Raw genomic sequence first — 142146 nt, 5'->3', positions numbered from 1 at the left:
CTGTAACTACTGAAGCCCACGTGCCTAGAGCCTGTGCTCTGCATCAAGAGAAGCCACAGAAGTGAGAAGCCCTCCCACTGCAACAAAGAGTAGCCCCTGCCTGCCAAAATTAGAGAAAGGCCACACAGAAAGCAACAAAGACACGGCACACCCAACAGTAAATAAATAAAACAATCAATTAATCAAAAAAAAAAAAAATTCCCCAACAGTATTGTCTCATTTATCACAGCCCAGTGGATCATCTGATGAGTCATTGCCATCAGGAGTCTTTACATGGACTCTGGCAAGGCAGGTCTTCTTTGAGGGCTATACCATAGATTAGTTAATGGGCTAAAAATACAGCTATTATCAGCCCAATAAAACCTTTATGCACTGCCTTCAATTGGGCTTCTTTGATCACTTCCATTAGATCCTCTTTGAGAATGTAGACAAAATTTAATAAAACCTTTCAGGTTGGGTGGCTCATAAGGTGGCTGTTCTCGCAGCCTGATCAACCAGATTATTTCCTTTGGTTTCATTTGAATTTAATTTGAATGTCCAAGCACCTTCATGATGACCAGGACAGATAGAAGTTGGATTGATTCCAACAAATCATTCACCCAATTTCCATTCTTAATCTGGTTTCCTGGAATCTTTGTTTCCAAACTGCCAAAGTTAGAAACTACCACAGAGTGACTGTATAGATATTCACAGTTTTACCTTCTTTTTGGGTGTGCAAACTCAGTTAAAGCACGGAGCCCTGCCTGCCAGGCTGAAGTAGCAGTGGTCACTGGAGCTTCTTCAATTACTTCAAAGGAGGAAGTGATTGCAAACAATGTTTTCCTTTGTCATTGTTCATATAAGAAACATCAGTAAACTTAGGTAAACTTAAATTTCAGTGTTAGCTAGGTATTTCTTGTAAGTCAGCTCCAAAGATTAATAACTAATCAGTCAGGGTTAGACAGTCATGAGGAGTTTGGTCGGTAGGTCAAAGGAGGAGGTTTGTAGGGTTAAGGTTGTTGCTCTGGGAAAGGGTTTTGTGAGATGTTAGTAACAGCATTTCATGTGAGGTAATATGGCTTACAGAAAGGCATTGGGTGTGATAAGAACTGAGCAAAGTTTCTTCTGCTGGGGGAACATAGATGATGAGTGGACAGCCCATAACCATTTCCTGAGCTGATTTTGCAGAGCTGCTTTTGAAATAGCTCTCAGGCACAGGGGAAGACCTCTGGCTACAGTGTCTAATTATTGACTGCAATGACCAAGGACTCAGTGCTGACCTTCGTGCCTTTTTGTAAACACTCCTAAGGCATTCTCCTCCCTTTCCTACACAAAGAAGGGGAAAAGGAAGCTGGTAACTGCTGCTGCTGCTGCTAAGTCGCTTCAGTCGCATCCAGCGCTGTGCGACCCCAGAGACAGGCTCCCCCGTCCCTGGGATTCTCCAGGCAAGAACACTGGAGTGGGTTGCCATTTCCTTCTCCAATGCATGGAAGTGAAAAGTGAAAGTGAAGTCGCTCAGTTGTGTCCGACTCCTAGCAACCCCATGGACTGAAGCCCACCAGGCTCCTCTGTCCATGGGATTTGCCAGGCAAGAGTACTGGAGTGGGTTGCCATTGCTTTCTCCGAAGCTGGTAACTAGGAAGACCTAAAGCAGATGCTCTGAGGACTTCCCTGGTGGTACAGCGGATAAGAATCTGCCTGCCAATTCAGGGAACATGGGTTCGATCCCTGGTACGGGAAGATTCCACATGCGTCAGAGCAATTAAGCCCATGCACTACAACTACTGAATCTGCTCTCTAGAGCCCAAGAACCACAACTACTAGAGCCCGCATGCTCTAGGGCCCTTGAGCCACAGCTAATGAGCCCCTGTAACCTAACTACTGAGCCCAAGGGCTACAACCACTGAAGCCTTTGAGCCTAGAGCCTGTGCCTCAAAACAAGAAAAGCCACCGAAATGAGAAGCCCGTGCACCGCAAAGAAGAGTAGCCCCTGCTTACTGCAACTGGAGAAAGTCCAGAACAACCAAAAGTAAAGTAAATAAATAAATAATTTTTAAAAATAAAGCAGGTGGTTTGAGAAGTTTGATTTTCAGGATCTGGAGAGTCATAAAGGTGTTTTCTTCCCAATTTAAAGGATCTAGTCTTTCAGCTTTGAGCAATGTATAAAGAGAGTAGGCTATTAAGGAAAAATAAGGTATCCAGTTCCCATTAGTATCCAGTCAGACTCCAAAATCCCTGGTGTTGTCTTTTGGTCTGTGGCTACTGGAAATTTAAGACACTGAATCCTATTAGGGTCTAAAAGGAGTCCTTATCTGAGATCAGGTATCCTAGGTATTTGGAGAAGGCAATGGCACCCCACTCCAGTACTCTTGCCTGGAAAATCCCATGGACAGAGGAGCCTGGTAGGCTGCAGTCCATGGGGTTGCTAGGAGTTGGACACGACTGAGCGACTTCACTTTCACTTTTCACTTTCATGCATTGGAGAAGGAAATGGCAACCCACTCCAGTGTTCTTGCCTGGAGGATCCCAGGGACGGGGGAGTCTGGTGGGCTGCCGTCTATGGGGTCGCACAGAGTCGGACATGACTGAAGCGACTTAGCAGCAGCAGCAGCAGCAGCATCCTAGGTATTTGACCAGCATTTGAACAACTTGTAATTTCTCTTTAGAAACCTAATGAACCATAATTGCTAATGGCTTGAGGAGACTGATGGCATTTTGCTTACTTGTTTCCCTAGAAAAGGAAGAGAAGAAGCTTATCAACATGTTGTAAGAGGGTAGATAGATAGACCCTTGTGGAAAAAATGACATCTACTAAATCACTGTTTAGGATCTGTGAAAAGTAGGAAGGGCTTTCAGTCTAGCTAGGTGTATTGTTGTTCTTCCCACATGAAAGCAAATAAAAATTGACTTTCAGAATCCACAGGGATGCTGCAAAAGGCACCACAGAGGTCTTCTATGGTGAAAAATTTACCCTCTCTAGGTATTGTCATTAAAAGGGTATGAGAGTTAGGGGCAGTCAAATGATGAGGGATAACGATGTTCTAAATAGCCCTCGAATCTTGCATGAATCTATCCTCTTCCTTGGATTTCTTCATAGGGAAAATGGATGTAAAACAAGGGCTGGTGCAGGGACTGTGGGGTCTTGTGTCTTATATTCCCTTGTGATTGAAGTGAAGCGAAGAGAAAGTTGCTCAGTCGTGTCCAACTCTTTGCAACCCCATGGACTATACAGTCCATGGAATTCTCCAGGCCAGAATACTGGAGTGGGTAGCCATTCCCTTCTCCAGGGGATCTTCCCAACCCAGGGATCTAACCCCGGTCTCCTGCATTGCAGGCGGGTTCTTTACCAGCTGAGCCTCGAGGGAAATTCCTGCCCAGGCCTCAGGAGTTAAAGGATATTGATTAATGTTTGGAAGAAGTTTACCAGGATCAATTTGAATTTGAATTGGGGGAGCTGGATGAATCCACGCAATGTCAGTTATAGACTTTGCCCAGCATTTCTCAGGGACTTCTTTGAGGAGTTTTAACTTTCTGTTCTTTCAAGCTTGTCCTAAAGGGCAAAAACTGCTAATAATAGAACTGAGGAGCTGGAATGCCATGAGTTGTCCAGGGAGCTGAATCAATCTCGAGAATAATCTCCCATTTTGAGAAAAAGAGATGACAATGTGATATTGTTGCAGTAAAAAGGAAGAAAAGAGGAATGAGGCTTTTTTCTTTCCCTTTCCTGAGAACAAAGAAGATAAAGGGAATAGTGAGCAGGCCTGAACACTCCTAGTTTTTTTTTAACTGCTCCTAACTGCATATCTGTAACTAAGTTTGCTTTTCTGCCCTCTAACTGCAGGATCTACACTTTGCACCTATTTCCCTTTGACTCTAGGCTAAATACATCTTGTATCTGGTGTTTACCCTTACAACACCCTTCGCCTTGTAGTTACATATCAAAAAGAAGGCCGCAGAACTACTGAACTGCCAGACTCACAGGATTACCGATGCCAGTCTATGACTGTCTTTGTAAAGGGCAGGAGGAAGAACTCAAGATCCAAACACTTTTTTTCCTCATCACCAACTCCTGACTGCGAGCCCTCGTTTTATATAAGCCCCCAGACTCCTTGTGGAGGCAGGAGAGGGGGAGGAACAGTTCCTGCCGCATGAGCCTACTGTGTTTCCCCTCTCCACCAGCTGAGAAATAAAGCCACCTTTCTATTCCCTCCAAACTCTGCTTCTGCACTTTTTATTCGGCTTCAGTTAGCAGAAAAAGCCAAGATTTTGCCCAGCAACAATATTTCTCTAAAAAGGTCTCTTTCTGGGAAGTTGACAGGAGCAGAACTGACCAGACGTAAGGAATGATTGTCCTGGAGGGAGCCCAATTGGAAAGGGAAGGGAGTGGACTTGTAAACTATGGAGGGTTTTCAGGATATTCTCATTATTTGAATTATCTCAGTGCTCGGAGGAAAGGGTTGTTTGAGATTGGTGGGGTTGAGCACAGAAAGTGTGACTCCAGGGTCAGTGAAGACAAGAAGGAGCTCACTTCCAATCATAAGTGAATTGTCGCCCAGTTTGTTCTTGGAGCAAGCACAGTCCATAAGAAGAACTAAAGGCTTAACTTGGGATGATTGTTTAAAGTGTTTTAGTTTAAGGCAATCCTTTTTCCAATGGTCAGGCTTCTTATTCAAATGGCAGACATTTTTAGAGTTTGAAGGCTTTTGATTTAGTTTGTTGAAGCCTCTGGGAGGAGTCTGATAGCTGTTGAACCAGTAAATTTATGATTTTAGTGGTCTTTAGTTTATTTGAATTGTGAATGAAAAAAGTGAAAATGTTAGTTGCTTAGTCTTGTCCAACTCTTTGCGACCCCATGGAGCCCGCCAGGTTCCTCTATGGAATGCTCCAGGCAAGAATCCTGGAGTGTGTAGCCATTTCCTTCTCCAGGGGATCTTCCTGACCCAAGAATAGAATATTAGTCTCCCGCATTGCAGGTAGAGTCCAATAGGTTTGCCAAATTAACTAAATCAGGAGTTGCCATGATTTCTCAATTAAGTCAGGCTCACTTTGCCCGAATTGAGATCGTCACCTGGGCCATATATGAACATGGAGTTAAAGACTCTATTATCTAAAGAGTCTAACAATTTCAAGTCTGTTGTAATATCATGCACAGGTTTGTTAGTCCTTGAGTGCATGCTTTGATTTTATTCCAATCAACAGGTTTTAGGTTGGCCTGAGAAATGGTTTTATATAAAATTTTTCTATTTCTTGGGCTTTAGGGCTATCAGCTGGCAGGATACATTGCAGATCCTTTAAAGGAGGATTCCAGCCAGCTTTAGCCATCCAGTGTTGGGCCTGACCCCCCAACAAAACTAATAAAAAGATCAGGAAACAAAGGCTCATAGGTTTGAATGACAATGTTAAATTCCTTTGTAAAATGGTGAGGGTCTGCAGTTACATCGGAAAGTTCTTTGACTATAGCTAGCAACTCTTAGTCCAAAGTATATAATGTACATTTTAAAAGGTGCCCTCATCACTAGGCTTCGATTTAAATGTACGGATTTTCTATTTATTTTTCAGCTGCGCTACACAGCTTGCGGGATCTTAGTTCTCTGCCCAGGGATGCAACCTGTGCCCCCTGCAATGGAAGCGGGGAGTCCTAACCACTGGACTGCCAGGGAATTCCCTAAACGTTGAGTTTGAATTGGTTCAATGAAAGAGATTGGGGGTGGAGGCTGAAGAAGGGGGCCTCGAGGTTTGAGGGGTTAGGTGGGAGTTCAGCAAGGGAAGGAGAGAGATGGGGGTAGATGCAGAGGACAGATCTGAGCAGGAACGGGTGACAGAATTATAAGTCTTTTGTAATTGTGAAATCTTTTCAGAAAGTTTAGAATTTGTATCTTGGAAGGAAGTTGTTTTGCTGTATCTCACTGTTCGTTGAACCCAGGGTAGGCAAGGCACGAGCAGGGAAGCAGGTAAAAACCTCAAGGAGCTGTAGATATTTATTCTCTTCTGACTGCTAGAGCAGCCATTGCACCAGAACGTTGTGTTCTCTCCTCTCGAGGTTGACCCAGCAGACGCAGCCATAATGTACCCTCAAGGGCTTGTAAGGTGGAGCTTATACACACAGAACAAAACCGGCCCGTGGCCAAGCGGGTTCATTGTGATACGCATGCGCGGTGCTACAATGAGCTCAGCCATTACATAATCATTTACCAAACATGGGGCGAGATCGAGAGGCTGTGGGGTGAGAGCCTGACCACCGCCATCTTGGCTAGCTTGGTCTTTCCCTACGGATTGGGTTTCCCTGATAGCTCAGTTGGTAGAGAATCTGCCTGCAACGCAGGAGACCCCCATTCTATTCCTGGGTCGGGAAGACCCCCTGGAGAAGAGAGAGGCTACCCACTCCAGTATTCTGGCCTGGAGAACTCAAACAGACCTCAAAGAGTCAGATACCGAGGGACTCTCACTTAACAGATTGGGGATCAAAGAATTGCAGTTAATGTCACATAGATTCTGGTAGCAACCCAAACAGTGTCCTGCTGGGAAGTAAAAGTCAGGAGCTTTTAAAGGCAAAGAAAGGAGGTTCGTATTACAAAGAATTTTAAGTGGAATTGGAGGCAGAATTTAGGCTAAACAGGTTTGGGTGCAAAGGCTAGCCCTAGAGGGAGGGGAAAGCTCAACTCAGGATTGTGACAGGTTTCAGGTGTTCTTGCAGAGTCCTGTGAATATTTGTGGTTTGGCCCAGTTCAAAAAGTCATAGTTCCATCTATGTGTAAGGTTCACCTTGTTAATGGCCTCCAGGCTCCATTTTAAAGCACCTTGCTATCAGTGAATTCATTTTCTTTCACATGAGAAATGGAATATTTCCTGCCGTATCAGTAAACAAGGATGTCACAGTCATCGGCAATTGCAGTCCTCCACGGTGAGCTAGTCATCCTGGAAGGAACTCAGGAAGGAGAGTAATACCTGCCATCTAGCACCCATTAGACTGCAGCCATTCCCTACAGTGAGCCCTGAGGAACTCAGGATGTGAAAAACACTAGGTACTGGCCCCAGATAGCTGAGGTGCATGTCAAAGGAATGGCTTCAATGAGCCCAGACTCTTGCATTCCCATACGCAGAAATGAGCTAAATTCCTTAACCTGGGTTATCTGGTTTTCTTTAATTTACAAAAAATATGCCCTTTGTTGCAAAACATCTATATAACCTGGCTCTCCCACAACACACACACACACCTCCCTACCCCCTCTCCCCGCCTTACCGCCCCCCCACCCCCCCACCTCACTGCCTTCTCAGAGTCACTCTCTCAGGATCACTTAAGATGCTACCTCTAAAAATTTCCACCAAATAAAACGTAACTTTCAGGTTGCGGTATTTTTTCAGTTGATACACATTTCACAAAACCTTACCAAGGTCATTCCCACCCTAAGGTTATAGGATACAGTACTAGGCATGTGGCCAACTATGTAAAATTAAACTGTTTTAGTTACATTTCAGAAGGGGGAGAGGACATGATTTATCATGTAATACAGGTTAAATTTTAAAATCGAGGTTCACATGACCCCCTCCTTGGTTTTGATTAACTTGCTGGAGCAGCTCGCAGAACTCAGGCACACAGTCTACTTACTATTTACTGGTTTACTACAAAAGAATAAGATAAAGGATACAGATGAACATCAAGATGGAGTAGATGCACAGGGCAGGGTATGTGGGGAAGGATATGGATTTTCCATGCTTTCTCAGGAGCACCACTCTTCACACCTTCAGGTGTTTGCCTGGTGTTAAAGAAACTCTCCTAATCCAGTACTTTGGGATTTTGTATGGAGGCTCCAAAATCACTGCAGATGGTGATTGCAGCCATGAAATTAAAAGACGCTTACTCCTCGGAAGGAAAGTTATGATCAACCTAAATAGCATATTAAAAAGCAGAGACATTACTTTGTCAACAAAGCTCCGTCTAGTCAAGGCTATGGTTTATCTAGTAGTCATGTATAGATGTGAGAGTTGGTCTATAAAGAATTGATGCTTTTGAACTGTGGTGTTGGAGAAGATTCTTGAGAGTCCCTTGGACTGCAAGGAGATCCAATCACCCCATCCTAAAGGAGATCAGTCCTGGGTGTTCATTGGAGGGACTGATGTTGAAGCTGAAACTCCAATACTTTGGCCACCTCATGCGAAGAACTGACTCATTAGAAAAGACCCTGATGCTGGGAAAGATTGAGGGCAGGAGGAGAAGGGGACAACAGAGGATAAGATGCTTGGATGGCATCACTGACTCAATGGACATGGGTTTGGGTGGACTACAGGAGTTGGTGATGGATGGGGAGGCTTGGCGTGCTGCGGTTCATGGGGTCACAAAGAGTCGGACAGGACTGAATGACTGAACTGAACTGAACTGATGGAGGCTTTCTCATATAGGCATGGTTGATCATTCATTTCATTTCTAGCCCCTCTCTCCTGTCTGGAGAATAGATGAGGCTGAAAAGTCCAAGCTTCTAATCATGGCTTGGTCTTTCTGGTGACCAGCCCTGCGAGGGGCCCACCAAGAGTTGCCTCATTAAAAGCGACTGGTTACACTGTTGTTACCAGGAAATTCCAAGGGATTTATCAACTCTGTGTTAGGAACCAGGGTCAAGGACCAAATATTAAAACAAAGATGCTCCTAGTGCTCTTACCACTTAGGAAATTATAAGAATTTTAGGAGATCTGTGTCAAGAACAGTGTGTGTGGGGCAGGGTGGTGACAGAGACTGGGTGACAGATATGTATTTTATGATCCCACAGCTATAAAACAGTTTCTTTGCAAGCAGTATTTTACTGCTTAAGGAAACTTGTTTTAACCAAAAGTTTCGGACTTACTAAGTTTGTAAGTAGTGTTTAAAATGCTTTGAATGATCTGTCTTGTTAGACTTTTAGCATTGGTACATGGGTAGATGTAGTATTTGCCACTTTCATTGTGTGAATACTCCCATTATGGTCAATTTCAAGCTACTTACATGATGTCACTGAAGCTGAAGTAGAAATCTGATATTAGCAACTTTAACAAATTATGTATTGATTTAAACCCAAGTAACCACATTTTGTTTTCCTGAGCACAAAATCCTCCCTTACCAGTAAAAAACAAAGAAATTCAAATGAATGCAGCTGGAGTAGGCGAGCAGTCAGTCAGAGATAAATGTGTGAATGGAAAACTTTAAATTTGTTTTTCTGAATCTCACCATCTTTAAAACCAACATGCCAACTAGAAATCTGATAAATCCATTCAGGTAAAGGAAATAGGAACAAGATGTAACATGGACAATTTACTGTGATTTGACATTGATTATATTTAAATCACTCAGGCAAATTTTAAGCAAGATAGGAAAGGCAGGAGCAAATTTAGCAAATCTGTGGGAGGTTTTAGGGCAGGATGTTCTTCCCACGGCAGCACTGAATTCCTAGCACACCTACGCAAAAAAAGGTACATGTAGTTTCCACCATCCTTCCATGGCACTACAATGGTATGCATGAATTACTTGGCTGATGCTCTCAAGAGCATCAACAATGTCAAAAAGAGACCCAAATGCCAAATTCTTATCAGGCATTGCTTCAAAGTCATTGCTCGGTTTCTAACTGATGCTGAAGTATGGTTACATTGGTCAATTTGAAATCACTGATGATCACAGAGCTGGGAAAATTGTGAACCTTATGGGTGGTTAAACAAATGTGGAGTGATCAGTCCTAGATTTGGCGTGCAACTCAAAGATCTAGAAATATGGCAGAATAATCTGCTCTAACCTGTGTTTGGTTTCATTGTACACGAAGTCCCTTACATACAAACAAGTTCCATTTCGAGAGCACGTTCATAAGTCTAAATTGTTTATAAGTCAAACAAATCAGCCTAAGTACCCAGTTAACACAGTCAGCTATATAGTACTGTACTGTAACAGATATATAATACTTTTCATACCAATAATGCATAAAAACAAACACAAAAAATGAATCAAACATTTTTAATCTTATGGTACAGTACCTTGAAAAATACAGTAGTACAGTTAGCATTCAGGGGCTGGCACTGAGCAAGAAGAGTTACTGACTGGAGGAGGGAGTAGAGATGGGAGATGGTAAAATTGAAGGATTATCAGCAATAGGAGGTGGAGGGCAAGCTGCAATTTCATGCATGCCTGATGCTGCTGGAACACCCGCTTGCCTCTTCGAAAGTTCACAGCTTGATGTTTCATATGTAGGGGACCTACAGTGCTGATGGACTCAACTGGTATCATGGATGAAGAAGAAGAAAGATGAAAACACACAGAAGGGAAAATCCTAGGGTTCTTTTTCTAGGAATGTAGCGTATACATACAGATAAATCACTTCAATGGCAGCGGTGGGGGTTGTGGGGGGGGACTGGATACATTTCAATGGGGGAAAGTACATCTGGGAGGATTCTAATTTCCAGCTTTCTCCACCTCTCTATTCCCAACCTAACCTTTCCACAGAGTAGAACAGCATTGCCTTGGCTGCTCAGGGAAACAGACATGGTAATAGTGGTGCCAACTGAAAACAATGCTGCTAAAATCTACCCCCACTCCATGACACGTGGATTTGACATCTAGTGACTTTGTTCTGGCTTGTAACATACCCTCTTAGTCTTCAGGAAACCTTTGCTCAGGAACAGCCACATCAGTCTTAATAGTATCTTGGGCCTTGGATCCTGGGTATCATTCAGATCTCACATGGCTGAACTATTACGTATTCAGATCTGTCTCAGACTTGCCATTCCACATCCATAAAGTGGCTCAATCTCCTCTTGACTCCCAACCAAGTGATGGTCTCAGTACTGTCCTCTCTGTACTCTGAACCTCATCTTCAGAGATGAAGGTTCGTGTTATGTTATATATCCAAACATGTGATATTGTATAAAGTATGAGTCACACCTAAACTGGTTAATAAGTACCTACCAATGAAACCTCAAGAGAGAGGAGGCAAGGGTTAAGACATTAGAATGATAATACAGAGAGACACTACTGAGTTTTCTCCTTTCTGTACTTCATTTGTTACTTTCTGGAACTTTGTTGAAAGAGAATATGAATTTTGTCAAATCCTTTCATAGGAAATATCTTACTTTTCATTAAATCAAAGAAATTTCAAGTCAGAAGAAATCTTAAATCTCACATAGCTCACGTTTCCTTGGAGTTTGGGCATTCTATCCATGACATACCTAGTCCAACACAGATTGCCTCTAACTCTTGTCTAGATACGTCACATGTTGTCTAGATATATCAACTCTTGTCTAGATATGTCAACGGTTGGCTCCCTCCTATGAGGTAAGTGTAATTAGTATATGCCACTGCATGCTACCCTTTGGGGACATCCTCAGATCATCTTCCAGGGAGGAGGTCTACCACCATAAATTCAGTCTAAAGATCCTGTTATAGAGAGTGAAGTCAGTCAGAAAGAGAAAACAAATATTGTACATTAACCCATATATACAGAATCTAGAAAAATGGTACTGACGAACCAGTACCAATGATACTGATGAATATCTGCAGGGCAGACACAGAGAACAGACTTGTAGACACAGCAGGGGAAGGAGAGGGTGGGATGAATTGCAAGCGCAGCACTGAAACAGATGTATTACCTTAGGTAAAGCAGCTAGCTAGTGGGATGCTGCTGTATAACACAAGGAGCTCAAAACATGCTCTGTAACAACCTAGAGGGGTGAGATGGCATGGGGCGGGTGGGAGGTTCAAGAGGGAGGGCACGTATGTATACTTACGGCTGATTCACGTTATTGTATGGCAGAAACCAATACAACATTGTAAAGCAATTATCCTCCAAGTATAAAAACAATAATAATTAAAAAAAAGACTTCACCTTCTAATACAAGGGGTATGGGTTTGACCCCTGATTGGGGTGCTAAGATCCCACATGCCTCACCACCAAAAAACAAAACATAAAACACAAGTAATATTGTAACTAATTCAATAAAGACTTTAAAAATGGTCCATGTTAAAAAAAAAAAAAAAACAAGATGGGATGAAATCTAAGAATACATGAAAATGAGATATGACTTTGAGGAGATATGAGTTGATAATAATGGCTGTGGACAACATTTTACTGAGTATTACTATATATATCAGGGGTCAAGACACATTGAAGTTCTTTATATTTATTACCCATTTATTTCTCACAACAATCTTATGAAGAATATTGTCCCCCCCCCCCTTCCCCTGTGGAAACTGAGGCACAGAGTAACTAATCCAGTCATGCAATTAGTAAGTCAAATAGCTAGGGTTTGAGTCCAGTTCATTTGGCTCTGGAGCCTGGGCCCTTAAGTGTGTGCCCATGTTAAGTTGCTTCAGTCACGTCCGATTCTTTGCAACCCTATGGACTGTAGCCTGCCAGGCTCCTCTGTCCATGGGGTTCTCCGGGCAAGAATATCAGTCAGTTGCCATGCCCTCCTCCAGGGGATCCTCCCGACCCAGGGATCGAACCCACGTCTCTCACGTCTCCTGCATTGACAGGCAGGTTCTTTACCCCTAGCACCACCTGGGAAACCTATAGTAGACTACCTCAATACTAAGAATACCTAAATCATGTGCCAGGTGTTCTTTACTCACTTAATCCTCCTGTTAATGGTCTTATAAGGCATGTGCTATTACAGATCAGCTCAGTAATTTGCCCAAGTTCACACAGTTAAGCGAGTACTAAAGTTGGAATTCAACTCCAGGTAGCCAGGCTCGAGGTCAGATACTCTTCTCTACTATTCTAAATCCTCTTGCTGCTATGCTCCATGATGATGACAGGGTCAGATACAGAACTTCGTTAAGTGCAGGGAAGGCCAAAGATAAGGTGGGCAAGAATAAGACAGGCTCAAGTTGGTGATAGTGTGGAGGGCAATTTTTTATTTTGTTGGCCAGGATGCATGGCATGTAGAATCTTAGTTCCCCAGCCAGGGATCAAACCTGTGCTCCCTGCAGTGGAACCATGGTGTCTTAACCAATGGATTGCCAGGGAATTCCACCATGGAGGGAAATTAGATACCATGCTAACTGGTGTCCAGGACACTCAGAGGACTCCCAATCCCATTCCTTCTTGCTAAGGACCATAGGAAAGACAAGTTATTTTTAAACAGATAGAGCCTCAACAATCAGAGAGAGGGGCCTCCCTGCAGGGCATTCAGGAAGCTCTTCTGTGCTGAAAGGAGAGTTATCTTTCCAATCTGGCAGAAGACAATCTCCAACCTTCACTGAATAATGGGGAAATGGGGCCCTAATGTACTTTGCTACTTTTTGATTTCAGGAAGGGGGTGCCTAAATGTTTACTGTGAACATGTGGATTGGAGGTACTACTGGGGCAAGTAAAGAAAGGTCCATTTAAAATTCTACCCATTGCTGGTAATCATTTTGAAATGTATAGAAATATGGAAACACTATATTGTGCACCTGGAATTAACATGTTGTAGGTCATTATACTTTAAAAAAAAAAAAGGATCTAAAATTAAATTCTATACACAGATTCACTTCCTGAACAGTTGGTTTTTTGTTTTTTTGGTGAACTATGTAGGTTTCCTAGTACATAAAGGTATTTTAAAAGCCTCAGAATAATGAACAGTAAGTTGTCCTGAATATCATGCAATGCAATTAGTTCATTTCTCAGAAATCCATATAGACTTCTTAACAGAATGAAGTCCTTTGGATTTAGTTATTTGTTTGTTCACTCAGGGACATCACTAAGTTATCTAAAATAATATCTAAATCAATGTGTAGAAAATCATGTTTGTAGAAGAAATTTGCAAGTTTTTTTAAAAAAAGAGATTCACTTACAAAGTAAGCAATTATTTAAAATATACAAAGCTTGTTAGTTGCAATCATTCAGTAAATATTTATTGAAAACCTATCGCTAGGTACTGTTTCAAGTTCTCAGTATACAGCAACAGCAGCAATGCAACAAAACTTTCAGCCCTGCCTTCAAGGAACTTACATTTTAGTGGGGAAGGAGGAAATAACCAAAAAAAGAAAAGAAAAGTAAAATATAGGACATTTTAGAGTGTGCTAAGCATTAAGGAGAAAAATAAAGCAGGGGAAGCAGTTAGGGTGATATGTGCAATTTACATAGGATGACTAAGGAAGACATTAAAATTTCTTAAGGTTTAGGATTATGTAGTTTTCATCTTCACTGATAAGTATCTGATAATAAGTTTATATGCTACCAATATAATGATGTTCAGTTCAGTTCAGTCCCTCAGTCATGTCCGACTCTTTGCGACCCCATGAATCGCAGCACGCCAGGCCTCCCTATCCATCACCAACTCCCGGAGTTTACCCAAACTCATGTCTATTGAGTCGGTGATGCCATCCACCCATCTCATCCTCTGTCGTCCCCTTTTCCTCCTGCCCCCAATCCCTCCCAGCATCAGGGTCTTTTCCAGTGAGTCAACTCTTCGCACGAGGTGGCCAAAGTATTGGAGTTTCAGCATCAGCATCAGTCCTTCCAATGAACACCCAGGACTGATCTCCTTTAGGTTAAGTAGCAATAAAGTGTATCAGGTTTTAGCATTCTAGGTAGCAACACTTTTTAATATTAAGTCCATTGTGAAATACCCCTAGTTTCAATTTCACTTTAATAATGAATATGTGTCTAGAAAAATGGTCCATAGCTAGCTAGTGGGAAGCTGCTGTATAGCAGAGGGAGCTCAGCTTGGTGCTCTGTGATGACCTAGAGGGGTGAGATGGGGAGCTGCCGGGGAGGCTCAAAACAGAGGGGATATATACATATATATTGCTGCAATCCATGGGGTCGAAAAGGGTCAGACACAACTGAGTGACTGAACAACAACAAACAGGTGATTCACATTGTTGTATAGCAGAAAGAAACACAACATTGTAAAGCAATCCTACTCCAATTAAAATACATAAATAAAAAATGTTAAAGTCGTTTGGACCACTTCAACTCTTTCTGATCCCATGGATTGTAGCCCGCCAAGCTCTCTGTCCATGGAATTCTCCAGGCAAGAATACTGGAGTTGATAGCCATTCCCTTCTTCAGGGGCTCTTCCTGACCCAAGGATCAACCCCAGGTCTCCCTCATCCCAGGCAGATTCTTTACCAGGGAAGCCACTTGGAGTCTTTTCTTTTTTTCTTCAAATTTAGTTTCCCAAGTAGCAGGGCTGAGATTTTCTGTTGTCCAAAAAGACTTACAAGGCCACGTGCGCTCTTGAGAGCAGGGAATATGTCTGCTTTTTATTTTTTTATTCCCCAGAGTCCATGACGGTATGAGGCACATTCCTTTCAAAGCAAGTTTGGTGCCTGGAAGCCAAAGAGTGAGTTCAGTTAACCACTAACTGAAAGTGTGGGTGCACGGGAGACCGTTAAGCAACTGGGCCTGCTCAGACACAACACATCCCCAGGAAATTCCAATTTCACAAGGGCAGATTTCTTAAGAAATCTATTTACTTGGAACAGAATGCTTTCTTGCGTTTTTCCAATGTCGAGATAGCACCAATTCATGAAACCTGGTCCAGTCTGCTCTACAGGCAGGGTCTGATATCGACAGACAGCTGCACTGGGCCAAGGAGGCCAAGTTCGTCCTCCGGCACTATCAAACTTGGCTCTAGGGGAGCCCCTGTAAGCGGAAAGACTGATGACCGCCTGTCTCTGCTCTGTTTCTCCTACCCCCTCGCTTCCCTCCCTAGTTACTCGATCCAAGCGTCGCCTCTCGCCCGCCCGTTCGCCCATCCCCGAGTCTGAGGACTTCTGCCTACCGCATCCTTCCAAGTGGCGATCACCCAGCTGCGCGACCGCCAGCGTGGCCTTCCTCCTCCGCCACCTGGCAAGACGTGCCTCGCCCCGCCCCTCCGGACGCGCCCTGATTGGCTCCCGCGGGCGAGGGCGCCCGCTGATTGGCCCGAGGGCGCGATGACGCTACGCTCACCTACCCGGCCTGGTACCCGTGGGGACGCCCGCCGGGGCCGCGCGTGGGGTCCAGGACCTCGCTTGCGGACTCAGGCGGCACGGCTTTGCCGCTCTCGGTTCACACCCAGGCTCCCCCAGCTGGGGAGACCGTCGCAGGAGCGCCGACCGAGGGGTAGGGGTTTTGGGGGTGGTTGCCGGGAGGGCCTTGGGGCGCAAGCTGGGGTAGGGGTATAGGGCGGGGAGGAGAGCGGGGGCGCCCGGCGGCTCCGGGGCGCCCGGGGACATGGCGCGGCCGGACGATGAGGAGGGGACCGCGAAGGCGAGCGGACACCCGCCGGCAAACGGATACCTCCCAGTCCCGGGGGACGCGCCGGCCGGAAAGGTGAGCGCGGAGACGCAGAACGGGCCCACGGCCGGCTGTCTGGCCTTGAACGGGGTTTCTCGGGACAGCACCAAGGCCACCGCCTCGGGAACCCCGGACGGGCCGAAGACTCCGCTGGCCCCGGAGGAGGAGACCCAGGCCCGGCTGCTGCCCAAGGACCCGGGCGAGGAGACCCCGGGGGGCGAGGGCACGCTGGTGCCCCGGATCGCGCTCTCCCCGAGGCGCTTTGTGGTGTTGCTTATTTTCAGCGCCTACTCCCTGGTGAACGCCTTCCAGTGGATCCAGTACAGCATCATCAGCAATGTCTTCGAGGGCTTCTACAACGTCTCCTCGCTGCACATAGACTGGCTGTCCATGGTGTACATGCTGGCCTACGTGCCCCTCATCTTCCCAGCCACCTGGCTGCTGGATACCAGAGGCCTGCGGCTCACCGCCCTGCTGGGCTCCGGCCTCAACTGCCTGGGCGCCTGGATCAAGTGCGGCAGCGTGAAGCAGCATCTCTTCTGGGTCACCATGCTGGGCCAGTGCCTGTGCTCCGTGGCCCAGGTGTTCATCCTCGGCTTGCCCTCCCACATCGCTTCAGTGTGGTTTGGGCCCAAGGAGGTGTCCACAGCTTGCGCCACCGCTGTGCTAGGGAATCAGGTAAGGCTGGGTGATAGGTGAAAATCGAATCCTGAAGGACCAGATAAAACGGTTTAGGCCGCAGGGTCTAGGAATATGGATGAACCCTTAGGAGGCATTCTATAAAGGAAGGAGAGGAGATGAGTAGTCACAAAATAAGAAGCAGTCTTGGATGAAAGAGAGGTTTTGGTTTATTTGTGGAAACAGAACTTTCAAAACCAGTTTTAAATGACTACCTTGTCATCTCTGAGAATTATCTGTAATTAATGGTATATGCCCATAAACGCATAACACTTGTGAGTGCTGCAGTGAATGAGACTGAGGTAGGTATTATTTTTGTAGGAAGGTGTTGGATTCAAAGAAGTTTGTTCTTAGTTTGAGTGGTCAATGTGAACAACTTCTGTTTAATTTTATGTATTAGCAGTCAGTGGAGTGCCTGGTACATAGCAGACGTTTATAAACGATTGCCAAATGTTCTAGTGATAAGGACCTCACAGCATTACTGTGTCCAGTTACCAACTTTTAATGGTGAGAAAATGCAAGACAAATCACAGATCATGGAATCCATTGTAAAAAGGTGGCTTATTTTGCCCAGTCTCCATTAAGGTGTTTCCTAGACTTTACCAACACCATAGGTTCAAATTCCATTAGCATTCCAGTAGCATTATTAGGTAAAATATGTGTGTGTGTGTGTGTGTGTGTTATTTGCAAAATGGTTCTTTTAATATTTTAAATTTTGCATATGGAGTCCTATGATAGTTGATGTAAATTATATTGAGTGTTCAGCTTGAGAAGAATCAAGTTAAAAAACTATAACAAAAACGTCACCTCTCTCTATTCATATATCACTACATGTAGCTATGTAACCCACTCCAGTACTCTTGCCGGAGAATCCCATGGACAGAGTGGCCTGGCAGGCTACAGTCCGTAGGGTTGCACAGAGTCGGGCACGACTGAAGTGGCTAAGCAGCAGTAGCAGCTATGCAACAAAAGATTGTTACTCTCTTCTGATCTGACACTTGTTTCAAGATCAGAGTAAAATCTATTTAAAATCCATGTAAAGAGAAACTCTAAATGTAGGCCTACTGCTTTTATTTATTTCCTTTAAAAGTACAGAAGAAGGGATAGTTTGAAATTTAGTTGTATATTCAAAATAATTTGTGACATATTTTAGTTGGTTGCTTCTGCATGTTTGGATAGGAACTGTTTCTTTAAAATATTTTTCATTTACAAAATCATGTTCAAGATTAATACTTCATTGAGCATGATAGAAATACCAACTCCTTACCTACGAATTATCTATTTCATGAATAGTAAATAGAAATGTTTTCTCATAGGTAGATTTCCCTCTGACAATTAGCCTTGCTCTGGGACTTCCTCCTACATTCTCCCTAAGTGTTCTCATCCTTTATTGTCTCTAGTAGCTGTGCACTTGCTCATGACTCCCAGCTGTGCATCTTTAGCCTGTTTATAGAGTGATCATTCATAATAATAATCAACATTATTGAACGTTCACGAAGCCTGGTACCATACTAAGTACATTACACACACTGTATCATTTAATTTAATGTAATAAGATAGGAACTATTAGTCTTCTCCTTCTATGTATACAGAAGCTGAGACTTGGAGGGCTAAAATTATTTTCCAAAAGCCACACACCTCATTAGTGGTAGCATTCACACTTAGGTCTGTCTGATTCCTGAATCCTGTTTTTTTCTATCCATCTACAGTACCAAGTCTCTAACCTGAGAGAAACCTGTTTTAAGAAAACATTTTTAAAAATTTTTAGTGCTTCAGCCAAATTGCACAGCTCATGGGATCTTAGTTCCCCAACCAGAGATTGCCCCAGCAGTGAAAGCATGGAGCCATAACACTGGGCCATCAGGGAATTCCCAAGAGAACCTTTTTTATGTATTTATTTGGCTAGTCTTAGCTCTGACATGTGGGATCTAGTTTCCTGACCAGGGATGGAACCTGCACCCTCTGTGTTGGAAGCTTGGAATCAACTACTGAACCACCAGGGACTTTGTAAAACATAGATCAGATCATGTCATAACTGCTTTGAACTCTCCAGTGATTTTCCATAGTAATTAAAATCTAAATTCTTTACTCTGACAAAACTTTACTAATGTTTTTGGTTGCTTAAACGCTAAGCTTGCATTTTGCATAAGGGCCTTTGCAAAAGCATTCTTTCTGCCTGGAAGGTTCTTCCTCATAGGATCACATTGTTACAACCTTAATATCACTCTGCTCTCAGTTTAAATTCATTTTAAATATCATTCAGTGGCGTTTCTTGAGGATCTCATTTAAAGTTGCCCAGTCAATCTATTATTACACCGTGTTCTTTAATCCTGTGTAGTGCTTATCAGTGTCTAATATGTTTATGAAAGTGTTAGTCGCTCTGTCATGTCCAACTCTTTGTGACTCTATGGACTGTAGCCCGCCAGGCTCTTCTGTCCATGGAATTCTCCAGGCGAGAATACTCAAGTGGGTTGCCATTTCCTTCTCCATGGTATCTTCCTGACCCAGGGATCAAACCCAGATCTCCCGCATTGCAGGCAGATTATTTACCATCTGGGCCATAGAAATTGTTAATTATTGCTCATCTCCCATCCCCACCATTAGATGCTCGATTTCATTAAGTAGGCACATAGTCTGAATGTACAACATTTACTATAGTGCCTGGCACATTATAATTTCTCCATAAGAATTTATTCAATAAATTAATGAGCTTCAGACTCATATAGATACTGGTCAGCCAGATATTTCCACTTGACTCTCCCACATGACCCCACCAATCAAAATTTGCCTTGTCTTCTAGCTCATTGCTTTCCATTTCTGTGGTCGCAGCTTAGCCTTGGCCACCTGCAGCCTCGCCTAGAGCTTTGCTAACTGATTTTCCTATCTGCTTTCCTCTCTCTAATTATCCATTTGCATCCAGTGTGGTCTTTTAACGTGCAAATCTGTCCTGGGCACTCGCTTGCCCTGCCCGCATTGTCTTCCATTGCCCTTAGGGGAAGAAAGTCAAACTCTATTAAGGACAAAGTGAGACTTCCGGTTCCGCCTTCTGCCAGTTGCTCAGCGTCACCTGTCTGCAGCTCCCATTTCTCACATACCGCCCCCGCCCCGCTTCCTCTGCTCTGAGGGCAATTGTGCACTGCTTACAGTATGTCAGGGCTTCCCTGGTGGCTGAGACAGTAAAGAATTTGCCTGCAGTGCAGGAGACCTGGGTTAGATCAGATTCTCACAAGGTCATGCTGTCTGTTTCCTGTGTACGTGATGTCCTTGACTGGGAACATTTCTTGTTCGATTGGCAAGCTCTAACTTCTTATCCGGATCTTTGCCCCTTCAGAAATTTTTCCGGAACCCCAAGTCTATATAAGATGCTCCTCCAAAGTACTGTCTTAACTAAGGTGACCGTATGTTCCAACTGGCCTAGAATAGTTAAGATATACACCTGTTGTCCAGCACAACTGCTCGTGGAGTCCCATTCACTCCAACTAGTATTCTTGCTTGGATAATCAATTACACGATCCTCACAGTCTTGACAGCCTCTCCTCATCACAGTACTGCACTTACGACACTTGTAATTACCCGTTAAATTGTCTCTATCCAGCTTTTTATAGGGAGAAAGTGAAATATTTGGTAAATGTTACTATCTCTGCCTCAGGCTCCTTTTTGAAACCTATCTTGGACCCTTCTTCTCATGTCCAAAGAATCGGATCTCTCGCTCTGTTGAATCTCCTTTAATATCTTGGTTTTATTTCTCTTGTGGTTATCATAGCCCAATTTTATTTTACTGAGGTGAAATTCACATAAAATTAATCACTTTAAAGTGTACATCTCTGTGGCATTTAGTGCATTCACAATGTTGTTACAACCATCGCCTCTAGTTCCGAAACATTTTCATCTGCCCTCAAAGAAGACCCAGTTCCACTAAGCAGTCACTCCTCATTTCCCCCTCTCTCTAGCCCCTGGCAACCACTAATCTGCTTTTTCCCTATGGATTTCCCCAGCCTAATGAAAATCATACAATATGTGACCTTTTGTGTCTGGCTTCTTTTAGCATGTTTTCAAAGTTCACCCATGCTACAGCAACTGTTGGTATTTCATTCTCTAAATAATATTTCATTGAATGATATACCACATTTGGTTTCTTCATTCATTGATGGACAGTTTGCTTGTTTCCACCTTTTGGCTATTGCAAATAGGACTGCTTTGGATATTCATGTGCCATATTCAATACCTGTTATCAGTTTGGGGGGTATATACCTAAGAGAGGAATTAGGTTATATTCTATATACTATACCTATATAGTCTAATTACTATATAGGTTATATAGTAATTCTGTGTTTAACTTTTTAAGGAACTGCCAAATTGTTTTCCTTGGTAACTGCGCTGTTTACAATCTTCCTAACATTGTACAAGAGTTCCAGTTTCTTCACATCATAACATTTCTTATTTTCTGTTTTTTTTTTTTTTAAATTATAGCCATTCTAGTGGGTATAGTTTTGATTTGCGTTTCCCCAATAACTAATAATATTGAGCATTTTTTCATGTGCTTGTTGGGCACTTGTATATCTTCTTTGGAGAAAAGTCTGTTCAGGTCCTTTGCCCATTTTTGAATTGGGATGTTTGTCTTTTTTGTTATTGGGTTGTAAGAGTTCTCTATATGTTCTGCATAGTAGAGCCTTATCAAATATATGCTTTACAAATATTTTTTCCCATTCTGCAGGTTGTCTTTTCTCAGCATTTTGTGTGTGCGTGCATGTGTATTTTTATTATCTTTTCTGATTTAAGTAGCCAAAGGGTAAGGAGTGTAGCTTACACAACTTTATAGCAGCATCATTTGAGTGATTGGAGCTTAGTAAATGTTTATTGAATAGGGAAGACGTTTGTCAGCGATTTTCCTTCAATAGTAGAATGGTAAAAACACATTAGAACGTGGTTCTTTAGAGCTTACGAAAGCACCTTACACATACCGGTGTTTTTTTTTAATGTTGTATTCATTACTTTTTTCCCTTATAATAAGAAGAATTAACAGAACTGTTTATTTTACAGCTTGGAACTGCAGTTGGCTTTTTGCTGCCACCAGTTTTAGTGCCCAACACACAGAATAACACACAACTGCTGGCTCGTAATATCAGCACCATGTTTTATGGAACATCAGCTGTCGCCACACTTTTATTTATTTTAACAGTAATTGGTAAGTGAGTTACTTTCCCTAAAGCTTAACTAGATAAGTGCATGACAAACATAGGAAAATAAAAATAAACGACCCTGAAAACTTGTACTGATGATATCTCAAGTGCTATTTGCATATTTCATTCTCGCTGTTCACTTTCTTGATTAGATTATGAATGCTGCAACCCTAGGGGTATGCTGTGGTTCATTACATCTGTCTTAATATTGTACAGGGTTGGAAGACTAATTTCATCTCATTTATCTCCCTACTAATTTTTCTTTCCTGATAACTTGGTTTCAAGCATATTACCTGTCTTCTCTTTGCATATCCATCTATACGGTCTGCATCTTAGACACTAACCTCTCCAGGAACAAGTTCTTGTCATGCTTTGCAATGATGCAAATAGGCCATCACCTTCCTTTGAATGATAAATCCTTCCAGGGATCCCCAATTTAACAACTGGATCTGACATGTTGGCCAGAGAATGACCCTGGGCAGCAGCCAGCCGTTGAGCAGAATTTCAGACTGCGGCAACTGTCTGCTTGCCAGGCCACTCCAGCAGAGCTCTCTTGCCACCACTCGTCCCCGAGTCCTCCCGTCCGGGCCTGTCTCTTGAAGCAGTCAGTCAGGATCAGCTGCAAGCAGCCATCATCAGTTTGGAAGACGGTTTGGGAAGGTCTGCTTTTTAAAGTTTGTTTTTCATGGGAAACAGTTTTGATTTCAGGGAAAAGAGTAGGTGAGGCTTACTTAAAGTAATACAGCTGCTAGCATGGCTTTTGGGCACTCAGTATATCGTAAATGGATTTGAAGAAGAAAGGAACTGTAAAGTTGAAAGGCTGTCTTTTAATCATTACAATTTATAGTTAAATTTCATTACAGCTGGAGTTTTAAATTTTATATATTAATTTTTACCATGGTTATAATAGTAATGAAAACCATAAGTTTTATGATCACCAGATTAAAAAATCCTCAGTTTTCAGAGAAAATTTATGTTTTAATAGAGATCGCCTTTAAAGGTGAACTGCTGGACCCAGGGAGAGGAAACTCAGCCCACGTACTTAATTTGCCTTAAAATAATGAACAAAATATTCTCTTGGTAGCATTTAAAGTATTCTGACATGTCCAGGCTACCTATGGTTGGTTTTTATGTTCCAGTTAGAAAGTGGCATGTTTGCTGTGTGCTGACTACTGAAAAAGGACAAATTATGCCTTGTAGTCTTTTGGCAGTCTAACAAAATTTTAAAAGACATCTATATTTTTTAAAAAACAAATACCTCTATCTACTTTTCTGGTATCCATATTTGATTTGCTAGATGAAATATGAAATATAGTTTATATATATTTTGCATAAATGGATCTTCCATTAGCAATAGGAACTATTAAAATATAAAATCCTCTTTCCTTTGATTGCTATGTATCTTTGCATAAATTCTGATTTTCCTTTTTTATTGTCCTCAGTTGCTTATTTCTTTGGAAGAAGTGAGAGTAATAGATTGTATATAAGATATCTCTAGATATAAAATCATATATATGACACATATGTATTTAAACATATATATATGAGATGCTACAAACACAAGATTTTTATTTGTCAAAGGAGTGGGACAAAAAATAATAATAGGTGTGACCATTGGCATATCACCCTGTGTTATTTAAGAAATTAAAAGAGAGCTATTCATGTATATAATTACTTATTTATATACTTATGGCTTATGAATAGACAGTGGAAGTGGGAGGGGAGAATGGGAAAAATTGGAATGGAAATGTAATAGGGAAAAAAAGCTCATTGTCAAGTTTTGTTTGGTGACCTTTAATCTTACGATACTAAACATAGTATATAAAAGCAAGATAATATTGAGTTGTATTATGCAAGTGTAGTTTAAAATTGTGACATTTAAATTTAAAAAATGTACCTGTTTTCCTTATTACTAAATAATTTCTGTTGAGGAAAATCTGGATTACTTTAAAAACCTCAATTCAGTCGCCCAGTCGCATCCGATTCTTTGCAACCCCATGAATTGCCTCACATCAGGCCTCCCTGTCCATCACCATCTCCTGGAGTTCACTCAGACTCATATCCATCGAGTCAGTGATGCCATCCAGCCATCTCATCCTCTGTCGTCCCCTTCTCCTCCTGCCCCCAATCCCTCCCATCATCAGAATCTTTTCCAATGAGTCAGCTCTTCACATGAGGTGGCCAAAGTACTGGAGTTTCAGCTTTAGCATCATTCCTCCCAAAGAACACCCAGGGTTGATCTCCTTTAGAATGGACTGGTTGGATCTCCTTGCAGTCCAAGGGACTCTCAAGAGTCTTCTCTAACACCACAGTTTAAAAACCTACTTTCTTAAAATTCCTCAATTATTGAGGCAATCCTACTTCCTTCTAAATTCTACCCATAAATACTTTGGAAACCAACCAAATCTTCTAAAATAATTTAGTTTTGCTGATGCTTTTCAGTAATGTGACATATACCAAATTGGTATTGAGCATTCTTCCTAAAATACTAACTTGAGGATTCATGCCATGTAATCCTATTACCCTTTGTAAGTGTAATCCATCTAGCATTTCTAAGAATTAATCCCAACTTCCACTGAATTTCATACTAATACCCCATTTTTATTGGGAGAACACTATTATAGTCTCTAACATTTGATTTATATGCCTTAAATATGTTTAAAAGCATACTAAATGGTATATTTCATTTAATGTTCGCAGCCCTAGAGGGGCAGTACTATATTATCATTTCTATTTTATAGATGAGGAAACTGGGTCACAGAATTTAAGTAAATTTAACTAACCCATGGTCACAGTAAGTAAATACTAAGGACAAAAATTTGAGCTTAGGCAGTCTAATTCCATTAATAAAATGTTACTTATGCAAACATATTTTAATTTTTACTTAGTCCAATTTTTTGTTTCAATTCAGATTCCTGTTGTGTAAGTGATAATGCCATTCTATTTGAAAGTTGTTCTTATGCAGATCGGTAAACTCTATCACTTAAGTATGTCAGTTAAAATCCTTATCATCCTGATTCACTGAAATGAATAGATGACAGAAATCAAAAGTTAACGGCAGTCAAAATATTTACTGTTAAAGTTTTAAAAAATATATAACATATATGCCTAATTTTACTTTTATTCTTATATTCAAGATATTTATATATTGGTTGCTATTATAAACTTCTAATAGAAATATATTTTATGTAGTCTATCAGAATTTCAAGTCCTGAGAAAAGTCTCTGGTTTTATTTTATTTTTAAAAATTATTTATTTATGGCCACGCTGCGCAGCATGCAGTATCTTAGTTCCCTAACCAGGGATCGAACCATTGCCCTCTGCAGTGGACGTGCCAAGTCCTAACCACTGGACTGCCAGGGAGTTCCCTGAAAATTCTGATTTTTAAAAATAAATATTCCTCAAAAGGACAGTGCTCAATAATTACAAAATTATTTTACATATTTTATATCATGTAATCCTCATACCAGCTTGTTGTTATTATCTCCATTTTATGGATGAGAAATCTATCTTAGCTGAGAAGCAGGAATTGATTTCTTCAGAGTCATATTATAAGTTGAGGCAGAGCCAGGATTAAAACCTGTGTTTGTCTTATAATAAGTTAATATGTGTGATGTCTGCTTGAATCACACAGGTACAAATAATGAAATCAAAAGATAATATAATCTTATTTCAAAAAATAGAAGCGGTCCTAAATACAGTAGATTTGTTACTTATTCATCAGGAGAAAAAGTTTGAATGTGTTGCCCGAAAACCCTTTGGCTACTTTCCATGCCTATTGCCAAGGGTGGAGAATAACTGTTTTATTAGTTAATTATTTTATTTGCACAACTTTTTGGTGGGGAGAAAGTAGAAGTCTATTTTTCAAAGGAGAAAGAAAAAGGCATATTTTATCTTTTGAAAGGAGCAGTGCAGCGTACAAAGGGTGACAGATCAATAGTTTTTTGATTCTTCTTTTTCTTCATAGACTGAAGCCTGACTTTACTTTCATGCACTGGAGAAGGCAGTGGCAACCCACTCCAGTGTTCTTGCTGGAGAATCCCAGGGACAGGGGAGCCTGGTGGGCTGCTGTCTTTGGGGTCGCACAGAGTTGGACACGACTGAAGCAACTTAGCAGCAGCAGCAGTAGATAAAGGCTTGATTTTGTCCAGGAGAGCAGGCAACTTCCTGAAACTAAGAGATAACCCTTGTGTTGAGAAAACAAGTCTAATGGAATTATAGACTACCAGAACTTGTTTTCATTTTGCATTTGAGTTCAAATCTGAGCCACTTAGACTTATTCTACCACAGTAAATAAAAAATCTTAGAGACTTAAGACTCACTGAACACCCATGACTACATCATAGGCATAATTTTTACATTCTGAAATGTTATTTTAAACCGTGTGAGTTCTGTTTTACCAATATTAATAAAAAGAGATATCTCCTGTCTTAACTAGGATGCAGTCTTTCAGGAAAGGACAGCAGACGTCTTCAGCAGTGCAGGGAGCAGATGGGGTGAAAAGAGGAGGAGGGATTGCAGCTACTTAAACGCTTTATGTCTACCAGTCCTCCAATGTAAGGGGTACTAAAAAGTAAATATTTATGAGTTATGTCGACTCTTGAATTAGTTGTAAGACCTATAATAATAGAAGTCTTTTAGCTTGATGTTTTCTTTGTATCATAATTAATCCATGGTTTGATGAGCAAAGAACTGTAATGTTTAAATTTTTTAGCAGCGGATAGAATTAGAGAATTAAAATATTGTATACAAATTTAAGAACAGTTTCTTTCTCTTGCAGTAATTTTCAAACTTGGCTGGGTGTTGAGTTTTGTGATACAGAGTCTAAGGTTCTGTTCTAGACATCCTGATTCATTGAGCCTTAGGTAGACTCTCAAAATCTGTATTTTTAAAAAATTTCTACATGATTACAATTGACAGCCAAGTCCATCAGATCTAACCCACTGTCAAACTGCACAGCAGGCCTTCTTTGTTGGAAGAAAGGAATAGTCACTATTTAAAGAGAAAGAGGAAGTTCTAATATTTTGGAAAGTATTACTTCATTCTCAATCCATCAGTGGCATCTAAGATGAAAAAGTTCTAGAGATCTTCTGTATAACAGTATGCCTGTAGTTAACAGTACTTATTATACACTTAAAAGTTTGCTAAGAGGGCAGATTTCAAGTTAAATATTCTTGTATCAGTAAAAAAATACCAGTGGCAAGTAACGTTGGTGGAAATTGAGACATGATTATGTGAAAACTATATAACCATGTTGATGCCTGCCAACATCATTGAGTGCCAACATCAGACCATTTTAGATTCAGTGAAATACAGCATTTCCCTTCTATTTTAATTTAAAATTTTGAGTCAATACCAAAACTAGATTTTAATTTCTGCTGTACCAGTCTTAGCAGATCAGCTCTTCTAGCAAAAAGTCTTGATTCCCAGCTAGCGAAACCCTACAGAAATCTCTCCTTTGCCATCTGTTGCAGGAAGTTGGTAGATCCTCCGTTGCTCAGCAAAAGGGCAGTCTCTAAATGTCTGGCTGAGCAGGTTGTGTGATCTAACTCCATAGAAATGAGCAGTACTAGAACTTAAGATCTCAGAAACCATGTGTCATACTTTTATGTCTCTCAGCTCTACCCCTGGATTTTCCATATGCAGCCAAGGTGGGTCAGCAAGCAGGGCCTAGCTCTGCTCCAATGAATCCTCTTTGACCCTTTCAGTTCTAGAAATGATAAACTTCTTATCAGGTTTCAGGAGAAAAGAGGTACTAACTCAAGCCAGTCCTCTAAAAGTTCAATAAGATATTGGCTTACTCATATCTAACCTTATCTCTCATTACAAATTGAACCAAATTTAGAAATAGAATACTTAACATAATAAAAATTAATCTTTCTTAACTAAAACTGGAATAATCCCTGGGCAAAGTTTAACATAGTATTATTGATGATTTTGTAGTTCACTTATGTGAATTGGCCAAATCTCTGAGTTTTAGTCAGTCTCAGAGGGTTGAGACGGAGAAGGCAATGGCACCCCACTCCAGTACTCTTGCCTGGAAAGTCTCATGGACCAAGGAGCCTGGTGGGCTGCAGTCCATGGGGTCGCTGAGAGTCAGACACGACTGAGCGACTTCACTTTCACTTTTCACTTTCATGCATTGGAGAAGGAAATGGCAACCTACTCCAGTGTTCTTGCCTGGAGAATCCCAGGGACGGGGGAGCCTGGTGGGCTGCCGTCTATGGGGTCGCACAGAGTCGGAAACGACTGAAGTGACTTAGCAGCAGTAGCAGAGGGTTGAAATGATAATACCAAACTATTCTTCACTTAGAAATTAGTGAAAATGAAAAGCCTTACCACAAAAGACTTTTACTACCTCTTTAAACTTAAACTAAATTTAGTCTGCTCACTAAGGAAGACGCATATATTGAATTTCCTTTTCATGTATATTTCCAGCATTCAAAGAAAAACCTCAATATCCACCAAGCCAGGCTCAAGCAGTTCTCCAAGACAGTCCACCCGGAGAGTACTCCTATGTGAAATCAATAAGGAACCTATTTAAAAACATTCCTTTTGTCCTTTTATTGATCAGTTATGGTAAGTGGTTTTCTTTTATTTTTGTTGATGTCTGTGTAAACCTTTGAGCATTGCAGATTCTTTTCCTTTAGTGGTTTGAGTTTTAATTAATGAGATAATGAAATAGGTTTATTGACTCTATAATAATAGCATAGTCATAAACTTAAATTTTGAACTGAAAGCAAAAACTTCAGAATGAGCTTTTTAACATGTTTTTAAAACAACAAAAACAAGTTATAGCTATTAAAGACAGAAGCACTTTCTTGTTTCATGAGTTCTCCCAGGGTATTTTTAGGTCCTTAATGAATTACAGTTCTGACTGCCATAAGGAAAATGTCATCAATAATTCCTGTCTTTGACCTTATGCAAGCTGTCATCTAACTGGAGTATTCTGTCAAAATCTCATCCTTCTAGATCTTTCAGCATAGCAGACAGATACTCCTCCTAACAGTGTAGCTTTGACTGTAGGCACCAACACATTTGTTCTGACTGTTTATTCCTTATTTCTTATATTAACACTGTTTGTTAGCCAGTACCCCCTATTTCCGTCTTACTTGCCTTCGGATGTTACTGTGATTGTCTTTATATTTTCAGGCATGTGGGGGGTGCACTAGAGGACAATTCACACAGTAGCTGAGGAGGAAGCATTGACAAAATATGGTGCCCATTGGTTAAAGACTCTTAGCCATCTGTGAGAAAAATAAACTTTCTGAACCTGACGAAGTTTGTCTACAAAAACCCTGTAGCAAACATCTTTCCAAAGACAGAAGCTCAGAAGCATTATTACCCTTGAGAATCAATAAGAAGTATCCCTTAGAACAAGGGTGCTTATTGTCACCACTTCTGCTCAGCATCCAACTGAAAGTCCTGGCTGGTCCAGTTACACAGGACCAATTAAAAGCACGTGAATTGGAAAGCAAAAAGGTGCTTTATTCACAGATACATGGCTGTGTACATCAGAGGTCAGCAAACTGTCTTACGAGCCAAATCTGGCCATTGCCTATTTTTATAAATAACATTTTATTTACTTACGTTTTTTCTACTATGGCTGCTTTTGAACTACGAGAGCAGCACCAAGTAGCCGCATCAGAGACTATACAGCCTGCAAAGCTAAAAGTATTTACTGTCTGTCCTGTTACAGAAAGTGTTTGCTAATCCCATGGTCTACAAACGAATGCAAGAGAACCTACATTCTCTGTTAGAATTAACGATATTAAATACCTAACAATGTGAAAGTATCAACTGCATTCCTATAAAAAGATAACTTTTTATAATAGCGGCCAGAGGTATAAGATGCCCGGGAATAAATCTACTAAAAAGAACTGTATGGAAATCAACTATGCTAGTGCTTGTGCTCTGGAGAAGGCGATGGCACCCCACTCCAGTACTCTTGCCTGGAAAATCCCATGGACGGAGGGGCCTGGTGGGCTGCAGTCCATGGGGTCACTAGGAGTTGGACATGACTGAGCGACTTCACTTTCACTTTTCACTTTCATGCATTGGAGAAGGAAATGGCAACCCACTCCAGTGTTCTTGCCTGGAGAATCCCAGGGAGGGGGAGCCTGGTGGGCTGCCGTCTCTGGGGTCACACAGAGTCGGACACGACTGAAGCGACTTAGCAGCAGCAGCAGCAGTGCTCGTGCTCAGTCGCTCGGTCGTGTCCAACTCTTTTCGACCCCATGGACTGTAGTCCGCCAGACTCCTCCGTCCATAGGATTCTCCAGGCAAGAATACTGGAGTGGGTTGCCATGCCCTCCTCCAGAGGATCTTCCCAACCCAGGGATCGAACCTGAGTTTCCTGTGTCTACTGAATTGGCAGGTGGGTTCTTTACCAGTGAGCCACCTGGGAAGCCCCCAAATCAGCTATACTTAAAAGACGAACTTTATAAATTGTAAAACACTGAAAGATGTAAGAGAAGGACTAAATTAAGTGGAGGGATAGACCATGTTTATGGAGGACTCAACATTGTAATAATGCCAGTTAACCTTACAGGACCACTGTGTTAACAAATGCCAGTTGTAGATTTGGGTTGATGGAAAGGTCAGACACATACAGAGGCTCTGGAAACTGAACAGAGTTTACTTGTTGAAGGAGTTAGCAAGAATGAGTTGGGAAACACTGTAGAGAGTTCAGATATTCCCTAGAACGGTTGGAGAAGCTTGTTGACTTGATGTTCATTGCCAAAGGGGTCATAATGTCTAAATGAGTAAGGGTCATATCCCACGTTTTAGAAGTGTACTTGTCTGCTCCATCCATGCCTAGTATTATGTAGAAAAGATTGGGGCAGACTTGCACATAGGATAGTCTGGCTAGGTACCACACTCCTAGGACAGGTTTTCAGTGGCCAAAACTCAAGAAACCAAGAAGACTGAGAAACTTTTTTTTTTTTGGCGTTGGGCTCTTTGGAGAAACTTAGCATCACTTATATCCCAACTGTAGCCACTTGCTATCTGAAACTCAGACAAGTGTCTCACTCCAGATTCAGGTAGCAATACTTGTTGCTATTGTAGTTCTTTATCCAGACTCTGGCTGTCCTCACTGAGTCTGGAGGAGTGAGGCCACCATAGGGTACTGTGCAGCAGAGTTCACTCAAGCCTCCGCACAGGCTCTTGTTTTCCTTGGCCTCCTCAGCCTAACCTGACTCTGTGCATTCCTGAACTCAATGGGAAGTGCGTAACAAAGGCTCGCCACCCAGGGGTTTTTGATAAGATCTCTGGACAAAGGCCTCATCTAGCAATCTCCAACTTAAAACTGGGTTTGAAATGGAACTTGGCTAATTGTAAGATTCCGGTGAAAGAAGTAAGGGCCAAGAGCAACAAAGATAGTTTTGATAAAGAATAAGGTGAGGAACTAATTCTCAGATATCAAGGTTTCTAGAGCTGTGGTAATGAGATGCCATGTATTAGTAAGGGATAGACGGTTAGTTAGACAGTCTCAAAGAGCTGGACACGACTGAGCGACTGAACTGAACTGAGACAGATCACTGGAACACAATAGAACCCAGGGGCCTACCCCTGTGTATCAGTTGGCATAGGCTAGGTTAGCAATGAAACCCCACCCAAAACAAAAAATCTTAATGGCCTACCACATCACATGGCACAGCCTGCCGATGCCGCATGTCCACTGTGAACAGACAGCGAATTACTCGGAGATCCAGGCTGATCTCAAAACGTGCTCCCACGATTACTAAGAAAAGGAGAACTAGTACTTTTGTTCACTTTTACAGTCATATGGCCGTGCCACTAAGAGCCTGCAAGAGGAAAAGCTAGAATATTTGCAAACAACAGAAGATCCCCTGGAGAAGGAAACTCAGTCCACTCCAGTATTCTTGCCTGGGAAATCCCACGGACAGAGGAGCCTGGCAGGCTATAGTCTATGGGCTATAGGCTATAGTCGTGGGGTCACAAAAGAGTCAGACACAACTTAGCGGCTGAACAACAGCAACGTGATGACTAGAGCATTATGCATATATGAAAACTTGACATTTGTAGACGAGAAACTACGTAGTAAATTGTCTTGGGACAATCGATTATCCATAGAGGAGAAATAATGTGAAGTTAGAACATGAATTGTGGATTAAAGACCAAAGGGTAAAAACCAGAACTTTAATGTTTTTTTTGTTTTTATTTTTTGGCTGTGAGGGCTGGCAGGTGGGATCTAAGTTTCCTAAACCAGTTTCCAAACCCACTCCTGCAGTCAAAATGTAGAGTCTTAAACACAGGGAAGTCGCCAGAACTTTAATGTTTTAGAAGCAAATATAGGAAACCATCTTTAGTATTCTTAAAAGAATTTTCTGATGCAAAAAAAAAAAAGCCCTAAATTTAAAAATTGATAAATATGATTAAATTATTTTGTAGAAAGACATGACATAAACCATGAGAAAATGTCTGCAATGCAATGCATATAACCAACAAAGGCTTTGCACCTACAATATAAGATTGACTCCTGCTAATCACTAAGAAAAGAGCAAACCATCCAGGAAAATCAGAGACATTTATATGTTTGTGTGTATATGTTGCTCATATATGATGCTCTGCCTTATTAGGAATCGAGGAAATGCAGATCAAAACCAGAGTGAGATACAATATCACACACATTTAAATTGGCAAAAAAAAAATTTTTTTTTAAAAATCTGACGAAGACAAATTTATCAAGAACTTAGAGTAAAGGAACTCTGTTGGTAGTATAAACTGGTACAACCATTTTGAAGAGCAGTTGGGCTATATCCAGAAAGTAGAAGTTTTACTTCTAGATTTTTGCTTAGAGAAACCCTTATATACATAAGAACAAAAGCAATATTTATTGCAATATTGTTTTAAATAGTGAAAAACTGGAAAAAGCCTTAAAGTATCTATTGACTTAGGACAAGAGATAGTTAAATTGAAGTTTATTTGCATAGTGGAGTATTATACACCAGAGAAAACTGATGAGGTAGAACTAAAAGTATCAACATGGATAAACCTCAAAACCATGATACTGAGTGATATGAGCAAATTGCAGATGGATACAATGCCATATTATTCATATAAAATTTAAATACAGGCAGAATAATTCTGTTGTTTATTGATATACATATGTTGTAATATCTGCAGTGATAAATATGATGGTCAGGGTAGGGATTACCTCTGAGGAAGAATAGGATTAAGGAAGATCTGCAAAAATGAATCTGAAGCAAAGATAGCAAAATGTTAACGTTTGTAAGACTGATGAGTAAGGGTATTTGTTATAGTCTCTGTACTATTTTGTATGCTTGAACTATTTAATAATAGAAAAATAATAAGCTTAAATTTCAGCTAGGTTAAGAGACTTAGACTTAACGTGATACAACACATATGAAGAAACTCCGTTATCCAAACCTATATATGCTTCCTGATAACCATCTGTTTTTAACTTTCCCTTCTAAAGTAGTCTTTAGTTGATGTTGTCTTCCTCATTTCCTCGTACGTCTTTGACGCAGGGGCGAGATGGCTGCAACAGGGGTTCTGGCCTAACGCTTTAGCATTCGTTAACTTGCCCAGGTGCTCAGGAAACAATCAGTTGCTTGATTGCTGTTACACAGTGTTATGCATGGGATTTCTGGCCCGTATGTCTGAATCTAAATAATAGTAAATGATGTAATGACAGAATTCTGCAATCGTACTCTCTCCTAAGCTTAGGTGTTAACGCTGCTCAGTCTGCATCTTGAAAGGGAATAGCGAGAGGTCTCAATTTTTTCTGTCAACTGTCTAAGAAGACATTGTATTTTCACAGTCATCCCAGAGTGCTCCATATCACTTTATAAACTAGTACATGGCACATTGATAGTTTTCTCTTTATTATTGTAGGTATCATGACTGGAGCATTTTATTCAGTCTCAACATTATTAAATCAAATGATACTGACACATTATGAGGTAAGCTTCTGTCAATATTGTGTTGCATGCCTGGCCAAGAACTTTTCTTCAGCAACATAATTCCTGTGAGCATGATCATGAGACCTAAAGATGTATGACCTTGTTGCTATAAAAGATTTATACTTGTTTCAGTTGAGATTACGTTTAATTCAATTTATAAAACAACACAGAAACCAGAAGTCATTACTGTTTTGACAATACCTCTGTCTTTTTCTTTATTCTTTTTTAAAGGGATAGTGTGACTGGTTATATGAGACAAGACCAAAAAAATGTAAAAGAAACCAACACAAATATAAAGAAGTAAATATCAAGCCCTGATCTCTCTTTCCTTTTGAAAAGAGAAAGCACTTCTATGTAAAAGCTATCAGATTAACTTTCTTTTCAGACACCTATGAATTACTTAAGAATTCTAACAAAAATCATTGTCCTTCTAACCATGGAGGATCAAGAAAAATTTCCTTTTTGATTTCTCCCATATGTCAGGTTTTGCTTTGTTTTTTTGCTTTAATATAGAATGTCCATTCACCCTAATACATGTACTGAATTCTTCATGTTATATTGTATGCTTAATTGTATCTGCTTATTTCCCTTGACATGAGAAGGCATGGGAATGTGAAGGATCTTTTTGAATTTGAGGTGTCTGATGAACTTCTTTTGAAAAAATTTTAAGGGAGAAGAAGTGAATGCTGGAAGGATTGGGCTAACACTAGTAGTAGCTGGAATGGTGGGATCTATTCTTTGTGGCTTATGGCTGGATTATACCAAAACATACAAGTAAGTGAAGCAGGCAGATGTGTGGTGTACAACCCAAGGTATTTTGGTTTTAAAGGAACCTTTACTTTTCATTCTAAGAAACTTAAAAAGTGTTATTATTACTAAAAGACTTACATTCTAGACACTCTTAGGTTCCCTTCACTTCTGAATGTTTCAGTGGTCTCTGTATTATCTTATTGGTCATATTTATTTCAACTTTGAGAACTTGGATACCTTATGAACTCTCCTCTCCTCTAATAATACTCAATGTATACCACTCCAGAAGAGATCAGTTCTATTTTAAAAGGAGCCCTTTCTGAGAAACATTTGACTTTTGATAGAGACTTTTATATTGCTGTTTTTTCATGTTTCAGTGGTCTCTGTATTATCTTATTGGTCATATTTATTTCAACTTTGAGAACTTGGATACCTTATGAACTCGCCTCTCCTCTAATAATACTCAATGTATACCACTCCAGAAGAGATCAGTTCTATTTTAAAAGGAGCCCTTTCTGAGAAACATTTGACTTTTGATAGAGACTTTTATATTGCTGTTTTTTCATGTTGTGAACTTAAAAACAAATAAAAAGTTTTTTCCTATCAAAAAATTATTGGTGAGCATAAGGCATTTTAATAAAAAGTTTTTGGCTAAAATGCCCTAAAAGTGTAATAACGCTTGACTGTAATACTGTAATAGATAATATGAAGATTTTATATTAATTGTGTATCTATATGGAACCAGAAAAATGCTAATACAAAAGAAAAAGTGAGTAATACCAACTGGGAGACTGAGAAAGGGGCTTTCCAAGGCAGCATCTTTTGCACTGGGCCTTAAAAGAACAGCTACATCTAAAAAAAAAAGTAGAAGAATAGCTGCATTTCTTAACAGACAGAAATTTCTCATGTGTTTGGGAGAAATGAATGAATGGAACTGTGAATGAATGAAGTAATGGAACTGTGTCCTCTACACCTCTCAAGGCCTAAGATACATTTGATAGATCTAATCTGTTTGATATTTGGTATCATTATCTAAGCTCTTTCAAAATACCTCTGATCTTAAAATGCTCCAAATAATTCTCACATGATTTAAAATAGCACTTACTGGGGCTTCATTGTAATGTAATGGTAGCTTAGCATGAAACCCATTAAATTTGTAGATGAAGAGAGTATGTATAAAGGATTTATATTTATCAATAGTCTTTGGTCCGTTTTATAATTAGGAAACGGCTTGGCGTACAGATGTTCTTTGTTGCCCTGGCTTTCTTCTCAGGGTAACTGCCGTTCACGCACCAAGCTCTGGTCATGTGCATCACTCTTAGCTAAGAATCGTGGGAAGCAATATTTGATCCCTATCCTTAGAACCTTTGTAGTCTAATTGGGAAAAATTAAGGTGTTCATGCATGTAAAGTTAAATAATCATATAACAGACTAAAACAGATGTCAAGTGTCAATCATGTACATAGAAAATGATTAGGGAGTTTGAAGAAAAGGAGAATCTCGTCAGCTGCAGTGGTTAGGAAAAGTATTACGGAAGAGGCAGACTTTGATCTGAATCTTGAAATACAGATAGGGCAGCATCCATATCCCGTTTGGTGCCATAAAAATGGTTTTTACCCTTATGGGTATTCCTTTGTCTGAGCATTGGATATAAGGTGACTTCTGTTGTTGGCTGCAAACTGAAACTTTTGAAACTTCAGTTTAGTCTTTCAAGTCCATGCCTGGTGGAACCATTTTCCATAGATAAGAAAGGGTAAGTCTTGAAATCTGAAGAATTTATTACCATATGGACAGAGCAGAATTAGCCACATGATTTTTATGTGCCTAAGAAAATCAGACAGAACACTAACAATTCTGTTGTTTTTGTTTTAGACACACTACTCTGACTGTTTACATTCTGTCTTTTGTTGGAATGGTTATCTTTACTTTCACACTGAACCTTGGACACATTATCATCGTCTTTGTCACTGGAGGGTTGCTTGGGTAAGCATCGCACGTGTTAAAGGGAATGAGAGTGTGCTGTTAGAATTCTGAAGCATTACTGCTGTGGCTTTTCATTTTTTACAGTTCATCCAAAAGTCCTTTAATATTTTAAACTTTAAAAAAGATCCCTCTTGTGCACATAAATGTATAATTCTTTAGAACTATAAAAAATAATTCAAAATTTTTTGCTATGCTGTAGGTGAAAAACGGATGAGCCTTACTTAACCTGAAGTCTCTTTACTTGGCTAGAAAGACAACTGACTTAGAAAACTAGGAGTATATTTTTCTCTGGAAGAAAATTAGAAATTGTTTTGCTTCCTAGTTCACGGTTTTGCTTCGCAGTTCTCCTGTCCTTGGATTAATTGGTGAATCATAATAGTGCCTTCCTTGCACACACCAACGTCAAAACTTTCACTTATCTGATAATTATAACAAGTCTGAGAAGTAAAGCAGTTGGATCAACAGGTGATATTGTCCTTCCAATGATTTCTTCTGTGATTTTGAATTTATTTTCTGTAGTTTCTTCATGACTGGTTACCTCCCCTTGGGTTTCGAATTTGCTGTTGAAATCACTTACCCTGAGTCTGAAGGGACTTCGTCCGGTCTTCTTAATGCTGCCGCACAGGTGAACCTCTGATTTCTCTTAAATCTGAGACTGTTAGTTTATCAAATATTCTAATGAATAATGAATTTGACTGTAGCTTTTGTTTTTAAAAATTCCACCTTTCAATGCATGTTTCTAGAAGCCAAATCATATGAATAAAATAGTTAAGAAAAGTTCTGGGGGAAATACTGTATTTGTTTTTAAAAGCAATCTTAATAATAAAATATTTCTCTTACTTGATTTTAGATATTTGGAATCTTATTCACACTGGCCCAAGGAAAGCTTACATCAGCGTATGGTCCTAGAACGGGGAACGTTTTCCTCTGTGTCTGGATATTTGGCGGCATCATTTTAACAGGTAGGTTCGGCGCACGCCTGCCGGAAGTACTTGTGTCACATCGTCTTCGTATGTTTAATTTCATTTCTGTTGCTTCTCAAGGCTTGGCAGAACTCAAGAAAAAAAAAAAGAAATAAGAGGCAGGATATTGTTTGCCTTCAGGAATATGAATCTGTGGATTCATTTTTGAGGTTTCAAATTCAGTACAGTTACCACGCCTGGAAAACAAACCATTGTAGCAGGTGTTAGCAAAGACTTGGAATGGACAGAACTGGCCTCAGGTTCAGCTTCTGCTGCTCGTTAGCTGTGTGATTGTAGACAAGCTACTCCACCTCTCTCATTCTCCTTTTCTTAATTATATTAACAGGATATTAAAAGCTTGCTTTTAGGGCTTGCTATGAGGACTAACTGAGATGGTTGATGAGAAGCTGCTGGCAGGGTCTGGCACCTAGGGCCTGTCTGATCATGCAGGCTGCCGTTGCAGCCCAGGCTCCCCGGGCTCAGCCCCACCTCCCCACATGTGCTCCCCCTGGGTTCCACGCCTGGTTGGGGAACTAAGATTTGACAAGCCAAGGGGCATGGCCCAAAGAAACAGAAGTGAGATGTGTATCAGTGCTTCCAGGCCCATGTTGGCCTCTAATGTTATTTGACTTTGTTAGTTTCTTTCTGCATTCCTTGTCTACATGAGAGACAGAGGCGATGGAGACGCAGAGAGGGATTGTTTTTTTTTTTTTTTGATCTCCTATAACTTAATTCAAGGATAGAATCTAACAGAAAGATGTGAATCAAGGCTTCTTTTTATATTTGTTGAACACCTGGTCATCCTTTTTGAAACCCCCAGTATGAGCTCTTAGCAGTGATAAGCACATACTTTGGAAATATGCAGCCACTTAAGGTCACTGACATTTATTCATTACACTCTAGGGACTGCGTGCACTGTTTCCTCAAAGGAGAAATCCTACCAAGGAAGCGTTTTCCCCTATTCTCTTCAGTTAGTAAAACGAAACACATAAAACTGAATGTTTTGTGACTGAACGTATGTAATGTGGTAGATAAACTGCCTTAACTACTGAGATGTCATAAGTAATTCCATATTGATTCTCAATTTCCAGGAGAGGAACACATAGGTATCAAATAGAGTGTTACTGTTGCACCAAAAAAGGCAACAGTTTTGTGTTCTCTATTCACTTTATCTTATAGTAAGATTCATAAATGTTAATTCAAACAGGTCAGGTACAGAAAATTAAGAAGTATAAAAAAAGATCTTTAAAATCAGTTTTACATTGACAGTTTTGTCATTTAAAAATGCTAATTAATGTCTCTCATGTGTTGAGTGTTTTACTAGAGAGTGTATGATGGATTTGTATCCAGTAGTCATTTGTACAGACAGAGGAAAGAGGGCTGAGAGATTGCTGAGGTGTGCTGAAGGTGATACCTTTTCTTTTTTATATTTTTTTCTGAGACTTGTTGGCAGGTCTTATTTTGACAGAGGAATTACCATTTAAATGCAGTGCATTCTGCTTTTCTAGTGTTAATTTTTCTCTGTGAAGCAGTATGCTTCACATATATATCCGCTCCTTAGCGGAGAAATGGTGATACAGGGACAGAATTCAGAGATATTTTAGAATCAAACCAGTAAGCCTCAACGGTTTGAAAGGATATGAAAAATGGGGGTTGGGAAGGGGGAAGCGGGCGACTTGCTTGGGCAATTGAATGGATGGTGGCTTTCCTGGTAGCTCAGACTGTTAAGAATCTGTCTGCCAAGGCTGGAGACCTAGGTTCGATTCTTGGGTGGGAAAGATCCCCTGGAGAAGGGAATGGCAACCTGCTCCAGTATTCTTGCCTGGAGAATCCCATGAACAGAGAAGCCTGGTATAGGCTATAGTCCATGGGGTCACAAAGAATCAGACATGACAGAGTGACTAACACTTTCACTTTCTCTGGTCCTACTTATTGAAACTGAAAATACAAAAAGGACAGGTATGGTGGGAAGATGGCAAGTTCTGTTCTGGACAGGTCGAGTATAAAATCCCGTGGGACATTCAGGTCCAAGGATAAATATATGATTAGACATATTGGTCTGAAATGTAAAAAAGATCAGGTCTGGAGGTACAGCACCCCACTCCAGTACTCTTGCCTGGAAAATCCCATGGGCAGAGGAGCCTGGTGGGCTGCCGTCTGTGAGGTCGCACAGAGTCGGACACGACTGAAGCGACTTAGCAGAAGCAGCAGCAGCACTGTTAATGTGGTAGTTAAAGCCACAGACTACACAAAGAGTGTAAAATAAGAAAAGGGGCAAATTGGTGGGTAGTTAAATAATCTAATTGGTCATAAAGCAAAGTCAAAATGAAAGGTAAAAGTAAAATCAGTCTTAAAAGTTAGACTACTTCTTCTTTAGAACTTTTTCTGTTACGGATAGCAACATTTTAGAAATTCAGACATTTACACAAAGATACTTGGATATATGTAATATGGCCTTTCTGACTGCATTTAAATGATTTTAAAGAAACTGCTGATGTAACAAGCTCCCAATTACAAGCAGCTTGATATTAGAACATCCTCTTGGGCTTCCCTGGTGGTCCAGTGGGTAAGAATCCGCCTGTCAATGCAGGAGACATGGATTCCACCCCTGATTTGGAAACACCTTACATGCCGCAGAGCAACTAAGCCCACGGACAACTACTGAGCCTGTGCTCTAGAGCCCATGAGGTGCGACTACGGAGCTGCGCGCCGCAACTACCGAAGCCCGCGTGCCCCAGAGCCCATGCTCTGCATCAAGAGAAGCCAGCTCAACGAGAAGCTCGCACGCCACAACAGAGACTTGCCCCCGCTTGGCTACAACTAGAGAAAGCCTGTGCACAGCAATGAAGATTTGGAGCAGCCAAAACTAAATAAATAAATCATTGTCTAAACTGCACCATTTCTCACATATTCAGGCCTTACCATCTCCAGCAGGATGAAAGCCTCTTGACCGGCTTTGCTGCCTCTAGCCTTGTTGCCGATCACACCCCCCCACACAGCTGCCAAACGGAGCTCCTCCCCAGTCACTCACGGCGTCGTCCTGCCACTGCCAACCCAGCCTCCTCTCTTGCTGTCTCCCGTCTCCCTCTTGTGCTTGATGCTCCGCTGATCAGACGACCACGGGTGCTGAGAATAGACCCCACTCTTCCTGTCCTGACCTCTTGGCGGGTACCGGCCTCCGCCTGCCTGAATGCCTTCTGCTCGGCGTGTACCGGCTTCCGCCTGCCTGGAGTGCCTTCTGCTCGGCGTGTACCGGCTTCCGCCTGCCTGGATGCCTTCTGCTCGGCGTGTACCGGCTTCCGCCTGCCTGGATGCCTTCTGCTCGGCGGGTACCGGCTTCCGCCTGCCTGGATGCCTTCTGCTCGGCGGGTACCGGCTTCCGCCTGCCTGGATGCCTTCTGCTCGGCGGGTACCGGCTTCCGCCTGCCTGGATGCCTTCTGCTCGGCGTGTACCGGCTTCCGCCTGCCTGGATGCCTTCTGCTCGGCGTGTACCGGCTTCCGCCTGCCTGGATGCCTTCTGCTCGGCGTGTACCGGCTTCCGCCTGCCTGATGCCTTCTGCTCGGCGTGTACCGGCTTCCGCCTGCCTGAATGCCTTCTGCTCGGCGTGTACCGGCTTCCGCCTGCCTGGAGTGCCTTCTGCTCTCCTCTTGTCTGCTTGACAAGTTCCCACTCATTTTTTCAAGTTTCAGTTCAAACGTGTCTCCTCTGATAAGCCTTTCCTTATTTCCTTCGGCTGACACAGACATTTTCCCCGCATGCTTCCACCGTATCCTGTCCATGCCTGCATTACTGGAGTTGTTGCACAACGTTAAAATTGTTTGCATGTCAGTGTTTCCCATAGATTGTTGTTGTTTAGTCACTCAGTTGTGTCTGACTCGTTTGCAACCCCGTGGACTGTAGCCCACCAGGCTCTGCTGTCATGGGATTTCCCAGGCAAGAATACTGGAACGGGTGCCATTCCTTTCTCCAGGGGATCTTCCCGACCCAGGGATCAAACCCACGTCTCCTGATTGCAGGCAGATTCTTTACCATCTGAGCCACCATAGAAGCCCTTCCCTAGATTAGAGGGTCCTTTAGGGGAAGAATTGCACTTTTCATCTTTGTGTCTTGGTTCTTAGCATCCTGTATTTGTTCACCAATGAATGACTTGCTAATTAAGTTAATGACTTAGGTAGTGTTCTTTTTTCAGGCTACAAGAATGTTATGGAATATTATGGTACTATAGTGTGCTACATTTGACAATATCAAAAAAGATTTTGCACTGCTTAGAAAAAAGTATATTTATACATACTCTGTGGTAACTTCATTGATCCTTCTCTATTTGCAGCATTAATCAAGTCAGATCTGAAAAGACACAATATAAATAAAGGAATTACAAATGGCGATATTAAAGCTGTAAGTAGTGAATGTTTTTATGATTATACTATTGAGAAATGTGTACATAGAGTAAGTGTAAACCCATCTATGTAATCAGCTTATTTTTTAATTCCTGAGTCAACTGTGGATCTGTCATAATGACATATGCCAGATACGTAATGTAAATTTTTTATCTTCTTTTTCTTTCTACAGGTACCAGTTGATAGCCCCACAGATCAAGAGTCAAAAACTGTCCTGATGTCCAAACAGTCAGAGTCAGCAATTTGACGTGAAAGGAAAAGTAACATCATGTGATAATTGAATAGTAAAGCCTGGTTTATAGGTTATGGAGAATGGACACTTACTTGAAAATTATTATGTGACTCCTAAATGCAGTTACTGTTTTTTTATTTAATTGTTAATTTAAAGTACTTTTGCTGACATTTTAACATAGAAAGTAGAAGCTTAGGAGGCTTTCTAAAATGATAATATGGAGGTCCATGCCCTTCAAATTGCATAAGAGTACATGCAACTTGTTTATTTAAATATGCTATCCAGTGGAACCAAGTGAACAATATATTACTAATTATCTCCCTTTCCATCCCTGATAGCTCAGTTGGTAAAGAATCCACCTGCAACGCAGGAGACCCTGGTTTGATTCCTGATCAGGAAGATCTGCTGGAGAAGGGATAGGCTACCCACTCCAATATCCTTGGGCTTCCCTTGTGGCTCTGGTAAAGAATCTGGTAAAGAATCTGCCTGCCCTGCAGGAGACCTGGGTTTGATCCCTGGGTTGGAATATCCCCTGGAGAAGGGAAAGCCTACCCACTCCAGTACTCTGACCTGGAGAATTCCATGGACTGTCCATGGAGTCGCAAAGAGTCAGACACGACTGAGCGACTTTCACTTCACTTCACTTGGCGTTGTTCATACCAGCTGTCTAAGCCCCTCAGTGTGAAACAGTATACCAATACGATACTTTTAACCCACCAACGGACACTATTGGGATGAGACTTTCAGATGACCTCTATGATTTTTCCCATTTCTTACCATTCTCATTAGAAACTGCTTTGTTACAGGTACTGTCCGTGGCCATAAAAACTCTTCAGTGCGTAGATGGAACTCATACCTTTGGTCTTAGGCTTGTGTTCTCGTTAAGCGAAGAAGCCCAGACACAGACTCGTTGTCCTGAGTTGGTCTCTGTGCTGCCTTCCCGGTCATTGTAAGAAAGTTAACACTATATTTACTATATTTTTTCACTCCAACTTGAAATTGAGTAGTTTTGTATCCATTGCCTTTTTTACTTTTTTTTTTCACCCTTCAGTATATAGCTTTCTGCTCAGAACATTTCACCTTGTGTTTCCTGGGCTTTTTCACGGTGTCTTGTATCACACCTTATACTTTGGCCTTGACGATTCCTGAGATAAGGAAATCTCTAATAACTTCAGGGAGACCGGGTGTTCCCAATTAGGGGGGACCCCTTGAAATGCTGTCTGTTCTGATTCTGCAACATGGTTTCTTCAGACCATTCTCCTCCGAGGAGTCCTGTGCCCATGTCTGTGCTCCCTCAGTGCGCTGGGCACGTGGACTCCTTTCTTCACCACGAATGTGCACAGGCTCCGACCTCCTGGAACAGCGTGCTGTTTTCTGTGCTCAGGGTAAGGAAAACAGGACCAAATGCGTTTCCACAGTGCCTACCACTGCGTTTTGTTTACAGTGAGAATCTCAATGTTGTTCACGTCCTGGCTCTCCAAGCTGATAGGGAACATCTTTAGAGTAATGACATTGAAACAGCCGTGATATTTGTATTATGTCCACATAAACACAAAAAGCCAATCAGGTATTCCCTTGAATACCCTTGAAGTGAATTAGCAATTAGCTATGTGCATTGCTTAATATTAAAATTATAGCAATCTCCATAACCAAACGACAGGAAATTATGTGGAATCTTACCCTGGAGAGCGTGTTACCAGAAGAACTTAGCTGGGAATCAGGAACTTCAGGTCTGTGTCCTGGTGGATCTGTTTCTAGCTTCCCTGTAAATCTCCAGGCAGCATTTTCCTCATCTGTATGTAATGAATGTAAAATCTGATCTCAAAGATCATTTTTTGAATCTTAAATGCACTCATCAGGGGACAGACCAAATCACTGTAGCACAGGAACTTAAATCTAGCTGGAGGAAAATTCCCTGGACAATTGAATAAACAACTGTGGTTGTTACCTTGTAGATACAGGGAATTTAATGTCTGTTTTCAGCCTTTTTGTTCAGTTGGTGATAGCTCAGGCAGATGATGCTGTATCATTAACTTCCCTAGATAATCACATCACAGATTTTATGGCCAAAAATATATTTTAAGGTCCCTCCTTTAAATGATTGTTTTTATTTTTAAACTGTCAATGTTGTTTCAAATAATCATGTCCTTGTCAAGTTCCTGAGGTTTTGAACAAATTACAGATAAAAGTTGGAATATTTTATTCCTGAAAAGTGTATATACATATATGTCATGTGTATTTGTCCTAGTTGATTAGAAAAAGAATGAAATATTACATGGCAGAACACAAAATGAATTGATAAGTTTTTTGTATTTTTAGTTAAATTTGTAATATGTCAGACAAGAATATCATACAATTCTATGTTGTATCTTTGAAAAATGGAGTTGGGTAACTCACTTGTGTACATTTTAATTGAGTGATTTGAGAAAGAAACTGGATGCTTTCAAACGTATTTTGAAATGTTCCAAATATAGCTTTTGCCTTTTGTGAATGTTGGAGAAATATCTTTAAAAATGTGTTTTAAAAATATGTGTAAACTAATAGAGTATTGCCAGAGAATGCCTGTCTGTCTTAAGTCATTTTTTATTTTCTAATTTCTGCTCTTTGTACTATTTAGCTATATGCTTGTTCTTCAGTATTTCAGACTTCAGATAAATTTATTTTTTTAATGTTAATTTTGTATGGCTTTTTTTTTTAATTCGATACTTCAGTACACTTGGGGAATAGAAAAAAGGTTATAAGATTTCAGAATGGCCCAAGAGAGAAGTGGTTTGTGGATTACCAGGTAATAAATCTCACCAGGGGCAGGGGCAGGGTCAGGGTCAGAGCTGAGCCACAGAGGAGCCAGGGCTCAGTCTCCCCACAACTTGCTTTGGTGTCTGCCCCTCACTGGCCAGTCTGGCGGCCCTGCTGTGAGCCATCATGGACACTCCACCTAAGCTCCAGACTGTTCTCTGCCTTTTTTATCCTGCTAGGATGTGCTTGTGTGAGACCTTATAGCCTAGAAATAAAAACAATTTACAAGTTTCTTCACTGAAAATACATGTTCATGCTTCATAACATTAAATGAGATAATACATGAAAAGCATTTAGAATTAAGGTTGATACAGTCAACACTCAAAAAGTTGGGTATTATTTTAATGCATTAATGACTGCTAACTAGCAGCAGTTGCTGCTTACATGTATTTAGATTTGAAGAGAGGCATTCAGGTGACTTACATCAAAAGAATACCAGTGAGGGAAATCTGAGGTCCTGTGGAGGGTCAACAGAGAAGATAATTGGGGAGCAGGGCAGCAGAGCCTGTTCTATTGAAATCAGACCAGGCACAGGGCTGCCCACTCCAAATCCTCCCCAAACTAGTCTTACGTTCTAATAAATAGGTTGCTATCTGTTAAAGAAATTGTAATGAAGACTAGAAGCCAGATAAAAGATTAGTCTACAGCAGAGACTCCCAAAGTTTTTTCTTTATTGTTTGGCTGTGATGGGTCTTAGATGCGGCATGTGGGATCTAGTTCCCAGACCAGGGCTCGAACCTGAGTCCCCTGCGTTGGGAGTGCAGCAGCTTAGCCACTGGACCACCAGGGAAGTCCCTCCCTAAGGTTTTGATCTCAGAATTCTTACGTAAAAATCCTTGAGGATCCCAAAGAACTTCTGTTTTATGAGTTATATGTCAATATGAATCATATTAGAAACAAAACCAAAGCTATTCATTTAAAAATAACTATATCTTGACATAAATTTCATTATTATGAAAATAACCTTTCTAAAACAAAACAAAGGTAGTGAGACAAGTGACTCGTTAATGTTTAAAGAGTACAAAACTCTCTAGTGTTACAGAAGATAGCTGGATTCTTAGATTCTTCATTCAAACTGTAAAGATTCCCTATTTTGACATGTTTGAAGAAAAGCCTCGCACGTATATGGACTTGGAAAGGGAAAAGTATTTCACTAGTCTTTTCAGATGATTGTGGCTATTCCTAGCATTTTACTAGCCTTTTCAGCTAATTGTGGCTATTCCTAGCATTTTACTAGTCTTTTCAGATAATTGTGGATACTCCTTAATACTTTGCCAAAATCTGAATTGGTAGTGTCTTAAAGGTTGCTGCTGCTGCTGCTGCTGCTAAGTCGCTTTAGTCGTGTCCGACTCTGTGCGACCCCATAGATGGCAGCCCACCAGGCTCCCCCGTCCCTGGGATTCTCCAGGCAAGAACACTGGAGTGGGTTGCCATTTCCTTCTCCAATGCAGGAAAGTGAAAAGTGAAGTCGCTTAGTCATGTCCAACTCTTCGTGACCCCATGACTGTAGCCTACCAGGCTCCTCCGTCCATGGGATTTCCCAGGCAAGAGTACTAGAGTGGGGTGCCATTGCCTTCTCTGGTCTTAAAGGTTCAGTTCAGTTCAGTTCAGTCACTCAGTTGTGTCTGACTCTTTGCGACCCCATGAATCGCAGCACGCCAGGCCTCCCTGTCCATCACCAACTCCCGGAGTTCACTCAGACTCACATCCATCGAGTCAGTGATGCCATCCAGCCATCTCGTCCTCTGTCGTCCCCTTCTCCTGCCCCCAATCCCTCCCACCATCAGAGTCTTTTCCAATGAGTCAACTCTTCGCATGAGGTAGCCAAAGTACTGGAGTTTCAGGTTAGTTGCTGTGAAATCTGAAACCAGAGTTCCTACTTTGTTACATTAAAATCTAATGCTCTCTCTTGTTCTATAAAAATATTTCATAATATTATGCATTTGGAAAATAGGATTTCACTGAAGTATGCAGCTTTTCCAAATATTAATATATTTCATCATATGATGCCAGACAAGTCACCTCTGATCTCATTAGAAAGCCTTTCAAGTATTGGGAAGCAGTCAAGCCCATATATGTATTCTAAATCTTGTTTTGGCAGATGCAGGATTTCCAAAATGCTAATTTTATTTTGAAAGCTTGGTTCTCATCACTGGGTAAAAAATTCTGCCAGTTGTTTCTTGAAGTGACTCACTTCGTGGTTTCTTGCGAAAATTCGTGCCAAATGCCCAAGTCTGGGTAACCGTAATTTATGTCAGTCATTATTTCAAGTGAAAATGATGGTCTATGAAAATCAGGCTGTAGTTCAGCTTGTGACTCAAATAATTGTACGTAGGCTTTTCCTCTAAACAGCCCTCATACTTTGGTGTGTGGCAGTGTGTTATGCATACTTCCTGTGTCATCACAAAATATTAAAAAGTCACATACCCGAGGACTGGGATACAATAGCTGTTATTCCTTCACCGAGGACATTCTTAGGTAAAACTGACTTTTTTAAAAACTGCAAATGCGTGGTAGTGAAAAATCCAGTGGCCACCAGTAGTATGGGTTGATGTCACAGCCCTTTTGGGACTAAGATACCAGCAGTTATATATATTTCACCACATTTGCAAATGTCACCCAGTAAAAAAATGTAAATAACTTCTTTGTATTATTTATTATAAGAGTTTTGACATGGATTCCCTGTAAAGGTCTTAGGGACTCCCGAGTTTCTTTCCATCAATCACACTGTGAGAATCACTGTTCTAGAGAAGAGTGTCTTTCAATCAACGATTGACAATGTGAGAAGAAAGAGTGGATATAGGGGGAGGGTGGGATGAGCTGGGAGGTTGGAATTGACATATATACCCTACTGTGTGTATAACAGATAGTGGGAGGCTGCTGTGTAACACCGGGAGCTCATTTTGGCGCTCTATGATGACCTGGAAGGGTGGGATGGGGGGAAGGGGAGGAGGTCCCAGCGGGAGGGGATATATGTATACATATTGCTGATTCACTTTGTTTTACAGCAGAAACTAAGGCAACATTGTAAAGCAGTTATTATTTGTTTAATTGCTAAGTCGTATCCAACTCGTTTGCGACCCCACGGACTGTAGCCCACCAGCCTCCTCTGTCCATAGGATTCTCCAGGCAAGAATACTGGAGTGGGTTGCCATTTCCTTCTGCAGGGGATCTTCCTGACCCAGGGATCGAACCCACATCTCCTGCATTGGCAGCTGGATTCTTTACCACTGAATGACCAGGGAAGCCCAAACCGATTATACTTCCCAATTTTTTTTTAAAAAAAAAAGAAGAGCAGAAAGTAAGAGGGGGTCAAGGATCAGAGGTCTCTGATGAGCAGGCAGAAGAAAGGAGACTCCTTGGAAACAGAAAAACCCGTGAGAAAGAAAGGCAGAACTGGGTATTTTTATCAGTTGACCTGTAGTAAGTGGGGCCCTTTTCTTGGTGATGTATTTGGCTTCATCGAGCCTTAGTTTGGCATGCTGGGTCTCTCGCTGCAAACCCGGCCTCTCTAGTTGTGACACACAGGCTTACTTTCCCCACAGCACATGGGATCCTAGTTCCCCGACCAGGGATCAAACCCGTGTCTCCTGCGTTGCCCAGCAGGTTCTTAATCACCGGGGAAATTGTTAAGCCCTTTCTTAGACCCTATTGAGAAACACCAAAATTACATTTAGATTTTCAGTAAAACGAAAGACTTCCATTCAGAAAAAAGTACCATTCTCATATTCCACTGCAGGCAAAGGTACACAGGTAAGGGGCACATTTCTGAAATCAGCTCTTCTATAACCTGCCTGCCTAACCTCAGCTTCTGGGACCAAGATGCCTGTCCCCACCCACTCTTTACAGGTGGAACCAGTCATTCATTCTTGTAGGTGAGCATTGCCCTGAAGTAACTCGGAGTGGCCTTGACACCGTCCTGAGCATGGATATAGTCTCATGAATTCTCACAGGAGATGAAATACCTTTGGGTCCCTAAAGAGAGAGAAGGTTCAAGGTGCATTGACCTCGTCTTACATCTGTACTGAGATCCATGGATGTCCTGTGAGCAGGTTTGAATCAGAAGGAGGAGGACATGGGCCTGGAGGCCCTAAAGCCTTGAGAAATTAAGGGAATGGGTTCAGTAGAGAGGGGGAAATGACTCCTAAGGTAAAGTCTATGAACTTCACGCCCCATTGAGACAAATGACAGGTCGGGCTTATGTCTAGTCCTGTCCCATGTATTCATTTGCACTTTTCCCTTCATTGATATTGTTTTAAAAGCCCATGATGAAATGGTCACTGGAAAGAGAACTGTCCAAAGCCGGGAGACACTTGATTTCCGGTTGCAGCCTCTAGGTTTTGTTTGACACATGCTGCTTAAGCAAACATCTCTTCCTCGGGAAAACATCTGCTTCCTCCAGGGACTGAAAGGGCCCCAATCCCCTGAGATTAATGGACAGAGTGCATTTTCATAGAGCTTCATAAGAGTAAAACTGACATGAGTGACAATGATCTCTTTTTCAGTCAAAAGCCCACTCCTCAAAACATTAGTTCAGTCGCTCAGTTGTGTCTGACTCTTTGCGACCCCATGGGCTGCAGCATGCCAGGCTTCCCTGTCCATCACCAAACATATCTGACCCTTCAGACATATTTTGACCCAAAACCAAGAGAGGTGAATTGCAGATCATCAGCTGGGGTGGGATTTTGGATGGACAAAGCTTCCCCATTACACAGTCAGCAGCTCAGTATTAGAGGAGTCCCTGAGCACACTACGCCTGGGCATAGTCAGCACCTCCAAACCTATGCAGTGCTTGCTACTATTAATGCATGACACTTTTTTTGTATAGTTAGACCATATTTTAAAATTTTTTATTTATTTTTGGCTGTGATGGGTCTTTGTTGCTGCACTAGCTTTTTCTGGTTGCGTAGAGGAGGGGCTGCTCTTCGTTGCAGTGCGCAGGCTTCTCATTGAAGTGACTTCTCTTGTTCCAGAACACAGGCTCCAGGTTCCTGGGCTTGAGTAGTTGTAGCACACAGACTTAGTTGCTCCGAGGCCTGTGGGATCTCCCCAGACAGGGATCAAACCTGTGTTCCCTGCATTGGCAGGTAGATTCTTAACCACTGGACTACCAGGGATGTCTAGACTATATTACTGCTGTGCATTATTTTATTGTCTCTGCAGTACTGTGAGCCCTTTGAAAGCACCCGTCGTGGTATGTTGGATTAAAACACGAGCAGCCTTTGGGAGCCTAAAGTCTTAGGCATGATGAAACCCAACCGCCCATAGTCTTGCGGCAGTAATAGAAACCCTCTGAATTTCTGTTTCTTCCTTTACAAGATGGGACAATAGTTCCTTGCTTGGAGGCTTGTGGTGAGGATTAAATTTATGTAGAAGGTCGCTTCTGAGCGAATGAGACCCATTATTATTCTCATTGACAGTATAAATAGGGTCAAATAAGGACAGTATAAATAGAGATGACCCTTGAGAAGCAGTTGAGGGGGAGCTGAGGTCTAAGTGTTTGGATTTCATGTTATTCATAGCAGCTGCCAGTAAAATTATTGATGTCCAAAGGATTTAGATATTAATACTTCTGTGTGCAAGTGGGTGCCGTCCTGGACATTGTGACCAGCACGTGAAACTCGAGAATTCCGGAGAGATACAGATCTGAGCAAACGCGATAGGGGTCAACGCACTTTGGCACTAAAGAACGAAACTGAGATGTTCTTGTGGGCAGGAAAAAAAAACGATTTTTATGTGTATTGCACAACCCACAACAAAGGAGATTAAATCACAAACGAGGAAGGAAGCTGCTGACAAGTCCACTGCCCGTCCACAGCTCTTCATTTCTCCTTGTTCCCTTTCCAGTCACATGCACGAGTAATTGCCCACAGACGTAAAGCAGTTTGCATACTCAATATCATAAGCACTTCCCATATCACTACATGGCCTTTGTAACCATTTTATTTTTTTTCCAGTTTTATTGACATATAATTGACATATAACATTGTATTTAAGGTGAACAACATAACGATTTGATTTCTATATTGTTAAATGATTACCACAGTAAGTTTAGTTAACATATATCACCTCACATAGTTACATGTTTTTTTCCTTGTGATGAGACCTTGTAAGATCTACTCTCTTAGCAACTTTCAAATAACCATTATTTTAAATCATTGTGTAATATTCCAATAAGGCTGATACACTATAATTTACCTAATGGGTCCTTACTCGTGGCCATTCATTTGTTCACTTAGCATATACAGAGCATTTACAATTGTGTCAGAGTTCACACCAGCAACTGGAAATATAAAGCAGTGTCCTGCCCTCAAAATGCTCACAGACAGGAAAATCACCAGGTCCACAGCACTTGATCTAGACCGTCCATGCGCAATTGGCAACAGACCCCCGAGGAGGCGGCACCCCGCCCCGCGTGGTACTCTCAGCTCTTACCGCGGGGAGCACACAGGGCTTTCCCTTCTTTGGAAGGGAGGAGGATTGTGATACTTGCCTTTGAGGCCCCGGTTTCATCGTTTTATGCCCCAGTGCCTCTGCGCCCAGCCCAGCACTCCCTCACCCTCACCTTCTGGTTTGTCAAAACCCTCTCAACTCCCTCCACCTCAATGAGACTTGAAGCCCTGAAGTGTAATCCTGGGTTATATTTGCATTTTAAATGGATAAGCCTCAAACAGTCTCCGTTGTCTGAGAAGACAGACTGGGCGAGGCTTTGCTCCTTGTGTCTCTTAAGTCACTTTGCTTTAGGCTCGTGTCTCTTTTACCTCCGAGTAAGTCGATCTTTTCCTTGACCCTGAGAGCCTGGCTGCCAGACCCGCACCGGGCACAGGGCAGCCAGGGCCGGCTCTGCCCCAAACTGGGGAGAGCACGCCCTCTGCTGGTCATCTCATAAACTGCTTAAATTCAGTTCCGCTCAGTCGCTCAGTATCCGACTCTCTGCGACCCCATGAACTGTAGCGCGCGAGGCCTCCCTGTCCATCACCAACTCCCAGAGTTTACTCAAACTCATGTCCATTGAGTCGGTGATGCCATTCAACCATCTCATCCTCTGTCGTCCCCTTCTCCTCCTGCCCTCAATCTTTCCCAGCATCAGGGTCTTTTCAAATGAGTCAGTTTTTTGCATCAGATGGCAAAAGTATTGGAGTTTCAGTTTCAGCATCCTTCTAATGAATTTTCAGGACTGATTTCCTTTAAGATGGACTGGTTGGATCTCTTTGCAGTCCAAGGGACTCTCAGGAGTCTCCTCCAACAGCACAGTTCAAAAGCATCAATTCTTTGGTGCTCAGCTTTCTTTATAGTTCAACTCTCACATCCATACATGCATGACTACTGGAAAAACCATAGCTTTGACTAGATGGACCTCTGTTGGCAAAGTAATCTCTTTGCTTTTTAATATGCTGTCTAGGCTGTACTGTTTCAGACTCACTGCCAAAATTTCACTGGGGATGGCGGTGTGTGTTTGTGGGGTGGGGCATAGGGTGTGTTGGTTTTTTTCAGCCATATCCAAGCCAGCAAGCGCTACTTAACCCAAACACACACACACACGCACACACATGAGTGTGTGTCCCGCCACTCCCAGCTCTGGGCAGCACCTAACAGGGCAACAGCAATCTCTCATCTGTCTAGTGATGCTTACAAACCAAATAATGGGATGGGTGGTGAATGTCCTGATTCCTCTTAACTGCCCTGGATGATTTCTGTAAAATGGAGCCCAGCTCAGTGATTCTTCCTGGAGGCCGCTCCTGTGGCCCTCGGGGTCCCTCGGGCCACGTTGTTCCAGACTCAGCCCGGTGTCCCAACAGCAGGCTTCCTTCCACTGACCCCTCACAGCTCGGCAGTGGACTCTCACCCTTCTCCACTCCTGCCGACCAAATATCAAGAAATAGTGGCCTGTGCAGCACAAAACTATTTTTTTTATGTTGGGCAAAAGGATTTGCACGCAGTGTTAGTCTCTGAAACAGGTTACCAGAGGACTCGTGGAAACATACTCTCCAAGTTGGGATAAACGCTTGTCTGCACCTGGAAGATGAGCCTCCTTCAACAGGGGACTTTCCTCAGTGTTTCTCCCGGTCACATGTTTCGCAGGTAGGTTCCCAAACCCTTTTCACCTGCCGGCACACCTAGAAAAGGATCCTCTTTGTACAACACCCTGGGGCAGATGACCTTTTAGAACTAACACCCCAAAAAAGATGTCCTTTTCATTATAGGGGACTGGAATGCAAAAGTAGGAAGTCAAGAAACACCTGGAGTAACAGGCAAATTTGGCTTTGGAATATGGAATGAAGCAGGGCAAAGGCTAATACAGTTTTGCTAAAAGAACGCACTGGTCATAGCAAACACCCTCTTCCAACAACACAAGAGAAGACTCTACACATGGACATCACCAGATGGTCAACACCGAAATCAGATTGATTATATTCTTTGCAGCCAAAGATGGAGAAGCTCTATACAGTTAGTGAAAACAAAACCGGGAGCTGACTGTGGCTCAGATCATGAACTCCTTATTGCAAAATTCAGACTGAAATTGAAGAAAGTAGGGAAAACCACTAGACCATTCAGGTATGACCTAAATCAAATCCCTTATGATTATGCAGTGGAAGTGAGAAATAGATTTAAGGGCCTAGATCTGATAGATAGAGTACCTGATGAACTACGGACGGAGGTTCATGACATTGTACAGGAGACAGGGATCAAGACCATCCCCGTGGAAAAGAAATGCAAAAAAGCAAAATGGCTGTCTGAGGAGGCCTTACAAATAGCTGTGAAAAGAAGAGAAGCAAAAAGCAAAGGAGAAAAGGAAAGATATAAGCATCTGAATGCAGAATTCCAAATGGCAAGGAGAGATAAGAAAGCCTTTCTCAGTGATCAGTGCAAGGAAATAGAGGAAAACAACAGAATGGGAAAGACTAGAGATCTCTTCAAGAAACTTAGAGATACCAAGGGAACATTTCATGCAAAGATGGGCTTGATAAAGGACAGAAATGGTGTGGAACTAACAGAAGCAGAAGATATTAAGAAGAGGTGGCAGGAATACACAGAAGAACTGTACAAAAAAGATCTTCACGACCCAGATAATCACAATAGTGTGATCACTGACCTAGAGCCAGACATCCTGGAATGGGAAATCAAGTGGGCCTTAGAAAGCATCACTACGAACAAAGCTAGTGGAGGTGATGGAATTCCAGTTGAGCTATTTCAAATCCTGAAAGATGATGCTGTGAAAGTGCTGCACTCAATATGCCAGCAAAGTTGGAAAACTCAGCAGTGGCCACAGGACTGGAAAAGGTCAGTTTTCATTCCAATCCCAAAGAAAGGCAATGCCAAAGAATGCTCAAACTACCGCACAATTGCACTCATCTCACACGCTAGTAAAGTAATGCTCAAAATTCTCCAAGCCAGGCTTCGGCAATACGTGAATAATGAACTTCCAGATGTTCAAGCTGGTTTTAGAAAAGGCAGAGGAACCAGAGATCAAATTGCCAACATCCGCTGGATCATCGAAAAAGCAAGAGAGTTCCAGAAAAACATCTATTTCTGCTTTATTGACTATGCCAAAGCCATTGACTGTGTGGATCACAATAAACTGTGGAAAATTCTGAAAGAAATGGGAATACCAGAGCACCTGACCTGCCTCTTGAGAAACCTATATGCAGGTCAGGAAACAACAGTTAGAACTGGACGTGAAACAACAAACTGGTTCCAAATAGGAAAAGGAGTACGTCAAGGCTGTATATTGTCACCCTGCTTATTTAAATTATATGCAGAATACATCATGAGAAACGCTGGGCTGGAAGAAGCAAAAGCTGGAATCAAGAGTACTGGGAGAAATATCAATAAGCTCAGATGACACCACCCTTATGGCAGAAAGTGAAGAGGAACTCAAAAGCCTCTTGATGAAAGTGAAAGAGAAGAGTAAAAAAGTTGGCTTAAAGCTCAACATTCAGAAAATGAAGATCATGGCATCTGGTCCCATCACTTCATGGGAAATAGATGGGGAAACAGTGGAAACAGTGTCAGACTTTATTTTTGGGGGCTCCAAAATCACTGCAGATGGTGATTAAAGCCATGAAATGAAAAGACGCTTACTCCTTGGAAGGAAAGTTATGACCAACCTATACAGCATATTCAAAATCAGAGACATTATTTTGCCAACAAAGGTCCGTCTAGTCAAGGCTATGGTTTTTCCTGTGGTCATGTATGGATGTGAGAGTTGGACTGTGAATAAAGCTGAGCGCAGAAGAACTGATGCTTTTGAACTGTGGTGTTGGAGAAGACTCTTGAGAGTCCCTTGGACTGCAAGGAGATCCAACCAGTCCATCCTAAAGGAGACCAGTCCTGGGTGTTCGTTGGGAGGACTGATGCTGAAGCCCAAACTCCAATACTTTGGCTACTTCATGCAAAGAGTTGACTCATTGGAAAAGACCCTGATGCTGGGAGGGATTGGGGGCAGGAGGAGAAGGGGACGACAGAGGATGAGATGGCTGGATGGCATCAACAACTCAATGGACATGAGTTTGGGTAAACTTCGGGAGCTGATGATGGACAGGGAGGCCTGGCGTGCTGCGATTCATGGGGTCGCAAAGAGTTGGACACGACTGAGCGACTGAACTGAACTGAACTGGGGCAGATGGGTGGAGCTGCTCTGAAGTCCCCAGGCCCCAGGCCCCGCCTCCCACAACAGGGCTCACTCTCCCGGCAGGCCTGATCCAGACACTCAGCATCTCGGGCTTGCCTCCAAATCCCCTGGGGAGGGTCCTTGGTAAACCCCAGCATGCTGTGCCCCACCCCAGAGGTTCTGATTCTGCAGGTGTGAGGTGGGGCCCGAGGACTGGTGTCCCTCACAAGCTCCCAGATGATGCACCGCAGCAGGTCTGGGGCCCATACTTTGAGAGCTCCCACCCTATAGAAGCTGCCTCTGATCTCCCTTCCCTGGGTGGGCTGAGCACACAGTAACTTTTTAGGGGGGTCTCCCCAGGCTCAGCTCCCCACCAACCCCGTACCTGCTCTCTAGGTTGCCCCAGAAACCCTTCCTCCAGCCTGGCTGGAAACAGGACCTGGCTGTTTCTTTCATGATCCAGAGGGGAGGCTTCTGTCTTTTCCCTGTGAAGAGGAACAGGGTAGAGATTGGGTTTCTTAACCGTCTGGATGGCTCTGAGCCCAGCAGGTGCATTTGTGGCCATGGAGGGGAGGCACGCAGATGGCACCGCTGGCCCATCTCCAGCCTGCGCAGGACACACGGCATCGGGCACCTGTGCAGAAACAACCTGAGCACCCATGGGAGACATGGGGCGGGCCAGGCGGTCCCTGGAGAGAGTCAGCTGTTGCTCTTCCCTATCAGATGTTTATCTTCCTCCCTCCTCCTTGCTTTTGGCCCGCTTCAGAGAACAGGGTGGATCTGAGACGGAGGCAGCGGACTTTGCTCCTAGGAAAGGAGGGTTGGGAAAACCAGCCTCTAGGAAAGCAGCGTTCTCCCTGGTGAAGACGGCATCGATGTGTATCTGGTTCCAGCAGCATCCTGATCACCATGAATCGAGGATGGCAAGCAACACGCCTACCTGTTTTGGAGAAAAGGTAGCAAAGGAGAGAAGAGACTCTGTCCCAGAGTCTGGGCACAAAATCCAGCACTTTCAACAGGCCAAACTCCTGGGCTTGATGCTAAGGCCTCCTGAGCAAGTAAAGGAGGGAAAAAGGGACTTTCCTGGCGGTCCAGGGGTTAAGACTCCACACTTGCACTGCAGGCAAGCACGACGTGACTAGGAAATTAAAAAAAAAAATGAAAGGAGGGAAAGAGATGTTTGTGGGCTTACTTTTTACGTTCTAGGAGTTACCTGGTGATCCCGGCATGGCCACGTGGGTCAGACTCACATAAGACAACCACTTCCCGGAATCACGTATTCACTTCTAGAACTATCAAGTATGGGTTCACCCAACCCTTCCTCTTCCTGTTTATGTTTTGTCTGTAATACTCATAAAGAAAATGAATTGTATGATTAGGACTTCCATTTTTTTCTTCTTCTTTAAATTACCTTTTAAAATTCAAGATCTTCTCTGGGTTTCTGTCTCACAGGTTAATTATAGGGTTGATTCGTTTATTCATTCAACAAACATTAAACAGTAATTTCGGGCCAGGGTTGCAGAGCCAAGCGAGACCTGCTGCCGGGTCTGGTAGTCTGGTGAGGACAGACGTATGGAGAATTTAAACGGTGAGAAAGTGCTGAGGAGGGGACCTGGGCCGAGTGCTGAGGGACATTAGCGAGTATGAACTCTGTGGGTGGGGCTGGGGAAGGCTCTGAGCCGAGCTGCTGTTGGAGCTGCGTCTGGCAGGAGCATCTCCAGGCCCCTGTGGGACCTCCCCCGAGTTTTCTGTCTTCTCCAAACAAGAGCTTAGCAAAAGCTGCCCTGGGCAAAAGCTCTGCCCTTAGCAAATGCATTTGAAACCCTACTTCCCCAGCGCTGTTTTTATTCTTGAGTTTCCTTCCGCACTAGCTCAGCTGACTTTCCCAAAAGGAATATGTGGCTGGTATATTTGGTGTGTTCCTGTCACTTCATCGCCTCCTAGGAACAAGTGAGCACTTTAAAATTGGGAAAGATTGTCCTGAATTTGAAGGGTTTACAGGAACTCTAGCTGGGCAGGGGACCAGATCCCATGAAACACCCTTTCCAAAACTCAAATTCAGTTTGTACAACAATAAGCAGGGATGCTTGCAATGAAAAAAACAAAACCAAATGAAAAGAAACCTCACAGGTTGTTCCAGTTCACTCCCAGAAATTGATTCTTTAGACCCAGGATGCTGTCATGAAATTTTTCAGAAGCGACCCACCTGTTTGTGCTGGTGGGTTGCTTGTGAAAGCAACTGGCCATCTTTGCCTCTGCAGGTTCTTACCGCTTATTTGGAGGCCTACTTGGGCTGCTGCTAAGTGAAGAGATTCCTCCAATAAACAAGGTTCGGGGGGTGGGGAAGGGGGCTTGGAGGATCCAACCAAGCCTCTGGCTTAAGAAGGAGCCAGAGAACCACTTGGGGCATCGTCCACAGCTGGGAAAAAGCTCACTGAAGGCCTCACTGCAGAAGGGTCCACAGGAACATCACTGATCCATTAGCAAGCAATGCTGGTCAGGCTCCTGACTGAAAGGCTAAGGTCCTTCTAGAGGAGGAGACAATAACATACCCCATCTGCTGAGAGCATTACAGTTCCCAAAGGGCTTCACTGCATGATCTCATCTGATCATCACGGTCAGCACATGTGAGAAGCAGGTTTTGATTCCTGTAACCCTGGCAGCACCAAGAGATGCTGGGTGAGACTTCAGCATCACCCTGGCCGGCTCCCCGTTCCCCAACCCACCCCCAACAAGCCTATCATCTAAGCAAAACGGTGTACACGTGCTTGCTGACAATATCTCAGCATCTCCTTTCTTAGGGCCCCAAGAGCCTCCTATAATAAACTCTGAAGCCTCACTGATCACAGACATTTTGCAGAGGGGTAAACTCAGGCTCAGCCTTGCCAAAAGTTGTGTAGCTAGAAAAAAATGGAGCTGCAACTAGGACAGATTCGCAAGGCAGGCCTCTCCCTTGACTCATATGAGCTGCCTCCTTGGCGAAAAGTGAAGTCGTTCAGTCGTGTCCGACTGTTTGCGACCCCATGGACTGTAGCCTACCAGGCTTCTCAGTCCATAGGATTTTCCAGGCAAGAGTACTGGAGTGGGGTGCCATTGCCTTCTCCAGGGGATCTTCCCATCCCAGGGATCAAACCCGGGTCTCCCGCATTGTAGGCAGATGCTTTACCCTCTGAGCCACCAGGGAAGAGGGTCAGAAAACCCAAGCAGGGAGAGGCAGGCACAACCTCAGCCTCAGACTCTGACCTGAGGGATGACCCAGAGGGAGGCACATCCCTAAGGCATTGGCACAGATGGTCAGCCTGGTGGGCATCATGGGCTGGCTTTCTTAGCCCTGGCACCAATCTGCTGCTGGCACTCCTGCCTTCAGCACCCACGAGACAGTTGCCTGGACTGCTCTTGGGCATCGGGCCCCCTGTAAACTCTCATTAGTGTGCTCAAGGCAGCCCCCTTGCTATGTACGCTCCATCCTCTGAGACTTGCAGTGAGGATCTGGGTCAGTGACGGAAGTTAGGCATAGAGAGGTGGACACTCTGGGCTGCTAATTATGACAATGATCATAAGCCACACTTCTTGTTCTCTTCAGTCGCTCAACCGTGTCTGACTCTGCAACCCCATGGACTGTGGCACATCAAGTTCCTCTGTCCTTCACCATCTCCCAGAGCTTGCTCAAACTCATGTCCATTGAGTCGGTGATGCTGTCTAACCATCTCATCCTCTGCTGCCCTCTTCTCCTTTTGCCTTCGATCTTTCCCAGCATCAGGATCTTTTCCATTAGGTCAAGTCTGCATCAGGTGGCCAAAGTATTGGAGCTTCAGCTTCAGCAACAGTCCTTTCAATGATTAGTCAGGGCTGACTTCCTCAAGGAGAAAATCAGTCACATTGTTGATTCCCAAACCTGGAGATCTGGGGATCTTTTGCCGTAAAGTTGAACAAGCCACGCCTACTTGCTCCTGAGTCAGATACCCGGAGGGAGCTGGAGGTTCATATATGTTAGGCTGTTTGATAACACTTGTATGTTGAATAAAGTTTGAAGTTTAAACCCACACATGCATCTCCTGTGTTTATCTTAGTGATGGTTATGTAGTTGAGAGTCTGCAGCAGAAAATGTAGCTCAAAAAGCTACCTTGGTTCTTTCTCATCTGGTACCAGGCGCTTCAGGATCTGCTGTCCCCAATGCAAACATGGCCAAGTCCAAGAACCACACCATGCACAACCAGTACTGAAAATGGCCCAGAAACAGCATCAAGAAATCCCAATCACAAGAATATGAGTCTCTTAAGGCGGTGGACCCCAAGTTCCTGAGGATCATGCACTTTGCCAAGAAACACAACAAGAAGGGCCTGAAGAAGATGCCGACAACGCCAAGGCTGAGGCTGTCAAGGCCCTCGTGAAGCCCAAGGAAATCAAGCCCCAGATCCCAATGGGCGGCAGCCGCAAGCTCAGCCAACTTGCCTACACCGCTCAGCCCAAGCTCAGGAAACATGCCCGTGCCCGCATCATCAAGGGTCTCAGGCTCTGCCGGCCAAAGTCCCAGGCCAAGGCTTCAACCAAGGCCTGGGCACCTACAGCTGCAGCTCTGGCTCCCAAGGGTGCCCAGGCACCAAAGCTCTGGAGTAGAGACCTTCATCTGCCAGTATGAGGACAGAAGGGCCGATGTGACCCCTGGGCTGCTGTCTGCATAGTGCCGGTGCCCTCATTTGGGATCTGAACAAATAAATCTGAGACAGGATCTGTCAAAAACAAAACAAAAAGCTACCTTGGTTTCCAGTGACCGGTAGCGTGAGGTGTCTGTGGCCTACCCGATGGACCCAGGAGACAGCGGGGCATCTGGGCACGACATCAACCATCCCAGGCTCGGCTCAGGTCCACTTGGCTGGCCACCTGCGTGTGGGGCTCGAGGTGGCTGGGTTGCTCCATGTGGCACAAGGGGCCCCGTCTGGCCCTCCCCTGGCAGAGCTGAGCTAGTGCTCTTCCTTCTGTTCCACTCCCCCATCTCGGACTCTGCTCTGCACCCATTGCTGGGGTTTGGAGGGGGGGCGTCGCTGGGAGCCCTGCGAGGGTGGAGACAGGCACCTTCTGGATGTTGCTTTGCCCTGGGATGGAGAGGCTCTCCCTCTGAGCTGGGAACACAGGCCCGCGTCCCTGGTTTCTGAGTTGGCTGGAGCATCCTCCGTTGAGCCATCAAAGAGGACCCTGAGAGCTGAGGGCAGGGCAGCTAGGCAAGGATGCTCTCTCGCTGTGGGATCCCATGGGTTTCTGGATTTGAGACTGCCTGGCATGATAACCAGCCCAGAAGTGTTCTGCAGTGGGGAAGCGGCTGCTGGGAGAGATGGACAGAGCACACAGAGGCTTTGGTTTTAGATCTCACTAGCTGACTACCTGGAGGCAGGTTACTCACCTCTCTGAGCCGAGTCATGCTGGGAATTCGGAGTCAGTGGGTTAAATGAGGCGGAGATGGCGGGTTCCCCACACAGCACAGGACACCCTACCGATGCGGCTCCCGCGCCCTTCCCCTTCTGTTAGAGTCTGTGTCTCCAGCGCACAGTCGGGCAAGCCAGATGTCAGGACCAAAGGCACAGCCTTCCCAGCAAGCTGGCCACCTCCCCGGGGCCCCCACAGCTGCCAGCTCCTTCCTTAAAAAACACTGAGTCAGAGCTAGTGCCCTGGAGCACTGTCAGGGGCAAGGCAAACAGCAAGAGGTCTTTCTCTGGACATTCGCTCCTGGGTAAGCTCAGGCGGCAGCCCTATCCCTGCAGTGCTGGTCACACAGGCTGCAGGGGGCTGAGCCCTGAGGGGTCATCTCTTGTCCTCTCTCCCGGCTCCCCAAGCTCCTGGCAGAGACCCAGGGAGGGCCAAACCAGGTGAGCAGCCTTGCTCAGAGGGTCTGGACAGAGCTGTGTGCTCGCCCAGGGACGAGGCAGCTCTGCTTCTCCTGGAACCCCCTGAACATGACAGCAGCTTTTGGCCCCTGGCCCCTGATGGGGTCACCGTCTGAACACTGAGGCCTCTTCCAGCCCACTCTGCCAGGTCCCCATGAAATGTAAACACAGGTGGGCTTGCTCTTCTGGAAACAGACTTTGGGGTTGGCTCTGAGCTGGACTCTAAATCTTTAAAACTGTCCATGAGGCAGCCTTGGGTGAACAGCCTGTGCGGCCTGTGGATTCCCCAGTGTTTTGCATTCTTGTTTCCTCACTGATGGATCATATGAGAGGTACTGCCTCCTCGGTCCCGAGGCTGTCCCCCTTGTTCACTCTGCGGTCACTGGGTGGCAGAGTGAGGCACCGTCCTGTTGGTGCCCTCCAGCTGGAGCTCCATCCCTTCATGGCAAATAGATGGGGAAACAATGGAAACAGTGAGAGACTTTATTTCCTTGGGCTCCGAAATCACTGCAGATGGTGACTGCAGCCAGGAAATTAAAAGACACTTGCTCCTTGGAAGAAAAGCTATGACCAACCCAGACAGTATAATAAAAAGCAGAGACGGTACTTTACCAACAAAGGTCTGTATAGTCAAAGCTATCATTTTTCCAGCAGTCATATATGGATGTGAGAGTTGGACCATAAAGAAAGCTGAGTGCTTAAGAATTGATAACTTTTGAACTGTGGTGCTGGAGAAGACTGTTGAGTATCCCTTGGAATGCAAGGAGATCAAACCAGTCAATCCTAAAGGAAATCAGTCCTGAATACTCATTGGAAGGACTGATGCTGAAGCTCAAGCTCCAATACTTTGGCCACCTGATGTGAAGAACGGACTCATTGGAAAAGACCCTGATGCTGGGAAAGACTGAAGGCAGGAGGAGAAGGGGACAACAGAGGATGAGATGGTTGGATGGCATCGCCTACTCAATGGACATGCATTTGAGTAAACTCCTGGAGTTGGTGATGGACAGGGAGGCCTGGCATGCTGCAGTCCATGGGGTCGCAAAGAGTCAGACATGACTGGGAGACTAAACTGAACTGAACTCATCAGGGGCTCCACAGATACAGCCCAGATTCTCAGACTTGAAGAATCACCCAAGGACTTGTTCAACTGCTTTTGTCCTGCCTCTTACTAGCTGTGTGCATCTGGCAGGTTACTAACCTCTCTGAACCGATTTTCTGATTCAGCAGTCCAAGGTGGGGGTAAGAATTTGTATTTCTATCAAGTTTCCAGGTGATATGACAGCTACTGTTCAGGGGAAAGTGTCAGGGGCTAAAAGTCCCTCCCTGGCTCCTGGGAGTCCAGTGGCCTGGGATCAAACACTCTCATCTCGTAAAAAGTAGGTAGAGGTGACCATGCACAGAATTCCTTCAGGAAGGCTCCGGTGCTGGCATTTCCCACCCCATCCCCCTCCCAACATCCTTTGTCACCGTCCCTAGAGTGTATCTCCACTGAAGCACTCAGTGGCCAAACAGTCAACCTGTTTGCAACCACAGAAGCCCAACACTGAGTAGACGCCATTGAAGAGAGAACAGAGATTGGAGGAAAGTAACAGGAGAAGGTGACAGAGAACAGAAACAGAGCCGTGCACACACGCACTGGTCCCAGTGAGACCCCAGATGGGATAACGCCCCCCTGTACTGGGGTTTGAGATGGGAGACAATCCAAGAGGCCCCTCCTGCCCTTCTTCACTGCACCTTTCCCAGGCTCCTTGTGGCATGTGACTGGATTCTGGCTCAAGGCACCCCAGGGCTTTGACAACCCCATGGCACACAAGCTGAGAGAGACAGAGAGAAATGTACAGAGAAACTCAGAACAAGGGAAAGAGAATATAACTTGGGAGCTTTTTGTATCAGGGTGGGAATGGCATCACTTCCACCGACATTCCCCCGGTAAGAACCCTGTCGCATGCCACAGGGAGCCTGAGAAAGGTGCTGTGAACAAGTGCAGAAAGCGGCTCGAGGATTTTCTCCCATCTCAAAAGTGCAAGTGTTAGTCGCTCAGTCATGTCCCATGGACTCTTTGAGACCCCGCCATGGACTGTAGCCCACCAGGCTCCCCTGTCCATGGAATTCTCGAGGCAAGAATATTGGAGTGAGTTGCCATTTCCTTCTCCAGGGGAACTTCCTGATCCAGGGATTTAACCCAGGTCTCCTGCATTGCAGGCAGATTCTTTACTGTCTGAGCCACCAAGGAAGCCCCAGTCCTTCATGGCTGCATGGAGCAGAGCACCTCCTTCCCCACACCCATTAAGACTTTATGAGAGAACAATGAACTCCCACTGAATTAATCTGCTGAAATCTCGGACTCGATCTATCTACCTGCAAGAGAATGTAGCATTCCCCAACCAATGTATCAGACACAAATGGAAAGAGAGAAAGACAGTAGATGCTCCCACAACGTACAACCTTGCAGGTCACTCCATTAGTTTGATCAGAACGAGCTCATTTAACATCTTGGGCTCTAGGACGGTAACAATTACCACCTGTGGAGTGTGCTCAGGGGCCACACTGCTTTCCCTTCAGGAATTCATTTTATTCCTTGTAAGAATGTGAGAAGTGGTACGACTGTAATCCCTGTTTTGAAGATGCAGATCTGAGGTGAGCGGCCGGCGCGCCGTTAAGTACTCTACCCAAGGTCATGCAGTGATCACCTCTGGGAAGAGGCAGTGGCAAGATCTGACTCCAGGCTGCCTGTCTGTAGCCCACATGCTCTAAATTACACCAAACCCTCCCTGAAGACTCAAGGCCCAGTCCTTGGCTGTAGGGAGCTTAAACTGAGTTGGGAAGACATCATGGTGTATACTTGAGAGTATGGATTTTGGGTGGAGGAAAAGAATTTGTCTAATCCTAAGATGGCTTGCTAAATGCAAATGTAATGACCCCACAGTTGAAGGAGGAGGTTGGGAGTAAAGGGAGATGGGATTAATGCAACAGGAACAGATCCCGGTAACCTTAGGAGTTTGATGAAACTGTGACAGTCTGGAGAACTCTGTGTGAATGTCAGATTCCCCAACTTCCCTTCCCCTCCTGCTCTCCACGCCATCCTGCATCCTCCTCTTCAGCTTCGTGATTTCAGGTCTTTTCCAAGAGCTGAACTGTTGTATCCTTCACTGTTGTATCCCCAGCCCCAGAAACAGGGCTAGGCCTAGAGTACATGCTCAGTATTTGTGGGATGACTTGATAGGGAGAAATATAGCTGGTGGGGGCTTGGCAGCAAGAGTTTGTTCACTTGGAGCCTCAAATCTGTGAACGTTATGGGCTGTGGAATCTCAAGAGGCCATCTGGTCCATGCCTTGCTTCCGCTGGTGACTGCCTGCCAATCATCCAGTCTCTTCTCTCCTTAAAGACCTAATATATGACAGCAGGGCTGACAGAGGCTTTTAGAGACCACATAGTCCAGGTGATCTCCATCTTGGATCTGTACAGTCCTCCAGTTTATGGGATACCAACGCCTGGACCCGCTCTTGGAAAGATTCTGATTTGATTGGTCTGGGCTGTTGCCCAGATATCAGAATTTTTAGTGGCTCCCTAGGCGCTCTTCATGTGCTGCTAAGGCTTAGAACTAGAGGTCTAATCCAATCCCTTTGTTTTATAGACCAAGCCTCAGAGAAGGGAAGGGGGATGCCCAGGATTATTCAGCCAGCTCTTGAAGGGATGAGCCCCAAGTCCAGTGAGCACGCTTCTCTACTCCAAAGGCCTCCCCATCATCTCTTCTGAAAATGTAGTTTTTGATCTCCTGGTTTTGGGGGCTGAAAGTGATTCCTAAGGTTAGAATCTTTAAACCTTTCCTTGATCTGCCCAGAGTGGATTCAGCTTTAACCCAGAGTCTCAATCCAGTCCAAAGCAGTTTCACCCAGGTCCTCCTTCTTGCTCTGTATGGGCCTCCCTGTACGACCACATGCCAGTTCTTCAGCTTCTTGGGGAGGTCTCCCCACATGCCTCGGGAGCATCTCTGATCCACACGCCTTCCCCGCTCAGTCCCTTTCTGGCTTTCTTTCCTCCACTCAGCTGCCTTTGACCCACTTATTCTTCTCCAGGCTAAAGTCCTCCCTGAGCACCCCTTGCCCACTGAGCTGTCCCCAGCAGGAAAGACCTGGCAGACAGTGGGTCTTGCCTCCTTTTGCATTTCTCCTCCTTGATGACTCCCCTCTGGCTCTGCAAAGGGAAAACTGGCCCCAGAAAACTGCCTCTGTCCTCCTCCCAGCTGGCACACAGCTAACTTGAGTCATGCCCTTGGAATACACATAATCAGATCTCATTTGTTAAAATAATAAAACAAAACAAAACAAAAAACCCCAGCAGTGCAAAACACATGCTGATACAGGCTTTGGTGAAAGATGATACAAAGTAGACTGACTGTTCCTTAATCAGGAGCTCAGTAAACACCCCTTTCCTGGGAGAGCCTCCCAGAGGGTATTCTGGGAAGCCCGGAGAGTTTTTAACCCTCATTAGCTCCAACTAAAAATGGACCCACTGGAATTTTTACAGGCAGCTATTAAGCAGGAGTAGAACTCACAGGGCATTATTATGAACATGGTTACTAATTATGCCTCACAAGCCGGGGATAGGGGGTGGGGGTGGGGGTGGGGGGGCAGCTGGGGGCAGAGGATGCTGTTGGGTTCCTGCCTTCCAGGGGGTGAAATTACTGCTCTCTCATCCTTGACGATTTCTCCATCTCCCAGCCAGGCCTCTGGGCTGTCCAGGTCACCCTCTGGTGAACTTGGCCGATAGTTTCTCTTTCAAGAATGTTACAGCCAACCAAGCCATCCGCGCGCCACAGGTAAGGAGTTCACACACCCATCATTGAGATGTCTGATGACGGTCAGCAAGTGCTGAGCCCAGCAGCGGCTCGACACACAGCTAACTCCTCCTCTGCCAGTTGCTTCCTCCTGCCGGGTCTTATTTAATCCTTCCACAACTCCTGTGAGGTGGCTGTCGTTGAACCAATTTTCAGAAGGGCAAACGGGTTCAAGGTTGCATGGCTCAGCTGAGTCTGCACAGTATTCTTTGCACGGACTGTACCTGGAAACCCTTCTGGATCATGATATGGTGATCATTTTCCTGAAGGCAGGGGACTTAGAGACGCCACAGGAACATCTCAAAAGGCAGAGAACCATGGCCAAGGAGAGAGGAAGGAGGAGAAGGGTTAAAACAAAAATCATCTACTCCAGAGGGGACACTATATATCAGACATGGCCCGTAGTCATGTTTTAATTGGCCTACACACTCTTATATGATGGAATTTGTTGCTGATATTTGAAAAACCAGAGCATTTCCCCCAAAGAGCCAGACTTCCAAGTTGTCTCTTTTACTTTTTTTGGCATGCCAGGTCGTAGCTGCAGCATGCTCGATCTAGTTTCCTGATCAGGGATCGAACCCAGGCCCCCTGCAGGGACAGGCGGATTCTTAACCACTGGACTACCAGGGAAGTCCCCCAAGCTTGTCCTGAAAAACTGTAATCATTTGGCCAACCATTGGTGGAGGCAGACTAGGGCTTCCCTCCTCTTTAAAGAGGACAGTACTCTCCAGCGTGCCACCGTACCCACTAGGCCAGCGTCACCCATTTCTGTTCCTTGCCTGACACACTGACAATTGAGTTTATGGTCCCTGATCTATTTCCACCGACCCCCTCCCTGTAAGAAAAACAGGACCCAGTGAGGTGACAAGATCAAAGGCACATGGGGTGACCTAAGACAACCACTTAGCTTCCCTAGGCTGCAGTTTCCTCACCTATAAGATGGGAATGTTGATAGTGCTTGTCTTAACGTGGGCTGCTGGAACAACATACCACAGTCTGGATGGCTGAAACAATAGACATTTATTTGCTTAGAGTTCTGGAGGGTGGAAAGTCCATGATCCAGGTGCCAGTAAATTTAGTTTCTGGGGAGAGCTCTCTTCCTGGCTTGAGGCGGTCACCTTCTTGCGATGTCCTCACATGGCCATTCCTCAGTACATACTCTGTAGGGAAGGGCAAGCTATCTGGTGCCTCTTCTTGTGAGGATACTGACCCTATTGGGTCAGGGCCCCAGCCTACAATTTCACTTAACCTTAATCCTTTCCGTAGGGACCCCATCTCCAAATATGGCCATATAGTTAGGGCTTCAGCATACAAATTTGAGGGGGGACACAAGTCATCCTCAACATTCAAAAAACTAAGATCATGGCTCAGTGACAGATCTTATTTTCTCAGGCTCCAAAATCACTGCAGACGGTGATTGCAGCCACAAAATTACAAGACACTTGCTCCTTGGAAGGAAAGCTACGACAAACCTAGACAGTAGATTAAAAAGCAGAGACATCATTTTGCTGACCAAAGTCCGTTTAGTCAAAGCTATGGCTTTCCCAGAGTTGGACCATAAAGAAGGCTGAATGCCGAAGAATTGATGCTTTTTGTGTTGTGGTGCTGGAGAAGACTCTTGAGAGTCCCTTGGAGCAAGGAGATCAAATCAGTCAATCCTAAAATAAATCAACACTCAATATACATTGGAAGGACTGATGCTGAAGCTGAAGCTCCAATAATTTGGTCACCTGGTTCGAAGAGCCAACTCATTGGAAAGCTTTACACTGATGCTTGGAAAGACTGAAGGCAAAAGGAGAAGGGGGCAACAGAGGAAGAGATGGTTGGATGGCATCATTGACTCAATGGACATGAATTTCAGCAAACTCTGGGAGAGAGTGAAGGACAGGGAGGCCTGGCGTTTTGCAGTCCATGGCGTCACAAAGAGTCAGACATGACTGAGTGACTGAACAATAACAGTTCAGTCCATCAGTTCAGTTCAGTCGCTCAGTCATGTCTGACTCTTTGTGACTCCATGAATCGCAACATGCCAGGCCTCCCTGTCCATCACCAACTCCTAGAGTCCACCCAAACTCATGTCCATTGAGTCGGTGATGCCGTCCAACTAACTCATCCTCTGTCGTCCCCTTCTCCTCCTGCCCTCAATCTTTCCCAGCATCAGGGTCTTTTCCAATGAGTCAGATCTTCGCATCAGGTGGCCAAAGTAATGGAGTTTCAGCTTTAGTATCAGTCCTTCCAATGAACACCTAGGGCTGATCTCCTTTAGAATGGACTGGTTGGACCTCCTTGCAGTCCAAGGGACTCTCCAGAGTCTTCTCCAACACCACAGTTCAAAAGCATCAATTCTTCGGTGCTCAGCTTTCTTTATAGTCCAACTCTCACACCCATTCATGACTACTGGAAAAACCATAGCCTTGACTAGATGGACCTTTGTTGACAAAGTAATGTCTCTGCTTTTTAATATGCTGTCTAGGTTAGTCATAACTTTCCTTCCAAGGAGTAAGCATCTTTTAATTTCATGGTTGCAATCACCGTCTTCAGCCCATAATGGTGCCCATTTCCTAGGGTTGCTGTGTGAGGCTGGCCTGAGTCCATGTGGGAAAAGCACTCAGCGTCTGGCGCATCATATGTTCTCAGTAAATGTCAGCAATAACATGTGACAATAACAGTGAGGGCGTAGGCTCCCTCTTTAGCTTTTTGTAGCACTTCCTCTGCCAAGAGAGATGCTTGTCATGGTCTCTCAACTGCTCCCCAGACAATTGTCTATCATAAGGTCGAGGAAAGTGTTAGCATTAAGGAAGGAAGACATGTTGGCACGTGTCTAATGCTGACTCTTTCCTCAGGTTAGACACCAGGGAGCCTCCAGGGAGACTGACAACAGGAGACCCCGTGGTCGTCTCCTCTGGGAAAACTGAACACCCTGCTGTAAAACTGGGCTCACACTCCCTCTTCAGTATTCCAGCCTCTTCAGAGGCTGGGCAGACAGTCAGCCTCTCAATGTGGTTAGCTCGTGGCCCAGATACACAAATGCCTGGATTTCCTTCTTGTGTAGAGTCCTTGTCCCATCTTACCTGTCTTTCCTTTTCATCTCCGGGTGTGGAACATTCCCTGGAAGGCACCGGGCCTGTGTCCGGGCCCTGGAGATCCAGTGTACTGGTCAACTTGATCTGCTCCACAGTCTACTCTCTGCTCTGCGCTGTGCCGGAGGCTGTCCTTGGTGGACTGGGCTCCCGTCTCCTGCCCTCATCTGCTCCTTCAGGCCTCAGGCAGGTAACAGCTTCTGGGTTCTGCACCATCCCTAATGGTCCCGTCATCTCCCCTCTGCCTCTGTCAAAAAATATCTTTCACTTAAAAACCAGTTCGAGAGTCCCACCTGTCTTCTGCTTGATCCCTGACTCATATAGAATGAACCTGACCTGTACAAAGATTTTTAGGGCACAGTAGAGAGGTCTGAACCCAGAAAAACTGCTCAGTGGCAGGGTGGTGAGTCAGGCACTCATTCTGCTCAAGGATGATTTTCCTGCTCCAATTTCCATGACTATTTCACATACACACCCTGTGGCAGTCACCAAACACCTAGAGGTGGCTGCCTGCCTCAGATGGGATGCTGCAGGCAGCTGAGATTGGCAGATAGAGTGCCCTTTGTATCACTTGGGTTCCTGGACCTTCAGAAACTCCCAGGGTAGGTCCTGTACGACCCAGATCATGCGTCTCCATAGCAACTGCCTTAGGTCTCATTCATTAGCTGGGGCAGGCCTGGGTCACCGCACTTACCTATTCATTTGGGAAACAGATGCTATTTTATTAAACTGCTTCTTTTTGTCTTCCTATAGTGCCCAAGAGCCAAAAGGGGCTTCCTCACATAACCCCAGTGTCCCAAGGCATCTGAGCGATGGCTCCTCTTTGCATGAATCTCAGGAAACCCATAGAGACCAAATTCAAGTATTTGCAAGATGGCTGCTGTTAGAGACTGTATTTTATTTACCTATTTATCTACTTACTTATGGCTGCACTGGGTCTTCATCGCGGTACACGGGCTTCTCATTGCCGTGGCTTCTTGTTGTGGCTCGCGAGTTCTAGAACACAGGCTTAGCAGTTGTGGCATGCAGGCTTAGCTGCTGCATCGTGGCATGTGGTATCTTCCCAGACTAGGGATTGAGCCCATGTCGCCTTCACTGGCAAGTGGGTTCCTCACCACTGGACCACCAAGGAAGTCCCAAAAGACTTGATTTTTCTGTCCGTCCAAAATTCATATGTCAAATTCTCAATTCCCAGTGCAATGGTTTTAGGAGATGGGACCTTGGGCAGTGATTAGGTCAAGGGTGGGGCCCTCATGAATGGGATTAGTGTCCTTGTAAAAGAGGCCCTGCAGAGCTCCCGTGTCCCCTCCACCAGGCGAGGGCACACTGAGAAGCTGGCTGTGCAGGAACCAGGAAGTGGGTCCTCACCAGTGTCTGGGCTCTGCCAGCACCGTGATCTTGGACTTCCCAGCCTCTGGAACGGTGAGAAATCAATGTTTGTTGTATGTAAGTCACGCAGTCTGCGGTCTTTTTGTGAAGGGGCGGGCCCAGGGCCTCTGACTGCACTGTCAGGAGTGACAGGAGGTTTCTTCTCTGAAGGCTGCCATTGTCATTTCACAGCAGATGATCCTCGTCCTCTCTGGGAAAAAAAGTAGCTGAAACCCAAGAAAGTCTTAAATTTCTGCTCCCTCTAGCCAAATGTCCTCAGAGCACCTCAGAACCCTAAACCTGGCAGGAAGAACCATTGTCCAGGGCCCGCTGCTGCCCGTGGGTCGTTCAGGCCCCAGTGGGGTCCTCTCCCTGGGGCCTCCCTGGTCTGAGTCCCTTTGCTTTCATTTCTCCTCTGTGCTCCCCCTTCTCCCGTGATCCCTCTCCAGGGCTTTGGTTAGAAAAACTAATGAACCTGAAATTCAAGGGACTTCTCTAGGAGGCAAAAGTTTGAAACATCAGGACAGTAAAACTTTTTGATCATAAGAACATCCGGGTCTTGACTGTGACGACCATTTAAATCCACATTCTTCTTGCTATTAAAAAAAAAATTGAAAAAAAGAGTTGGATTAAGAGAATCTTCTAGTTCTGCCACTTATTAATTGTATCATCTTATGCAAGTTGCCTAACCTTCTAAACCCCAGTTACTTCCTTTGTAAAATGGGAATAATAATACCTGCCTTACAGGCTTAGTATAATAGACGGTTGTTATGTTTTCAGGAGTTAGTGCCCCCTTCACCTTTTAAAAACTTTTCACTTGGAAATAATTTCAAACTCACAGAAAAGTGGCAGGAATAAGAATAGTGCAAACACTGTCTGCATACTCTTTACCATTAACATTTCACTTTAAATCTTTTATTATTTTCTTCTACACACGCACACAGAGTGAGGTATTTTCCTGAACCCCTTGGGAGTAAGTTACACATTGAATAGCCCTTTCCCCTGGTATACCTCATATTTTCTTTTTTAAAATAAATTATTTATTTCTTTACTTATTTCTTTATTTTTATTTAAAAAATTTTTGCTCGCACTTGGTCTTTGTTGCTGCTCTCAGGCTTTCTCCAGGTGTCGTGAGCGGGGTCTACTCTTCGTCACAGTGCCCAGGCTTCTCTTTGTGCTGGCTTCTCTCCTTGTGGAGCACAGGCTTTAGGCACACACGCTTCGGTAGTTTCGGCTCACAGGGTTAGTCGCTCTGTGGCATGTGGAATCTTCCTGGACCAGGGGTCGAAGCCACATCCCCTGCATTGGCAGGGGATTTTTATCCACTGTACCACCAGGGAAGTCCCCTAAGGTACATTTTCTAAGAAAAGGAATCAGGATATTCTCTCACATCACTATAGTACAATTACTAACTTCCATAAAGCTGACAAAGACACAATACTTTTATCTAATTGAACATCTAGACTCCAGCTTTGTCAATTGAACCACTAATGTCATTTACACCATTTTTTCCCTCTTAGGTCAGGATCTAGTTTATGATCAGATATCACATTTAGCCATCATGTTTTTTTAGTTTAACTCTTTTTTTTTTTTTTTGGCCTTGCCATGTGGCCTGTGGGATGACCACCAGAGAAGTTCCTAGTCTTTCCTTAATTTGGAACATGTCCACAGATTTCCTTTGTCTTTTATTACATTGACAGTTCTAAAAATATAGTTTTTTGAATGGAAGTTTCCTTATTTGGGATTGGTATGATGTTTCTTCATAATTAGATTCATGTTAAGGATGCTAGTCAGACTGTTGTATAGGGGATGTTGTGTTCTCTGGATATCACATTTGGAGACACGTGAATGGCACCCCACTCCAGTACCCCACTCCTGGAAAATCCCATGGATGGAGGAGCCTGGTAGGCTGCAGTCCATGGGGTCGCTAGGAGTTGGACACAACTGAGCGACTTCACTTTCACTTTGCACTTTCATGCATTGGAGAAGGAAATGGCAACCCACTCCAGTGTTCTTGCCTGGAGAATCCCAGGGACGGGGAAGCCTGGTGGGCTGCCGTCTCTGGGGTCGCACAGAGTCGGGCACGACTGAAATGGCTTAGCAGCAGTAGCAGATGTTCATCAGCCCATAACTGGTGATAATAACTTTGATCACCTGGTCAAGGTACTGTGTTACTCCATTGAATAGTTACCATTCTTCCCCTTGAAACTTACAAGCAATTTGAAGTAAGACACTTAAGATCATGCAGATATCCTGCTCCTCACTGAAATGTCCCCTAGCATGCATTTATGACTCTTGCCTGAAAAAAGTCTACTATGAGGATTGCAAAGTGATGATTTTCTAACTCTGGTATTCCATTCACCTTTACATTCTACTATAAACAAGATTCTTCCCTTCTACACCACTTATTTATGTATTTATTTATAATCAATATAGCCTTGTGGGTTTCTATTTTTCCACCAGCTGTCTATCTGGTTACCCTGGGGAGGGCTGCTGTATTGCAGGCTCAGTATCAGTCTTCGCTGTTGGCCGGCTGAACTCCCTCAACAATGGCAAGAGCTGTGGACCAGATCTGGTTTCAATTTAGAAATGAGGTAAGGGTGTATGATTTTTCACTATGGTGATTGAAGTTGGCCTTCTGCTCATAGCTCTCTGTTCTTTCTAATTATGCAAATCAAGTAATACTTTAATTGGCTGCCCACCTATCACTCCTGGTAGGGTGACCATGGGTATCAGTTCGACTGGGGTGGTTCTAGTGTACACTTATTTCCCCCACGTAATCATTACTAGCACACTTTTCACTCTTGAAAGTGGCTCAATTTAGACAATATGTGTGTGTGTGCATGCTAAGTCACTTCAGTCGTGTCCAACTCTTTGTGACCCCATGGACTGCAGCCCACCAGGCTCTTCTGTCCATGGGATTCTCCAGGCAAGAATACTAGAGTGGGTTGCCATGCCTTCCTCCAGGGAATCTTCCCAACCCAGGGCAACTGTGTCTCATGTCTCCTGCATTGGCAGGTGGGTTCTTTACCACTAGTGCCATCTGGGAAGCCCAATTTTGACAATGAATACCCTCCCTTTAGGAACACCATGATTTATTATCCAAACACCAGGGGTTCCTGCAGATAAAGTCACACTGGTCTTCCTGCCTCCTTGCTGTCCATTGTGGTAAGTATCCCACCTTGTCCTTTATGATCATGTGCTCCCACCAGGGCTTTGCAGTTCTGTGATTTTTATCATCTCCACTAAAATCATGGAGCTCAGTCCCACAGCAGCTTCCCCCGTACCATCAACCTTGAACTACAAGGTCAGTCATGTCATGCTCACAAAAACAAAACAAAACAAAACAAAACAGACTTCCTTACTAGCACACTCTTTATTGCTTTAGTGAAGAGTGTGTCCTCTGGGCCAGCCCAGGGAACTAGTCAGGTGGTGGATTCTTGAGCCGTATATGATAAACTCTTCTAATAGTCCCTCCTTCCTGAATCTTCTGACCCCTTCCTCAACACTGCACATGGAAATCTGGCTTCTCCACTTTGCTTACTGTAGGCCATTTTTGAGACCAGGCTTCAAAAAGCCACCCTAGCAAACTCTCCGGGCAAGCTCCAAGCATCCTTACTAAAATATTAAATCTCGAGTTCTATGTGAATATCCCCAAATTAGTAAATTCTTCCAATTGAGCTTCCTGCTTCACCCCCACCTGCAAACAGAACATCTTCCAGATCCACTCCCACATGCTTCTACAGTTCCTGCCAGTGCACACCAGCCAAGTCCCACAAGATTTGTGGCAAGCATGCTCTTTCTCCCTGGAGCAGGACTTCTTCCAAGTGTGGGCTGTGCGACAGCCTGACTCTGGGTTTTGGCAGAGGCAGTAAGTGGCGGGGCCAGGTCTTGAGAAGAAGCCTTCTTTGGGCAGGAACATTCAGGAGATCTGAAGGGTCAAGAAACTCATCCACCCCTATCCCCGGTCTCAGGGTCCCAGTCTTTCCCTATCAGGGCTCTGCTTTGACGTGGATGCCTATCAAGGCCATGCATTTAGTCTATTTTTGCAGTTCTGCTACCCTTGTGGTCAAACTGGCTCATCCTAAAGGAAATCTACAATGAACATTCATTGGAAAGGCTCATTCTGAAGCTGAAGCTCCAATACTTTGGCCACCTGCTGTCAAGAGCTGACTCATTGGAAAAGACCCTGATGCTGGGAAAGATTGAAGGCAATAGGAGAAGAGGGTGACAGAGGATGAGATGGTTAGAGAGCATTACCGACTCAATGGACATGCATTTGAGCAATCTCCGGGAGACAGTGAAGGACAGAGGGGCCTGGTGTGCTGCAGTCCATGGGGCTGCAAAGAGTTGGACATGACTCAGCGACTGAACAGCCACAGCCACTTGTATTCCCAATGTTTCCCTCTCCATCAATTCAACCCAGTTAAATACGTGAAAGCTGTGATGCTATTGCATATCAAAGCTACTGCTATCTCTCTTGTCACCAGCAAAGGACTCTATTGACTTCATACAGCGAGGAGACACAACCCAAAAATCCATCCTGAGGACTCGCTTTCTAGAACCACTTATAAAACCGGTTGTCTTAGCTCTGTTACTCTAGAAAACAGGATCTGAAAGCAGAGATGAAATCTGATTGAGAAGGCAGCAAGAGTGAGTGAAAAGGGAAACAAGGTGGGCTAGGAAGAGAAGCAGTGCAGGACGGTCTGTTCTCTTGCAGGTAGGTGCTTCACCACCCTCTGCAAAGAGCCGTGGCAGGTGCTTCAGGAAGTACGTCTGCTCAGCCATATGGGATGTCTCCAGACAGTGTTAGAAAATCACGACTCAGAACAGTCCATAGGAGGCAGGAAGGAAAGATAATGTATTTGCCCAGCTCCCTCTCATTTCCTCTTTCTATCAGTCAAATGTCCCTCGTGCAGGCCGCAGGCTCAGTCACTTCAGTCATGTCCGACTCTTTGCGACTCCATGGACTGCAACCCGCCAGGCTACTCTGTCCATGGGGATCCTCCAGGTAGGAACACTGGAGTGGGTTGCAATTTTCTTCTCCAGGGGAATCTTCCCAACCAAGGGATCGAACCGTGTCTCTTATGTCTCCTGCGTTGGCGGGCAGGTTCTTTACCACTAGCACCATCTGGGAAGCCCCAAAATGTTCCCCAGAGGGAATTAATTCCCTTAGATTCCCCATTGAGGACTGCTTAAAAGCCACATCCTTCAGTGTGACATTTCATCTGATGCAGAAGTAGTAGACGGCTCAGAGACTCCAGACACGCGGTCAGCCAGCCTGGCTGTACAGCAGCAGCCAAGGGGGACCTGATGGGCAAGCGACTGTCTATCCCAGATGGCTGAACTGCACAGATTTGGCTGGCTGTGAAGGGAGCTGTGGAGGCAGGAAAAAAGGCAACATCTAGCCAGTGTGATTAGGCTCATAAAATGCATCTCATACATCCATCAAGAGGCTATAAATATCAACAGGTGGTGGAGCTAGACGTATCATCATCAGGTTAGGATTTTGTCTTATTTATCTTAGAGACCCTAGCAACTGGCACTTGAAAAGAAGATACCATTTGAACTCAGTTTTTATGGTTCCAAACCATAAATTAAAACTACTACATGTCTCTGCTATGCCAGTTGTTATGCTGGTGAACAAATAGGACTATGCTCTCAGAGGTTGAGCAGCTGGTCATCATGTGTCAAGTTGGCCTTGCCCCACTGTGTGCATATGTGGCTATGTCACTCTTACTAACCACCTGAGCCCTGGCTGCCAAAGGAGGAAAGGAGGCGATAAATTAGCCGTTTGGGATTAACATATATACGGTACTATACATGGGCTTCCCTGGTAGCTCAGCTAGTAAAGAATCCGCCTGCAATGCAGGAGACCCTGGTTTGATTCCTGGGTCAGGAAGATCCTCTGGAGCAGGATAGGCTACCCAGTTCAGTATTCTTAGGTTTCCTTGATGGTTCAGACAGTAAAGAATCCTCCTGCAATGCAGGAGACCTGGGTTCGATCCCTAGGTTGGGAAGATCCCCTGGAGGAGGGCATGGCAACCCACCCCAATATTCTTACCTGTAAAATTCCATGGACAGAGGAGGCTGGTGGGCTATAGTCCACAGTGTTGCAAAGAGTCAGACATGACTGAGTGACTAAACACAGCAGAGTACTATATATAAAAGAGATAACCAACAAGGACCTACTGTATAGCATAAGGAACTATACTCAGTATTTTGTAACAACCTATACGGCAAAAGAATCTGAAAAATACATATATTATAAATAAAAGTATATTATATATAAAAGAATATATATATAGCTTAATCACTTTTCTGTACACCTGAAACTAACACAACATTGTAAATCAACTATACTTCAATTAAAAAATTAAAAACAAACAAACAAAAAAACCCCCCTAAAACCCATAATCTGTCTGGCCTGGGTTCACTTGAGTGTTATATAACACGAAATACACAAAGAAATGGAGAACAGAGTCGGCTGGTCCACACAATGAGTACAGTTCTCAGATGCAAAAGGATTCTGAACAAAAGGGCCCTTCTGACCTCCAGTCCTTTCAGCGGGACAGCGCAGCTCACATCAGAAGCTGTTTTACCACCTCTTTGGAAAATTAACCAAATCTCATAGCTGTCTTCTTAGACCGTTTCACTTGACTCCCCACTGCACCCATCCCCTGGGATGGAGGATGGATAGTAGGAATACTGGAGATGAAAAACAAAAGCGTTTCCTTCAACTGTGGGGGAGTCCTGAGGTGCCTAGGCCAGGAAGATGATCGATGACCCTCTCTGGTCCCTAGGATCTTGATCCGGGTGAAGCAGGATCCAGGCCCTGGGTTGACATGGACCTTGTAGTTGTTTGAATTTGGCCTGAGTGGGGACACTGGAGATTGATGCCAAGGACACTTGCCAGACACTCTGTGATGTTCACTAACGGGTCTGATCACTTGAGCTTAGGAAGCTCCCTTTTCTCCTGAGGGCTTGTGAGGCCATATTCTCTACTCTGCATACAGATCTGCATCTTGAAACCCTAGTCTCCTGGACTTGAAACCCCAGGGGAAGTGAGGAGAAAGAGACGGATCTGAAAGAGAGTGAGAAAAGGGAGGAAGGCTGTTTGAGGTGAGAATACAGCTCATTCTTCTGAGGCATGTTTTCTCCTAATCAGGAAATGAAAACCAAGGCAATTATGTATTGAGAGGATAACTCTCTTTCCATTCCCTATTTTTTCCAGATGTGCTTGTACTTGAATTACTCAGATAATTTCCTGAATGTTATTATTAGGTCCATTTCCTCTATCTGGACCTGAGTTACTCTCACTGTGGAATCTATAAAGTCCAGGGCCTGGGCTCTGTCGGTGATGCTGCAGGACTGGTTAGGAATCCAGGTCTCTACCTCACCTTTCTTCTGAGCCAGGAGCTACACTCCAGCACCCACCCCTCACCACACCGTTCTCTGAAAGCGGAGTTCCAGTTCCACAGGAGCGACTAACCCGTAGCATCCAGAAACAGATCTGTCATCAGTGGTTTTAGATGATTGCTTCTTTTTCTTCTTCATTTAAAAAAAATTATCTATTTTAATTGAAGGATAATTGTTTTACAGTGTTGTGTTGGATTCGGCCTTATGTCAACATGAATCAGCCATAAGTATACATGTCCTTTCTCTCTTGAATCTCCCTCCCACCTCCCACCCTCCCACCTCCCACCCCATCCCACCCCTCTAGGTTGTCACAGAGCCCAGGTTTGAGTTCCCCAAGTCGTAGAGTAAATTCCCACTGCCTATCTATTTTACATACAGCAGTGTATATGTTTCCATGCTACTCTCTCCATTCCCCCGCCCCGGCAATAAGTCTATTCTCTATGTCTGCAGATGACTGCATTTTTAATTTGAGGTTAACCTAGCATTGCTGTCACAGCTGCTTTAACTCCTCAAAGCTGGCAGGCTGGCCTGGAGTTTAAAGAGAAAGGCTTTACAGCCAAGTTCTGAAGTCTCCATAAGCGAGGAAGTCAGAGGATCATAGAATCTTAGAGCCAGAACAGACCTTGGAGAGTGAGCGATCTGCTCTTCTCAGATAGAGGCCAAGGCACAAAACAGGCAATGGCTTGTCCTGGGTCACACAGCTTAGCCAACTGATAAACCTGGCCTTAGGGCTAGCCCTCAGGTGAGGACTCTGGTGCTCTTCCCCTCTCACCTTGCTCTTCTTTTTAAAAAGAAGATGTCTTTAAGACAAAGGTCTTTGCCTGGAGAGTGTGGGAGAGCCTCCACTTCACCCTGGCTCTGAAGCATCTCTCCCTCCTCTCCTAAATCAGTAGCTGTGACAACAATGTGAACCTCGATGACCACTCCCTCGCATATTATCTTGGGTGTAAAGGGACTTTATTAGTCTCTCTGGACTAATGTCTCACAAGGAAAGATGCTGAAGCTGAAGCTCCAATACTTCGATCACCTGATGCGAAAAGCCGATTCGTTGGAAAAGATCCTGATCCTGGGAAAGACTGAGGCAAAAGGAGAAGGGGACAGAAGATGAGATAGTTGGATGGCATCACCGACTCGATGGACATGCATTTGAGCAAAGTCCTGGAGTTGGTGATGGACAGGGAAGCCTGGTGTGCTGCAGTCCACGGGGTCACAAAGAGTCGGACACGATTGAGCGACTGAACAACAATAATGTCAGAGGGTCTATGGCTCTGTCACCTAGTGGGTTTTGGGTAATTCGTAATGTGGGGTTAAAAAAAAGTGTGTGTGTGTATATACACACACACACTTTTTTTTAACCCCACATTACGAATTATGTGAACAGCCCTGCCTGAACCACCCATCACCGCTTGGTAGCGGCAGGTGAGTGTGTCCAGTGTTCCTCAGGGAATGTGTCTTACCACAAGCCCTCGTCTACCTCGGGGTCACTTCTTGGGTGGCTTTACTCTCAGGGTCACTTCTTGGGTGGCTTTACTTTTCCTCTGCTTCCCACAGTTGCAACCCCCGCAGTACCACGACCGTTGGGGAAACTCTGTCCTAAGTCCCAGGGACCCACGCTCCCGCCCCCGCGGGGGTCCCAGGACAAGACGGCGATCGCATTTCGCGCGGCCGCCCGGGGCCCCCTCCTCCTCTTCGCTCCCGCCCAGGAGCCTCCGGAGCCAATCAGAGCGCGGCGGAGCCCCGGGTTGTGAGAGTCCCGCGCTCGGGCCCCGCCCCTCTTTGTTGCGGCGGCCAATGGACGCAGTCAGAACATCGGCGGCTGCCCGGGTGACTCGGTTATCTGTCACAGAATAACATTCGAGAATGGGACATGGAATGAGACGACGGCCGCAGCACCCCCAAGCCCAGGCCCAGGCCCAGAAGCAGCCCCCGCCTTCCCCGCCGCCCGGAGAGGCTCCGCAGCCATGAGGCCGACTGTCCGGAGGTAAGGTTCCGGAGCTGCTGTGCGCCCTTTCCCGCGCCCCGCCTGCAGCCAGTCCCCCGCCCCGCCCGGGGTGCCCGGCGCTGGAACTCGGGGAAGCAGGCGGGTGGAGCCACTGCCCCTGCAGCCGGGGGCCGGGGGCCGCCCCTAGCGCTCCCGGCTTCGGGAGGGCTTCCTGGAAGAAACGCGGCGGTCTTTGCAAGCCGAGGCTAACGCTTGCGCCCTCGCGGCAGCCCCGGGCGCTCACGTGCCGGCACGTTCTGGCTCAGCTCTCGGGCACATTTGGCGACCCAGGAACGTGCGGAGCCTTGCGGGGACCTCCGGTTCCTTCCTGCGGCGTGTCTTTCTTCTTCTTCCTTCCCCGTCCACTCCGCAGCCTCCACGCTCCTTGTATTTCCCTCTCATGGTTTAGGTGGGTGTGAAGCTTTGTGGCAATATCCAAGTCGCCTTGCTAGGTAATTCCAGGGCTGGAAGCTGGTGTGCAATTCCCTGGCTGGGGGTGGGCTCTGTCCGCGCGCAGTGCGGAGCGGACAGTGAAGTGGGGATCCAGCAAAGCCCCACTGCCTTGGCCACGGCCCCCTCCGTGGTCCCTCTGGGTGTCCACTTAACCGTGGTGTGTGCTGTCTCTCACTGATTTCAGGCACGGCCCGTAAGCAGAGCTCCGGCCGCCGCTCCCCCTTGGTGCGTCCTGCCGCAGCGAGAGGCATGGAGAAGGCCGCCCCTGCCGGGCGCTGATCCCCGCGCTGCGCCCGCGAGCACACGCCCCCTGCGCAGCCCTCCGCGTCCCCCGCCCCGGCCCCATCATGACCGGCTCCGCGGCCGACACTCACCGCCGCCCCCACCCCAAAGGCGCCAAAGGCACCCGGTCCCGGAGCAGCCACGCGCGGCCCGTGAGCCTCGCTACCAGCGGGGGCTCGGAGGAGGAGGACAAAGACGGCGGGGTGCTGTTTCACGTTAACAAGAGCGGCTTCCCCATCGACAGCCACACCTGGGAGCGCATGTGGCTGCACGTGGCCAAAGTGCACCCCAAGGGGGGAGAGATGGTGGGCGCCATCAGGAACGCCACCTTCTTGGCAAAGGTTAGTAGCTCCGAAGGAGGGGTGGGCTGGGCAGGGATGGGACCATTTTACCTGTACGTAGCGTAGCGAATAGAGGCAATTTCCATTTTCCTGGTCCTGCTGCAAACTCCCTTCCCCGCCTAATTCTTCCCGCCGGCTCCCACCCCCTTTGCTTAATGGAGATGTTTGTCTTGGATGTCTTAGCAATGCGAGAGAAAAGGAAGAGGGGTTACTGTCCTGGGACTGTGTGGTCGACTTGTGCCAAGGCTTCTTTGAATCTGGAGCCAAATTCTGTTATTTACTTACCCTCTGTACATCCTCCTTCAGCGAAAACTGAAGCCACCAGGTAGCACCAGTGTGCCAAGAATGCATAGACTCCCTAGGCATCGAGCCCCTCTCACCCTCTCTGGAGTCTCTTGGTCCTCCTCTGTGTTCCCCTCGAAAATGATGTATTAGACTGTGAATGAATTTACAACCAACCAGTCAGACTTCTCATCGTGAATCATTCCTAGACTTTTTGCCAATTTTTTTTTTTAAATGACAATGACTTTCACCTCTGAAACTTGCAAAAGAGTCAACCCTTTCTTTTCCCAGCTTATCTGGGCTCTGAGAAAAAAGAAAAAAGTGTTTTAACCATGACTTAAAAGGGACTTTCCAGTACCCATGATGAATGAATCTCACAGGATAGAGAAAGAGACTTAGGAATGAAACTGTTTCTACCTTGGAGAGAAGCCAGTGAGCCAGTTGAATTTGGTGGCCAAGGATAATGTTAATAAAATGGAGGGACATGTGCAGGGGTCTCTATGTGAAACATCAGAATGCAAACTCAAGGAGGAATGACGCAGAGCCTGGGGGATGTAGCATGGCAGATGGTTTCCCGTGCACCCTGGGGACTCTGGTATGGCTGAAAAGATTCCTGGGCAGGTCTAGGAATGCCAGGCCCGAGACCTGGAAAGCCATCTGGTCGAGTCCCCAACCTGGAGCATCTGGTTACTTGAGCCTCTGAGCCTGCAGGCCAGAAAGCTGTGTGTGCCCTTGGGGAAAGTGGCAGAGCCTCTCAGCTTCCTGTGGCAGTTGGTTACAGTGTTTTATTACCCTGCTGGTCAAGGAGATCTTTCATTTTGCTCAAAGAGAATCTTGCCTGCTTTCGTGTCAGCTGTAATTACCCTTGCTGAGTCCTTCTGGAGGACTCAGAACCTGAAAACAACTCTGGTACCGATGTACAGTTCTGACTTCAGAGTTGGTCCTTACTTAAGTGAGGCTTTCTCATTTAGCACCCTCAGCACCCACCCTGCTTCTAACTGTGACTTCATCCTTCTCCTGACATTGTGCGTGGGGACCCCCTTTCTCTATAGGAATCAGAGAATGTCAGCGTTGGTAGAGATTAATCCCTGCCTCTCAGCAAAAACCCTCCCTTTTTTTGAAGACTTCCTGGGATTGGAGGGCTCGCTACCTCACAGAGCAGCTTCCAGGCCTGGCCAGATTTTGCTTACTAGGGAACTCTTAAACTGGGAACAGAAGTCCGTCCCCACCCTTCCTCCCCAGTTACGTGTCATCAACAGTTCTTCTGGTCAAGAAGCAAAGGGGAGCACACATGGCCTTCCTATGCTACTCACAGCTCCCTTGAATGTTATGAGATGGTTCTCTTGGAGTGAGGGAAGGACTTGGAGTCAAAAATCAAGCTACTGAATCCTAGTCCTGGTTGTGCTACCTCTAGCTTCGTGACCTAGATCACTCATTTAAAAATCTCCCACCTTCGTTTTCTCATCTGTAAAATGGGATTAGATCAGGTAGGGTGTAAAGTTCTTTCCAAGTCTCAAATCCTATGGGGTTATGACCCGTTAATCTTCAGGTTTCCGGTGATGTGTGCAATAACAGAGGGACACTGGACTATTCTGCATCTTCCTTTAATCGTCTTTGTCCACAGGTAGTTCCTTTCATCTTTTCTTTTTTATGTATCATAGTTCCCAGATCAACTCACTTTCCTTGTCCTCTTTCTAGGACAGTTGCTACTTTGTCATCAGTCAGTCCCGGAAAGCAAGCACAATATGAAACACAATATGCTGAATGTTGTCTGAGCAGCTTAGAACGTACACCACTACATCCGGAGACCTGTACTTTGATACTTCCATTATTGAGGCTGAATTCTGGGTTCTTAAAAAAGACTGTTCTTTCTTTTCTTTTCTTTTTGTTTTAATATAGTGGCCATATCATATTGTACTTTCACAGTAATACTAAGGTCATATGAGGGCTTCTGCCAAGCCAGGACAACCCCAGCCTGAACGTGGGCATCGGCTTTTTGAATCTAAATAAAGAACTTCACTTTTCTCTCCTACGTTGTATCATGATGCTTGCTTCTCCATCCTCAGCCCCGCTGTAGCATCCCCTTTCTCCTGGTTCTGACATCCCCCAAACTCTGACTCTGCACAGGCCCTGGGATGGGAACAGCTTTTTCTTTTTTAAAAATTTGTATTGGCATATAGTTTCTTGACAATGTTGTGTTGTAAATCAGCTACATGTATACATATATCCCCTTTTCAGATTTCCTTCCCATTTAGGTCACCACAGAGCACTGAGCTGAGGGAATAGCTTCGAAAACTCCCGCTTCCAGGAACCTCTGATTCGAAGGCTATACCTGCACTCAGCTCAGCAGAGTTTCTCCTCTGGGGCCAAGTCCTTTTCTCTTTTAATCAAATCCATGTCTTGCTGAGGAATTTGTACAGAAGCAGGGGGTAGGGGGGAGTGGTGGTAGAAAAGTTGGAGAGTTTCAGGGAGATTAACCTTTTGGTGGGCTTCCCAGTTGGCTCAGCAGTAAATAACCCGCCTGCCAATGCAGGAGCTGTGGGTTCGATCCCTGAGTTGGGAAGATCCTCTAGGGAAGGAAGTGGCAACATTCTCTAGTATTCTTGCCTGGGAAATCCCTTGAGGAGCCTGGCAGGCTACAGTCCATGGGGTTGTAAAAGAGTCAGACATGACTTAGTGACTAAACAACAAACCTTTTTTTTTTTTTTTGACAATTGAATATGGAATATGGATTAAGAAAAGAAGTGAGCAGGGTAAAGTGTCAAAGACCTAAAAGGAGGACTGAATGACACTTCCTTTGACCACAGGCATTCTGTTAGTAAGTTCTGTCCAGAGATCCAGGTGCCCCCACTGGGGAAGGGGGGGACAGGTGTCTCCTGCTCTGCGATCCTCCTTCTAAATGTGTGACTGTGGGCCTCTGCCCTACTGGTTACTGGCTCTGAAGTTCCAGCTGACTAGGTGAAAGCCAGGGTTTTTTAGGGGTAGTGCAAGAAAGCAGCACGAGTTAGTTGGCTGATAATCAAGGTTGGGAAGGAGAAGCAGAGAAGATGGCTGGCTCAGAAAAAATCAGCTGAGCCAACTAGGAGTCAGCACCTCCTGCTTCTTGACTGCCTGGAGCCCAACTCTCCTGGGGCAGACAAGCAGATGGATTCAGCGGGAAACATCAAGCCGTTTCTTGCAGACGCCACGTTTTTGTAACTCATCCTCACGTTGATCCCAAATTGTGACATAATTCACATTTAGTGGACTCCGCTTGGCCTGAGTGAAGAAGGGTGAGGGCTGTGGAGCCAGGCTTTGCTGCAGTCAGGGCTCCTCCTGTCGCCTGCTGGCACACATGGGCAGCTCACTTTCTCCCCTGTCCTGCGTTCCAAACCATCAGTCCCCACTTCCTGCTCAGCCTGAGGATGTGACCCCTGACCTTCATACCAGGTTACCATCAGCAGATTTCTGGGGCCCAGCCTGGGCTCAAGAGTGGTGTTCCGTGCTCCCCTCCAGCTTGCCAGAGAAGATTCTTCTGCCTGGAACCTGCACAGTGTATGGTATATTGCCAGGGCAGGGATGGCAAAAGGCTGTGCTTTCTCTCTGTACTTTCTTGTCAAAGACTCGTGGTGCCCGGGGCTCTCGCTGCCTCCTCGCTCCTTTCCTGGCTCCTCCTTCTCGCCACATGGTGATGTATGGGGATGATACATACTGGTGTCTGTCCACATCTTTGCTCCTTGGATGCTTCTGACAGGTCATTGCGTTTGGCAAGGATGGAGTGAAAGAGAGCCTGTCTGCAAAAGCTGGCCTGTGGTTTGTTTCCTTTTTCTTCTTGAACAACGGTCTTCCTGTCCACCCCCCTTCCCCCACCCCCTGACTGTAGGCACAGTGCCTACGGTGGTAGGAGCTCTTAGAGGGGGTGGTTTAGATTTGTGCCCTCTAGATTCAGCCTTCTTCAGCTGGGATGTGGCTTGAGAAACTTGGATGCAGTTGGCAGGAGGGACTTGACAGGGACAGGATAAATCTAGGTTGAAGTCTTGGGTGAATTGGGGCAGGAAAATAACAGGAGAGACTCTCAGGACCCCAGTCAAGGATGAGAAGAAAAAGGAGCGTTCCCCGGGCTTTTCATGAAAAGGCTGTACCAGTTAATTTTCCCATGATGCCACAGGAGAGCATCCTACCAGGACTGGGTATCCACACTTCAAGATATCTCTCTTTATTGGAGAGGCAAAAAATGATATTCTGCAGTGGCTTTAATTTTTCATTCTTAAATTGTGCACTGGAACATTTAAAAAATATTTATTCACTATTTGCATTTCTTTGTGAACTGTCTTTTCATGGTCATTTAAAAAATTGTGGGAACATATTATTTACCATTTTAAGTGTACAGTTCACATTGTACTTACAATTAAGTACATGAATTACTTACATTAGTTACATGTAAGTTCACATGTACTTACAATTAACTTCACGAATGAAGGATATTAACTCATGTAATTTACACTGTAAGTAGGTTCACATTGTTGTACAACCGCTACCACCTTCCATCTACAGAAGTTTTTCTTCTTCCTCGGCTAAAACTCTGTACCCATTAAACACTGAGTTCTTATTTTTCCCTCCCTCAGCCCCTGGCAACCACACTTCTATTACTCCTTGGCTCTATGAATTCGACAGCCATAGTAACCTCATATAAGAGAGATCATTCGGTATTTGTCCTTTTGTGACTGGATTATTCCACTTAGCATCATGTCTTTGAAGTTCTGGCTTATATATCAAGTGTCAGAATGTCCCTTCCTTTTAAGGCTGCGTAGGAATGCGTGGCCTGTGTAGTGCATTGTGTTCACCCATTATCTGTTGATGGACACTTGGGTGTCCATCAGGGCCATTTTCTTTTTTTGCAAATACAAATGTGCCTGTTTTTATTGTAAGCTTACCTATATTACCTTCCTGACCATATACTTTAAAGAGACTATTTTTTTTAATTTATTTTTTTATTGAAGGATAATTGTTTTACAGAATCTCTTTCTTTTTAAAAATATTCACGTATTTATTTAGGCTGCACCAGGCCTTAACTGTGGCACTTGGGATCTTCAGTCTTTTGTTGGCGCTTGCTGGCTCTTTAATTGTGGCATGTGATATCTAGTTCCCTGACCAGGGATGGAACCCAGGCCCCCTGCCTTGGGGGCACAGAGTCTTAGCCACTGGACCCCCAGGGAAGTCCCTGGGGCCATTTTCTCTTCATGAAAGCCCAGAGAGTTTTATTAACTTCTTCGAAGTGTGAACTCTTCATGAATTATGGACAGTAACGCATGGCCCCCACGTATCCACAGGGGGATATGGACGTTTTCATTCTCTTCCTTCAGGCTGAGAAGGCATCTCTGTGATGCTCCTGAGTTGAGCCTCCAGGGGCTCAAACTCTGCTGAATCTGTTATCCAGTTCCTGAAAAGTGGACACCATTCAGACTCCTCACCCCCCCGTCCAGACCCCTGAAAACACACCGTTGATGAATAATGATTAGGACAGCTAACACTTAAAGAGCCCCACGCGCCGAGCCCCAAGTTGCCTGCTTTTTACATTAGGTCATATAATCCTCACCGCCAGCCTGGAAGGTCTGAAGTAGATGGTATTCTTTCTTATTTTATCAAGAGGGACCTGGAGGCTTAGAGGTGGGGGCAGCTTGCCCAGGGTCCACAGCAGTTAGGTGAGAAAGCAGGGACTCATAATTACCCTGCAAGGAGCCTGCCTGGTTTGCCGTCCGTTGGCCTGTGGGGGCATGGGCGGCCGGAGGCTGACCCAGCCTGAGCCCCCCGCCAGCTGTCCCAGACGGCAGGGTGGGCTGCAGCCAGATGACCTCATCCCCTCGGCAGTCCCCAGCTGGGGTTTGGAGAATGTGGCCGAGGCTCCTGCACTCGCTCTCAGCTGGGGCTGAGGTAAGCGGGCAGCTGTTTTGAAAAGCCCTTGGGCGCCACTGGGCTTGCTATTCTGAAGACCAGCTGCCCCCTGACTCCCACCCCCGGCATCCGGCCCTTGCGGGCTCCATCGGGCTTGGGGGCATTGAAATCACTTGGTGGTCAGCCCCAAAAGCTGACTCAGAACCAAGTGGCTCTGGCTTCCTCAGGGCTTTGGGCAAGGGACGTCCCTCTGGGGATCCCTCAGGTGGCTGGTGACTCTGTGGGGCGTTTTCCCGTGCTTGCCAGCTTTTCTACTAACTAGGTACCAACCCCGCTTTCTGCCCGTGGCTTCATGAACCCTGCCACTGCCCTTTTGGTGCCTGTCCCACCTCCCGCTTTGTACCTGGCCCAGAGCTCAAAACACAGGAGGCGCAACAGAAATGGTTGTCCGCGTCTCCCCTGCTTCCTCACTTTTGTATGAAAGCTCTGGCACCTTCTTACACAGAATTCCGGGTGTGGGTAGATCTGTGGATGTTACTGCAAAAAAAAAAAAAAACCAGGGACAAGCTTCCCCGTGTTTGCTAGGGCAGAAACACAAGGACACGCTTCGTATTTTGACCCCCAGGGGGTTGTGGGGAGGACCATGTAAACAAATGTTCAGATGGGAACATTTTGCTCCCAAAAATGACTCTCCATGACAGGAATGTGATTTGAGTTGATATGTTGTAAGCAAAATGTTTGCAGAACAGCTGTGTGAGCGTGTGCACTCCCAGTCTCACATTTTCTTTTTCTCTCTCTCTCTCTCTCACACACACACACACACATTGCACCTTGGCTGTGAAATAGGATGTGTGGCTAATTCTGTTTTAAATAAAAGCAATGGAAGGTGTAGAAGTTCGAAGAACCTCCTGCTTCAGGCCCAGAGGCCCTGCGCCCTCCAGCTTGGATGTAGGGCCTGAGCCTGCAGAGCTGGGGGCAGAACCAGGGACCTTCGTGGGCCGTGTCTGGCTTTGGTGCCCACAGGCTGTCCAGCTCTGCCCCCAAGTCTCTTCACCAGTGGCTTCCCCTCTATTTCACCAGTGGCTTCCCCTCTATCAGCTAAGCACTCCGTCCCCAGGGTCTCCCTTTCCCTGTTTTCTTCGAGAGTGGAACTAATCTGACCTGTGGCCCCTTCTGCTCCTCCCTAAGCGACGCAGGCCTCCTCTCCCTCCTGCCGGAGCTGCCAGCCCGCATGGGCTGGCAGGCCCTGTCCCTGCGTCTCCCCACCAGAGGCCAAGGTTAGAAGGAAAGTAAAGGAGAAACTGCCCCCTTTCTTCCCAGGAGTGACTGGATTAGAAGCACTTGCTTATTTTCAGTCTTGGCCTGGTCGGCGGGGTGGCTCAGAGCTGAGCGCCGTCTCAGCTCTAAGTTCCTAAGAAGAGGCACTTACCTCCCACTTGCCTGTCCTGGGTGCTTTTGCTCCCTTCTCTTCCCGGCGGAGGGTAAGACCTTCAGACACTCAGTGTTGACCTAGAGGCAGATTAGGAAGTGCAGGGGAGACTGGCCGCCAGGAGGGGTCAAAAGGTAAGACGGCTCCTGAGTTGGAAGGGATGCCCTTTCCTGGGAAGAGTTGAGACAAGAGGGGCATCCTTACGAATCCGCTCGGGGCTAGATTCAGGGAAGGGGTGCCACAGGCAGTGCAGGGGGTGGTGTGGGGGAGAAACGCTAGGTGCAGAGCCATGTTGCCTCCCTTTGGGGCACCATCATGTATTCAGAGGTGCCCTGGCGAAGAACACAGGTTACCCCAGCCACGCAGAAAAGTGTCGTCGTGCAGTCGAAGTGTGAGGATTAATGGAGCACCTTGAAACACCCTGCCTGGGAGGGGAGGGTGGGACACTACAGGGCATAGCCCTTGGCCTCAAGAAGAGCGGAGGCTCCCGCGGGGAGACGGGCCGTGTTCATGCAACACGCAGAGAGCCGTAGGGAGCCCTTGCGACGACCCAGGGCAGGCTGTGTGCCAAGGGAACACAGAGGACGTCGGCAGGGGACTGACTGGTCTGGGGAGACCTTATCCTGGAGGCACCAGTTGAATGGGTGCCCGGGGCAGGGTGGCCAGCTGAGCTTGGGAGCAGCTCTGCAGTGGTCCTGACCCTTGGTCCACTCTGAGGCACTGGGCCCCACAGCATCTCCTTGATACGACCATCTCTCTCTATTTCTCTGCAGCCTTCAATACCCCAGGTTCCAAACTACAGGCTGTCAATGACGATCCCAGACTGGCTCCAGGCGATCCAGAACTACATGAAGACACTACAGTATCCTTCCGACCGGGGTCAGAGGAGACGACCCAGCCAAGGGGATGGGCATGGTGATCGCAAGTCTGATGGCCTGTCTGTTCGCAGATGGTCAGCAAATGCGGTGTGAGGTTGATGAGGCCAGGGACGGAGGGACGCCGTGATGTGAGAGCCTAGGGGTGACACTGGAGGGCCATCGCTGTGATGCTCAGACCCTCTCCCTTTAAGCTCAGACCCTCTCCCTTTAAGCAGGGTGTGGGGCAGCCGGCAAGGGGCGGCCAGGGGCGGGCACTGCTCCTCCTTCTCTCTCCCTCCTCCCTCTCAGTCATCCTTGGCTCCTTCCATCTTTCTTCCAATGCCAGCTTCCTTTTCTCTCTTCCCTCTAGTCTTCTGCTTCCTTTTCTTTCCTCTCTCTTTTTGGCCTGATGCTGACCACGCATCATCAGCAAGAAGCCCATCCGGTGCTGCCTTTCGCACCTGGTACTCTTGCTCTGCATGAGTGAGTGTGGCTCTGGGCTGGGGTCCCCTCCACTTGGCGTGAGTTTGAAGAAGAGCCAAGTTGCCTTGTGGTTCCCAGCTGGGTACAGACCAGCCAGCCGTGGCTCTCTTTTCTCCTCTGATCTAAGGAGTGTCTGCAGTCAGGATTAGATCAGTTCTGAGCACCTGCGTGAGCTGTGGTGTAAGAACCAAGGGGGCGGGTCAGATGGTCCCCTTGCCGCGGCTGGTGCTTTATCCGGGATAGGGGTCAGATGGGAGCCGGGCTGAGAACAATGTCAATGAGAGGGAGGGGCTGTCTGCCTGAGTGAGTCAGGGAGCATCTTGGCTCAGCCAGTGTTGGGCTCCCTGCCGCTATCCTGGCCCCCAGCACATGGTCCATGAGGTCAGGCCTCGGCTCACCTCTGTCCTTCCTCCCTAAAGACAGAGAGCTTAGCAGAGAGGATTTCACGGGGCACTGCACACATGTCCCGCCTGCCCCGCAAGAGGCCTCCCCTCTCTGCTACGGGCAAGAAGCTGTCCTGTGGACTTATGTGTTTGCCCTGAAGGGAAGGGTGCTAGCAGATGAGAACGGCCCCTTGGTTGGGTGACCCCTCTCAGTTCCTTCACAGACTGTGAACTCCCTGTGTGTTATTTTCCCAGTAGAATCCTAAAGTAATATTAGGGATTAGAAGATAGCACCAGCCTCCAAGGCTCAGGCTGACAGCCCAAGCCCAGGGAAGGCCGTCTGATTCAGTGCTGATCACCGAATTGGGAACTCGCGTGGGGAGCTCCCTTTGGCCCAAAAGCATAAACTCTTGTCAGAGTCCACCTGGAGCCCCAAGAGCTGAGCCTTCCTGGATGTGACTGACTCCTCACAGAACATTCCAGAAGGTGATGGAAATTAGAACTTAGAATTGCCCACCCCACTTCTACTTGGGGCTTCCCTGACAGGTAAAGAATCTGCCTGCAATGCAGGAGACACAGGACACTTGGATTTGATCCCTGAGTTGGGAAGGTCCTCCGGAGGAGGAAATGGCAACCCACTCCAGTATTCTTGCCTGGGAAATCCCATGAACAGAGGAGCATGGTGGGCCACAGTCCTTGGGGTCACAAAGAGTCAGACACGACTGAGCCACTAAGCAGGTCCCTTCTACTTAGGAGAGGGTCTTCACAAGGATCATCTGGCTGGAGATTAAAGAGGATAAGCCTGGGGAGAAATGCATTGTGGGGGCACGTTTGCATGTGCTTTACATATAACTGCTCTTTCTCCCATAAACCCTGCAGCACACTCTCAGTCCTGAAGGATCTGCTTTTTCATTTTTCTCTTCGCTGACCCGTTGTGATGGTCGCTGACCTGGATCGGTGACTGCAGAGAGGGCCAGAGAAGCGAAAACATGCCCCGTGCTGCCGGGATCAGGTTCTGGGTCACCTTGCCATTGGAGTGTCCTCCCTGTTCTACCCTCTGACCAGCCTTTTATTTTGCAGTTCCACGGGCCTTCCTAGTGCTTTGTCCTGGACGCAAGGACTGGTGCTAGGGTATGGGGACCACTTGGGGCCAGCCCTGACTGTGCAGGTTCTCAGCTGGGGATGCAAAAGGGTGAATCCTGCCTTCCCTTCTGTCAGCCTCACAGCCTTGGCCAACAGGGGTGCTGGCCTCGCACAGGATTCTGGGACATGAAATCTGTAGTCCTGAGCTCTGTTGTGTGGGGTGCAGCCTTCTGAGGGTGAGGTCTCTCTGTCTCTGAAAGCAGCCGTTTACTGGAGGTTCTCCTCCCCAGCCCATTTTCAGGGCTGATAACTGTAAGGGACTGAGAAAGGATGGTCAGGTAAATTTTTCTTAATTATTTTTTTATTATAGATTGGTCTCACTCTATGCACTAGATGTATAAACTAGATATAAGCACGGAGAGAAATCTCGGCATATAAATAGAACTTTTGCCTGTTGCATTCTACTTTTACATTCTTCCCTGGTGGCTAAAGAAAGGTAAAGAAAGTGAAAAGTGAAAGTTGTTCAGTCATGTCCAGCTCTTTGCGACCCCATGAACTTTATACTCCATGGATTCTCCAGGCCAGAATACTGGAGTGGGTTGCTGTTCCTTTCTCCAGGGGATCTTCCCAACCCAGGGATCGAACCCCGGTCTCCTCCCAGGTCTCCTGCAGAAGAATGAACCACCGTCTGAACCACCAGGGAAGCCCAGAAGGTAAAGAATCTACCTGCAATGCAGGAAACCCTGGTTGATCCCTGGGTCAGGAAGATCCCCTGGAGAAAGGAACAGCAACCCGCTCCAGTATTCTGGCCTGGAGAATTCCATGGACAGAGGAGCCCGGCGGGTTCCAGTCCATGGGGTCGCAAAGAGTTGGACACGGCTAAGCGACTAACACTTTAAATATACCAGGAATCTCACTGTTTGAATGAAATCTTTGGTAAAGTGAAAAACCATTTTACAACGAGACTGTGGAGCCCTTTATTTTCCTATTACCTTCAGGGTTTTGTATATTGTATTTTTAAAAGCTGAGCGGGCCTTTATTGTTATGGGTTATTCTTATGGCTCATGCTGGTAATTTCCCAACAGTTGAGCCTCTTAAAATCATCCCCTGCCTCCCCCAACCCCTCATCAGTCCCAGATGGGGTGACTGAATAACATCCAGGGCCAAGACCATGGCCTGAAATCAGAATCGCCAGAGGTGGAGCCCAGAACCTGCTTATCACAGACTCTCCAGGAGGTTGTTAAACACGCTCGTGTCCTAGGGGCCAAGCACGTCTTTGCCAAGACAGGAATCCCAGCCCTTCTTAGGAGGGTGTGCAATGCCTTGAGGTGATCATTGCTTCCCTCTGCAGCTGCCTGTACCATTGTAGGGGCACGCGTCTAACCTCATACTCCACTCCTGGGCTACAGGTTCAGGCTTCATTGGCACCTTCCCAATACGCACTTTTCCTGTAGGATTTTGTTGGAGGCGAAAAAGAGAAACAGAAAGTAACTTTTCTTTAGGTTCAGAAAAAATCAAGATCCAGTATCAAGAGAGCCTGCTATCAGAGAATCTCTGGTCCCCTTCCGAATGAGCTCATGTGGGCTTGCAGGTCTCTGAAACCTTGTGGGCAACCAGCTAAACCCCTGTGGGGGTAATGGTGTCAGTCTCCTCAGATTTAATAATCCATGCCAGTGTCAGTCAGACGGGACATGGAAGAGATGTCTCCCCAGAAAACTCTGCTGCAGTCAGTTTGCTCTTGAGAAACTCTGCTGCCATCTACCTGGCCTCCATGCCTCACCCTTCCATCCATCCAGCCATCCAGCCATGAACCTACCCTTCTGTCTGCAGCCAGCCAGCCAACCTTTCATTCATCCATCCACCTATCCTGTCTTCTGGTTTTTAGTATTTATTTTATGATTTATTTGTCTGTGCCTGTTCTTAGTTTTGGCCACAGGGTCTTTGGTTGTGGCATGTTGGATCTAAGAATATCCAGGCAAGTCCCACCTAACCACTCTTCTGTCAACCCCATTCTTCTTGCCTTCCTTGCATCCACCCACTTATCCATCCATCCGTCCACCCAGCCATTCACTTATCCCTCATATTTAATACGTTTTGTTAACTGGAATATGTTGGACTTGTGCCATGCTTTAGGGTGATACAAAGATGGTAGAGAAACAGTCCCAACTCTCAAAGAGATTGTAGTTTAGTAGATGAATTAAGACATGTAGTCAACAAAATACAGAGAATATTGAAAAGAGCTAGTCTGAAGTTCCAGGGTGCTTTGGGGCCTCCAGGGCAGGTCAGTGAGGAGGAAGATGCTGTTGGTGATATTCTGGCTACTGGACACCTAGAAAGCCCCAACTCCCTCATCCCTTCGAGACATCAAACATAGCTTCCTCTGTGGGATTACTGGGACCGTTGGAGTTTTCTGTCACTTTCCCTTTACATACTTCACACAGATACAATCATACAGGGACCCAGTTCTTTGAAATTAGGAAGATGAGACCACTGAGTGGGTAAGTGGTGCATGGTCTATGGACCAGGAGACTGTGCTTCTAAGAGCTGTCATCTTTCTCTCCCACTCTTGGTCCTTGATCCCAGTGCTCAAACATTCTGGCCCATAAGGGGTGAGGGTGGGGCTGCCCCAGGACCAGGTGAGACTGAGGTCTCAGCCACTCTGGACAGCCAAGCTCAGTGGTGGAGACTAACTCAGGGATGGGGGAGGCGTATGAAATTTGTTTTATGTGGCCTTTTTTACTTGCTTCCTTGTAACATCCCTTGTCCTGGGTTAGTGGGAGGGTACTGTGGATTAGGGGCACTAACCTCACAAAGGGTTTCCCAGGTGGCGCTGGTGGTAAAGAACCCACCTACCAATGCAGGAGACCCGGGTTCAATCCCTGGTTTGGGAAGATCCCCTGAAAGAGGGTATGGCAACCCACTCCAGTATTCTTGCCTGGAGAATCCCCATGGACGGAGAGAGGAGCCTGGTGGGTTACAGTCCTTGGGATCGCAAAGAGTCGGACATGACTGAAGTGACTTAGCATGCATGCACACAACCTCCCAAAACTACCTCTTGGAGAGAGGAGTGGAGAATTTAGGAATTTTAGTTCTGCCAAGTACTTTTCCATCCTCCTGCAAGGCCATTTCTCCCCTTTCCCTCTGTATTCCTGCATGCTGGGCCTAGCGTGGAGACTTGTGGGCTGACACACAGACCAACCGCATAATTAAAGGAACCTGAGATCCTTCCTTGTGCTCTACCCTACAGGTTAATGGAAACAGCGAAAGAAATGACTCGGGAGTCCCTGCCTATCAAATGCCTTGAAGCTGTCATCCTGGGCATGTATCCTTTAAGGGATGTGAGTTTAAATGTGCTCTGTAGATGGTAGCATCACTCTGGGCTGGTTGTGCCTTTCACATCCTAGGTCCTCAGAGATGATGCTGGTCATCTGCGTGGAGGAAACTGTCAAACTCCGCTGGTGCTTCTCTTGAACTTTCACCATCTGGACTTGAACCAAATCAGAGCTCGGCTGCTCGGCCATCTTCAGTGTAACCTGTGAGCTGAAGCCTGCTTCGAGGCTGGCTCCCAGGCCAGACCGCATTAGTTGCGAGGAGAAGTCTAGCTTCGGGGGGACTAGCGAGAGCGTGTGTCATTATTTTTTTGCATTTACCTGGCATTGCAACAGGAAGGACATGCCCATGGGATTACTCAAACCCATCTGCAGGAAGATTCTTAGCATGGACTGTGGAGGGGCAGTCCACCATGCGGACTGCCTGGTGGCAGTGTCCTGACCCTACAGGACATAAGGCTGAAACCAGGGTCTGGACGCTTCACACTTTCCATTCCGTTTTCCACTAGGCGCCTGGCTCCTCAGCCGGAGGGGAAATACGATCCAGAATAACCGTGATGACCCTTGACTTCTTAGTGGTGGCAGCAGTAGAACGTGATCTGGTAGAAAAGCAGAGAAATTCCCCATCCCGGGACGGACGGCTTGGGTGAACTGGCCAAGGGAACACAGCCAGACATGAGCTCGAGAGGTGGCCCCAGGTTAGGACAGTAGGTCCTTGAGTGCCGTGCTGAGAAGGGTGACTTTTTCCAAAGACAGTGAGCAGCCCTGCCGAAATCTCTGGAGCAGAGACAGGACACGATGAGCATGCACTCCAGAGAGACAGTTCTTGGGGCAGACAGAAGGGCAGCCGGGGAAGGTGAGACTGCATCTGCGACGCCAGTGAGGAGCCGTTCCCTCAGGGAGCTGTTCCCTTAGGGGGATGGCGGTGCTTGAACTGTGATCTTGGCCATGGGGATGGCTTTGAGGGGACAGTTTCAGAAGATCTCAGGGACTGAGAATTAGCCGGCGTTGATGCAGAAGGAAGTCCACGAGTACAGGTTTCTGGATGAGTCGACCATCTGTGGAAGATGGGCTGAAGGAAGGTGAGAGACTCGGGCGCAGACCTGAACTCAGACGTAGCCGTGAAGGTCGAGGAGGGGAGTTGGACGTGTCCTCAGCCCCACGCGGGGACTCATATGTGCGGAGCTAGAGGAGAGAGGCCATGACTCTGCATTTCTGGTTTGGCAAATTGAGTGATGGGATAGTAATGCCACCGTCCACGGGGAGGACTGACAGAGGAGGGTCAGAGTTACGGGGAGGTGAGTTCCGATTTGGACATGTTGAATTGGAGGTGCCTGTGGGGCATCGGGTCATGTATTAGACTGTGGCGCTCAGGAGGAGGGTCCTCGCTGGAAATAGAAACTTGCGGGCGGTGGGCGTTAGGGGTGGCCGTGGTTTCAAGGATGACATCCCAGGGTTTTCTGCTCTAGTTGGACACAAGGAGCCGTGACAGAGACTGAGGAGGGCAGTTAAGAGGAGTGGAAAGGAAACCAGGAGAGAGAGGAGACTCAGAAGTCAGCGGGAGGCTTAGGACTGGGGACGGGTCTGGTCCGTTTTCCTGGACCCCCTGGACATCTTCACGGGGAAAGGAACTTTGCCCCTCTCGTCTGCAGACCGCTGTCTGGCCGGATCTGAAACACGACTGTCCACAGGTGCCCAGGCTCGCGCCTGAAGATTGGGAACTTGAGTCTCGTGGAGGCCCTTGCCCACCCCTGCAAGTCATACCTCCCCGCTGCTCCCCACCCGGGAGATGGACACGTCTGGGAGCCCAGCAGGCAGGCAGGGGTGGGGGGTGGGGAACAGCAGATGGCTCCAGGCCCCACCCTTTTGAGGCAGGAGTCCACACAGCTCTTGGGCAGAGCCTCCTCTAAGTTTAATGGGCGAACAGTTGTCGGAGATTTGCTGGTGGTGGGTGAAGGAGCCCCTCGCCATGGGCGCCAGCTGCCTCCAGACCCTCTGCTGGTGGAGGTCGCGGGGCCCCTGGACGGAGGTCACCTGGCGTCACACGACAGTCCTGTACGCGGCAGTCTTGTCGCCTTGCAGTTGCATCAGTCCAAGTGGAAATTAGCTTAGGTTCCTGGAGTTGCTTAAACCCTCGGGGTTGGGGGGCTGTACCTGTGGCCAGCCCCAGGCCTGTCCGGATCAGAGGCAGCCTGTTCTGGCCCTCTTTTGTTCTTACCGTTATGTCATTTCGGAGAAGTGGAGGGAGGGTGGAGAAATACTGCCGAACTCAGGGAAATTTGACTCCTGCATAGACAAGAGACACAGAGCTGGATTCTAAAAGTGACAGCCTCTTTGTCTTTGCTCCGTCAGCATCCCTGTGGCCTGCTTTCCTCCCGGGCACAGCCAAGGGCGAACTCGGGTCATCCGTCTGCCTCCCACAGGTCCTTCCGCAGGTCCTGGAGGACGAGGGGTGCGTTGACAACTCTGAAACAGGTCGACTCGGCTGCTTCTTGGAACTCTGTGTCCATCAGCTTGTCCTTGTTTGACGTGAGCCGTGAGCGTTGGAACCCTGTGTCCGTCAGCTTGTCCTTATTTTCTCTTGTTTGACGTGAGCGCGGAGTTCAGGATTCATTCGTGAAAGGCCACTTCTTTTGATCTTGGTTTTGTGATCGTGCTGGAGAGAGAGAGCCTTGGGGATCATGGCACTTCTTTGGGGGGGCCCCATTGGCCCTGGTGGGGCTTAATACTGGAGCTCAAGTGCTAGGGTTTCTCCAGTAATAGCTGTATTACCAGAGGCAGGGTAGGCATCGCCCCAGCAGGCTGGGTGCTGGGCCGAACCTCCCTGGGCTGGGGGCACTGCTGCTCTCTTCCCAATTAAAGCTCAGGCTACTTCCCAGTCCTCATCCACACCTTCTAGTCCCCTCCCTCTCGGTTCACAGAGACTCCAGGTCCCATTGATTGCCGGAGTGATGGAGCAATTCTGAGTGAGTGATGACTCGTCACAGGATGGGCTAGTGGTCCCTCCGGTCACTCCCCACTCTCTCCTCCCCTTGACTGATTCTGCTTGTCCTGTAGGAATCCTGGTGTGGTCACACCGAGGCCCCTTCTCTGCTCTCCCTGAGGTGGCTGGGATTCCTCTCTCTCAGCACGGATCACATTGGGGTGGGTTTTTTCAGTTTTACTGAGATAAAATTGACTTAGAGCACTGTGTAAGTTTAAGATGTACACCGTAATGACTTGACATATATATTGCAAATGCAGGGTTTCTAAGCATTGTAGTGACATATTCATAACTTCAGTTCAGTCGCTCAGTCCTGTCTGACTCTTTGCGACCTCATGGACTGCGGCAGGCCAGGCTTCCCTGTCCATCACCAACTCCCAGAGCTTGCTCAAGCTCATGTTCATTGAGTCGGTGATGCCATCCAACCACCTCATCCTCTGTCGTCCCCTTCTCCTCCTGCCCTCAGTCTTTCCCAGCATCAGGGTCTTTTCTAATATGTCAGCCCTTCCCAACAGGTGGCCAAAGTATTGGAGCTTCAGCTTCAGCATCAGTCCTTCCGGTGAATATTCAGGACTGATTTCCTTTAGGATGGACTGGTTTACATTTACCATTTTTAACTTTACCGTTCAGTAGCGTGGAGGACATTCACGCTGTTATACGGCCATCACCGCTGTGCATCCCCACCACCGGCTCTTCCCAACTGAAATGCTAAGCCCATTAAACAGGGTCCCCTGTCCCCTAACAACCACCATCCTACTTTATGTCTCTATTAGAGTTCGACTCCTCCAGATACCTCATAAAGTTGAATCATACAGTATTTGTCCTTTTCTGACTGGTTTATTTCACATACACTAATTTCCTCAAGTTTCTTTCCTGTTGTAGCGTATGCTAGAATGTCCTTCCTTTTTAAGGCTGAGCTATTCCGTCGTATGTACATACCGCACATCGTTGATCCGTTCACAGCTTGAGTAGAGCTTTGGTTATCCCCACTTTGGGCTCTTGTGAAGAGCGCTGCTGTGACGTTGGTGCGCGAGTATCTGTTGGAGCCCTCGCTTTTGGTTCCCTTGGGTGCGTACCCCAAGTACAGTTGCGGGGTCAGACGGTAGTTCTGTGTTTAATGTGCTTGAGGAACTGCCGTGCTGACGGTATTGTGTCCCCCCCGCCCCCGGCCACACCGTGTAGCATGGGGATCTTCCCCAGCTGGGGATCAAACCCTTGCCCCTGGAAGGAGAAGCATGGAGTCTTAGCCACTGCTCCACCAGGGAAGCCCCCGTGTTGTGTCCATGTTGAGTCTGTCTCTCTGTCAGACTTTCAGGGAAGAGCTGTGTACTTCATCCTTGACTCCACAGCCCTACCTAGCAGTCTGGCTGGGATAGGAAGTAGTGTTTGTTACACTGACTTAACTGAGGAGTGCCCTTGTTCCAGCCCCAGAGAACTCGCCCCAGAAAGCAGGGAAGGATTTATGTAAGAGGACCCAGAAGGATGTGATTTCACTCCCTTACTGCCAGTTAACCTCACGTGATAAAGTGAAGAGAAAGCAGGTAACCATTTTTATAGAGAGGAGCCATCTGTGATTAAATTGAGGTCAGACGACAAGACTTCTTCTTTTTAAGGGTACCTGGATTAGCCCTATACCCTGTGCAGTCCTTTTTTTAAAAAAATTACTTTAATTTGAAAAATTTTAATATAATTTTAAAGGCTACTTTCCATTTACAGTTATTCCAGAATATTGGCTCCATTCCCAGTGCTGTACAGTACATTCTTGAGCTGGTCTTACACCCGACAGCTTGTTCCTCCCCACTTCCCATCCCTATGTTGTCCCTTCCCCCTACTGGTATCTACTAGTTTCTTCTCTGTACCTGTGAGTCTGGCTTCTTTTTTGTTATGTATACAGGTATGTTGTGGTTTTTGGATTCCACATGTAAGTGAGTGATATCCAGTGTTTGTCTTTCTCTGTCGAGTGCAGTCCTTTTAAGCGTAAGATGTATCCTCACAACGTAAGGTTCATCCTTTGAGCAAGCATTAACCAGACACTTCTGTGTGCTCGGCCTGTGGGAGGCCCAGGATGCAAAGTACAGCTCCTGCCCTCGTAAGATACAAACACACACACACAGTGCTGGGCGAATAAGCGCCAAGTGCGCTGGGAGCTCTTGCAGGGGATGCGGGGACTTCACCCACACTGAGGAAGGTCAGGGAAGGTATCACAACCAGGCACTGAGGCTCTTCCAGTCAGGGTGTGGCCTGTGTGAAAGCGAGAAAGTCCGTAGCATCCTTACCACTCATGATTCTTGGGAGACCCAAAAGATCTCTGCCAGGTTTAAATCCCTTGTGCTATAAGGCTGACCTGCAGGAAGCCAAAAAAGTTGTACTGAAATAGGGACATGAGGTCGTGTACAGTGGGTGTAGTGGTTTCTTTTTGAAAGTTTCGTAGGTCACTTTGGTCTCAGCTTTGAAATGTGTTTGTTGTTGTTCAGTCACTAAGTCCTTATGGACTGTAGCCCACCAGGCTCCTCTGTCCTCCACTGTCTCCCAGAGTTTGCTCAAATTCATGTCCGTTGAGTCGGTGATACTATAATCATCTCATCCTCTGCTCCCCACTTCTCCTTTTGCCTTTAATCTTTCCAAGCATCTGAGTCTTTTCCAATGAGTCAGATGTAGTCTAAAGGTCATTTAAGATTTTCAGTTATATTTGACCTCATATTCTGGGGGAATACATGTGCTGAGGGCAGTGGGCATAGATCTGTGGATTCTTTATGGTCTCAGGGTATATCCTGCAAAAATGTCACGGGTCGGGAATTCCCTGGCGGTCCGGGGGTTAGGACTCTGTGCTTTCGCTGCCAAGGGTGCTGGTTCAATTCCTGGTTGGGGAACTAAGATCCTGCAAGCTGTGCAGCCACAAAAAACCAAGTTATCATGGATCAGCTGTGGGTCAGCGTGTGGGGGAGATGAGACAGTACAGAGGATGGTGAGCAGGGGCTGAATCATGGTAGACTTTGGGAGGGATTTGGACTAAGTCCTGGAGAAGTGAGAGACACTGAAAACCTAAGTAAAAGAATGAGATGTGCTGCATTTTGGCTTCAATAGATCATTCTGGCCGCCGTGTAGAAAGTGAATTGGAGCAGAGATAAGAAACGGTGAAGACAAGTTCCCAGAGAGTAGAGAACTGAACCCGCTTAGCAAGTATTAATACTTACCGTGCACAAGCCAGCTTCCTAGGTGGCACCACTGGTAAAGAACCCGCCTGCCAGTGCAGGTAGATGTAACAGACACGGGTTTGATCCTTGGGTTGGGAAGATCCCCTGGAAGAGGGCACAGCAACCACTCCAGTATTCTTGCCTGGAGAATCCCATGGACAGAGGAGCCAAGCAGGCTACGGTCCGTGGGGTGGCAAAGAGTCAGACATGACTGAAGCGACTTAGCGTGCATGCATGCACCAAGCCACCATGTTAAGAGCCTGGCTTGTTACTTACTTCAGCAAAGCCTGGTGACACCAGCAAAGCCTGGTGACACCAGACACAACAGAGTGTATCTGGATTTTTAGTGTCTCTCTTCAGAAGAGCTGGATCTGTGAGTCACCATAGCCACACCAGGACCGTCCAGAGACTCAGATATAGACCTGAGGAGGTGGTGCCTCTTGTCCAGTGTTGCAGCGTTTGGAGTCTGTGGGGCAGTTACTTGAAGTTGTGCGCTGTGGAGTTGCTGAGCCCAAACTGAGTTAGCAGAGACTGGATGGCTCGACCCCAGTGAGCCAGTCTGTGGAGAGGGCTGAGCTGTGTCACCAAGTGGTCTGGGGACTGAGGGGAGCCCGGGGGTCGGGTGTTGCAGGCAGCTGTCCGGTGGTACCCGATGCTGCTGGCATGGGTGTGCCAGGGCCAGTGAGAGGAGCAGGCGAGGTGCAGGTGTGACGCATCCTGACACCATCCTGTCCCTTCCCTTTCCGTCAGCTGGTCTGTGTCTTTTCCGTCGCCACTGCCTTGCCTTGACTCTGGTCATCATTTCTCCCCGCACCGTCGCAGAGGCCTTCGATTCCTGGTCTGCCCCACATACCCAAATCAGAATTAATGACTGAGAACATCATTCCAGTGGCATAAGCTGACTTTTAATAGCTCGTCATGCCCTGTAGAGCACCAGGTAAAGAAAAAGTACCTTGTGATGGTTGAGCTTCTATTATTTAATTACTAAAGAAGAAAGGAAGTCTTCACTCTTGGTCCCATAAAATTTGGTTTGATGTGCAGCAGATAGCAGGTATCTCAAAGATAGGGAGTGAATCCTTTATAAGAGGATTGATCTGGAAAGATGAGGTCTGGGTCTGCTCAGAGGCAGAGGAGTGGATCCCCTGGCCGTGTGGTCCACTTCCCCTTCCTGGGAGTGCAAGTTCTGGTATCTTCAAGGCCTCTTTTCTCTTCCTTGACTCAGATTGTCTTAAGATACTTAACGAATGGACAGCCTTCCATCGAGCGATTCCCCATCAGCTTTAAAACCTACTTCTCAGGAAATTACTTTCACCATGTTGTGCTGGGGATTTACTGCAATGGCCGCTATGGCTCGCTGGGCATGAGCCGAAGGGCTGAGCTGATGGACAAGCCATTGACCTTTCGGACTCTGAGTGACCTCATCTTTGACTTCGAAGACTCCTACAAGAAGTATCTTCACACAGTCAAGAAGGTCAAGATCGGACTGTATGTCCCTCATGAGCCTCATAGCTTCCAGCCCATCGAGTGGAAGCAGCTGGTCCTCAATGTCTCAAAAATGTTGAGGGCTGACATAAGGAAGGAGCTGGAGAAATATGCCAGGGACATGAGGATGAAGGTCAGTGCAAGGAAGGCAGATAAGGGATGCAAGACCCTTCTTTCATTTTCCCTCTCTCTGTCTCTCTCTCTCTCTTGCCATGTGCCCTGTGTTTCTGAGATGGCCAACAGTTTCTCGAGGTTATCTTGTTTATTAGCCACCTTTTAAATAATTTTGGGGACTTCCATGACAGTCCAGTGGTTAAGACTTCAAGCTTCCACTGCAGAGAGCACAAGTTCAATTCCTGGTCAGGGAACTAAAATTCCACATGCCACGTGGTGTGGCCAAAAAATAATAATAATAAAAAGTTTGTAAAGGATTTTGTAAGGCGATTTCAGAGAAAAAGAGAGCGAGCCCAGCAGTCAGGCAAAAGGAAATTTATTAGAGGGAAAAGAGAAGGTGACTGGCTCTTAAGGAGAACCAGCGTTCTCCCTTTCTGATGGAGTCCTCCTTATACCCCACCAGTGAAAAATTCTCTGAAGGGGTGGTCGCATAGCCGGAGGTCTGGAACCTGGTGGTCTCGTAGCTTTGAGAAGATAGGCGCCCGTGAGATAACAGGATGCCATTTGGGCAATTGGTCAGTCTCACAGATCACTGTGATTTTTTCTCGTAGCTTTGAGAAGATAGGCGCCCGTGAGATAACAGGATGCCATTTGGGCAATTGGTCAGTCTCACAGATCACTGTGATTTATTCTTTGTTTGCCAGGTCGACATAACGAGCCGTCTAATCAATGAGACCCCAAGTGGGCCCTATCAGATCTGATTTTTGACATGGACACTTTAAGTTTCTTTGCATTTACTACTTTAAAAACCAGACCTAAAGTCCATGTGGGTGTTGCAGCTGAAGCAAAGTCATGTTTTATACTGAGTCATGTTTTATCTCTGGTTTGCTTTGTGAGTTGTAAAGCCCTTGGCATAAAATTCTGACCTGGTGTCATAGTAGCAAACAAAGGAGCACACATCCTGCCGTAGTTTTCATAAACGACTGCGTCACTGCCAAGGGGACAGGATGCCTGCTTGTCCTTCCCCTCCAGGGCTTGTGGAGTCACTGAGGGCTGTGTCTACACCGAGGCCAACAGGAGAAAGTGATTATGCCGAATTTAGGCTTGGTTGTGGTTAGCACCTGGAGACTTGTCATCTTCACTTGGTAGTACTTGGAATGGGGATTTTTTTTTTCTACCCACACCATGAACTTGTGGGATCTTAGTTCCCTGACCAGGGATCGAACCTGGGCCCACTGCAGTGGAAGTGTGGGGTCCTGACCACTGGACCACCCGGGAATTCCCTGGAATGGAGATCCTTGATCCTTTGAACCCACTCTGCATGCGTGTGGGCTTCCTGGGTGGTACTAGCGACTAAGAACCTGCCTGCCAATGCAGGAGATGTCAGAGACGCAAGAGAAGAGGGTTCGATCCCTGGAGGAGGGCACGGCAACCCACTCCAGTATTCTTGCCTGGAGAATCCCATGGACATAGGAGCCTGGTGGGCTACTGTCCATAGGGTCGCAAAGAGTCAGACACGACTGAAGTGACTTAGCACGCATGCATATGTGCGTGTGTGTGGGGGGAAGGATCCAGGGAAGAACAAACTGGCTTCTGGGGCAACATGGATGGGACTTTGTCTTCCCAAGAGGGGAATTTACTGAACAACCAAACAGCCCCAGGAGGCTGAGGCACTGGGCTGTCAGTTAAGGGGGAGGGGGCACAGGGTCATCATGCCATCCTCTGAGCAGTGGCCCCTCTGCTTCTTGTGGTGACCTTGTGACATCAGGTCAGAATTTTACGCCCAAGGGCTTTGCAACTCACAAAGCAAACCAGAGATAAAACATGACTCCGTATAATCTGATAAATTATACAGCAGGGTGACCCACTCATCCTGGTTTTTCTTTTTTTAACTTTTTTATAATTTCATTATTTATTTCTTTATTTTTGGTCATGCTGAGTCTTGGTTGCTGCACTCCAGCTTTCTCTAGTTGCAGCAAGGTGCCTCATGAGAGAGGCACCTGGGTGGCTCAGCCCTCCTCCCGGAAGTCTTCCAGCCCAGGGCCTTGGGCAGCATGGGATGACGAGGGGCGGGGCTGAGATGCTGGGCTTTAGGAAGGCACGGGGAGGGTCCGTGGGGAGCCAGCGCAGTGACTCCTCCTATCTCTTCCAGATCCTGAAACCTGCAAGTGCCCACTCTCCAACCCAAGTGAGAAGCCGGGGGAAATCCCTGTCCCCCCGCAGAAGGCAGGCGAGCCCCCCGAGACGGCTTGGCAGGCGAGACAAGTCGTAAGTAGTATCCTCCCCTCCCCCCACCACTCCCCAGTTCAAGGCCCAGCACATACACTCGTGGGGTTGTCCTGGGCTTGGCATTCGAACCAAATGGTGATCTCCATGAGATGGGCCTCTTGCGTGGGGGACATCTCTGACGGCAAAGGTCCCCCATGCACGTCACCCCCCCAGTGCTCTTACCCTCCTGACGGTCAGATGTAGACACGGCTGGAGAGATAAGCCCCAGACGCTGCGAGGTGGAGAAGAGCCTGGAAGGAGCCCTGGCCTTAGAGTTAGGAAGCCTGGGTCTGGAGTCAGCTCAGCTGCTTAGGGAGCTGTGGGGCCTTAGAAGTGTTGTGCAACCTTTCTGGGCTCACGTTCTCTCACCCCAAAAATGAGACCGTTAGAAGGGATGAACTTGCCTGTTACTAGAACCTTAGCCCTCTGTGCCCAGTAGAAAGTGCAGTTGCGCTCCGTGGATGGTGGCATCAGAAACAGTGCTTGGCCTCTCCTCTCTCCTTGGCTGGCTGTACCCTCCTCTGTTTTAGCCTTGAAGCTGGTGACTCCTTGCCTCCTTCTTAGATCAAAGTGATCCACTTCAGAAATGACAGTTGGAGATGCTGAGGCTGCCCAAAGTAGCCAGTGGTAATCCCCTGGCAAATACGTGGGCCATAAATACGCTGGGAAAAAAAATACTGCCTTGATGAATACCAGCGGCCTGCTGTGTCTGACACACGGGTTCTCACCGTGCAGGCGGCCCAGGGGTGCAGGGCACGGGGGTCCCGGTGCGTCCGCGCGTTCGCCTTGCAGCCTGGGCAAGTGCTCGGGGGCGTCTTCGTTTCCTTGTGCGTCAAAGAGGATCAGAATCTTTTCTTGCCTATCTCACAAGGTGCTGTAAGCTCAGGTTAGAAGATGTGTAAGAGCGATCTGTGGATGGTGAGCTGTGTACACAGCATGTTGTTATTGTCACAGCATTCCTGTAGTGGGAGGAGAGAGTGTTTCACAGTTTTCCTTTTCAGAGGAAGGAACCAGGGCACAGAAGATCTTGTGCTGTGTCGTGTAGTTAGCCAGCGACAGAACTGGGGCTAGAACCCAGGCCTCCTGACTCTGGGAAGGTGGTGGGGGAGGAGAGGACAGGATGAAGTATTGTCATTTCCAGGGAAGATTTCCCGTTCATCTCTGTTCCGCCTCCCACTGCCAGTCCCAGGCTTCTGCACCAACAGCCAGGAAGGTCTTGGGACTGGAGCCCAGGGTTTGAAAGGGGAGGAATGACCAACTGGGAGGGTTGGGTGCTCCTATAACTGAAGGTCAGAGTGGTTTCTTTTTTCTTTTTCTAAAAAGTTTTAATTGGAGGATAATTGCTTTACAGTATTGTGTTGGCTACTGCCATGCAACAACCTGAATCAGCCATAAGTATATGTCCCCTTCTTCTTGAACCTTCCCCCTCACCCCCTTCCCACCCCATCCCACCCCTCTGAGTTGTGCGACACGTTGAACTCCCTGTGTTATGCAGTAACTCCCTGTGGTTTCAACATAGGTTTGTCCTTTTAGGGAGCAGGGTGGCTTTAGACCTGTCGTACATGGCCTCTGACCCTATTCCTGCCCCTAATGCTGGGCAGCACCCTTGATCCTGATGCTCACCTGTCTGTCCTCTCTGATTCAAGCAGCCATTCATTACTGTCACTGAACAAAGCAGCTGTGGTCTCAGAAGACTATGGACCTGGAAGCCTTTCCCAGAGGGTCATTGGGCAGAGTGTAAGGGGCCCCGCCCGAAATGGGAATCTATTTGGTGAGCCCTGGAGTCGGGGAGGGTAGCCTTTAATCTGCTTGGTTATGCTTACTGCCCGCGGAGGCCTGAGTCCTCTCCTGAGGAGCTCTCAACTCTTCAGCAAACGTTGCATGGTCCATAAAGCCTTGCTCTCCCCTCGAGACTCTGGTATCCAGGGCCCAGGAAACCCTAGGCATTGTGTCTGATTGGATTTTTGCACAGGATGGCCATCGTTGGTTTTTAAGGCAATTCCTGTTGGGGTCATTTTACTTGGATCCACAGGAGCTTTGCAGTCCAAGGCAGGTTACGTTTTTAACTGCAAAAAGTTACCGTGATTGCCCAGGGATGGTAAAGCCCCTACGATCTTAGAAGCTGGTTATAGAAACAAAAGTTGGAATGACAAGCGGCTGGTGATGGTCATGGTGTTGGTGCTGGTTTGAGTGGAGGAAGAAGGGAGTTTGAATTTGGACCATGGGCTTTGAGGTGCTTCTTAGACATAGGAGGTGGGGGTTAGCGGGAATGTCATAGAAGTTGCTGAAAATGCAGATGTGGAGTTCAAGGGTGTTGGGGAATAGAGATCCTGCTTTTAGAGCCATCTACTCGGAAGGGACAGTTGAAACAACAGCTGGATCAGTTTGCCAGGAAAGAAAGGAGAAAGAGAGCGGAAAAGAAGAAGTCATGTCAGGGTCCTGAGTGTGCGAGAAGTGCCAGCATAGGAGATGAGGAAGAAATAGAGAGTGGGAGAAAGGGCCAGCATGAAGGCATCCGCCTGTGCGCACCGAGGATAGCGCGGAAGGGCTTAGGGGCGCTGAGGAGGCGGAAGGTGACACCGTGTATCACGTGGCTCTGATGCTGCTGTGAGGGAGCCCGAGTCATCTGGTGCGAGTGGGGAAGAGTCTTATCAGTACAGGGTGGAAAATGGGCACACGGGGCCTGGCTGAGGAGAGATGGAAGCGTCGTATAACCCTGTTCACAAGGGCCTCCCTGTGGCTCAGACAGTAAAGAATCTGCTTGCAATGCAGGAGACCCTGGTTCTATCCTTGGGTCGGGAAGATCCCATGGAGAAGGGAATGGCTACCTCACTCCCAGTATCCTTGTCTGGAGAATTCCATGGACAGGCTCCTCTGTCCATGGGGTTGCAAAGACTCGGACATGAGTGAGCGACTTTCACTTTAACGCTTGAGCACTAGGAGGAGGGCTTGTTAACACAGATTGCCTGGCCCCTCCTCCAGTGGTTCTGATGCAGCAGATCTGGGCCGGTGCCTGAGAAGGGGCCCTTCTAACGAGTCCCCGGTGATCCTGGTGCTGCTGGTCTAGGGATGCCACCTGGACAGCCAGCGTCTGGTCAGTTATTGTGGGAGAACCAGTTTGGGGCTTGACCTTCAAAAAATAACAGAACGTCAAGTCTCGAAGGTCCTGGGTCTGCTGAGAGGGGCAGATGAGGCCATCGAGCGTGGATCAGGGACTCAGCCCTGCCTAGTCCTTCCTGGGCCCCTGGGTAATGAGGTTGCTGTTGTGAAGTCAGAGGGTGTGGCCCTGGCGTGGCCCTGTGGTTGGGCCCCACTGAAGTCACCCTGGGAGGAACCCGATGGGTCCTTCTCCTGGGGGCCAGAGAGAGAAGTCCCGACCTCAGTCATCGCCCAGGCCGTGCCCCTGCCCTCATCTCTGGCCACTCTGTCACGCAGCCAAGGCAAGCGAGCATGCCGGTGCCTGCAGCGGACAGCTGTTAGATTGCCACGGATGTGAGTGCACAGCCACCCTCCAGTGTCAGGGCCCCCTGCCCTCCCCTGACTGCCCTCCCGAGGCATGGGAGTCGGCCTGGGAATGGGGAGGAAGACTGGGGAGAGGGCAGTAGTCACCGAGAGATCAGGAAGGAAGACCTGCGGGGAAGTGTGGTTCAAGTCCATCACCCCCCTTCATTCCCTGAACTGGTCCTAGCTCCAGCCAGGCAGGCCCAGGAGCACAGAGGTGATGGCTCTTGGTTCAGTGTAAATGTAGACTTTTCCAAAATGATGAAGAGGGGCTGCAACCAGGCCCCGGATCCCCTCAGACTCATGACCCCTCCTGGCACCCCTTCTCCTGGGCCGGGCCCTGACTCCCAGGGGTCTTCATAAACTCTTCCCTAGGGCCAGAATTTGGGGAGTGGTGGTTCTGGCCCACAGCAGGATCAGGTGGCCTTGGTTGCTTGACCAGCCAGGGAGCCCAGGCGGCTTGTGGATTCCCGTGGACACTCTGATGTGAGCAAGTCCAGTAAGACCATGGTGATTCTTGGTGGTGGAAGCTCCCGCTGCTGCTTTTCTCTGCTCCCAGGGATTGGAGGCCAGGAGAGGATCTGGGGGGCAAGTGTCTTGGCTAGAGTTTCACAGTGGAGGGGGCATTACAAGGGCTTCCCACGTAGTGCTGGTGGTAAAGAACCTGCCTGCCTGCGCAGGTGACTTGAGAGAGAGACACGGGTTTGATCCTTAGGTCGGGAAGATCTCCTGGAGGAGGGCACGTCAACCCACTCCAGTATTCTTGCCAGGAGAATCCTATGGACAGAGGAACCTGGCGGGCTACCATCCATGGAGTCTCAAAGAGTCGGACATGACTGAAGCGACTTAGCACACAGGCACAGAGACGTTACAAGGATGGCAGCGTCTCTTCCACGGTTCCTCCTTAATCCTGACTTCCGGATTGCAGGGCGGGATGAGGAATGACAGGGGCCCCCATGCAAGAAGAGAGGGAAGAGAGATGCAGGAGATGAGAGTAACATGAAGGCTGCGGGAGGTGGGGACCACGAGGCGCACCGAGCACCAAGCTCCTCCCTCCCTCTCCAGATCCCAGCTTCCGTCACTGCAACAGACTGGGGTCCAGGACAGCCTGGTTCCTAGAGGTGTGTCTGGAGTAAAGCAGCTTCCCAGCCTCTACCCATGGCCTTCCCCAAGCAGGCTTTTCTCCAGGTAATATGGCTTTTGGGCGAGGAAATGAGAAAGTGACAAATGTAGTTACGATCCAGCAACTCCATCAAACTTCAGACCTCTTAGTGTGTAGCATGATCGGGACCAGAAAGGGTTTGGTGACTGTTCAGTTCAGTTCAGTGCAGTCGCTCAGTCGTGTCCGACTCCTTGCGACCCCATGAATCACAAAACGCCAGGCCTCCCTGTCTTATCACCAACTCCTGGAGTTCATTCAACTCATGTCCATCAAGTCGGTGATGCCACCCAGCCATCTCATCCTCTGTCATCCCCTTCTCCTCCTGCCCCCAATCCCTCCCAGCATCAGGGTCTTTTCCAGTGAGTCAATTCTTCGCACGAGGTGGCCAAAGTATTGGAGTTTCAGCTTTAGTATCAGTCCTTCCAATGAACACCCAGGACTGAGCTCCTTTAGGATGGACTGGTTGGATCTCCTTGCAGTCCAAGGGACTCTCAAGAGTCTTCTCCAACACCACAGTTCAAAAGCATCAATTCTTCGGCACTCAGCTTTCTTCACAGTCCAACTCTCACATCCATACATGACCACAGGAAAAACCATAGCCTTGACTAGACGGACCTTTGTTGGCAAAGTAATGTCTCAGCTGGTGATTCTTACTATGTTGTTATTTCAGCATTACTTAAGGCCGCCAAGTCATTTCTAAATGTGGCGGGTGCCGCCGTGAAGCTGGGGAGTGGCCTCAAGAGGGGAGAGTTACCATAACAGCCAAGAGGCTCCTCAGCTGTGGGGTCCCAGCCCCTGTCTGTGCGTGTGGATAATTTTAGTGGTTTTATGTCCCCCGGTACCCCCCCACTTGCAGCTGGGGCTCCTACCAGCTCTGCATTCCTCGCCATTTTTGCACTTGTCTGAATAATCCTTCTCGAAAGGAGCATCAGTGTCACTGGGTTGTCAAGACAGTCAGCTGAGTGGGAGGGCAGACGGCAGTGACTGTTGGTGTCTGCTGAGACAGAGCTCCTTCAAGAGAGAAACAGGGACTCCCACCCCTTCCCCTCCGCCCAACAGTCCTTCCACCTCCTCTCTGCTCCTCTGGGACTGTTTAAAGAACCTTCCACACTGAACAGTCAGGTTGTTTCCTGTGGTTCGTAAACAGATAGAGCTTGCTATGTGCATGGAAAAGGCCTTCTGTGAACTTAAAACCAGCTCCTTGAGGACAGTGGGCCTCAGGCTCACTGAGATTCTCAACAGGGGCCAGGGCGCCCCCGGGGGAGAAGGGTTAGAAGTGCAGCGGAAGGGGAGGGTTTATAACGATGCTGCTGCCCATGAGTGCCTGGGGGCCCAGAGGGTGAATGTCCTGCCAAGCTTAGGACCATTTCCGCCCCCCAATAAAAAACCAATCCACCACTGACAACCCCGAATGCCCCATGGAGTCCTCTCCATCTCTGACAGTCCCCAGGTCTCGACTTCCTGATCCATGGCCTGAACCTGAGAGAGAGGTGGTGAGTCGACAGTGGTTTTCTGGCTGGGCTGTGTGTGTTCCCATGAAGGCAGCTCCTGCCAATTCGAGTGACCCCAAGAACATTCTGAACTGGGGCAAGAGTCCCTCAGGGTCCATGGGAACACCTTCTCTCCCCATCTGGCTTCTTTGCTCCCTCGGTCTCTTCCCCTCTCTTCTTTGCTGCTCATGACTTTTTCTTCCCTTTGTCTTCCTCTTTGATTTCCATTCTTTGTCATCCATCTCGAGGGCGGTCCGCGGCTCCGATGGGCTCTGCTCGCCCGTGGAGACCCTCAGGGTCACAAAGGTTCCTCAGCCCAGTGAGGTCTCCTTGCACTGCTGGGCCACAGATGAGGAAACTTGCCCCGTTCAGTTGCCAGGCTCATGAAGGCGCCTCCAGGCGACGGGGCTGGGGGGCCCTAAGTCATTTCTAAGTGAAGTCATAATGAAGTCAGAGAGCAGTGATTCGGGTCCTTGGTCTAACCACATGGAAGATATTTTGAATGGGCCCCAAGAAGTCATTCTCTTTAGATCCCAAGTGAGGAAATCTCCCTGGGCAGGGGTGGGTGGGGGGGTTGTGGTTGGAAAGGGGGAAATTTCCTTCACATGGAATGTAGAGGAGACACAGAGAGGGAGAGAGAACTAGGAAGGTTATGGAGGGAGAAGTCAAACCTCCTGAATGAGGTGGGGTTTCTTCCCTGGTGCCCAGAGAAGGAAGTTTCCAACTCAGAGGCCCACCCTGCTTCATCCCCTGGGGGATTTCATGGTGGTCCAGGGTGCCCGGAGATGCTTGAACAAACCAAAATGAAGTGACGGGCCTTATCAAGAAAGACCACCTCTGGCAAAGTGAGCCAAGAGCCTCCAGAGCTGATGATTGAAGATAGTCACACAGGGCTGGGGTTCCTCGGGGGCTCTCCGCTGCAGTAAGGAGAGGTGAGAGCCGGGAAGCCATGCCTGGGACTCTCAGCGGCCTTGGCTCCTGATCTCCGGCCAGAGCCTCCTGCCTGGGGAGGGCTTGAAAGAACAGGGAGCTGGAGCTCTCTCCAGAGCCACATCCCTCTTGGCTCAGGCTTGTCTGGTCACAAGCAGCCTCAGCTGTCTCCCCTGTCAGCTGCCAGCAGTGGTGCCTGTGGTCCTGGGAAGTGAGGAATGTCAGAAGCAGGGTGGGCTTTGAATGAAGGTGACAGGTGGGAGGGAGCCCCCCTCAGTGTTCCTCCCTGAGGCGTGCAGGCCATGAGTCCTAGATCGAGTCTGGCCTGGCCTGACTCCTGCCCAGCTAGACAGGAGCGGAGGGCCTTGGGTTTCCCTGAACTTGTGAATGCTGGGCTGATGCCACCCCTGATTTAATCTGTTCCACCCCCTTAACATGGAGGAGAAAACGGCAACCCACTCCAGTCCTCGTGCCTGGAAAATCACACGAACAGAGAAAGCTGGCAGGCTGTAGTCCCTGGGGTCGCAAAAGAGCTGGACACGACTGAGCGCGCGCATGCGCGTGCACACACACACACACACACACACACACACACACCCTTAACACCAAGGACTGAAAGATTTAATGTTGCACTGTTGCGATACATCCATTTATAGAGTCCAGAGACTGTGGAGAGTACAGCTAAACTCGTCCTTGTGAATGTGCAGTGTGTGAGGGTGTCACCTGTGAACACGGGCCTGTGCACGTGTGTGAGGGGTTGTGACCTCAAGGGAGGCAGGAGCAAGAAGCCTTAGCAGCCTGACTGGGGGCCTGTGTGTCCCCGTCAGGGAGCCCGGAACTGGGCTTAGCTGGGCCGCGTCCCTGAGGTGTCTCACACCTGCAGGGGAGAAGGAAGGGGTGCATTTCCATTAGAAGAGGAAGAATGGATTTTGGCTCTACTGACCAGCCATCTGTTTGGGTAACCCCAAGACCTGCAAGGCATGTGGCACAGTCTAAGTGTGTTGGTTTCTCAGTTGTGTCTGACTCTGCCACTCCATGGACTGTGGCCGCCAGGCTCCTCTGTCCATGGGATTCTCCAGGCAAGAATACGGTGTGGGTTGCCATTCCCTTCTCCAGAGATCTTCCCAAGCCAGGGAGCGAACCTGGGTCTTCTGCTTTGCAGGCAGATTCTTTACCATCTGAACCACCAGGGAAGCCCAAGTGTCACTTAGTAAATTCTTGTGAATGAGTAAGTGGTGCCCAAGTTCCAGGAGCCCTGCTGGCCGACTGCCCTTCAGGCCGTCTGACCCATCCTGCCCAGTGACGGCTTGGGGGCTAGGGGTGCGAGGAGAGGAGACGCCTCAGACAAAGCCCTTGTCCCAGGGACAGGGAGGGACCTGGGTGGTTTAGGGGGAACCCTCTAGGCTTTTTCTCCACTTACTGCCTCTTTCCTGAAGTCCGGTCTCACACAGACACACCAACTCGTTCAGCCCCAGGTTGGGCTGTCACCCCCCTTGCATCCTCAGTGTTCTCCATCGTTTTCTGATTCCGAGGCTTCTTGTGGCTTCCCTGTTGCTAACGTCCAGTCTAGCCGAGCTCTTCCTTGGCCCTGAGGCTGCCCCAGGTGGCGCACATAGGAGATGGTTCACTGTCTAGGTGCAGTTAGCCCGTACTAGGGTATGTGGTGAATATCAGTGGCACCTCCCACAAAACACTTTCTCTATGGAACCGTGAGCCTGTCCTCCCCAGGCCCCCTCCCGCTCTGCAGAGCTCCGCTGCGCTGGCTCCGGGACCAGGCCATCAGGCAGTTAGCCTGGTTCACACTTGGATACATTGACATGACAACAGTGAGGCTGGGACAGTCCATTTTTGTGCGGAGAGAAGTGCCCCCTCCTTCCTTCCACAAAGTGCATCAAAGGAAACCTGAAGTCCCTACCCCACGTCCCCTAAAATAGAAGGCGCCCGAGAGCTTTTCAGAGGGAAAGGCTTCCTTGTTTGGACTAGGGAAGGATTTGGAGAAATACATTGTTCTAAAATAATAACCCTGGATCCGATGTGCAAGGTTCTGGGCAAGTGCAGACCCAGCTGAATCATCGTCCTGAGGCTTGTGTTTCTTAAAAATAACCCCCCTTGCAATACTCTAATTATAGCTGGGGGAGCACTTGGAAGGGCCTCTCCACAATAGCTCCCCCAGCTTTGGCCCTGAGACGAGCTGGCGAGGACTGAGCCGTTATTTCTGGCTGGGCTCCCAGGCAGGTGGCATGCTGCGATAACCCACTTCTGCCCTTCGCCAGGCCAGGAAATTCAGCCAGTGTTGCCATGAAAGAAGAGGGTTTCACCTTGCAGACAGTTCGCCAGGAATCTCAGTTGAACTCATTTTCTGCCAGTGTTGTTGTTCAGTCACTCAGTTGTGTCCAACTCTCTGTGACCCCATGGACAGTACACGCCAGGCTTCCCTGTCCTTCACCAACTCCCAGAGTTTACTCAAACTCACGTCCATTGAGTCGGTGATGCCATCCAACAATCTCATCCTCTGTCGTCTCCTTCTCCTCCCACCTTCAATCTTTCCCAGCATCAGGGTCTTTTCCAATGAGTCAGTTCTTCGCATCAGGTGGCCAGAGTATTGGAGCTTCAGCTTCAGCATCCATCCTTCCAATGAATATCCAGGGTTGATTTTGTTTAGGACTGACTGGTTTGATCTCCTTGGAATCCAAGGGACTCTCAAGAGTCTTCTCGAGCACCACAGTTCTGCCAGTGTTAGCCTTTTTCCCTCCGCCCCTGTGTTCTGGGCTGTTGTGGGAGGCATGAAGGTGGGGATACAGAGGAAGGAGACAACTTAGTCCCTTTCCTTTGGAAGGCCCCATGCTGTCTGTTGTCGCAGAACCAAATTCAGCTGTACAAGTAGGCAGGTTCCCCAAGTGACCTTCAAAGATAAGGTAAAGCCTCTCCTATATACAGAAAAGCAAAAAAAAGTCTTCCAGTCAATTCTTAGAATGTTTGTTCATGGTAGCTTGAATTCTGGCTTAGGACTTTGTTAAAAATATCCCATCACAAACATACCACAATGAAATCCTATCAGCCATTTACATGTTAGTAGGAACTAGACTGGCTTCCCTTGTGGCTCAACACTAAAAAGTCTTCCTGCAATGTAGGAGATAAGAGTTCGATCCCTGGGTCGGGAAGATCCCCTGGAGATGGAAATGGCAACCCACTCCAGTGTTCTTGCCTGGGAAATCCCTGGGACAGAGGAGCCTGGCAGGCTACAGTCCATGGGGTCATAAAGAATAGGACCCAACTTAGGTTAAAAACAACAAAGGAACTAGACCAGAGTTTATTGAGAGGTACAGGGTATTCAACAGTGGGGATTCGCAGATGAATTTACTTGATCCCTTCTCTACAGTTGTTTGCAGACTCTGAGGCAGACTCAAGAATTATGAACCTTTGGGATTCTTTAACCTAGTGGACCCCAACCTTTTTGGCACCAGGGAAGTTTCATGGAAGACAGTTTTTCCGTGGACTGGGGTGAGGTGGGGATGGTTCAGGCAGTAATGTGAGTGGTGGGGAGCAGCAGATGGTTCCCTGCTGTGTGGCCTGGTTCCTGACAGGAGCTGGGGACCTGCTCCAACGATGTACAGAAGGAAATGGTAGAGCATGTGGAGCAAGGGGTGGTGCATTGTGGGGGCAATCTAGTCAGAAAATACTTCACAGGGGAAGTGGCATCTGGGTTGGTTAGGGTTCCTGAAGGGATGAGAAGAGACATGCGGGAGGCATTCCAGAAGCCAAGATGCAGAGACAGGAGTGGCCTGACGTCTTCCTCAGATGCTTGGGAGGATGCTCTGTGTGGGGACCAGGAGACTGAGGGTCAGGGTCATTGCATCTTGGTCAAGGCCATCTGCTTTTGATTCTGGAGGAGAATTCTGGTTTCCACCTCTTGCTAACCACGCGACTTTGAGCACGTTTCCTAACTTTCAGGGCCTCTCTTTCTTCCTCTGTCAGATGGATGGTAACAGTATCAGCGCTGTAAGGCCATGGTGGGAATGAATTCACCCATGTAAGCCCCTTAGAACAATGCTTGGTACAGAGTAGGTGCCTAATAAATAAAAGCTATTTATAAAGTGGTGGTTCCTCAGCACCTGGGGGCGTGGGGAACTGGCGGAAGTGCTAAGGAAAGGTTTAGAAAAAGGAGGCCAAAGGGCTCCAAGGCAAAGTGCATCTATTTTTAAGGATGCTGAGAGCAGAACGTGGGAAAGGTAAGGGGAGGTTTCAGGAACAGAGAAACTTGAAAAGTGAAAATTCTCTTCCTTGCGGCTGAGAGGCTTCAAGAGGAAGCCAGGAGAGTGGCCAAGAAGTGGCTTCAGAGCAGCTGGCGTCCGAGTGGCTCATGCTTGTGGCCCGTCGCTGCAGTGACCCCAGGAAGCCCTCGTTTCGGGGTCAGTGGGTGGGGTTCGTTCATTCCTTGACCTTCCTTGTCGCCTGTCCTGCCGCGGACTTTGCAGCAGGTGCTGTTGGTCACAGAAATGAGGGAGAGAAAATAGGCGAGTGTGGCTTTATCTGAGCCCCTGAGAAACGCTAGGAAGCTAGGGTCTTACTAGCTTTCATCTCACATACGAAGAGCAGCACATTTAGAGTTTCAGGAGGAGACGTGTGACTTGGTGTTGAGGAATATGCCAGGATAGGGAGAAAGCTTGTGCAGGAAAGACTCGGAAAAGTGGGGTGAGCTGATTGGTAAGTGCTGCGAGGACCGTGGACCAAGGGGTTCTCTCGTTAAAACACAAGGAACTGCTTAGCCTTGGGAGGCGGTGGGAGATCTCAGAGCCGCCACGGCTCAGGGCCCAGGTGGTATGCGAAGTCCCAGGGGAGAAGACGGACTCTTAGAGATGGGTTTCTGGACTTCATTTTGGGTGCGGCTGCTTCTCTGAAAGGATTCTGGAGTGCTTGCCTGAACTTGCTCTTACTCCGCATACTAATAGCGCAACACCATTACTAGCATCATGTCTGAATTAGCTGCTAACTGGTGAGTTAATGGCTTCCCTGATGACTCAGATGGTAAAGAATCTGCCTGCAATGCAGGAGACCCAGGTTTGATCCCTGAGTTGGAAAGATCCCCTGGAGGAGGGAATAGCTACCCACTCATTTTAAAAATGGAGAAAAAAATTGTGAGATAAATCCTGAGAATGCTTAGGCATGATCTTATGTCGGGAATTCTCCTACGAAGTAGCTTTAATGAAGACAGATGATGCACTTCTGAAGGACTTCTTTCCCCAGCTTGAAGTACTTTCTCATATGCCTCCTGTAAATGCTTGAGTGCAGTATCATACTGCAAAGTACATGAGAAAACGTATTACATTTAGGGAAGCGAGGCGATTTGCCTTGGAATGATTTTCCACATGGACATGCTTTTTCAGATGAATTCTGAAAGATTCATCCTAAATTTATACCCTCAAGCCTGGACTAGAGATGGAGAATGTCTAAGAGAACCTGAGTCACCCCAGACATCTGGGAGGCGCTGGGCTTCCCCATGGCACCGAGGAAGCCAAGGTTTCTAGGAGAATTTGGTTCAGGTGCTTGGTTCTGTTGTAGTTGAACTTCAGATTCTTGCAAGGGTTACAGATAACGTGTCAGAAGTTACAGTGTGACCAAATTCAGGCTTGAAGTTAAACAAACTCATTCAGCAACCTATACATTTTGTTTTGAACTCTACCTTGAAAACCTATTAAAAGGCTCCTTAAAACCTATAAAGGCAGACTTCAGAACAAGAAGTAGAGCTGGGGGCTAGGACTGGCATGTGGTGGGGGGCGGGGTGGGGTAGAGGGCCCTGACAACAATGCTAAATGATCTTTCTGTACCCCCTCCCCTCCATCCCATCTTTCTTTTACCCGCAGGCCTGCACTGCCTGAGAAGAAGGTGGCTGACGTCAGCACTCTGAACGAAGTGGGCTATCAGATCCGGATTTAGGCCAGCCGTACCGCAGCAACAGGGCTTCTATGGTGCTTCTCTCTGCACTTTACCCAGCATCTTCAGGAGAACTGCAACTATTTATTGAGAACTGGTGAATTTTATTTTTAAGGATTCACTTGGAAGTAGACTCTGAGTGGCTGGTAACAAAAAAAAAAAATTCATGAAGGGACAACCATGAAAAGGCTGTGATAGACCCCACTGGGGTTGGACTGTCCTCACTCCAGACAGAAAGGCTAAGACCATAACTGTAGTTTTTTATATTTTCCCATTTACCTACTTTCTTTTACTTGCTTTGAACATTATGCCTCTCTAGTAGTCCATGTTCATGAAGCCCTCCCCCCTCCCACTTTTGATACAGTAAGGTAACTCAATCAGTATTAATGTCTTTTTCAGCAATAACAGAGGCAAAGATTGGTGGGGTTTTTTTTAAGCAGTCAATATTACCTCAGCATCTTGACATCAGATATGCAAACATAATGGTGGGTTGTTTTTTAAGTCTATTTGTATTGTTTCCCCAGTATTTCCCATGGGGATCTCCACAAGGTTTGCAATTTTTTTCCTGGTGCACATGTGATGAGATTTTAGGTATTATATGCAAGTGTTTTACTTAAAGAGCACTGAAATTCTTCTGGCAATATGGGAAATCATTTTCAGGATCTTGGGAGTTACTACTTTCTTAATCTTTCTTACAGCATTCACTGACAGCAGCTTTTGTTCTTTCAAAACAAAACAAAAAAGCACGTTCAGAAGCTAGTCTGTGTTCTGTCACTAACATTTAAACTTTGCAGACTCCAGTGAAAAGCACATGAGGTCATGTATGGTTACACAAATTTAGCAGTATTGCGATTACCTCTGACAATAACACCCTCAGACAGAGGCCGAGAGAATCAGGTTTTGAGAACTAGATAACCTTGCTGTTCACATTTCACCTCAGTTTTAAACTCTGAGTCAGGCCTTGGTTCTGAAGGACTCACTGTTGGTAGGTAGGTAATGTCTTATATTAAGACCAAATATGGCATGATGTGATTCTTTTCCAGTACCGTTTTTAGGTACCACTTCATGATGTTTAGGAACTGGTATTGGAAAATGCAGTGAATTGGAGAAGCAGAACCTTTGTTTTTTAAATGGAAAAGACTTCGGGTACGGTGTTACAGCTTATAGCTTGATGTTCTCCATGGAGCAGGGGATGAGTATCTGGCCTGCATATGGCAGTTAAAGTGTAACTTCTGCTGCAGACCACACAGAATAACTTGCATACCAAGTCTGTGTGTTATCAAGAGTACAGCTTCTAAAAAAAAAAAAAAAAAAGAGTACAGCTTCTACTTCACTTGTTTGATCTTAGCAACCATGCCAACTTATGCAACCAAAAAGCATATTTTAAGTGAAGTTTGTTAGTCAACAAAAGTGTTATTTCAGTCTTGGGGCCTCCCCCTCTGGCTTTCTTTACCTGAAGGTGATTTTAGGAGTAAAAAAAAAAAAGAATCTGCTCATTTCAGATTCTTTACCTCTGAGGCGACATGGGAAGGAAAAAGACTCTATCCTTCAGCCAGACTCTATCCTTCAGCCGTGTGCAGCTGAGCTCACTCCCTAACCCTATATCCTAAGAATCGGTATTAATGGAAAGTACTATCCTTGAAAAAAGAAGTCGAATGTCCTTTACATGAAAAAGCACCAAGTAAGTCCAATCTACATCTCAGATTAAAACAGTTAAACACATTCAGGACTTAACCACTTTTAAGAATAGTACTACCAGTAGAATTGAAAATGAGTTATTTTAATCTTCTCAAGACAAACCCATTTGCAGCCTCCTGGCCACATGTACTTAGATGTTTGGAGTAGTCCGTGAATCATTTCATTTTCATCCTAAAATACAGACTTTGCTCTCTAGATGAAATAAAATCATGTTTATCAATCTGAAAGTTTATTATATCCAATAAGTAGACTACTTATAGTATTGATATACTGCAGTCATTCTAAGGGCTTGGAATAGGATTTTCCAAGTATTAAGTACTGTCCAGTCTAAAATATGGAGTGTCAATATTTGCATATCCTTGTCTCCCACAGAGTGGGGGAAGGAATTAGGAATACAACCTGTTTCTAATATGCTGACGTCTAAGCCTTAAAACTGCCAACTGGCTTGAAGATTCAATTAGTAACCTGATTTCTTCCACACTCACTTCTTGATTTTAAGATTCATTTCCCCAAAGCAAGAGTTAGTCAACAGAAACATGAAAATAAGTTAAAATGTTCTTAGTTGTTACTCTATTTTTATTGCCTATGGAATATGTTAATTTCTAAAAGACACAAGAAAAGTACCAAACTCTTACATTCTAGTGAATTGATAATAAGGTAAGAAAAAAAAAAGACACGATTTACCCCACAGAATTGATTTTAAATCTGGTTATAATTCAAAAGATAAAAATCATGAAATGATTTGAAATCTAGTTTTTAAAAAAAGTTAATGCAAGAGAAATTTTATGCTTAAGCCATTGTGATAATACATGCAAAGTTTAAATGAATGACAGAAATCTTGATTCTAGACTACATGTTGTGCTGTTTTGAGTACATTTTTATTTCAGATATTTAGTATTTTCTATACACTCTGAAATCATGAGCATTTCACTTTTTCTAAGTCAATTATTTCATAAGGATTTTATTAATAGATATTGGTAAATAGAACTTTGGAGATCTTAATTCCGTATTCTTACTATACCCGAGGCTTTTGTAAGCTCTAGTTTTATGTACAACCTTGTACAGTTTTTTGACATACAATTCAGAATCTTGTTTATTCTCTTGGACTTTGTTCTGGCCAATACATTTTTTTTAGATCTCTTAAGAAAAACTGTGATTGTTTTAGTGGGTATTTTTCTAAGTAAATGAAAACTTGTATAATGGTATTTTAGAGAATGCCAGATAAGTGCATGTTTCAATTTAATGTTTTTCTCATCACTTGTATGTTTATACACAGCATGGGACTTTCAATAAAATCATCCTGGAAACTCAAGGATTGTTTTCCTTCTAAAAATATAAATGGTGTGACTTTTTTTCTTATCCCTCTTATTATATACTTGTTCTAGTAAACTAATTTATCACTCTCACCCTTGTCTTCTTCCACAGTTTTCAGGTTCTGTATTAAATTTATCATTCTATTTTGGTGTATCTTAATTCACTTATTGGCTTCCTTATATTTTGGCATCACCCAAGGCAACAAGTGAGTTTCACAGCTGACTTCATCTACCACAAAACCTTCAGGCACAAATGTACTAGTATGATAATTTATTAGGCAACTTACAGGGACAAAGTGCACATGGCTTGACAAAGTGAATGTTTTTCCAACCCTCTGAATTCTGGATCTCTAACTTAAAGACAATTTCAAACACACCTACTGATATCAAAAGCTAGAGTAAAACCAAAATTTCATTACTGCAATTCTGCAATATATCCCTTTCCATTTAAAACCTGGATAGCACAGCAGGTGAGACAGGGAGATTTGGTTTCAGCAGTTAACCAAATTTAATTGCTTTTGGCAGGTAAATACAAGGCTCCAACAGTTACTAACTCTTCTGATCAAACAAAGTAAAGACAAGTGGACAGTTAATTTTAGTGGAGCTTTTAAAGCCTGTGACAAAGTTACAAAGGACTCCTTGGCCTCCAGTACATATAATAATACTTCATTCTATAAGGTAAAGCAGAAAGCAATTTTATGGGATTAACTCAAAGTGAAACACATGAAAAGGGCCTAAAATCACAATATATTAATCAGGGTACAAAAAATTAAGTTTTCAGAGGTTTTCAGAGATGTTTGTTTATCAAGAATACCTATATATAAAGTTAGTTGTTAATAAATTCATACAACACAACATAGTTATCCATGAGTCTTCATTTTTCTTTCCCTAATACTAAAAGGGATAAATATACTATCTGCTGTTATCATTTGCTGATGACAATATCTGCTAATCAGAACATGTAATACTTTGAAAACTGTTACTACAAAATGTGGGAAATCCTATGGTTAATACTGTTAAGTTTAAAAGAAAAAGTGACACAATAAACAGAAGTATTTCTGTAACACTGTAACTTTTACTAGGGAAATCCTTATAACCCACATGCTTTTGGGGGGTATTTATCTGGTTTATTTATTTTTTTAATAATTGTAGTAAATAACTTCAGTAGAAAAAGTCCGAGCTTATAAAGTAACTACTGCTGCTAATTTAAAATGAAGCATTCTATTCAGAAAACCCATTGTAAAAAACTTTTGTAATTCAGTATAATATAAAATTACTTAGTAAAAATGGACATAGTTCTTTGATCCCAATTCTAGAAAAGAGTAAATTTTCACTTAGGTTTTAAAATGTTTGATTCAAACACTCATTAAGAGCCAACTGCAGGATTTTTCAGACCCACTCTTAACCGCTTTATAAAAAAGACCAGCACCATCTCACACTACTGAATCATGATAAAAAAAAGATAAAAACCCAAAACATTACAGAAATGACAACAGTTAAACCACAACAAAACAGTTATCATCAACTATTAAAGAGTGTTAGGTCTCCAAGTTAACATCTCCCCTCTAGAGTTCTGCTGGCTTCCTCTTATTTCTGAGGCAAATAAAAAGAATCTTATAGCTGCCACTTTGTTCCAAATACAAGTTTCCTAATAAAGTAAATTTCTACAGGATTGGTTCAGTAAAGTAAAATCTTTCCTTCAATCCAGAATCTTTTCTTGAAACTAAATTAAAAAAAAAATTACTAGGGAAACTCAAGGCATGACCCCCGCCTCTTGACTCTCTCAGGCATCCTGTGCAGTCCACTACAGGATGGAGAGTGGGCTTGTCCAAAACACCTCATCCTGCTAGTTATGGTGACCTACATCTTCCCAATAAAATGCAGGCACCTTACATGGCTCAGGATGGTAATAAAATGGATTCAGCAATTTGTATAGTTCTAAAAAGCACTGTCAAGCCCCATCAAAGACAAACTAAAATGGTTAGATACTTGGGAACAACCCAATGATTTCTGAGATGAATGAGTTAAGACTCAACAGACATGATACTTGTGATGAAATCAGGCCTTCTGGAAGGGAATGAGTTGTGGTCTGCAAGAACTCAAAGATATTTTGGATCCACTGTAAAGCTTGCTAAAAACACGAAATTCTTTCCTAAGAGGACTAAAGAAGTTGCGCCGTATTTAAAAATCACTGTCAACTTTACTGGGATTTAGAATAAATATTTACAACTTTTTTTGCAATAAACAGCATTTAGATCTCACTTGTCAGGAAAATATTTTTTCATTATTAAAAAAGAAAAGTGTAAACGTGTTTCTTCTGTTACCTGTTTCAAACATTTAACATAAACCTCTTCAGAAATTTCATAGCGTAAAAATAAATAAACATGCAAACTCTTAAGAACAACTTTACATTCTTTGGGGAAAAAAAAACCAAACGGGAAAGCAAAGTATATATGTAATCAAGAGTCAGAGTTCAAGTCTGAATTTAGCCAATAAAGGCAAATGATCTGAAGAGTTATTTTCATTTGGAAGTCCATTAACAGTCCATAAGTCTTGTTCTGTAAGAAGTGACAGTCTGGCTAGAAGTTTCAAGCCACCAACCAAAGCAACTTCAGCTCCTACATTAAAAAAGCACATACATATTTAGTGAAATAACAGGTTGTACATTGACCCCAGAAGTCTTTAAAAAAAATGATATGTAACTTGACACTGCCTTGGAAGTCTAATATGAAACAGTTTAAAATCTGGTTAGTTTTTATTGAGTTATAACCTAATTATAACACTCAAACAGCAGTCTCAGATGTTTGTTTTCCTATTTCAGATTTGTTTTTTCAATTTCAAGTTCTACAAATAATCTTTAGAAGAAAATATCAATATAACACATAAGAATGTTAAGAGTAATTTGAGATTGACAACTACCTAAGAAATTCACCCATCAACTTTTCTATAATTGTATAAAACCGAAAGACTAAGCCACATCTAAGTAGGACATTTATTAAGTGACTGCAGAATAAATTAGTATAATTTGGTCCCAGAGAGTTAGTACCCACAGAAGTGGAGTAAAAGGCTCTTGATGTTAACATTGGAGATGCTGGTCCACGGCACACTCCCGCCATCTAGTGGAGATATATATATATATATATAATGACAACTACCAGAACTAAATTACAAATTGAAAGCAACAAGGTTATTTTGTAGAGTTGATCTAGTGGAGAGGAATTGGACATCTCCTGAGTGTTACTAGTAAGGTTATTTTTGGATAGAAAGAAAAAAACAGAAGGGAAAATTGGGAAAGAAAAGTAGCATTGAAAAAAAAAAAAAAGGAAGAGAAAAAAGGAAAATCAGAAAAGACAAAATAGCTGCCCACATTTAGGATTTTCAATTTTCTGAATACTTTTTTGACTCCTGGTTCCCTGGTGTAAAGAATCTGCCTGCAATGCAGGAGACCCAGGTTCACTCCCTGGGTTGGGAAGATCCCCTGGAAAAGGGAACAACAACCCACTCCAGTATTCTTGCCTGGAGAATGCCATGGACGAAGAGCCTGATGGACTAGTCCATGGGGCTGGTGAAGTCAGACACGACTGAGCAACTCCACTTTCACTACTATTAAACCTCCCTTTCTCCTCCACAGTAAATCCTTTGACCAATAGTTAATACCTTGTTGTCAATGAATCATACAAGGAAAAGTGTTTTATCACCTGTGCTTTTTGAAAACACACTGTTCAGACTTCTCTTTCCAGAAAGAGACAATATCCCAGGGTCAACATGACAAAACCGTCAGCTGTTGGCAGGACAAGCAAGGCCCTCCAATGAAGGCAGCACCCCTTAGTAAAATTTAAGTACAAAGCTGTGTGATGCTGCCGCCGCAAGAAGAACAGTAGACTTGTGGTGGATAAAACCAGAAGGCAATATAAAAGATCTATAAAGGAACTCAGAAGCTGGCTGGGATTGGAGGCTGGAGCTAAGGATGTAATTCACAGGGAATAATTTGCTCTGAGGTATTTCACTGCCTCCATCTTCTGCAAGTGATAAACTGATTTACTCGGGTATAGTACCAATCTGCCAAATATATTACCAATTTTAAAATACTTTTAATTTCTAAATTGAGAACTTCTCATACAGATGTTTGGCTTTCTCAGCTTCAGCCCTGAAGTTTTTAGTTACTGTGTTCTCAAGCAGAATTTAAGATTACACGCATTCTTTACCTGGCTGCTCAGCAACACCTTCCTTTTCAGCAGAATAGAAAATATAATCCACCGTTACGGCACTTCGGGAATGGCAGGTGGTCACTTCTGGGATTCCAGTGTCAGGAAGATAATGTGAATAAACAGATGACAAGCTGAAATGGTGCTGTAAATTTGAAGATAACCTAAATTGAAGGAGAAAAAAGAGTAGCGTCCATCAAGTTTTTAATGATTTTTATAATTCCTCCTACTTAAAGCACCTTTTCACTTAAATTTCCAGACAAAACCAGACATTAGGACAATATTTATTTAAACAGACCATATCACAATTTCACATTTCTTTGTTCATGCAGTGATATCCAAAATCCATTAACAGGTATAATATGTGGGGTGTGTGGGGGAGCTCAATAATTAACATACTGATGTGATTTTTTAAATTAATTGTAACATATTTGATAGCCTCCACTTACTAATGAACACATATTCTAAAACAATTTGTAAGTTTTTTGCTGCTTCTAAGAATATTAAAGTGGCCTTTAGGAATACTATTTAGAACTGACAGACTTTTGATGTCAGAGGGGCCATATTTTTCCATGGTTATCCTTGCTATGGTATGTGAGATAATTTTGTACTGCATCTTAAAACAGCTTCTATATAATGGCTTACATTTACCCCATTCTTTAAATATACATGATGTTTCAGGCAAAAGGTTTAAAAATCATATCCCATTAACACATCATGAATTTTAAGGATATTTTATGTCATGAAACAAAACAAAATTTAAAAGAAATTTTTTGTTCATTCAACACACATTTATCAAACATCTCCTAAGTCCAAGGCACTATCTCTTCTTAAGCGCTAAGGATACACTGATAAAGATGCCCTGATTTTAAAGAGCTCATAGGTCAATAAGTACAGATAATTGTTTCAAATTGCTCTACTGCCAAGTTTTAGAAACTTTTTATGTCTGAGGACTTATATTTACAATATTATTAAATGTAAAATAGGCCTACTGCCAACTGTTCTTACTACTAACATTTTAGTTTACAGATACAAGTATGCATATAAAGGCACTATTTTAAAGATATAAGTAGCTTTTCTTACACCCTATTTTTATAAAAAGATTTTAGAATTACTCAAAACTAAGTATTTGCTAGTAAGAGTAGCCTTTTTAATTATCTCACTCAGGGAAGTTTCTACTGTGAAAGGTTTAAAATTTTTTAATAAATTTTAATTTTAAAAAATTGCTCCTTTCTTTCTAGTTCTTATAGATATTTTCCCAAAACAAGATATACAAAATATAATAAGACTGAAAAGAAGTCAGATAAAAATGAGAGGTGATTCTGAAATTTAAATGTTAAAAGTCAAAACTATAGAAGAGTCAGACTACGAAATAATCAAGACATTTTGAGAATCTCCTAAGACACAAATGTCCTATTGTATTAAATATATGTTTTTCAATCACAGCCCTAAGCATCCATGATTCTTTAATAAAAAGAAACCCAGGCATCTTTACCTAGCTACCTATGAAGACCTTTCCCTGTAGTTTAAGAGATAAGTTCAGGTAATTATCTTTTCTACAGCCATATTCTTTTTTTGGATCATTTCTCCTATAGATTTATTTTTGAGATTCAGTAAGCAGTTAAAGGAGGCTAAAGATCCTCTTGAAATCTGAAAGATATTTTTCTGTGATCTTCACCTTTGTTTAAATACATAATAGCAATAAATGTTAGTGGGTTCAGGTCCATGGACAAATTGTTTCTATAAACAACGCTTAAGCACTTACTGTATGTCAAACACTGATTTTACATGCTTTGTCTCATCTAGTCCTCACATCAATCCAGATTATAAAGAAACTGAACCTTTTAAAAATGTTAAATTTCTTGCTTAAAATCACACAATTAAAGAGCAGCAAAGTTAGTGTTAGAACTCAGGTCTATTTGACTTAAGAGCCAGCGTTCTTCACCAGCACAGAGTATCATCAGCTTTATTTTTTCACCAAGTGATTTTTGAGAAATGATTTCTTTACTCAACTAGAGTCAGCAAATGTCTACTGTTGCTTTCCAGAACTCACTTTTCAGCTGTTACTAGGACCTCTGTTTTGTCCAGCTCTGGTTGTGTCAGGTCACCATCTGTAAGAGCAGAGAGAAGCTTATTAATACTCTCAGTGTCTTGTTTTGTTCTATTTTGCCGTAGAGTACTTTTACTCTAGGAACAGTATTTAAGGCATATCTAGTTTAGATAGATGCCTAGTTAAATGGTTCATCCCAGAATATGTATTATGCAAATACTAATTAGCAAAAATAAAACACAAACATGTTCAACGCAACATGCAAGTAATTCATGCAAAAGTAATTTTGGAAGTTGATTTTCAAAAAGGTAATCAGAGTTCTTAAAAAAAAAAAAAAGTGAACAACCCTATGCTTTTATGTATGAATATTCATCTCTGAGATGTTATCCCTTTAAAAATTTAGTTTTATGCCTTCAAAGGGAACACTATTATCAAGAAGACTGCCAAAATGGATTGCAAACACTTACCTGGCTTTTCTACTTTTGGTACCTGCTGTACCTCATACACACAGTTCTGTGAGATACCTAGGTTTGGGGGCCAAATTGGAATAGATAAAATTCTTTGTCCCCGTGAAGACTGTTCCTGGCCAGATACCTAAACAAAATTTCAACAGGTATCTTAGGTAAATAGATTTTAAATTATGTACTGAAAAGTTTATTTCTTAAATAAAAGGAAATCCAAGAATAGTAAATATTATCCTTTATTCATTATATCATTTGTGCTTGTAAAATTTTGCTCAAATACAGTTCAAAAAACATTATTACTTACATAAAAATGGTAATCTTTTCCTATGCATGTTTTTCTCAAATTTGGAAATCTAAATGATCTATAGCTTTGGACTAATACTGCTCCTCCTTTTTTTTACTACCTGCATTATAGTTCCTGTTATATAAAATACTAAGAAAGATCAACTCTCATAAAACTGTAAACTATCATCCAAAACTCAGTGGCAAGGGCTTACTTTGGTCAAATGTACTAAAGAGGAAATAATCTGAACTAAGCAGAACAGAACAATAAAAATAAAAACATGGGATAAATTATACTCAGCTAAAGAATTGAAATATGTATCCTTATGGAAAGGAAAACTTATATAATAAGCAAATATTACTGTTTCTCCAACTCTCTTGCCCACACCCGGCATTCAAAACGCTTCTCTGCACCTGTGAGTAGTTCCTTATTTGTGAAGTACTCATGTCTGTCAATGGTTTTATTTTCCTTCTTCACCCCCATTCTGAATCTTTTGTTGGCTCCTACTTCCTCCAAGCAGAATATTGTCACAAATAGATGGAAAAGTGAATTAAATCCAGTGAATATAATTACTTATGAGTAGCTATGGATCATCATTGCAGTTTGATAAAGTGAGGGTACTGGTTCATCTGAGGTTTTCAAACAGCTCTGGGATGACTTTACAAGGTAAAGCTCTGTCCTCACTTTACAATGTAGACAGAGACTTACACCCACCTCCTAATAAGAAGGAATGCACTTACCTTTCCTATGGCGAGTCCTTCATAATTCAATTTTCCTTCCTTAATAAAACTATAGAGTGGAGAACCAGGAACAGAATTGAAGTCCCCACACATAACAATGGGGCAGAAGCTGCCGTCTTTCTGATGGGCAACACTGGAAATCTCTGCCAGAAGCATTGCCAGTTGGGTCAGTTTAATGTCACCTCGCCTTGGGTTATACAACAGATGTGTGTTAGCTACACAGATGGCAGGGGAGGCAGCGCTTGGAATCTTGGGTTGCAAGAGCAACACTAATCCAACATTGTCTCTGTCCAATAGAGGAACATCACGGCGGTAGAATTCCACTGGGTTCACTGATAAGAGTGAAAATTTGGAATGTTTGAAGCAAATGGCACAGCCATCAGGTTTCCTTCCTGTCCGCATCTTGTATTCACAGTGATAACCTGTAAGAAAGAAAAAAATTTTTAACAAAGATGACTGTTTTTTTAATATATATACGAAAGTAATAGAACTGTTTTGCCACACTTGCAAAAAATAATATGGCAAAACAAAATTCTAATTTTTGGACAATGTTTGTCGCTCAGTGAAGTTGCTCAGTTGTGTCCGACTCTTTGCAACCCCATGGACTGTAGCCCACCAGGCTCCTCTGTCCATGGGATTTTCCAGGCAAGAATACTGAAGTGGGTTGCCATTTCCTTCTCCAGGGGATCTTCCCGACCCAGGAATCGAACCCGGGTCTCCCGCATTGCAGGCAGACGCTTTACCGTCTGAGCCACCAGGGTTAGTGTATTAGTAAGGTAGGATGTTAAAAAGTGTTGGAATCAAAAAAGTCTACTTCTGGGTCAAACAGATTTTTTTTTACCGGCAGACTGCAGTGTTACATACACGTGTTATCACACTCTCATTTCCATCCTAACAAAAGTCAGAGTCAAGGCAAAAACAGCGACCTTATAGTAACCTGTCCCCTCTCTCCCAACCCCAGATCTCTTACCTTTTTGCTTCTAACTCTTTCCTGCTTGATCCACTCCACACACAGCAGTTTCTCTTGCCTCAAGGCACTACAACCTTCTTAGCCATCTCCACTACCTGGAATGCTCCAGCCACCACTTGTTCCTTCACCTCCTTTAGGTCTTTACTCAAAAGTTGCTCTCTCTGGTCATTTTGTTTAAAACTGAAAGCTGACCCATTTCCCCCTTCCTGTGTTTTTCTCCAGAAAACTCTCATTACCTGAGGTACTATTTACTTGTTTGTTCAGTCTATTCTTGGCCTTTCTCCACTAGAATGTATGCTCCGCAAGCACAGAGACCTGTTACCTGTTTTGCTCACTGCTGTATCCCCATTGCCTTCAACAGTGCATGGTGTACAGCAAACACTCAAAAAAATACGTGCTGAATGAATGAATGCAACGTAGGCAGCATTTCTCAAAGAGATGACCTGTTTCTAAAGGTATTCATTCAATTAGGCACCGTGGACATAGGTGTTATAAAATGATGAACTAGATACAATGGTCCCCAATCTCATGGAACTCAGAATCCTAGGAGTCTGGTAGTAGGCAAAGAGACTCCTAGAAAGGCAGCTATGAAGAGATTTTTGCACACTTTTCCATTTATATTAAAATATGTATCAACACAAAAGTACCCATTTGAAATACTTCAATCTTTTCTTGACCTCTTAAAATGAGTATTAAGCTGTTTTTCAAAATTAAGATTTTTAGTCTAAATATACCACACACCTTTGTTAGCAAGCTATGCTTTAATAACTCACTAAGTAAATCTGGCTAAAATAAAAGTTACATTTGTACCCAATGATTCCAAACTTGGCCTGATCTCGGTTCCATAATGATCTTCTTGAACTTCTTGCAAACAAAGTACCTTAGAAGAAAAAATGGCTTGAATTAAAACAAAAAAATACAAATATGAATTTTCTGGTGCTTTTGTTTTAAAAATAGGTTTCTAAAATTCTAAAAACCTAATGAAACCTGAAATAATTTTTTCTTTTATAAATCTATCAAATCAATGTCTCCAAATTTGATCAGTCCCCAAAACCATGACCTTTACTCACATGAATCCCTCTTATTATCCAAAACTGGTATTTCTCAAAGGAAATATTTATAATTTATATGCTGGAATATTTTTCCTGAATTTACAAGTTCATTCATACTAAATCCTTCTAGTCTTTTGAATGTTATCATCAAAATTAATTTTTGCATGAATTATTAAAATTTTCAATCAAAGGGAAGTATTTACTGAATACTTAATATGGTACCAGTCTCTGTCTCAAAACTGATTGATACTTAAAACTTTTTGAATCTTTTCTGAAAAGTTATATAATCATTTATATCAACAACCATTAGCAAGTTATGCCTCCAAAGTTATAATACCCTATTCAAAGCTGTTTCATCATCTTATCTATTAAAAAAAATTTTTTTTTAGCCACACTGTGGCTTGTGGGATCTTAGTTCCCCAACCAGGAATGGAACTCGAGCCTTGGGCAGTGTTAAGCACAGAGTTCTAGCCGCTGGACTGCTAGGGAATTCACCTGTAACTATATAGGCCTTCCCTTCTTACTTCACAAACAAAAGGGATAAAAAACCATTTAGTTCAGAAATGAACCCAACTTTTCCTTAGGTGAAGAATTCTGATGATATTTTACACTTACATCTGCATCAAAGTGTTTAATTTCTTTCAGAATATTGGGAAACCTAAAACTCCAGTGTAATACTGGCCGCCGGCAGTGTTTATAAAGGTGTGAATTGTCTTCCAGTAAATCCTGTGAAAGTATATTATAGGACATCACTGAAAACTCAAACTTGTTCTCACTGTCTTCACATATGGGGTCAACATTTTCGTCTCCTAGGATCTTCGTGTTTTCTTTATTATGGTTACATATATATTCCCAATGCCGTTGTATTGTGCCTGTTAAAATATATTAGACAAAATACAAAGAATTAATAAAAAACAGATCATATATTTTCCTGCACGTAAGTATTTTTTGCCTTTTAAAAATTCTTATAAGTGATGAACAGAATGTTTTCCCCTAGAAAATGGTACTGTAGCACCTCATGACTAGAAGTGGTCATCAAACTGTTTACAAAGACTGTGGAATGATACACTGCCTGATCCAAGAGGCACAAAACATGTTTAAGAGGGTTCTGGAAGTCATTCTGGAGGCTCTGAGCGTGTGTCAACAAAGCTAAGACTACACAGGTCATGGCTTCTCACTTCCCCATGATTATGGCATGGATTTGCCAGACATGCTCAGCAACTTCATAGCCAGGACAATATACTTGTATGGCACAGCTGGTCTTTCAACAAGATAATTTCATATTGTATTTTATCACCTACTAGTATGACAAGATCATCAAATGCTTAACTGTGTTCCTGAGACAATTCATCTGAGAAATCTGGTTTAGACGTGAATGAAGGGTATATAATGACAGTAAATGGAAGCAGTATTTACGGAAGACTGCTAATGAAATAAACAAAAGAAATATTTTTAATGCACGCCAAAGCAAAAATTAAATGTAACATAGCTATACAATGCTAGTAAATGCTAATCCTGATTGACAAACCTAGCATGCAACAATCAGGAATGTGTGACAGTTTATATTCTGCAAAGACACCGTGCACACTGAAAAAGTATTGAGAACAGGAGGAAATAGCAAGAGATTCTGAAATTATAAGCAGTCTTTGATTTAGACATGATTACTTAAAAAAATACATACACACACACGTATGTATCTATAGATACATAAACACAGTACCATATATATGTATAAACACTCATACACAACACACATACTCCTTCGATCTTCCTCTCCCCATCAATAAAGAGGATACTCTTACTGTCATGAAAGTCATAAAGACAAATGTGGAACTTTTTAGAGAATCTATAAGCTTAAAAGAAGGGAAAACAAGAAATAGGATGAACTTGGGAAACAAAAAGATTTGAAGATGGACTTTCAAGCACAATTAGATGATATGAGAAAATCTCAGCCCTAGAATATCTCCCTTTTCCTGTAAGGCTTTCATTTCACTGATTCAGAATCCCTAAACTTCTCCAATTAAAAATTAAATAAAAAATAAATTGAGGAAGAGTATTCTAAACATGGGGGGGAAAGACTACAAGGAAATATACCACTATTTTTAAGAGTAATTATCTCTGATATGAAGGACTGTGAAAGATTTTTCCAAATCTTCTGTAATTATATATTTACAGAGTATCAACACATTCTAGAGGGGTGGGGGAACTAGCTGCAGGCAGTCAAAAGGTACAAACTTTCAGTTATAAAATAAATAAGTAACAGGGATGTGATGTACAACATGGTAAATTTAATTAACACTGTAGCATGGTCTATATGAAGGTTGTTAAGAGAGTAAATTCTAAAAGCTCACATTACATACAAAATATTTATTTCCCCTTTCTTTTGTGTCTCTTTGGGATTATGAAGTTCACAAAACTTATTGTGGTAATCCTTCCGTGGTGTAGTAAGGTAAATCATTATGCTGTTCACCTTAAACTTAGACTGTGCTGGTAATGTCAGTTATATCTCAAAAAAGGTGAAAGAAAAAAAGTATCAGTACACTCTAGAAATGTCAATGAAGTAAAAATTTTAAGTGACTTTAATCAGATTTCATCCCTCAAAATCTAAAAGCTGATATCTGCTGCACTGAAGGAATAGGAATTCTGATCAGAGGACAGAAGAGGAAGGCAATTTTTATGAATAGCGAGGTCTGAGTGGAACAGGGGAGTTGGAATTATGATACCAAAGGTACTAGGAGCCTGAGGAGAAAGGTAAAAACTGATGAAGGAAAGAAAACCAAAGTAACAAAAGTATTCAACTATCACATAATTTAGCTCAGTGCTTGTCCTATGTCTAGGAAAGAGAAGGAAACTACCCCTTATCCTTCACTGAATATGGAGAATCCTACTCCTAAAGGCCTTTATTTTGGGGGGCTCCAAAATCACTGCAGATGGTGACTGCAGCCATGAAATTAAAAGACGCTAACTCATTAGAAGGAAAGTTATGACCAACCTAGATAGCATATTCAAAAGCAGAGACATTACTTTGTCAACAAAGGTCCGTCTAGTCAAGGCTTTGGTTTTTCCAGTAGTCATGTATACATGACTAGCTATGACTAGTCATAGCTCACACAAAATGTTAGCTATGGATGTGAGAACTGGACTAGAAAGAAAGTTGAGCACAGAAGAATTGATGCTTTTGAACTATGGTGTTGGAGAAGACTCTTGAGAGTCCCTTGGAATGCAAGGAGATCCAACCAGTCCATCCTAAAGGAGATCAGTCCTGGGTGTTCATTGGAAAGACTGATGTTGAAGCTGAAACTCCAATACTTTGGCTTCCTGATGCAAAGAGCTGACTCAATGGAAAAGACTCTGATGCTGGGAAAGATTGAGGGCAGAAGGAGAAGGGGACGACAGAGGATGGATGAGATGGTTGGATGGCATCACTGATTCAATGGACATGAGTTTGGGTGAACTCTGGGAGTTGGTGATGGACAGGGAGGCCTGGCGTGCTGCAGTCCATGGTGTCACAAACAGTTGGACACAACTGAGCAACTGAACTGAACCCCTAAAGGTCAGAACTAAAGCTACTGATACTGACTCTGCACAGCTACTCTGAAATTTATAACACAGTTTCTATGAGGAAAACAGAAGTGATTCTTAAGAACTGATTATCGAGAACATAATTCCCTCATAAATTAGGGACTGTCTACGGTTTTAGTCACAAATCATTAAATCTTTTTATGTAAATGAGATGGAGAGGGTTCTAGTCATACAACAAAATGTTAGCTATCATCACAAACTTACAGCACTACCCTGGTGGGATCGCTGCATTAAATTCATTCATGCTTTCTTATAAAATATGTATATGTAATGGCATATAAAAGCATAAGATTTGTATAGTCCTGGCAATTAAGAGTTTAAACCAACTCTTTCGGCAATTCCATTTTTTAAAATAACCAAGACCACAAGATGATCAAATCAATACAGTAGCTTTCAGACTTCTACAGTCTGTATAACTCTTTGGTATTATTTTTCATGTCCTGACCATTAACCCCTGGTAGGCTGGGACTGGGGCTGGGATGATGGGGTAAACACATTTCATTCTGACCACATTTGCTTTGAATAAACATACAGAAATTTGTTCGAATGCTAGGGTTCCATGGAAGACAATTTGAAAACTACTGAGAGAGTGGACAGTCTCTGGCTTTCACAGACTTCACAACATAAATTCACACTACAAAAGTTTATATACCTTCCATGTCAGGAGGAACAAGGTGGTCACAGCAGAGAAGACAGATGAGTCAAAAAAAGCAAGCAATTAGGCCTGATTGGGTTTCTAGGGTGCCTAATTAAAAGGTCATAATTGGGTCACACAAATCCTTCAAATACCACTTTATAGTGACAGGCAAGTTAGCAATGCTGTTCTCTTGATTGAAAAGTAGTATTAGTGAAATATCAGAAGTCACAAATATGGCTTAACGAAGAGCATTTTCCTTATTCACAAAACCTAGGAAGAACGGACATATAGAGAGTCAGGTTGCAATCAAAGTTTATCGGTCTGTAAATGTAATTCCCCATCCATTTAAGGGAAAACAACACCACCAGGATTTTCTGAGTACCTACTATGAAGCCAACAATGTGTTAGGCACGTTGAATATGTCTCACTCCATCCTCCACAGGCTTTCAAAGCAGGCATTATTTCACACTAGGAAACCAAGGAGCAGAGAGGTTTGTAACCTGTCCAGACTCACACAGTTAGTGGCGGAGCAGAATGAGAGCAGGAGCGTTTCCTAAGCCCATGCCTGGGGTCACTAGGCCACCTCTCCACCTGAGAGCCCACCAGATTTACAAGAGGCCAAACAGAAGAGGAGTGTGTCAACCTGATGAACAATGAATACGTGAACGAGCAGCCATCTCACGTCCTCATACAGCCTCAGACGATGGGTTGTTTTTAGGAACCTAATTTTAATGATTCTAAATGTACCTTTCAATCATTCAAATACTTGTTTACAGATACACTGATGGTTAAGCGCTATACAAATAGATTTCCACTTCTTCTGAGTAATTAGAATTTCTACTTAAATGTGTAGTAGAAGTCCTACTTAGAAGAGTTCTAACTAATCTAGCTCTTATTCCCAGGTGAGACTCGCTCTGAACGCCTTTCTTTGACAAACATGTCCGCTCCCTGCAAATTAACACCCACACAGCCTATTTCCAAGTATCTTCAGAGGAATGATCTTCATCGACAACTGTAGCTCAGTAAGAATGACAATTCCAAATTTACTTAGACTACTCGTGTATCCTTTTGGAGGGGGGCAGGGCTGGAAGCACAGAGAGTCTGGTGAATTGTTGAGAGTAAAAAGAACAGGAGAAAAATAGAAATAACCAAGATAGCTAGAAAAAACTGTCTCAAAGTGAATAAGATGTGGTTAAAAGATAAACTTCCCAAAGACTCTTGATTATGTCTAAAGACCCATCATGAAAAATATAAATTTAATAAGCTAAAATTTGATTCTGTAAGAAAATATTTTTCACTTATGATTGTTTCTATTTAAGGAAATTTTTTTGTCTTATAATGCTAACATCAAAAATGAAAACATAATGTTTTTTAATATATCTGTGGAATCTCAAGAATACATGTTATCAATTTCTAAGAAATCTAAGAATCGTTGTTTCAAAAACAGTGAATTTTAAAATTATTCTTAAGGTTTCCATCTGGTTCTCCATTGTTTTCCAACTTTATATGAAGAGTAACTTTCATTTTTACTGCCAGAAATACACAATTAATTGAAGATTTTTTTTTAAAGACTTAATTAAAAAAAATAATTTCCGTTTTCCTAACAGAAAAGTACTGGTTAAAAATAAACACCAAACACCTCTAAAACCTGCAGGAGGTTTTCTTAAGGATTAAATATGAAAAGTTTCAATTATGCTATGGCTTATGTCTATTTCTGCACCAAGATAAATGTCACCTTTACCTTGGTGTTTTCTTCGTTTTGATGAAGGCTCATCTCCCTCAGAGTTCATGATGTAACTAGAGAGGTGAAACAAGGAAGTCTGGCTCAGGCTGTCAGGTCTCCAGTTCCAGTACTGAAACGGAGCTCTAGACTCAAACAAACCAGGTGGTCTCCAATTTAGTGAGAAATGCCTACTACTGAAGTACGGGTAAGGGGCGCGAGAGTAATGTCCAGGCCACCTCATACAACTAGAAATGTGTCTGTTCCAGCAACACTTTTGCAGATTCTCCCACGGTGTAGTCCAGTCTCTGCCCAGACTCTTCTGGTGGTGGGGTAACATGGGGTATCTAAAAGAAATAAATACACTCCTTGAGGCACCACTTTTTGTTCAGCTATATAGCACACAGAATCTAAATCTGTTTCCTCAAGGGAAGGTAATGTCTAATATTTAAAATCTGACTTCTCAATCTGAAGGATTTCACTGCTCGTGGCAATACCTCAAAACGCTCCCTAAACTATGAATGGTATTCTAAACACTTAACAGAGAATCCACCAGCCTCCCCAAGTACCAGCTAAACTTCTAAAAGTCCACACAATTCAGCTGAGAGATAAACCAATCACCAAACTGTATTGAGTAGCTTTCTAGCATCTAATAAAACCTAATGGACAAATAAAACCCACAGCACACATAATACTTAAATACAGAACACATAAGCTGACTGTAATAAAAGTGAATCTCTCTAACCTGGGTTTGGAGTAAAAATATGTTTCTGAACAACTTTTTTATACCAAAGTTTTATTTTCCAAACATCTTTATAGCTAAGAAAACAAAAGCCTATCACTACTTCATGAAACTACCTACCTCTCCTGGTAATCAGTACATAATTTATTTTTCCATGCTACTTTTTTCTCTTTTAAGCTTGCTCCTCCTTGAGGGAAATGAAAAAGACTAGAAATTCACCAACACTCCAAACCCAACAGCACCAATTATCTGATACCAATTATATGATAGGCTCTATCATGAAAAATGTCTCTGAAATAGTGTTATCATTATTTTGAATAGATATATTGCTCGCAGGCTCTCTTATGAAACAATGCAACTCAAGCACTAAAACACTATTCTGGCAAATAGCTACAATTCTGAGAGACTCCTCCTGTCCTCCAGAATTCATTAAAGCTGTATTTCCAAGTCAGTGTCAATAATGTCCACTTTCATCACCAAGGGAATTTTGTTTAAATTGTATTTACTGTTATTTGACCTTTATATATTTGTTTCAACAGCATTTACATTTTTATATAAATTTATTGAGCAGTTTACCCTTTCTCAAATTGCTCTCTAACCTCAACATAATTGTAAACTTTTAAAGACATGACATGGGTAAGTCTATCCTGTTTTGTGACAAGTCTGAAAGCCATAGAGATTTGGAGAAAAGCCATAGACCTTCTACCCCAATAAGCTACCGTATTCTAATATAATACTTGTACTACAAAACGTATTCGCTGTATTTGTAGTTACTTATACAGACTTTTTATTTTCTCTTAAATTGATGGGCTCCTTTGGGGCCAGAGCACCCTAATTCCTTTTAATCTGGTTCTCTTCCCAAGTGCCTAGCACAGTGCGTGACACACAGCTGGTACTCAGGAAACGCTGCCTACGGAACAGCAAAGTCCCCAAACTACAGGAGTCAAAACCTGATCCCCGTAACTGATGTAAAAACTAAGAGGGTGCTGTATTTCCCACGTGCGATAATACACCAGTCAGTTTCATATGGTACACAATTAAATAATACCAAGCATTTATTTTAAAGTGTATTAGAAAAAAAAATCAGTATATAAAAGCCAGCAACTCGTGGATACTACTTAGAAAGGCGCTAATGTGGGCAGCACCTCTTGAAGTGCTTTTTATTCGATAAGTCGATTTCACAAGTAAATTATCTGGTAATATCGATGTGGAACGAGAATTTGGTAATCATCGTAAAAGGTTGAGATCCCAGAGTCGGGGAGGGGAAAAGTTTGCGAGGCATCCACACACCAACAGAGCAGCCCCGGGGCGTGTGCACAAGGCGCGCGCCTCCCTCGGGGTCAGGCCGCCCCGAACCCACGGCGAACGGCGGCCTCGCTAACTGACCCGCAGCTGCCCGCCCGGGGCTCTGCGGGGCTGGGGCAGGAGGCCGGGGACCCGGAGGCTCGGGCTGGGTTACGGGAAGTGAGCCGGGGCTCCGAGGCCAGCCCGGCCCGGGGAAGCACGAGCCCGGCCCTCGGCCGACGCGTTCGGCGCCTCGGGCCCGCGCTGTGCGGGCCGCGCGCCGGGTTTACCTATCCCTCAGGGTCTCCAGAGGTCTGTCCCGGCGGCATCGCGGCCCGGACCCTCTTCCTCTTCCAACCCCGACACCCCAGCCCGCCCCGCCCCGGTTCCCCTGGGCCGCTCGCTCCCGCCCCCGGGCCGCCCGCCCCTCCCTCTTCCCTCCCGCCACCCAGCCCTACTGACCGGCCTCTCCCCACCACACAGCGGCCGTAGCCCCTCCTCACACAGCGCCACGCTTCCATCTTTACACTCCGCGGCCTTCCAGTTCCCGGCTCCCGGTCACAACGTCCACCTCCACGGCCGATTTGGCGGCGTCAAGCACCGGGGGCTCCCCATCACTAGACGCGGGGCCGCGAGGCCCGACTGCAAAGCATGCCGGGAAGTTCGATCTTGCCCGCCGCCAAGTCCCCATCTTGCGCTGCAAAAGTCAGCGAATTGTCTCGGCGCCAAATTGTGTTCAAGAGGCATGCGCTGAGGCTGTGAAGCCGGCGCAGCCATTTGTGAGTAGGGCGAAACAGCCTATTTAGGTCTTAAAGAGACAGGAAATTAACTAAGAGCTCAACAGCTTGATTAAAGATGATGGGAAGGTTCACTGCAGTTGGGTTTCCCAGGTGGCGCTAATAGTGAAGAAACACACCCCACCCCTGCCAATGCCGGAGACTGAAGAGACGTCGGTTAGATCCCTGGGTGGGGAAGATCCCCTGGAGGAGGGCATGGCAACCGACTCCAATATTCTTGCCTGGAGAAACCCAGGGACAGAGGAGCCTGGCGGGCTGCAGTCAATAGGGTCTCACAGAGTCGGACACGACTGAAGCGACTTAGCAAGCAAGCACTGCTGCTGCTGCTAAGTCACTTCAGTCGTGTCCGACTCTGTGCGACCCCATAGACGGCAGCCCAACAGGCTCTCCGGTCCCTGGGATTCTCCAGGCAAGAACACTGGAGTAGGTTGCCATTTCCTTCTCCAATGCATGAAAGTGAAAAGTCAAAGCACCGCAGTTACTGTTAAAAAGGAAAGAAGAAAAAAAAAAAAAACCGGTTATTTGTATCCGCTCAAGGTAGGGAAAAACTTCTCTGGGTTCCCACAGAATTGTGATACCACAGATTTTTTTCAATTAATTTTTCGGGACCACGTCTGCAGAGCTCACTTTTAAATGCCCACCTCTGTTCAGTGCAGATTGCAGGGGCAGTGCCCTGCTTTTGCTCCTGGCTCTTCAGGAGTGGCAGTTGGGTTTTTTGTGGTCTCTTTTTTGTTTTTGATAATTATCCCCAACCGTGCTGTGCTTAGTCGCTTAGTGGTGTGGGACTCTGCGACCCCATGGACCGCCAGGTTCCTCCGTCCATGGGATTCTCCAGGCAAGAATACTGGCGTGGATTGCTGTGCCCTCCGCCAAGGAATCTTCCCCACCAGGGCTTGAACCCAGGTCTCCCACATTGCGGCGGATTCTTTACCAGCTGAGCTACCAGGGAAGCCCATGAATACTGGCGTGGGTAGCCTATCCCTTCTCCAGGGTATCTTTCCAACCCAGAAATGGAACCGGAGTCTCCCGCATTGCCGGGGGATTTTTTATCAGCTGAGCTACCAGGGACGCCCTTTCCCCAACTGTGCATGCACACAATTGTTTTTAGTCCTTTATAGTTTCTTTGTTTTTTGGTGCTCAAGGAGATGTTTACCAGGTGCAAGCATTGCAGCAAAGGATCTCAGGTCTCAGGTCCCAGACTGTCTCAAAGTTACTGCCAACACTGAATTAAGGACTACTAAACCATTGTTCCTAAGGGAAATACAGAGTTAAGTTCCCCTCAAACACTGATCACATGTTAGTCACTAAACCAATATATAACTTTGTTTTATTTATGTTTGTTTACTGCTACTGCTACTGCTAAGCCACTTCAGTCGTGTCCGACTCTGTGCAACCCCATAGACAGCAGCCCACCAGGCTCCACCGTCCCTGGGATTCTCCAGGCAAGAATAGTGGAGTGGGCCGCCATTTCCTTCTCCAATGCATGAAAGTGAAAAGTGAAAGTGAAAGTGAAGTCGTGTCCGACTCTTAGCGACCCCATGGACTGCAGCCCACCAGGCTCCTCCATCCATGGAATTTTCCAGGCAAGAGTACTGGAGTGGGGTGCCATTGCCTTAAAGACACTTTATTTATTATATATTTTTGATTCAGTAACATTGAATTCATGACCAACAGCACTGTAATTCATACCAAAGTGAAGCATAAAAACACATGTTTCCTCCATAAGGCACATCACAGACTCTAGGAACAACAGACAGCGTTTCAGCACTACCTTTTGAGGCCATTTTAAACAGCAAAATAACTTTTAAAAAAGCTCAAAAGGTTTTTTTTTTAGCACTTGGCACTAAATAGGCTGTGAAGAGGACACTTGTTTATGGTGAGAGCTGAAAAAGAAGGCAGCACTTTGCTTTCTTAGACCTCACCTGGGAACATTCATCCTGGGAAACCAAAATTTTCACCCTTCTGTACATGTCCATGAATGAGGACAAAAGCACTGCCAATATTGATTTTGGAGGTACAGATCTATTTTAGCCAGTAGGCAAATTCACAAATGCATCATCCATTAATGCTGCTACTGCTGCTGCTAAGTCGCTTCAGTCGTGTCCGACTCTGTGCGACCCCATAGACGGCAGCCCACCAGGCTGCGCTGTCCCTGGGATTCTCCAAGCAAGAATACTGGAGTGGGTTGCCATTTCCTTCTCCAATCAATGCATGAAAGTGAAAAGTGAAAGTGAAGTCGCTCAGTCGTGTCCGACTCTTAGCAACCCCATGGACTGGAGCCTACCAGGCTCCTCCGTCCATGGGATTTTCCAGGCAAGAGTACTGGAGTGGGCTGTCATTGTCTTGAATAATGATGATCAAATACATTTCCATTTTATACTGTCCTACTTCTAACTGTAGTCTCAGTTTGGCAGTTTATTAAATTTATTGACTGATAGTTTCTTGTATGTCT

General features: G+C 45.2%; 4 protein-coding genes, 1 long non-coding RNA gene, 1 other non-coding gene and 1 pseudogene across 19 annotated transcripts in view; 3 read left to right on the top strand and 4 right to left on the bottom strand.

Annotated features, from left to right (window-relative positions):
- Positions 1-15782, bottom strand: part of SPATA45 (spermatogenesis associated 45) — a 40493-nt gene extending 24711 nt beyond the window's left edge. The window contains exons 1-2 of one of the 2 annotated variants that reach the window (XR_003515024.1): positions 15703-15782; positions 15156-15247 (exon numbers count right to left, since the gene is read on the bottom strand). The gene's annotated coding sequence lies outside the window, so the exon portion shown is untranslated. Of the gene's footprint in view, positions 1-15155; positions 15248-15702 lie in introns of those variants that run through there. The other variant, XM_027565648.1, reaches the window with a different exon arrangement.
- An 81-nt stretch (positions 15783-15863) lies between these two features.
- Positions 15864-45009, top strand: FLVCR1 (feline leukemia virus subgroup C cellular receptor 1). 4 transcript variants are annotated; one of them, XM_027565637.1, is made up of 11 exons: positions 15870-16877; positions 21918-22062; positions 22523-22717; positions 28496-28636; positions 33941-34008; positions 34679-34782; positions 36631-36741; positions 37261-37366; positions 37592-37703; positions 42033-42100; positions 42275-42452. In XM_027565637.1, exons 1-11 carry the CDS (start codon positions 16137-16139, stop codon positions 42347-42349), a joined length of 1866 nt encoding a protein of 621 aa, XP_027421438.1. In that variant the 5' UTR covers positions 15870-16136; the 3' UTR covers positions 42350-42452. The 4 variants fall into 4 exon arrangements, 3 of the variants coding, with proteins under 3 accessions (XP_027421439.1, XP_027421438.1, XP_027421440.1); XM_027565638.1 differs by lacking the exons at positions 42033-42100; positions 42275-42452 and adding an exon at positions 40294-40449 and having other exon boundaries at positions 15869-16877; XM_027565639.1 differs by lacking the exon at positions 22523-22717 and having other exon boundaries at positions 15871-16877; positions 42275-45009.
- Positions 45010-59923: 14914 nt separating this feature from the next.
- LOC113906251 lies at positions 59924-60381 on the top strand (annotated as a pseudogene).
- A 7077-nt stretch (positions 60382-67458) lies between these two features.
- Positions 67459-70625, bottom strand: LOC113906894. Its single transcript, XR_003515022.1, has 3 exons — positions 70463-70625; positions 69533-69788; positions 67459-67621 (listed from the first exon to the last, which is right to left on the bottom strand). It is a non-coding gene; the product is annotated as an uncharacterized LOC113906894 (long non-coding RNA).
- Positions 70626-80099: 9474 nt separating this feature from the next.
- On the top strand, positions 80100-121167 carry VASH2 (vasohibin 2). Its single transcript, XM_027565636.1, has 8 exons — positions 80100-80309; positions 80947-81385; positions 89741-89829; positions 94215-94271; positions 95021-95095; positions 102513-102894; positions 105028-105143; positions 118088-121167. Exons 2-8 carry the CDS (start codon positions 81110-81112, stop codon positions 118158-118160), a joined length of 1068 nt encoding a protein of 355 aa, XP_027421437.1. The 5' UTR covers positions 80100-80309; positions 80947-81109; the 3' UTR covers positions 118161-121167.
- TRNAG-UCC lies at positions 104081-104153 on the bottom strand. The gene has a single exon. It is a non-coding gene; the product is annotated as a tRNA-Gly (tRNA).
- Positions 121168-121422: 255 nt separating the features above from the next.
- ANGEL2 (angel homolog 2) lies at positions 121423-139618 on the bottom strand. Of its 10 annotated transcripts, XM_027565629.1 has the most exons (11): positions 139188-139275; positions 136893-137218; positions 135538-135619; positions 135167-135421; positions 131548-131804; positions 130691-130760; positions 128911-129332; positions 127891-128017; positions 127427-127484; positions 125374-125537; positions 121653-123786 (listed from the first exon to the last, which is right to left on the bottom strand). In XM_027565629.1, exons 4-11 carry the CDS (start codon positions 135171-135173, stop codon positions 123635-123637), a joined length of 1257 nt encoding a protein of 418 aa, XP_027421430.1. In that variant the 5' UTR covers positions 135174-135421; positions 135538-135619; positions 136893-137218; positions 139188-139275; the 3' UTR covers positions 121653-123634. The 10 variants fall into 10 exon arrangements, with proteins under 10 accessions (XP_027421426.1, XP_027421435.1, XP_027421430.1 ...); XM_027565632.1 differs by lacking the exons at positions 135538-135619; positions 139188-139275 and adding an exon at positions 139401-139598; XM_027565628.1 differs by lacking the exons at positions 135538-135619; positions 139188-139275 and adding an exon at positions 139360-139537 and having other exon boundaries at positions 121843-123786.
- Between the last annotated feature and the right edge of the window lie 2528 nt (positions 139619-142146).

This window comes from Bos indicus x Bos taurus, chromosome 16 (assembly GCF_003369695.1).
Source record: "Bos indicus x Bos taurus breed Angus x Brahman F1 hybrid chromosome 16, Bos_hybrid_MaternalHap_v2.0, whole genome shotgun sequence".
NCBI lineage: Eukaryota > Metazoa > Chordata > Mammalia > Artiodactyla > Bovidae > Bos > Bos indicus x Bos taurus.
This window is presented reverse-complemented; position numbering and strand designations above follow the sequence as displayed.

Coding starts and splice junctions, on each gene's coding strand:
- FLVCR1 (XM_027565637.1), top strand. CDS start 16,137: ATGGCGCGGCCGGACGATGAGGAGGGGACCGCGAAGGCGAGCGGACAC. Junction 37,704..42,032: donor TGGCGGCATCATTTTAACAG/GTAGGTTCGGCG, acceptor CTCTATTTGCAG/CATTAATCAAGTCAGATCTG. Junction 42,101..42,274: donor CAAATGGCGATATTAAAGCT/GTAAGTAGTGAA, acceptor TTCTTTCTACAG/GTACCAGTTGATAGCCCCAC.
- VASH2 (XM_027565636.1), top strand. CDS start 81,110: ATGACCGGCTCCGCGGCCGACACTCACCGCCGCCCCCACCCCAAAGGC. Junction 95,096..102,512: donor GAAGCTGTCATCCTGGGCAT/GTATCCTTTAAG, acceptor GATTGTCTTAAG/ATACTTAACGAATGGACAGC. Junction 105,144..118,087: donor CTTGGCAGGCGAGACAAGTC/GTAAGTAGTATC, acceptor TTTTACCCGCAG/GCCTGCACTGCCTGAGAAGA.
- ANGEL2 (XM_027565625.1), bottom strand. CDS start 139,418: ATGGAAGCGTGGCGCTGTGTGAGGAGGGGCTACGGCCGCTGTGTGGTG. Junction 137,219..139,359: donor TGTGTGGTGGGGAGAGGCCG/GTCAGTAGGGCT, acceptor TATTTCTTTTAG/ATACCCCATGTTACCCCACC. Junction 127,485..127,890: donor ACCAAAAGTAGAAAAGCCAG/GTAAGTGTTTGC, acceptor CTGCTCTTACAG/ATGGTGACCTGACACAACCA.